We start from the raw sequence: 142,847 nt of genomic DNA on the forward strand, positions 1-142,847 counted from the left end.
GCAGGGCCTTTGCACTGACCACCCTCTGCTCTGTGCCCTCCTGCGTCCTTGGCAGCGAGTCCCTGGACGTTTCTGAGAATCGCTCCACCACCAGTAGCCTGTGAGTTACTTTTTCTCAATATCTTCTATCACCTCACATCCATTTTGCTCCTGCATCTTGCACGGTGAGGCCCAGCCCTGAGGGTGGGGACTTTGGTCTGTTCCTCTTGGGCTGCACAGCAGTGCCAAGGACAACACCCGGGGGTGGCAGGTGTCGAATAAACTCTTAGGAGCCGGAGAGCACAGTGCTGCTCACTGCAGGTAAATGTCTGTCTTTAATGCATAACCGAACCTCGCAGGATACAACAGCTGTCATGTTTTATCCGAATTCTCGGGTGTTCGATCCTTTCGAGAGTGAGCAAGTGAGCAGACCCAGGTGTTTCCTGTTGGTGCCTCTCAGGTTCGTGTGCCCCGGGCAGCTCCGCCAGGGAGTCCCACCTGGTCCCCATTCTCCCTCCTTGATTCAGTCCTAGTGGAATTTGCTGAGATGGAGACCTCTCTGTGCTGTGGGTCTCTGGTTAGCTCCAGCAGGGCGGCTTCCTCCCTCCCTAGAACAAGACCCCACCCTGTGCCTCTTCCCACAGGCCCTGCCGCAGACAGCCTGAGCCTAGATGAGGAGTCCTTGGCACGGTGCACATTTTTATCAGGCAGGGTGAAATTCTGGTGGACGTCATCTCCACCAAGAGCAAAGGAAGGAAAAGCCCCCCGCCCTGTGTCCCCCTGCGTCCCCCTCTGCGCCTTGAGCGCCTGCGGCTTCTTGCCAGGACCTTCTGCTCTGTTCAGCTTCTCCGTGAGGCTCGGCCACAAACGAGCCGTTTTACACAAACGACAGGATTTCCTCTATTTGCAATGGAGAAAAATTGTGATTGAATTATTAATAAAAAGCGGGCTTCCCATTAAGTTTTATTAAATTCTATTTGCTTGACATTTGCCATCTTTTAAAACATGACTGTCATTTAAAAAGAAAAAAAAATACTAAGCCCCCAGGCAGAACGGAAGGGGCACAATTTGGGATCACATACACCTCCTCCCCGCCGTCCCCCATCCTGCCTCATGAAGGCGTCTTGTACCAGACATTTCGTTCCTCTGGACTTGTTTCTCCATCTTTAAAATGGGTTTGGGTGTTGTGGGTAATATTTAAGCCTATTTGCAGATTAAAATTTCACCCTATATAAGCATCTTCCTTTGTTTTCCTCTATTTTTCTCTCCCCCCGCCCTTTCCTTTCTCCCTCCTGGCTTCCTTGTTTTCCTTTTCCCCTGCCCACCCCCCGGGCTGGTTTCTGCACAGACCATGGATGCTCACTAAACGTTATTCTGAGCCGGTGGCATTTTCCACGTTAACCATCCAGCAGGGTTGCCACACGTCACAACTTCATCGAGGAAATTTGTGGGTCTGCAGACCCCTGGTGCTGGCCCTCAGCCAGCAGTGACGTCTTGGGTCTCTCTCATGGCTGGTGTGTTGCTCAAGTCCTCCTCCTATAATTTCGGGACAATCTGGACCAGAAGGAGGTGTCTCTGGGTTGGGAAGGCAGACTTCCTTGATCCCCAGAGTTTCCCACAGCCACAGGAAGGGGGTGCAGGGTCCCTGGAGAGGAGCTGAGAGGAGCTGAAAGGGTTCCCGACAGGGCTGGGGAGTGACTTGTGCCCCTGGGCTTGGGAAGGAGGACAGTGATGTGCGCCCAGCGTCTCCTCTACAGCCACCACTTTGTGCTCCTGGTGACAGTCAGCATCCTCCCGACTCGCCGACTTGAGCACTGACTAGTTTCTTCCCTTCTGCTCCTTTTGGGGCAGCCAGAATTCAGAACCCTGCTGCTTGCTGGTCCCTGGGGTTTCCCTCTACGACCTGGGTCCCCTGCCAGGCTGAGGTAGTGACAGTGACATTGCCTCTCCCACAAAGAGGCCCCGTGGGAAGGAGGCCTGCGGGGTCCACAGCCCCAACAAAAGCCAGGCTGCCATCTGCAGCAGAGGAGGATGGGGACTACTTCCTTCACGAAGCCCTGCCACTCTCCTGCCTGCCCCATGGAGGGGGACACAGGAGACCCCGGGAGACCAGTAGCAGGGTCAGGAGGCCTCTGCATCGGGGAGCTGGCAGGAGTGAGTGGTAACCATCAGCCGTTAGGCTCTTCGTTTGACGGGGACTGAGGGATGGGTGACCTTGTGTCTGGTTCCCTGTGTATCATCTGCAGTGTGATCTTGCTACCATCCATCACAGGCCCTGGATCAACCACATTTGGGTCTCAATTGCACCCCTCCCCACTGAGCACAGACCCAGCACTGCCCCTGTTGTGGTCCCCAGGATAGTGCTAGGGTGCATGGCTGATAGCTGTGTCACTGACCAGGAATGGTCACTGTGTTGAGAGGATCCATGTAAACCTCCTCAGTGAACTTTTGCTGGGCAGAAGCTATTCCTGACCATATCCATCCAACAATCCTGCTTTGTAACACAGGGACCCTGGACTTTACCGGTGAGGTTGAGATCTGAGCAGCAGTGGTTAGTGACAGCTTCCCCCAGGCCTGCTGGCTGGACAAGGACACAGCAAGGCTGGCCCGCCTGGACTACAAGAGCAACAAGTCCTCGTGAAGATGTTGGCAAATGTGTTCCTAAAAGGCCAGAGAGTAAGAATGTTTGGCTCGTGGACGATGAGCTAATAACCAGCCTGACTGTGTGCCAATAAAACTTTATTTATAAAAATTGGCGAGGGACCAGCCTGTCATTTGCCGACCCTTGCTGCAGAGGACAACAGAACAAGAGACTCAGACCCTGGGACGTGGGTGGGATGGTGGAGCCGGGTCCCCTGCCTGGCAGTGGCCAGACCTAGCCCCCAGGAAGACAGGCGTGAGCGTCTCTGCTGCTTGGTCACTGTCCTCTGGTCTCTGCTGGGTGACCAAATGCGGCCCTCGGGTTTTGTCTGTGGGATCAGGGCAGCTGTTGGTTTCTCCCCATCTTCCCTCTTTCCAGACCACAGGAGCTGCTCTCTGATTTTGTCTTAACTACGGTGATGCTGAGTGGTGAGCAAGGGGTAGACTGGCTGGGAGGCCTCGGCCTGCTGGGAAGACAGAGCAGGGGGCACAAAGGCGCTGCCCACCTTTAGCGCTGGACGGTTGGGTTTACTTCCGCGTGGGGTATATACAGGGCCTTAGTACATGCGGGGAGGTGGCCGTCCTGGCAGCCTGTCAAGCATCACCGTAGAAAAGGCACGTGGTTTGGTGTTGGCCTGCACTGTCCTCTGCTGTCCTCCCTCGGGCAGAGTCACTGTCCCAGGAGGGTCTGCATCTCCTACTTGGGGCCAGTGCTGTTGGCTGCCAGGCCTCTGGGGTCCTGGGCAACAGGGCCCAGCCCTGAGGTGCACAGGGCCCAGCCCTGCTCTGGGTCTCTGGAATGGGCGAGGAAGGACAGGTTCTGGCTCCAGCCTGGGCCGCCCAGTGCCTTCCAGAGGCCCATGTAGCTCTGAGTGGTGTGAGGGGCGGGGTGGTGGCCAGGTGTCAGTGCCGCCCGTGTTTGATCCAGTTTCTGATCGTCCACTTCTGCCCCGAGCACCGCTGCACCACCAGCCGCAGCCCGAAATTGGCGTCTTTGGACATTTCCACCTCCAGGCACCGGCCTGTGTCTCTGCTCACAATGGGGCCACTCTGTGGGTGCGGGAAATGGAATCAGCTTGTGAACCAGGTCCCTTCCCGATGAGGGGTGACCTCAGCCCCACGCCTGTCCCACACTGCCGCCATGAAGTCCCAGGGGCCCTGTCTTCCGGTCTACCTTCCATGCTGCCATTCTGCCTACTTCTCGGTTCTCTGGGGTCCATAGAGGCACCAGGAAGCAGCCCAGTGCCCCTGCAATGGGCTCTTTCCCCAGGTGCCCCTCAGCAAACTTGGTCACTGCTAACCCTTGGTCCCCGACATCTCTAGTGCCTGGCCCGAGCCCAGTGACCCTGGAGGCAGCTGCAGGGGTTCTGCTGGCCTCACTGCCCACCCTGCCCTGGCCTCCAGGGAGCTTAGACCCTTAGTGGCCCAGCAAGCCACAGTGGCAGCTCAATCCCATAACTGAAGCCCCATTGCCCAGGGACAGCAGAGCCACTGTTGACAGCCATGAGGTCTGCACCAGCAGGAATGGTGTGACTGGAGGTCTGTGCAAGGCCCCCAAGGGAGGACAGGGTGCAGCCAGGAGATACTTGGAGGAGACATTTAGCGGCCTTGGACCTGGGTCTGGAGGAGCAGGTACAGAGAGTGTCAGGAAGGGCTGGGTGGAGCAGGACCACCAGGGGGTCCACAGCCAGGCTGGGGCCCAGAGGCCCTGCAGGAGCAGAGTTGTAGGGAGGGGCGGAGGTGTGAGTCAGAGTTTGGAATTTTTCCTGGCAGGTCCCATAGAGCTTGAGTCAGCAGAGCTCTGAGGAGTTCCAGTCTTTCCTCGTGTGGCCAAGCTTGGGGTCATTGTAAATTCTTCTGCCTAAGTCCTCCGCCCTCACCCCCAAGTCTGGGAGCCTGGACAGGTGAGGCTGGACAGTGCAGATGCAGTCATCCCTCTCTTGCTGTGTGACCCTAAGCCAGTCACTTAACCTGTCTGTGCCATAGGGCTTGTGATGGTTTGTCTTGACTGTCAAGTTGACTGGACTGAGAGCCACTTAGGAGATTGTAAAGCACAGCTCTGGGTGTGACTGTGAGGAGTTTCCAGAGAGGACAAAGCGGGGAGATCCACCCTGAATGTGGGTAGCACCATTCACAGGTTGGGGAGGCTAGGTAAATCAGGAAAATCTCCTCTCTCTCTCTCTCTTTCTCTCTCTCCTTCCTGGCTACCATGATACGAGCTGCTCTGCACACCCTCCCACACCAAGATGGACTGAAACCTTGAGCCAAAATCAAGTTTTTACTCTTTAAACTGTTTCTGCCAGGTGACAAAATCCCTAACCCAGGGCTCCTGTGGGGTCCTACTCCCCCACCCCACAGCTGACCCTTGGGGCGGAGGTGACCTGGGCCTCAGCAGCCACCCCCCAAGCCCCCCACTGACCTGGGTGAAGTCCCACAGCCGCTGTGCTGGCCTGGCCACATCTTCACACTTCTTCAGGGTGGGCGTGCGACCCCGGCCATCGTCCACCAGACACTTGGAGTCAGGCAGGAAGGCAGTGGAGCCCAGGGGGCCCAGCTGCAGGAGGCCATCGGCGCTGTACCTCACCAGCTGGGGAGGACAGAGGGAGTTGTAAGAGGGACCTATGGCCAGATCTGGGGTCCCTGCTTATGCCCATCTTCCTACCAGGCCCCAGACCCATCACGTGGGGTACAAACAGGCAGCCACGGGCCCCCATATCTGCTATCTATAAATCTAGCTTTTGTTTTTGGTGGTACTGGAATTTGAACTCAGGGCCATGTGCTTGCTAGGCAGGCGCTCTACCACTTGAGTCATGCCACCAGCCCTTTTTTGCTTTAGATATTTTTCAAATAAGGTCTTGTTTTTATGCCTGGGCAAATCTGGACTACAGTCCTCCTAGTTATGCTCTCAAGTAGCTGGGATGACAGGCAGGCACCACCACACCCAGCTTTTAAGATGGGGTCTTTTGAACTGTTTGCTCTGGCTGGTCTCGAACCTTGATCCTCCTGATCTCTGCCTTGTGAGTAGCTGGGATTACAGGTGTGAGCACATAATCAGTACATCTAGCACACAGGGCTCCTTGAGTGTCTGGGTTGGAGGGCCTATCCAGGGGCCTCTGTAGTGGACCTGAGTGACCGTGGAGCGCACATGTGGTGGCTGGGCTGGAAAACTCTGGAAGATGAGGTGAGCTCTGCCTGGGTTTGGTGTGCCAGCGGAGCCTCAGCTTTTGAGGGAAGAGCTGTCACACCCCAGTATCTGGGAGCTTGAGGCTTGGACCCAGGTGGACAGGGTTGCCAGGCTCTCTGGGATCTATGATACCTGCAGAGGCCTTGGCTGGTGCCCTCAGCCATGCTGTGGCCAAGAAGATGGCAGATCCTGTGTGGAGCCCCGGATTCCAACTCACAGCAGGCTCTGCTTGGCCTCCCACGCTCACAAGAGGGAGGAGGCTATGGGTGGCGAGTCCAACCCAGGTCAAGGAGAAAGGAGGCCAAGGTCAGCTGAACTCCAGGCTGCCCCGGCTCAGGAGAACTGAACCCCTGTGCCTTCTGCAAAGTGCCTCAGCCAGGACCTGCCTTGGGCTCCTTTATTCTCCAGGCTCTGCTCAGAGCCAGGCCCACAGTGGGAGGTCAAGGACCCCACACAGCCCCAGGTGGGCTTCAACTGGCCTTGATCCAAGAGGTGAGCATTTGCTTCCAGATGGAGATGACGCTGGGGGCTTAGCTCACCTAACATCGGCTTTCTGCACTGATGTAGAGGAGGAAGTAAACATGTGACAAGGAGGCCTGCCTTGCTGTGTGACCTCAGGCAGTCACCTGTTCTCTCTGAGTCTGTTTCCTTTTCTGAAGCCCACAGGGCTAGTGCCAGGATTAAATATACCCTAGTCAAGTACTTAAGGCAACAGGAAGCACTCAGTGCATACATTGTTCAGTCTCTCTCTCTCTCTCTCCCTCTCTCTCCCTCTCTCTTACACACACACATGCACGCACCGCCCAAGGACATCCCAGAAGCCTGTACTTTTCAATGCAATCTTACTGGGGAGCAAGCCACAGGCCTCCCCACCCCCACCTGCATGTTCCTGTAGCAATGTGACCTTGACCTCCGAGAGAGGTATGGCCCATCCTCTCCTCTCTGGACCTTGGGGAGCATGTGAACATCGTTGGGGTGAAGTCATTTGACCTCTGAGTCTGGGTTACCCATGGGCTTTTCTGGGACCTGGCTCTGGGGATCCAGTGCAGCTGTGTGGGACCCGAGCACTGGGGAGGGGACAGTGTGGAGTGGGCAAGGTGCTGCCCACTGCCAGCACCATGCTGGTCAGTGAGAGCCTGCTGGGCACCAGTCAACCAATCCCATCAGGTCCTGGGGGGGCGGCAGGATGACCCCCAGGTTGGGGTCATCTGTAGGACTGGCTCTGGGGCCAGGGCCTTCCTGAGCAGGCTGAGGGACCAGCGGGCCTCAGACTGTGAGAAGAGTTTGTGCTACTCTGGTCAGTGCCAGCTTGTGGTCCTCTGTCATGGCACCCTCAAAGACTGAGGTGCCCAGGTACTAGGGCCCAGGGGCAAAATTCACTGTCCCCAACATCTCTGCAGCCTCCACAGGGAACCTGGTGTTGGTGAGGTGCCAAACAACTCTGGTCACTTTGCAAAGAGGAGACCACAGCAGGCCATGTCATACTTGAATGGGACGTGGGTCCTCCGACCTCTCCCGTGGGGCTTATACCGGCCTGGTCCTCCCCTGTCCACCTTCCCTCTGCCGGGCACCCACTTCTAGCACTGGAAAGGGAGGCCCTGCTGGAAGTTCCCTGTCCTCTCCCAGCAGAGGGCTCACCTTGGACGGGGGTCACTGAAGCCCCACACTTCACCCGGCCACCCAGGGTACCTGTCCCCAAACGCCCTGAGGCCTCCCTGCCTGCACTCAGCAGTAGGAAGCCACAGGCTCCTCTCAGGCTGCAGAGTTGGCTGCTGTGAGTGACCGCGTCCGCCCTGGTCACTCGTGCAGCGTCTCATGTGCTCAGGGCCCCACCAGGGTGTGCCCTCTCATCTCGAGGCTGAGGAAACGAGACCACACAGAAACCACCCTGTATGCTTTGCCAGGCCCAGGAAATCAGGTCTCTTCTGCACCTGGACTGGCTCATTTTGCTCTTAATCAAAGGCCACTATGCTGAAACCCGCTGGGAGATGTCAGCCAAGAGCCTTTAATGAGGCTGCAAAGGTGGGCAGTGTGGAGGAAAGCAATCTTGCACCTGCCACTCTGTTGTCACAGGGCGGGACCCCTGTGGCTTCAATTATCCAGTGGATGCTCTTGCCTTCTGGACGCTGGACAAGTGACATCGGTGGCTCACACCAGATTTTTGCCCGGTGGACATTCCTGCGTAAGCAAGGCTCAGATTCCCAGGGCCTGTGTGTCAGTCAGCCAAGCAGAGAAGGCAGAGCTTGTGGGGTGATCAACTGGACTCCAGTGTGCACCAGGGCCATGGTCACCAGAAAAGGGGACTTGCCTGGAACTGGGACCCTCGGGCTCTTCATCGGGCCAGTGTGTCAGTCACCTGCCCCGAGCTATACAAGACCCCTGGCCTTAAGTGATCCTGGAGGAGCCAGGGTTGAAAGCTGCAGGGGACCTCAGCTGGCAAGAACAGTAGTGAAACTGCAATGAAGGCCAGGCATGGTGGCACATGCCTGTCATCCAGCTACTCAGGAGGCTGAGATCAGGAGGACCTCAGTCTGAGGCTAGCCTGGGCAAAAATGTAATGCTAAAAAGGACTGGGGACATGGCTCAAGTGGTAGAATGCCTGCCTAGCAAGTGTGAGGCCTGAGATTAAATCCCAGTATGGCCAAAAAAGGAAAAAGAAACTGCAGTCTCTCTCCTGTGTCCCATCTATACTGTGCAAAGCCTCACCACAGTTTCCAGTCAATCCACACGACCACCTGAGAAGTAAGTGTCACCACTGTGTTTGATTGGTGAGGAATTGGAGGCAGGGGACAGTTATTGCTTGACAAGCCCTGTTTGAGCTAAGGACCTTGTTGTTAATTTACTGTGTCTGCTCTTTCCAGGTGGGCAGGAGAGGGTCTCCCTGGCTCCCAGGTGCTCTAGTCTCTGAGTTTGGCCCAGCAGCCTCAGGACAGCCCACACCGTACCCTCCCTCCAACCTCCCTCCACGCTGCTTTTCACCTGCTACAGTGCTCAGGGCTGGAATGCCACCTACCTGGGAGGACATTCCATGGCAGGGGTAGAGGATGGCCCGGTCGTCGTCTTCTGCCCCTTGGTCCAAACAGTAGCCACTGGCTTTGCTGTTTCTCACCTGCAGCCAAGAGAGACCCCAGAGTCAAATGAGAGGGTGCTGAGGCCTGAGAAAGGCTGCAAGGGAGCTCTCCATCTCTGGAGGAGCAGGACCTGCTCTGCAATCAGGTGTGAGCCTGGGCCAGGGGCGAGGAAGAGGGAGAGAAGAAGAGGAGGAGATGAAGGAGGAGGGGAGGAGATGAAGGAGGAGGGGGAGGAGAAGGAGATGGAGGAGGAGGAGGTGGAGGAGGAGGAGGAGGAGATGGAGGAGGAGGAGTTGGAGGAGGAGGAGATGGAGGAGGAGGAGGAGATGGAGGAGGAGATGGAGGAGGAGGTGGAGGAGGAGATGGAGGAGGAGATGGAGGAGGAGGTGGAGGAGGAGGTGGAGGAGGTGGACGAGGAAGAGAAGGGGATGGAGGAGGAGGAGGGGGAGGAGGTGGAGGAGGAAGAGGAGAGGATGGAGGAAGAGGAGGGGGAGGAGGAGGAGGAGAAGGAAAAGGAGATTGAGGAGGAGGTGGAGGAGGAGGAGGTGGAGGAGGAGGAGATGGAGGAGGAGGAGATGGAGGAGGAGAAGGAGGTGGAGGAGGAGGAGATGGAGGAGGAGGTGGAGGAGGAGGAGGAGATGGAGGAGGAGGAGGAGGAGATGGAGGAGGAGGAGATGGAGGAGGAGGAGGAGATGGAGGAGGAGGAGGAGATGGAGGAGGAGATGGAGGAGGAGGAGATGGAGGAGGAGGAGGAGGAGGAGGAGATGGAGGAGGAGATGGAGGAGGAGGTGGAGGAGGAGGTGGAGGAGGAGGTGGAGGAGGTGGACGAGGAAGAGAAGGGGATGGAGGAGGAGGAGGGGGAGGAGGTGGAGGAGGAAGAGGAGAGGAGGAGGAAGAGGAGGTAGAGGAGGAGGAGGAGAAGGAAAAGGAGATTGAGGAGGAGGTGGAGGAGGAGATGGAGGAGGAGGAGGAGGAGGAGATGGAGGAGGAGAAGGAGGTGGAGGAGGAGGAGATGGAGGAGGAGGAGATGGAGGAGATGGAGGAGGAGATGGAGGAGGAGGAGGAGGAGGAGATGGAGGAGATGGAGGAGGAGGTGGAGGAGGAGGAGATGGAGGAGGAGGAGGAGATAGAGGAGATGGAGGAGGAGGAGGAGGAGGAGGAGATGGAGGAGGAGATGGAGGAGGAAGAGGAGGAGGAGATGGAGGAGGAGGAGGAGGAGGAGATGGAGGAGGTGGAGGAGGAGGAGGAGGTGGAGGAGGAGGAGGAGGAGATGGAGGAGGAGGAGGAGAAGGAGATGGAGGAGGTGGAGGAGGAGGAGGAGGTGGAGGAGGAGGAGGAGGAGATGGAGGAGGAGGAGGAGAAGGAGGTGGAGGAGGAGGAGGAGGAGGAGATGGAGGGGGAGGAGGAGGAGGAGGAGATGGACAAGGTGGAGGAAGAGGAGGTGGAGGAGGTGGAGGAGGAGGAGGTAGAGGGGGCAGTGGGAGGGGAGGAGGGAGGGGGACATGCTGGCTGCTCTAGCTGATGAGGCTCCCTGGGGAGGGACAACCATGCTTTCTGCGTACATGCCTGCAGTGCCTGCACTGCCCCAGGAGAGCTGGCTCTGGCCCGTGGTGTGGGTTGTGTCGCTAACTCGGTGGAATGGCCCTGTGCTGGCATAACAGGTCCATAAAAGCTGCTTTTGCCAAAAAGCACCAGCTCCTTACTTGGGCTCACAAGTAGAAAAGCAGGAGGTTCCTGCTTCCATTTTGCACCTGTCTCCTTCACCCGAGTCTCTCTCCTGCGTTCATCTTGGATTCTGGGACTGATCTATAAAGAACCAGACTACCCCTTAGGCAGCAGTGGTGACAAGGCTCCACCTGACTAATACTGACTAACCAGGCTACAGTCTTACCAAGACAGATTAACACGATTCTTGCCCCTTCCCCATATAACATGTCAGTACCCCAAAACAGACTTGAAGTCACTGAGTCCCTTTATCTATTCTTCCTGACATGGCCACATTGATTCTATCTCCTTCTTCTGCCCCTTCCCCACTACTTGTCTCTTTAACTGGTGGATTGGGACAGGTGGCCAAGCCTCATCTATCAGGACTCCTGAAGCTGGGGCTTTTGCTCTAAAACTCCAGTAACACTAGGTGGCCTGTGACGAGGTGGAGGCTCTTCTGCCTTGAATCTGGGCTGGTCTCAATGTACTTCAGCCAACTGAATGAAGTGGAAACGGCCAGGTGTGAAGGGACCAGGTCCCTGCTCAGAGCACACACCCGCTGGAGGATGTGGCATGGTCCAGCCACCAGCCAGGTGACCTCCAGACTGTGGAGTGCAGGAGCTAGTGCAGGAGGGATCATCTCTGCACCGCATTCCAGCAGACCCACCTGTGACGGTGCATGTGTCCTGTTTCAGCACACTGTATTTTGGCTGTGGGTTTGCAGTGAGGTCCAGCAGTGGATCGCATTTCCCCGAGAGGGAATGCAGATCTGACCATGGACAGGGGAGAAATCTCCAGCAAGGTCCTAGTGCTGCAGTGTCCAGGGCGGGTGGTGTGTGGACACTAGTGAGAGAGGGAGGAAGGGGGCAGGGCAGAAGCAAGGAGCAAGGGAGAGCAGCTGCTTCTCCTTTGGGTCCCCTGGAAAAGCTGTGTGCTCAAGGGGACTGAATACGATGCAAGGTGGCCATGAGCTCCAGAGATGGACAGGTCAGTGAGGATCGCCCACCAGGCTGGCCCAGGACCAGTGTGCATATCCCCTCCCTACAGAGAAGCCGGGCTGGGGAGAGGAGGAAACTGCTGGTGGTGGGGACGCCCTCTCAGCACTGTGGGGAAGCCTCCCTGCCTCAACACAGAGCCAGGGAGCACAGGAACACAGAGCCCTCTCCCCGGCTTTAGAGGGAACGGTGTACAACTGTTGTGTAGGGGCAGTGGGGAATGCGTGCAGCAGATGTCCCTGCACTCACTTTGTGTGCGTGTGTGCATAGGTATGCGTTCATCTAGTGCACGAACATGGTGAGGTAGTGTGAATTCATAAATGCATACTCCTCTGCGTGTGCTCAGATGTACCTGGGCCATTCTGCCTGGGCAAATGGCTCCATGTTTACCTGTGCACAGGAGGAACCTTGACCAGGACTCGTGCACATAGGTGAAAATGCAGATTGTGTTTGCACACGTTTGTGTGCGCGCGAACAAATCTACAAGTGTCCACGTCCACGTCTACGTGCGCGTGTGCACATATGGGCACACACTCTCCAGCATGCGTTTGCACGGGCTTACGTACAAGCATGCACGTGCCCGTGTGTGTATTCATACACACATGAGAGCCAGCGAGTGCCTGCGCAGCGTGCACACACGTGAGTAAGCGCATGTCCACCACAGGAGCGCATCCCCGTGTCCGCGCGCACAGGGGCGGGTCAGGCGCTGGGTGGCGGAGGCGGTACCTCTCCGTACGTGAGGGTGTTGTTGTAGACCCTCATCTCGGGGTACACGTTCTCTAGGTACCACTGGAAGCTTCGGCACTTCAGCCTCTGGCGCAGGGCCAGCCTCTCGGACACGTCCCCAAAGTCCACCCCTGGGTTCTGTGTGACAGAAGCAGATGGGAGGACAAGTGAGAGCTGCACATCCAGGGCTCAGGTCTCTGCCCATGACGGGTGGGCTCCAGGAGCCAGAGACCTTCCCCAAGGGGAGCCCCACCTGCAACCTTGGGGTGCTGAGGCTCCATCCTGATCTAGCCCCTTGCCCTCCCAGAACCCCCAGAGGGTCCCAGTTGTGTGTGCAGGCCTGGCTTATCCAAACCCTGCACTTAAGGGTCTTCCCCCACCCAGCTCCTGGGAGGTCCTGGCACTTCCTGCTGGGGACCCTGAGCCCTGGCACTTCCTGGTCCCAAACGCTGGCACTTCCTGTTTGGGATCCTGAGCCCTGGCACTTTCTGGTCCCAAACGCTGGCACTTCCTGTTTGGGATCCTGAGCCCTGGCACTTCCTGCCTAATCCGTGTCCTGCTTCGCTTGCACCTCGGGCTCACCACACAGCCTGTGCTTTGGTGAGATTCACAGTGGGGCCTTGGGCCACATGGTGTCAGCTTGACCTCTGGAAGGGCTAGAGACTAAGGCCAGCCACATGGGCCATCACTGTGTCCACACGACTGAAAGCTGCAATGCTGATGGTAGATGCTAGCTCCCTGGTGGAGAGCTGAGTGCTGTGGGCATGGTTCCCCAGGAGGAGACCATGGGAGCTCATGCCTGGCCTCGCCTGCACCCACCTGATGCTTCTCTGCCCTTGGCTGATCTGAGTCTGTCCTTTCACCACAACAAGCCAGAGTCCTGAGCTGCTGCTTTGCTGAAGGCCCTGGGTTCAAACCCCAGCATTTGTTGCTGGGGCCATTTTTAGGGACTCGGGGCTTGAGCAGCTGCAGGGCTGGGCCCAGGCTGGGGAGCAGCCAACCTCCATCACTTCTACCTTGTGACATCCACTAGTAACCTGGGAAGATTATCTGTCAAGAAGGGTCAAGGTGACCACCTTGACTGGACCAGAGAGATGGAGCCCTTTCCTCAATGGCCCTCCACCCAAGAGCCTGGCCCTGGCCCTGGGATCCTGGAGGCTCTGCCTTCGACTCCCTCCGTGGGGACTCTGGATGTCCCCGTCTTTGTCCACCCCACCTGGAGCCCAGCTTACTGTCATGGGGATATTCCAAGCCATGTAGACGTGGGACTTGAAGTCGTCCATCCACACCTCGGCCGCCCGCAGGGCATTGCGCTTGGCGTAATAGTCGATGTCGTTGTTGTACGGCTTCTTTGTGCGCTCGATGTGGGCCACACGGGAACAGGGCAGCACCTCCATGCTGCCGCCACATTGCCACACCTGAGGACAGGGACCCGGTGAGAGGTGCTCCTGCTCACAGACCCCGTCCAGGGGTGTCTGCGCTGCCGGGGACCTGGCCACCTGTGGCTTCTTTCAGGGGAGGATAGCCAAGGAGGAGCCAGAGGCCGTGGTCATTGTCCACAGGGCCAGGTGTGAGGCTGCCGCCAGTGTGGGGTTTGTTTCTCTTGCATGATGTGTGAACACAGATCCTCTGACCCCAGCACCCCTGGCCAATTATTATCCTTTCTGGTGGTCCCTGACCCCTTCAGTGTTCAGAGCAGGCCGCCTCCACCAGGCAGCCCGAGTAAACCAAGTGAGACAGAACAGTGACCGTGCAGACACAGCCTCCAGCATCCCCCCAAAACACACAACCAGGTCCGAACGGAGCACCCTCCACGAACCACCCTGGCCATGCAGAAACGGATGCTACCCCACAGTCTTCGAGTGGAGGCTCATGCTGGTCTTTACACTTCAGTAGACCTTTGCCCCAGGCTCAGTGGCAGGTCCAGTGTGGTCCAGCCTTGCTGTGCTACCTGGAGGGTCATTTCATGTGTCAACTGCCCTGGCCCAGGTGCCGGGGTAGCTGGTTAAGCACTGCTTAACTTTTACACCTGCACAGGGGCTACGGCAGGTGCCCTCTCCACCGTGGGCCCTGCTGAGGCCTGAGAGGACGCAGGCAGGGAGGAAGAGCTCGCTTTCCCGTAAAGGGAAACAATTGACCAGGGTGGCTGGGATTCAAGGGTCTGTGATCACAGAGGCTGGGAAGCCTTTAGACTGGGCTTACTTGGGCTCCTCTGTGTCTCCGACTGCCGACTGTAGACCTTTGACTTCCAGCATCCATAACTGTGAGCCACTGTCTCACAATACATCTGTCTACATCCATTGATACCCCACCAGCCGGCTTCTCTGGGGAGTTCTGACGACATCCTCTCCCATCCCGTGTCAATCATCATCCCCATGTGACTCCACTGAGAACAGCCGTGCAGCCCACCAGGCTACTCCACCATGATCAGTGGGTCAGAGCAACTTGGCTGGAGCTCCCCCTCCCATCAGGTCGTTACCCCAACTTCCTCTAATTTTCACATTTTGCCTGCCTTGTCTCATCTCACCCGCCTTCCTGCCAGCCCAGGGACAACAGGCACCACTGGTTCTGCTTCCCTCACCCCCGCCCCCCCGGCCACAGAAAAAGAGGACACTGAGGTCAGAGAGGCCAAGCCAGTAACCGGGCATTGCACAGAGTGGAGCTGGAGTCTATCCAGGTCTGATGACCCCTGATTCTGAGTCTCAAATCTCCCCCCTCAGTCTTTTATAAGAACTCTCGCCATTGGACTTTTTGGCCAGCCTAAGCCAGGGTGATCTCAAGATCTTACTCTGTTCCACCTGCCAAGACCCCTTCTCCAAAGGTCACATTCATGGGTCGTGAGTGGACATATCTTTTGGGGCCACCAGTTGGCCCACTGCAGAGGCCAAGTCCCTCAGTCCTGGAGCACATGGGACTCATACTGCCTTCTCCCTCTGTCCCCTGTCTGCCTTCAGAAAACAGCCACACAGAACCAAGAACATCTGAAAACCATGGTGTCCCCCTATCTCGTCCCCACAGTAGAAGAACAGGCAGATTGGTGCAAGCTAGGCTCCCTGGACGGAAGGTGCTGCTCAGTCCTCACCATCCTTCTGGCTGAGATGTAATTCTACCGCTCACAGCCGACACAGGATTCCGCTTGGCTGTCCTACTGTCCTGCTGCTCCTCGGTGTCCTGGCTCAGCCCAGGACCAGCCCCTCTGCCATGGTGCTCACTGAACTCTGGCCTGGATGCTGGCCAGCAGGAGGTCCAGCCTCTTCCTTGGTGGCTGGAGTTCATGTGTACCTCCTGAGGGGCACCTACTCCTGCATCTTGCTATCCCTGAGCACATGGCCATCTCTACCTGAGTGTGGACCAGCCCAGTGAAGGGGCCTGGAGCAGCCTCCTCTACACGTGTCCTTTGTGCCTGAGACTCAGGGCTAGGCTTCCCATCGTACATGGCAGAAAGGTCAGTTGACAACTACTGACCAGCCCACTGATCACGGATCATGTGACTGGGGCACTGGGGACTAGCAGAGGACACACAGGGAGGTGGGGAGCAGTGCCGGCCCTGACTTGCAGTGGCAGGTGGATGGGTCCTGCTGGCCAGAGGGACATAAGGCCTGGGCACAGGTATCATGAAAAGGAGGTACCACTCCCTGGCAATCAGAACAGCAGGCAAGCGCTCTCACTTGCAGGAGACAGGCCAGCACATGGGGACAGGCCAGGACATGGGGACAGGCCAGGCCAGGACACACTGTCTCTGTGTGAAGCTGCAGGAATTTCTGACAATAACCAACCCTCCTACTGGCTGACAGTGCACCGAGGTGGGACTGGGGGATCCCAGTCCTGGGAGAGTGAGAAAGCCTCAAAAGCTTGATCCTGAAGTGGGGAGAGGGGAGTTAGCCAGCCATGAGGTACCTCGGGGACTCACGGGGACATGCGTGGGTGTGGACAGGGTGCACTCAAGCAAGGATGGAGCCCAGGTAAAGCCAGGTATGCAGGGTCTGCAATGAATTATTAGGGTGTCAGTTTTAGGCACATCTGCTGTGTGGAGAATAGAGGGTGTGGGAGGTCAGGGACAGTGTTGTCTCAGTGAGACACGATGGTGGTTCAAGACACAGCACAAACCTGCCTTACTTTACAGATTCCTCTGCAGCCAGAAGTGGCTATTCAATGTCGTTCTGGCCATTGAGGTATAAGCAGGACTCTCAGAATAGGACTTTGGGGAAGGCTGGGTTCATAAAAGGGAGGGTGCAGACTCAGCTGCCATCCTGGTCCCTTTCACTTTCTTTCTGCTGGAAATATGCATGCAAGGTCTGCAGGTGTGATAGCTATCTTGTGACCATGAGGCAGCAAACAGGAGACTCCAAGCCTACGTAATAAAGATGGTGGATGGAAAGTTCCTGTGGTTATTGTAGAGTTGCCACATCAGCTCTGCGTGTCACGAGACAGAGAAACTTCTATTGTTTAAGCCTGGGTTAGTGAGATTTTCTGCTATTATATCTGAAAATCACCCTGCGTCAGGACGGGGGGGCATCAGCTTCTTCCTCCTGCAGAGGACAGTAAGCACAAAGGAGCAGAACGAGGTGACTAGTCCATGGTTCGGTCCCACACTGGCCTGAGGTGGGGCAGGGCACCTGACCATGTGCTAAGCCCCTGAAGCTGCTGCTTTCCCGAGCTGTGGAGGTGTCACTGAATGGAGTCACCTGATGTGACTGTCACTGTCACAGACATCCTGTGTTGCAGCCACTGTCACCAACCATCTTAGTGCATCGCCACCAAGCAGAGGTAGCAAAGAAGCAGCAGGGGACAGGTGTCAGGGAGCTACTCAGAGGGCCCAGATGTGTGACCCCCGGCCCAAGTCTGCATGGAGATGGTGGCTGCCTCCTCCCAAATGCAAGCTTCCAACACTTGCTCCCATCCCACCCTCTTCATGATACAGATGTCATTTTTCTGGAGAGACTCTGCAGCTAAAAATCCCCGCGTCCTGCAGAGAGAGGGTGAGCGAGGATAGCAGCCACTGGGAGGCCTAGCGCTGTTCTTCTTGCGTAGCATGGGGCAAATGTCTCTATGTCATTCTTATGGGCGGCTTTTCTGGACTCCGAGTTCATTTAATTTTGCAGCATGGCCTCCCACAGTGAGTCGTGTGGATGCCACGCTGTCTTCGCTGGTGCCCAGCTGTCTGCTTGGAGTGCAGAGGAGATGAAGCCGGAGTCCATGGAGGCGCCTGGCAGGCTGTGTGTGCTGTGCAGGATGGTATGGGAGAGGGTGAGGCCCCACAGTCCAGCCTCTGTGGTCCATTATTACCGAAACAAGTGGGACTCGGCAAAAGGCCATCTCAGAGCTTCCCTGGGCTGTTGCACATGGGCAAGGGTGGCCTGTCCAGGAGCCTTGGCGGGGAGCCGGAGGAGCGGGTTCCCAGATCTCTGGCCTCCACCTCGTGGTGCCTGCAGCTCTCCAAGAAAGGCCACCTCCTCCAGCCAGGCTTCTGGTGGCTGTGGGGTCCTGTGTCACCTGGAGCATTTCCTTCCTTCATTCCCTGCTCCTGACCCTGCTGCTCTCTGGGCCAGGCTGGGCCCCTCCTGAAATTCTTTCTCCCTAGATATGGACACTTGGAGTTGCTACGGCACAGAGGTATCTACTCTTTTGCTGTCAGAAAAATATGTTGATTTTGTAAAAAACAAGAATTAAAAAATCATGCTCAGACAGAAGCTGTCAGCAGTGGTTATCATGGCAAGAGAATACTTTATGTCCTACACAGCACTTCTGTAAGGCATGGGAAGTGCTGCTTTGATAAATGAAAGCCAAGCAAAAGCGTGCTAATGATTTTAATCACTTCTCACCACGCTGACTTCCAAGCCTCCCCTGACCTTGAAGTCAGCACTAGGTAGCTGATGTTCAGAGGACAAACTTGTCTTGTGTTTCAAGAAAACAACTCTAAAGCCACTTGGAGACCAGAACCACAGCAGTGGTGAAATAATCTCTGTTACATCAAGCCACAGAAATTGCCTTTGCATTGCTTAAAACCAGTAGAATATCAGCAATTATTCTGCTAATTATCTGATAATTATCCTGCTAATTATCATGTAGTCCAGTCTAATAATCCATTTACCCACCCTTCCACCCATCCATCCACCCACCCATCCATCCATTCATCCATCCATCCATCCACCCACCCACCCATATACCCAACCATCCACCCATTCATCCACCCACCCTTCCACTCATCCATCCACCCACCCATCCATCCATTCATTCATCTATCCACCCACCTACCTTTCCACCCATCCATCCACCCACCCACCCACCCATCTATCCACCCAACCATCCACCCATCCATCCACCCACCCTTCCACCCACCTACCTTTCCACCCATCCACCCACCCACCCACCCACCCATCTATCCACTTATCCATTCATACATCTACCATCCATCCACAATCTATCCACTCATCCACACAACCACCCATCCATCCCTCCATCCACCCACCCATCCACCTAACCATCCACCCACCCATCCACCTAACCATCCACTCATCTGTCCACCCAACCATCCACCCATTCATTCATCCATCCATCCACCCATCCATCCACCCAACCATCTATCCATCCATCCACCCACCCTTCCACCCACCTACCTTTCCATTCATCCATCCATCTACCCTTCCACCTATCCATCCACCCAACCATCCACCCATCCACCCATCCATTCACCCATCCACCCATCTATCCATCCACCCGCCCACCCATTCATCCATCTACCATCCATCCACAATCTATCCACTCATCCACCCATCCATTCACCATCAATCCTTTTATCCACTCACCCACCTATTTATCCATCCATCCATCCATCCACCAATCCACTGTTCATTCTTTTACCATCTATCCATCCATCCACTGGTCCACCCATCCATCCTTGTATCTATCGCCTGTCTATTGTTTTTATTGCATATTCTCTGCTAAAGGCACTGTACTCAGAGCTGTACCTAACACTTCTCACCCAGTTGTCACCTGCCTGCTTGCCCCTTCCTTCCTGAGGATCCACAGCAGGACTTGCGCCCTCCACCTCAACTCCCCGAGGCTCTCATGTGACTCCATGTGGCATGGTGCTCCCTCCTCTGGGGACTGTGAGTGGCAAACCATCTCATCAGTGGCCGTGGGCTCCTCGCTGGGGGCCTTGCCATCCTGAATAGAACAAATTCTTTTTTTAAATAGTGGCCGTGGCTGGCAGCCACTGGGGACCAGGATGGGGTGCTGGGGGCCTCGGCTCCCGCTTCTTCTCAGCCTCCATCTCACAGGGTGGCGTGTGAGCCTTCCTGTCCTGTGGCTGGGTCTCTGAGGCGCAACTTTGCTCCCGTTTGTGGCTAACGGGGCACATAGCCAGACGCTGTGACGTCAGCATCCTCACTGCCACCACTGCTCAGGGACCTGGGAGGAGGCATGTCACCTCACAGGTGCTCCCCTAGGCTGAGTCAGAGGTGGCGCCTCAGGCTCAGTTCACCACAAGAAACCCCTGTTCAGCACTGGCCTGAAACCTCCGTCCATGTTTCTGGTGGCTGGCCTGATTCCAGCTCCTCTGTTGGCTTCTCGGGACACTGAACACATGGAAAAAGAAAGCGAATTTCTTCTTTCTAAGTGAGTGGGTCTCACAGTGTGGCCCCTGAGCTCAGCACAGCACCGTCACCTGCAGCTTCTGAGACCCACACATCTGAGGCCTGTGGCCAACGAGGATCAGAAACCCCAAAAGAGCTGAAGTTGGCTGCCAGGGTCTCCAGAGACCCCAACTGCTACAGCTGGCCCCATCTTAAAAAACAAGCAGAATAACTGTAATCCCAGCTATGTGGGAGGTGGAGTTAGGAGGATCACAGTCTAGGGCTGGCCCTGGGCAAAAGTGCAAGACTCCATAAAAGTAAACTAAAGCAAAAAGGGCTGGGGGCATGGTTCAAGTAGGAGAGCACTTGCCCTAGCAATCACGAGGCCCTGAGTTCCAATCCCAGTACTACCAACAAACGAGTGAATAAATAAATGAAAAAGAACATGTGATTCTGAATCAAATCAGGCAGTTATAAAATGAAATAAAACGACCAGGTATGAAGAACAAGGGAAGAAGTCTCGCAAATACAGAAATTAAAATGTAAAACCAACACCTGCTCAGTGGCTGGCAGACATGGCCATAGAGAGATTTCATGGAGTGTGGACTTCACAGAACGCATCCCAAAGGGAGCTGGGATGAGACATGGGGCCCAGAGCATGGGCTGGGGAGCCTGCCAGTCCCCAGCGCTTTCCAGATGGGGCCAGGAGCCAAGACAAGCAACGAGGTAATGGTTAAAAGTAGAAAGCCGGAACAGATACGAAGACACTCACACCCCTCATACAGCCTGCACATACACCCTGCTCCCCCATACACACACCCCTGTACACACACCCTGTACACACACTCTCTGCTCACACACCCCCACACCCCCATACGCACCTCACACCCCCTGTAAACACCCCCCCCACACACAGAAGGTGGCAGGAGTTGCTACCCAAGCTCCACAGACGCTGCCTCTGACCCAGGAATTCCCACTTCAGAAACTCATCTGAGGAGGTGACAGGGATGCGAGGGAAGTCACACAGGGCAGTCACTTCTGGGATGGGCGAGGCAGAGACACCCAGAAGCAGCCTCCAAGCCAGCACTGGAGCCCTGTGACCCGAGCCACTGAGCCTGTACAGTGTGGAATTGGACAAGCCACTGTGCACAGGTGTCCAAGGCCGGTTCCACGGTCGGGCTCCACACGAACATGGCAAAGCTCAGCAAACCCCACAAAGTACGCGTGCGTGTCCACAGATGAGCACGCCACAGAGGCACACCTCAGTGTGGACAGAGATGGATTGTGGCCATCTTGGCTTTCCTCCAGCTCCAGTGCGTTCAGGTTGAGGTTTTTATCAAGAAAGGCAAAGGAGCTTGGAGTCTGCACAGGACGATGGTTACTTGGCTGTGTGACTGCTCTGCTCTTGGGCTATGAGAAGCTGCACTTGATCCTTAAATGGTTCCAGGAGTTGAGTCCCTTGGTACAGGTGGGGAAACTGAGGCTGGAGAGGATGAGGCCCAGCAAGTTAGTGGGTGGAGGCAGGCTCCAGATACGAGTCTCAAGGAATCTTTGAAAATGCAGTGCCTGCAGTGGCTTCTTCACAAAGACACTCCTGTAGTCGGCAGACAATCCCCCGACTGTCCCCACAGCACCTGCTCCTCACTGCGGGGGGCTCATTGGCACAGGTGGAGCAGAACTGGCTGCAGGTGAAGAGCTCACCTTGTGGCCGTCACCTGATCTGGGGTGGCCAGGAAGAGGGGCCCTGCCACTCTTGGGCCTTGTGCCATTATCAGATACCACCCCCCACACCAAGTCTGGAGCTAACCCTTCCTGAACGTGGGGATCTACAAAACAGGAACAGGCCCCATAGTCTCCCCAGCTGCCCTTCTGTCCACGGCTCCAGGACTGTGGATGAACTCCCTGGGGATACAGGAAAAACCATTTAGGGGCTAATGGAGGCGCTCGAGTGGTGGGGTCTCCAGCCAGCATGGGCCCTTGGGACAGGACAGAAGCATGTTCTGTCTTGCCCCGAGGGGCAGCAGACTGGACCTTTAGACTTTCCGATGTCTGACGTCCACTCTGCAGACAGCTCTCCTGACCGGACTCTCAGGCTTGATTTCTGTCTTGACCTTTATTAAACCTAATGGGTCCATTTCCCCCTAATTGGCTCTAGACGTTCCTCATTAGCAGACGTGAAACTGGCATTTCTATAATCACAGGAGCGGAAATTGGGCCAGAGATCACAGAGTGACTCTAATTGGGCCGAACTGATCAGAAAGGCTGAGTGGGCCACAGTGCTCAGCACGGATCTGCGTGGGAGGAGTGCGGGCGGCAGAGCACAGCCCTATGACTAAGAGGCCATGGGCCACAAGTGGCATCCTGTCCAGGAGCTGGTCAAGGTCTCTGTGACATGGCCACCCTTCCCCTGCACCCTCTCCAGCATGGTCCACGCAGGGCCTCTGCCCTCCATCCACACGCTTCTCTGCTGGCCACGCAGCTTGCCTCGCTCGCTCTCCTCCATGTCTTAGTTTAGATGTAACCCCCCATCCCCTCCAGTCCCCCATCTTTGCTTCGAGATTCCCGCCTTCCCAGGCAAACTTCCCAACCCTTTCTGCTTCTGTCTGGCCACAGCCACAGAGGCCACGTGGTATGTTCTGTGTACCTGTGGGAAGCTCTGTGGGGGAGGCCCTTCCTTGACCTCGCTCTCTGCCAGGCCTGTGGACACGCAGTAAGAATTTGCTCCACAAGCCTGAATGGAGGCTCACGCCTGTAATCCTAGATACTCAAGCGGCAGAGATCAGGAAGATGGTGGTTCAAGGCCAGCCCAGGCAAAAAGTTTGTGAGACTCTATCTTGACCATTAAAAAGCTGGGCCTGGTGTGTACCTGCCATCCCAGGTAGAAGGGAGGCACAAATAGGAGGATCACCGTCCAGCTGGGGCAAAAATGTGAGATCCTATTAGAAAAATAGAGCAAAAGGGCCTGGTAGAGCACCTGCCTAGCAAGCACAAGACCCCGAGTTCAGACCCCAGTGCTGCCAAAAAATAAAAAGGAATTTTCTCAGCAAATGAGTGACTCCCTTGTTTATCCTTCCCCACCCCAGGCTCCACACTCAGCATCATACAGAGGCCTCCTTTTCCCACCTATCTCATCACTTCCAAGCTGTGTGGTGCCAACTGCGCACCATGTGGGCTCCAGGGACATGTGACAAGCCATATTTTAATGAAGGCAGATGGGCAGTAAACCACAAGCAACAGGTGTGCAATGGCAGTGGAGGTGCTTGTGTGAGGCAGAGGCAGCAGGCCCGGTGTGTGTGCTGGGCAGGGTCCAGGAAGGCGTTTGGGCTGAGCCAAAGAGGAGGAGGATGCCCACTGCGGACAGCCCCTTCTAGCCAGGCGTCGGACCACAGTTACTTGCCGTGCTGCCCCTTGCAGGTGGGTGACCCAGTGGCAACCTGGTTCCAAGTGGTTCTGAGACCATGGCCACAAAGCACTTCCTGGGATACTTCCCAGATGCACTGGCTCCTCGGTCCAAGCAGCTCCCCTGGGCAGTGGACCAACCCTGGGCAACCATCACTGACCGCTATGGCTTCCGCATTCCTGTGCAGTCCCCATTCAGAAGGTCTTGTGAGCCATCTCTCATGGACACACAGGGCCTCCCTGGTGTGGGGCTCTCTGTGGGCAGAAAGGACCTTTAATTGAGTCCTGGGGCAACACTGGAGCGTCTTGGGGTTTCTGAGGCTGGGGCACATCTGGTCCCCTTTCCATACCGCACCCCCCCAGGGTGGTCAGAGCCAGATTGGCTATGGAGACCTGGCCCTGCCCCCTGCTGCTGCCCCCACCAGGCCAGTCAGCCAGGCCAGTTTCTGCCCCTCAGGACAGGGCTGGAGTTCAAGGTCAGACAGACCTTTCAAATCTGAGCAAATGTCACCCCTTCCCCAGCATCGATCTCAATCTTGGTGATTGACCGCACCACGTCTCATGAATAAATTAGCTGAGACAGACAAGTCAATCCTGGAGGCAACACAGCCATGTCCAAGCTCCAGGAGGACTGAGTGCTGGCCAGTGGGGGAAGGGAGGGGCGGTTTTATTTCCTTGTACAGAATCCACCCCGTTACACCTGCACAAAGAATCAGAGGAGGCCAGAAGACACCACCCCGTGACCCCTCGCTCCACACAGCACTTCCTCCCTCACCGCCATCCGCAGCCTCCTCCCTGCCCAAGCTGCAGCGGCCTGGGTCTCTGCCCACTGTGGCCGTGTGGCCATCTCTGCTCATCCTTTGTGTGACCACTAGCAGCCTTGACTTTCCCTCCATGGGCTCTGCTGACCTCTCCTGCACTTCTGCCCCTCGCACCTGCAGTCCTGTATAACCTGACGGGAGCCCATGTGTATCGAGGGCCTGAGGCTGCTGCTGTCGTGTCCTGGTCTGTCCCTGTCCACCTGCTCACACTGCCCCCAGATCTTCATCTGTAGGAGAAGCCCAGGGCACTGGGTGGTGGTGGGAAGGGGGTGGGGGATAAATGGTGGAGGTCCTTCCCCTCTCAGGATGATACTGTACAAAGGACACTTCTGCATGGACCAGGGCCTTCAGCCACCAGTGTCCTGGCAGCAGGACCTGACACAACCTCGTTGTGCAGTGTGGAAAGCAGCCTAGGACAACGTGTGGCCTTGGACAAGTCACTCACCCTGTCTGCCTTGCTCCCTCCTGTGAGTGGATATTGTGACTCCTTCCAGGGCCCTGGGAAGGCTCGGAAGATGACACAGACCCCAGCTTCTCTCATCTGCGAGGGTGTCACTGTGGCTTTAAGTCCACTTGAATACTAACTGAACACTGAGAGAAAATTTCACATCACTGCCTTAGGTGAAAACCACTCTCTCTCACCAAAAATGAACGGTAATCATGAAAATAAACAGAAGATCTATTTGGAGACCCAGATAGCCAGTGGTCTGTCCTCCACTGAACAGGGCGGCCATGGAGCACTAAGTGTCGAGAAGCTGGCCTGAGGTGTCCACTGGAAATAACCAGAAGGGTAAAAGGGGCTGCAGTGTGGGGTGACGATGGGTAAGTCCTACACTTGACATGGGGCAGGAGGGTCACAGGGTCCCATTTGTCACTGCCTGAGCTGTGCATGGCTGAGGAACAGAACAGATGAAAGACAAAGAGACAGAGACAGAGAGACAGACACAGAAAGACACAGAAACGGAGAGGCAAAGACAGAGAGAGATAGACACAGAGAGAAATGGAGACAGAGAGACAGAGATACAGAGTGAGCCAGAGATAGAGTCAGAGAGAGACAGAGAGATAGAGAGATGGAGAGACAGTGACAGAGACAGACAGAATCAGAGAGACAGAAAGACAGAAAGGAAATTATTTCCTGCAGGGGCTTAGTGTGGCCTTGTGCCCTGCCCAGGCACCCACCTGTACCCCACACTGTGTCCCACACGCTGGCTGCTGTCTGGTGTCTGCACAGAGCGAGCTCTGCAGCTGTGTCTTCTGCCCCCAGGAGTATGGATTGGCATTTGGCTCCTCACTGTCTGTCCACGTGTGCCATGGTCTCTGACCTGTCCTCGTGTTCCTCTCTCACAGGACACTTGTGTCCTGCTCCCCTATCCTCTGCTTCCTGCTCTCAACAGCCTTCTGTCCTGGAGCCCTCCGGTCTGGGTGTCCAGGCCCACCCTCCTTCCTTCCCCATCCCGGCTCAGGTCCAGGAAGCCTCTGCCCAGCTTTCCCAGAGGGAGTTTCGAAGCACTGCTTGGGCCCCTGCTGTGGAAGCTGCTCTGTGATCTGAAACAGGACACAAGGCAGTGAGCGGCCACCAGCATGGACAGGCTAAAAGCCAGTGGGAGCTGAGGCGGCCAGAGGTCAGCAGACACAGGAGTGGCTTCCACAGGCAAGGCAGGAGCTGAGCCAGACGCCTGCAGACAGGAGCTGCTGCAGGACGGACGTCCCGGCTCTCCCACCCCAACCCCGCAGGCCCCATGGGCCTCTCCTGTCCAGACAGCCACACAGGAGGCTGCGGTCAGCTCCTGGTCACTACGAAGCACGGGGTTCACAGCCTGGAGAGGCAGGGAGGATCAGGAATGATTCCAGGCAGTGCTGCTGTCTCTCTGCCCATGCTGTTAACTGCAGAAACCCTTGGTTGTCTGGTAATTTACAGAGCGGCGCCCCGTGGGGACTCATCACAGAGGCCTTCCTAAATCATTGCTGTTTAATATTAAACAGATGTTGTGAGAACAATCACTTTAGGGACAGTTGCCCAGATAAATCCCTACTACTTTAAGACAGGGCTGCCCAGTGGGCAGTCGTCCTGAAGGACAGAGGAGCCTGGGGCACACAGGTGCCTTCCTGGGGTTGCCCGTCACTCTGGTCTCCCTCCCCATGGCCCCAGTCAGCCTCTCAGCTCCCATGCTTACCACTCTGGCCTGCAGTGTCCTGGACTCTGGGGACCCTGTGGGAAGATTGCTTCCCTAGGGAGAGTTGCTTCTCTCAAGGGCCCTCTGGGCTCCAGCCTTGGTCTGTTAACAACGGAAAACCAGAACCCAGGAGCCTCTAGACGGAGTAAGGAGGTCACACACCTGGACAGGGGACACTGGTCCCACCCGGAGTTGGGGCCACCCTCCTATTTCCCCCTTCTTCAAACATCTCCTCAGACATCCTCCTCCGTCAAAAGTAACCCTTCTGACTCCAGCTGCTGCTCAGTGGAGCCCCGAGTGTGCGCTTCTGTTCACTGACTGACCATTGGCCTGGCCGAGCTCCTGGTTCATCACGTGCAGAAAGGTCTCCTGCCCTGATTCCACCCTGCTCACCTTCCAGCCAGGAAGTGTGGGATTCCCCATAAGCACAGCCTGCCTCCTGCAGCCTCTGTCTCAGGAGGAGCACCGGAAATCCCCATTACCTACTGGGCACTGCCGTTATTAACGAGTGTTTACTTCCCTGCAGGACTTGTGCTGGCACCCTCATGTCCACAGTGACCACAGTGGCTATTCTGCCCTGGAGGACAGGACCCCTCTCCTGGGCAGGAGGACTAGAACCATCCAGTCCTCAGCAAAAAGGGGCTCACTTCTCTCTCGTGCACCTCAGGCTTGGCCAGGCTCTGGAAGGCCCCGGGACACCACCTCTGTCTCCCCTGTCTTCCCCCAGGCAGTGACCCTAGGGGACAGCTCTTCTCCTTGTCCCCCTCCCCCCCTTCCATCCTGATAGAGCCAAGGGCCTAGACACAACCATGTCCTGTGCAAGCCCTGGCTCTGGAGGTTCAGTCTGTGCTGCGTTAGGGGGACAGAGTGGAGTCACCCCAGGAGGCTGGGCTTTCCCTCCTTCCTTTCCTCTCTCCCTCCTGCCCTCCTTCCTTTTTTCCTTCCCATTCATTTTTTGAGAAAGAGTCTCACTCTGTAGCCCAGGCTGACCTCAAACTCTCAATCCTCCTGCCTCCACCCTGGGATTACAGTTGTGGTCGCCACGCCTGGCCTCAGTTCTTTCTTTCTGAGATGAGCACTTCTCTCCCACATCATGGCAGCCTTCCTCCTATTCTTCATCCCACTTGTGTATGGCTCCTGGCTAGAACCCTGACTCTCAGACATTATCCCCAGCAGGAGCCGCCTGGGTGTCCCTCACCCTGCTCCTCCCTTGCTTCCTGCCCCATGGAGGCACCAGCCTGCCTAGCAGCCTAGGAAAAACTTTCCCTTCATTCACCATCCTCACCCCTGGCTGACTTTGCACCCTGAGTATTTCTCCAGAGTTGTCACAGAGGACAAACTGACAGGTTCAATGAAAGCACAGGGATGTAAGGAGTCAGCACAGGGGCCATGGGGACAGTGCAGCCTCACAGACTAGCAGTGGGGATTCTTGACACCTCAGGCTGGCAATGGAGGGGAGGGGGTTTGCATTCAGAGACCGGACAGCGTCCAGCACGGAGGTAGACTGCAGATTGGCCTTGAGAAGGTGGCTGGCAGCCAGGAAGGCAGGTGACAATCATGCCACAACCCAGGTGGGCAGGGCTCAGGCTACCCAACTTAGCCAAAAGCAAGTGGCCAGTGCTGGTGCGTGTCCAGGGATAAAGTCCACAGAAACAACGGGCAGCCTCACAAGGCTGTGCTCCTGTGACCCTCCCAGGGTCCCTGCCCCAGCAGTCTGCAGAAAAGGGTTAGCAGGAAGGGCAGGCCTGAGCCCTCACAGCCTGGGATGCCCACGGCCACCCTGTTCCATTCAGCTGCTGTGCTGGCCACAGTCTGTCCCCTGCCCTGGAAGATCTCAGTGACTCTGTACCCACATTGTTGCCCAGAGTCAGGTCTCGGACTCTGCCCTGTAGCTCCACTGGGTCTAGTTAGCAGAAGCTGGCTGGCTCAGCCGGCTTGGCTTGGGGGACTCTGGGGTGCATCTCCTGGGTCCTGCCTTGACACCCCCCAGGACCACAGCTCTGCTGAGCACCTGGGCCTCAGGGCTCCCTTTCTCCCTGAGCGCCTACAATACTGCTTTTGTCCCTCGTCCCTCAGACCTCAGGGGTGACAGGCCGACAGGCCATGTGGCTGGTCCCAGGTTTCACCCTCCCAGCAGCCTCTCTTCCTCCATCTCTGTGGTGAGGTCTGTAGCCTTGAGATGGGACCATCCTTGGGCTCTGAGCCCAAGGATGCCAGGTCTCCTGAGCTGGACATTTTAGCACCCAGGAGGTGTGTTGGGGGAAGATGGGCCACTATAGGAAGCTGTGTGTCAGTCACAACAGGGAAAGACAGCTGACATTTTAAAATCCATGAGGTTAACCTTGCTTTTTTGTCTTTATTTTTTAATTGTACTGGGATTTGAACTAAGGCCTCACGCTTGCTAGGCACTACCTCTTGAGCCACACCTCCAGCCCTTTTTGCTTTTAACTATTTTTTGAATAAGGTTTCACATTTTTGCCTGGGGATTAGCCTCAAACCTGGATCCCAAGTAGCTGGGACCACAGGTGCACGCAGCTACGTCTGGCTTATTGATTGAGATGGGGGTCTCACTAACATTTTGGCCAGGCTAGCCTCAAACTGATATCCTCCTGACCTCTGCCTTCCGAGTAGCTGGGATTACAGGCAGGAGCCACCGTGTATGGACCTCTTGATTCTCTGCTTTTAAAATGTGTAATCAGAATGATTCTGGGTTTGTGACTTAAAATTGGACCATGCAGGAGAATTTAATGCATCTTCGAACAGTCCCCAAATGCTTGAGATTTGTTTTAAGTTCAATTTGTTAGACGGACTAGTGTTTTTTGGGCACTTGGGGAAATTTCTGATGTTATCAGGCATTTAAAGTGCTTAAAAAAGGAAGGAAGAAATGTTACCTTTGTGTCACTTTTGAAAGATTCACAGGACTTAATTAACTAAAGGCACAAATGACTTGGTTGTGCAATGGCTCTGGGTTAATCTGTCCTCCTGAGTTAAGCAAACCTTAATCGAAGACAAAGATGAGGTGCCTGCTCTTATTTGATTGCATTTGTATCTGTAATAATGCGATCTTTAAATTTAACTTAGAGGCTTAAGTAGGTTTTGAGAGTTGTGACTTTAATAAACTGTTGATAAAAATTTAAAACCTATCTTAATCTTTTCTGTGAAAAGCACCACAGGAAACTAAATGAAACACCTCCAAAGCCCCCTGCAAAATGACGAGGTGCAAGGCCCAACCAAAGCTCACATCCCCACCAGGCCAGGCTCACGGCCACCACCAGCTGGCCCCGGGCACTTCCTTACCACTCACTTGGCGGGGCCCCAGCCGAAGGCGCTCTGGGCCAATAGCCCAGGCACCATGGCCCAGGAGAACATGGTTCAGCCAGGGACTGAGGGGAGGTCTGTGTGTCCCAGTGTCCCAGGCCACGCCAGTGGACACCCAGACCGCCGGGGGGAAGAGGGACAACTCTGGGAAAGTCCTCGCTGCTGGCTCTGCTCTGAGTGTCTTCCCCTGGGCCAGGCCTGTCGTTTCTACAGGAACTTCAGTTACCTCGGGGCCAGAGTGGAGACAGAGACCAGTCTCTTGCCTCCTCCATCCCCAGAATCCTTTGAGGGTGCTACTACTCCCTGCTTTCCTGTGACAAAGTGACATCCACAGTGTGGACTGAACAGTGTCCCTAAAGGTTCCGACCCTAGGACCTCAGGGTGCACCCTGTTGGAAGACAGGGTTCTACAGTTAGACAAAGGCCACTTAGGGGCCCCTGTCCACCACGATTGGTGTCCTGATGACAGAGGAAATGTGGACACAGAGCCACGCACAGAGAGAAGACGACGTGGGGGATGGTGGCCAAGTGACCCCAGGGATGAACACACAACCCAAGGGGCAGAGAAGCGTGGAAGCTGAGAGAGGCAGAGAGGACCCCCCGGACCTCAAACTCTCAGCCTCCACAGTCGAGAGAGAAACCCTGTTGCCTTCAGCCCGGGCCTTGGCCCACATGTGGCACCTGCAAGACACAGCCTCATTACAGAGCAGCCGCTCCTGATTAGAGACTGACCGACTGGTTGGGCAGAGGCTGAGCCTGGATGAGGTGGAGTCACAGGAAACGCACACGACATCAACGTGCAGAACTGGGCAAGGTGAGGACTTGACACCACGAGCTGGTCCCACCATGCCTGGCACCAAAGCCTGGACCACGGCCCCCTGGAAGAAGTCCAGTCCCCAACATGGCCACAAGAGGTTCTGCAGCCCAGTACAGGCCTGCTATACCCCATGGCCTCAATCCAACCCCGAGCCATGCTGGTGGAGAACAGAGCCCAGAATACCGGCCTAGGTGGAGCCGGACCTCTGAATCCAATTTTATTTTGGATTTTATTTCTTTTCAGGATAAGAAGGTGCATTGTTTTTCCTCTACAAAATTCTCAGACTGCTCCAGGTGTAGCCATTGCTATGAACATGGAGTCCCACCAGTGGGAGGTGAGGCTGACAGAGCCTCCTTGTGAGAGCCAGTGGCAGAGGATCCTGGCTCCTCAGGGAGCCTCAGCCAGGGTGACCTTCCCGGTGCTCTCAGCTCTGCAGGGCCTGGGGCTTGGTGGGCTGCACCGCCTCCCACCTGCCATGTCTGGCATCTCCCTGCCCTCATGGTGGCACCTCCACCCTTCCCAACACTTTGACCCTCATGCCCAGCCCTCCACCAGCCTCCTTCAGAATCACTCAAGGGTCTGGGATCTGGTTCTGCTTGCCGTCTCCATCCCCCTCCTGTAATTCTCCCTGCTGGGTCCTTGTCCCCACAGTGTGTCCTCTTCCACCCCTGGGGCCAAAGGCTCCTTTAAGAAGCAGGGCCTCAGCTCAGAGCCTCCCTCTCCTTCCCACTTAGAACAGTGGCCACAAGCCCCAGAGCTCTGTCCCTCCACCCTACTGGCCACTGCCACACTAGCTTCTGGCCCACCTGCCCTGGGGCCTTCACACCTGCCTGTAACACCACCTCTCCACTGATATCAGTGAGGTTCCATGGAGTCGACCAACACACAACTGTACATGGCAGCCCCAAATGCTGAGACAGGGACAGGACACAGCACTGAAGGATAGGCCAGGCACAGTGTTCGAGACACAGCTCCCTGGATCAAAGTCCAGGCTCCTCCATGGCTCTCAAGGGCTTTCCATAGATGGTCCCTTCTCAGGCAGGCCTCCCACCCATCTCCTCCCTGCTTTGCTTTCTGGCCCCTGGAAGCTGGGCCGTGGGAAGGCAGATCCACCTCTCCTGGTCCCTCTGTGGCCGCAGGGCCTGGCCATGGGGTCTGGCCACTGGGTACTCTACAGGGGAGATGGCAAACAAATGGTTCCAGGACCCCCAGCTCCTGGCTGGAGACAGCCGTGAGGATCCCAGGCCAGGGCCACATCCACATTTGCCTTAAGGGAACCGCACAAGGGCTGGCCAGGCTCTGAGCCTCGACTGGCACCATTCCTTGTGGCTGGCTGCTCCCCTGTGTCCCTCCGCGGGCACCCCACCTTCTACGTCCACTTGAGATGGACAGAGCAGCATGCAGAGGGTACAAGGACGGATTTCCTCCCCAAGTGGCCACATGGGTTGAGGACCGAGGACCCAGCAACTCCACCAGACCTCCAACCAACGAGGCAGAAACGACATCTTGAAAATAAGGGAGAGTAGGGAACTCTGGTCCCTGTTGCCGTGCTAGAGGTTTCTAGGATCCCACTGGGCTGTCATCTCTACTGACACAGCTCGAGAGCTGGAGGGTCCCACACCCAGCAGGCTCCCCTCCAAGAATGAGCCATGCCTGGCTCATCGTCCCCAGGGGTCCAGGCCCCACTCACCCTCATCCCCAGTTCGATGTTCTCTGCACCATACACCTCCATGCCCGGGTCCAGCAGGCCGATGTCCCCAAAGTATCCCCGGTCCACCACGAAGGAGCAGCCAATCATGGCGGGCGTCCTGGGGAGGCAGAGTCAGTGGCGTGAGGAAGTCCCCAGGGTGTGGCCCTGAGTCCCATCTGCTGGGTGCTCCATGCAGGCCAGGCCAGCAGCCCAGAGAGTTCTGGGGGGCCCCAGCCTCTCTGTACCCTCTCACTGCATCTCTGTCCCCACCCTGTGCTTGGGAAGCTGTTTCTCCTCGTGCCCCCCAGAGCCTGGCAGACCCAGCACAGACCAGGTTCCCAAAGCTCATTGTATGACTTCAACAGGTGACACAAACCAGGGCAGGGAGCAGAAGGAAGAATTTATCCGGGGAGCTGTGCAGCTGCTTTGAACACCGTTCCCATGCCTGAGTTCCTTGTCACCTCCTGCTTCAGTGTCCTGTCCTGTCTGCCTCGGCCTTTGGGCCCGCAGGAGGCAGCTGTGCAGGCTGTGCACTGCTCAACCCCACAGAATCTCACAGTAGTCAGCATGACACACCGTGAGTTGTGGAGTGCACACCTGTGTGGTTTTATTACCTCATCACGATGCTATTTACAGCTACATATTTTTATCTTTGCCTTTTTTTTTTTTTTGGTGGGACTGGGGTTTGAACTCAGGGCTTCACGCTTGCAGAGCAGGTGGTCTACCACTGGAGCCACACCTCCAGTCCCACATCCACAGATGTGAAATCACGAGTGGATGCGTGAGTTGAGTTTTTCCTAATGGACACCAAAAACCTATCCCTGGAGAGCAGGGGTGGGGGTGATGACCCAAGCAGGACCCAGCGTGGCTGCAGAGCAAGTGGGTGGTGACACGCTGGTGACATGGCACACTGAGGGTCAGCGGGCGCCTGGTCAGGAGGAGTGAAAAAGAGAGGAGGCGGAAAAGACTCCATCCAGCAGGAGGCGGGTGGAGTCCACTCGCGGGGAAAAAGGGCACCTCCTCAGCTCTGCTTTTGTTTTTAGGAATCGCAAACAAACCAGGAAAATGTCACAGATGTGACGGTGTCCTCTGAACAAGGTCACCCAGTGTTATGTACCCTTGACACCCTCCCCCCCATTTTCAAGCAGCATTTGGGGTCTCGTTTTATGTCTACGGGTAACGCACTTCATCCTCTTTACCCTGAGTACCCTCCCCTGTGCTCTGCCCAACTGCTTCTCCCCTTGACTGTCCCCCCTTTGGCAATCAAATCCTGTTGCTATTTTTATTGTTTTAGACCTAGGTTCCACAGATGAGTGAAAATAGACGATGCTTGGCTATTTGAGCTTGGCTTATTTCACTCAATATGTTGATCTCCAGTTCTCATTTTCCTGCAGATAACAGAGTTTCATTCTTCTTTATGGCTGAGTAATGCTCCCTTGTGCATATCGACCACATTTTCTTTATCCATTCATTGATTGTTGGGCACTTAGGCTGATTCCACCCCTCGGCTATGGGGACAGTGCTGTGATACACATGGGTGTGCAGGTGTCCCGCCTGTGTGTTGATTTACACTCCTTCAGATCTGTGCCCAGGAGTAATACAGCACAGTCGTAAGGTAGTTCTGTTTTTAGTTTTGTGAGGACTGTCCATACAGATCGCCTTAGTCCAGCCACTAGTCCCTAGTCCAGCCAACAGTGTATAAGGGTCCTCCACCGCCCCTTCCCCCAAATCCTCCCCTGACCCTGACTGGGGCGAGGTGGAATTTTAATGTAGTTTTGATTCGCATTTGCATTTCCTTTTTCTTCCTTTCTTTTTCTTTTTTTTGATACTGAGGTTTGAAACTCAGGACCTACACCTTGAGCCACTCCCCTAGTTCTTTTTTGAGATGGTTTTTTTCAAGATAGGGTCTTGAGAACTCTTTGCCTGGGCTAGCTTTGAACCTCTGTCCTCCTGATCTCTGTCACCCGAGTAGCTAGGATTACAGGCGTGAGCACCACACCCAGCTCGTACTTCTTGGTGAAAGACTTTGCTTCATCACGAAGATGACTTCTCCTGGCCTCAGAGCTTGTTTCTCCCAGGCCTTGACCCAGAGGACCGAGACTGCTCTGTCCCCAACATCTCACCTCCCGCTCCGAGTCTTTCTCCAATAAAAACACGGCAAGAACTCCATCGTGGTCATAATTTAAAAGAAGTACCTCTTCCCTCCATGAGCGAGAAGCGAAATAAACCCCGTCCACTGTCCAAGAATAACAGGGCATTAAAACCCAATTATCCTTTTATTTGTGGAATGATTCCATTTGCTCCTGTCATTAGTTTAGCCTCAAAGCTAACGCTAACCAAAATTTAGTGCCATCTTTGACTTTTTTTTGTTGGTGGCATTGGGGTTTGAACTCAGGGCCTCGCGATTGCTAGGCAGGCGTTCTACCACCTAAGCCACTCCACCAGCCGTCTTTGACTTTTGATCATGTGCACTCAATGGTTAGGTGAGTCCAACGAGCAGCAGGTTCGTCTCTCGCTTTCTCCACGGCCACACTAATCCTGATGAATGGGATGTCCATATCCCTGCCCGCCAAACCTGTTATAACTGGTAGTGATTTTTTTATGATTGCTCAGTTCCAAAATAAACTTAAATAAACTCATAAGGAATTTATTTGCATGAGAAATTCTTGCTGTGATTACAGAAAACAGCAGAGCTAAAGGATGCCCATGCTGAGTGGTTCTCAGGTTTGGGGGTGCCCTGACTATTATGGGGATCATCCCTACTTGTGGGCTGTCCTACAACCTTCAGGGAGATAGCAGGACACGGAAGTGATCCCCCAGGTCCTGGCTGGAGCACTGCTTGTTCCAAAGCCATGATCTCCTCCTTCTGGCTCCTGTCTTCTGGGCCTTTAGGTCCACCCAGACCCTGTGTTAAGGTTAAACGTGGAATCGAGACACCTGCCCAGAGTAGGAGAGGGGATAAAGAAATAGTGGTCTGTCCACACAATGGAGTACTATACAGGCACAAAGAAATGATATGACGTGTGTCTTCTGTCCCAAGGGCATGGCACAGTGGAGGTGATGTCTGAGATGGCTCCTTGTGGAAGTCTTTGGGTGAACACAGTTTTCGCTTATCTTTGCTAAGGCTCCCGAGAGTTGAATGTCTGGGTTCAGGGAGCTTTTGTACATTTTTAAAAGGCCCCACCTGTTCTCCAAGCTGTTCCCCATTTATCAGGCTCCCAGCAGCGCTTGCTCTTGTCAGCTTTCGTTTTCCCTCTGGTTGTGGGCAGGTTGCCATGCCCACTGGGTTCTCAGTTTGCATTTCTCCAGCATCTTTCCATGGGACCAGCCACGTGCTCTCTGTTTTCTCTGGTGTAGGATCTGCGAGGTGCTTCCTCGTGGTTGTAGGATTCTGGCACAGGTGCTAATGGCTCTGCAGGTGCCACTGGGTAAGGGGCACGTTGGGAATTGAAGCAGCGCCCGGCTGCAGGTGGCCGTCCACTGCCTGCCAGAAACGGTGGGAGAGGCCTCCTGCTGGATTCACTGACCTCTCAAATGTCACACACTAGGCATTTGTTTTGCTAATTGGGATCATCAAGGACATTTCAGATGAAGAGAAAAAACCTTCAGACCCCGTGAGCCCCAGGGATCCATCGACTGCCTTATGCCGTCTCGGCCCTGTGGTGCCTACGCCCGGCCCAGCTCGGGGGATCGGTGGGCGTCCACGGCAGCACTGGCAGCCTCATTGGTTTTGCTGTTTCCAGCAACTTCCTCTGCGGTGGAAGCAGTTTTTCCTCCCGTGGAATCAGACAAGGGCGGTTTGGGGCCAAGTGATTTCATCTCACAATGTCCCTGCCATGCTACTGAACATCCAGGCTGCCCTGGAACTCAATTTATCACTGACAGCTCTCTGCTGGCAGAGGGTACAGTTGTTCAGAAATGCGGGCATCCATGGTCTGCAGGGCAGAACTGCCCACCAGCCTGGATAACACCCCCCATGACATCCTCCTAGGAGAAAGGCCAGTGCAAGGTGCCCTGATGGACGGTCTCAGTCCCCGATGGCAAAGGGGCCTACCACCTTGCATGGGGAGAAGGGGTGAGGTCCTACCAGGCCTCTGAGACTCCCACCCCACCCCAGTCCTGTGAGGAGACCAGATGAGAAGGGCAATGGCTCAGGGGCCTCTCTCTAGGGAAAGTGCTGGCATCTTTGTGGGTCACCAGGAGAAATTGGGGTGAGCCTGCAGATTCTAAGGTGTGGATTTCCCAGGGATTTATCAGACAGGAGTTGGGGCGGGGAAGGGGCTCAGAAGCTCAGTTGGTGGTGGGAAGAGATGAAGTAAGCCAGGTGGAAGAAAGCTGGCAGGGCAGGAATGACGTTACTGTTGGCAGGACATCAGGGGGTGGTGGGGTCTGCAGCCAGCCAGGGCTCAGTGACCCCTTCTCAGCTCAGCCAACTGCTGCCCGTTCATGCTGGGCTCAGTTTCCTAAGAAACGCTGTCATTGTGCATTTAAAAAGGTTAAAGCTCTCCCCCTCTTTAAAGAACTCACTCAAAATAAAAATAAATACTTTGCAGGACAATCTGTGGGGGTCAGATTAAATGACCATGGATCCCTCTGTCTCTCTTTGTTTTCTCTCTCTCTCTCTCTCTCTTCCACTCTATCTCCCCCTCTGTCTCTCTCTGTCTCTTTCTGTATCTCCCTCTATCTCTCCTATCTCTCCCTGTCTCTCTCTGTGCCTCTCCCTCTGTCTCCATCTCTCCCTCCATCTCCCTTTGTCTATTCTGTCTCTCCCTCTGTCTCTCTCTTTCTCTTGTCTCTCTCTCTGTCTCTTCCACTCTATCTCTCCCTCTGTCTCCATCTCCCCCTCCATCTCCCTCTGTCTCTTTTGTCTCTCCCTCTGTCTCTCTCTCTTTCACCCTCTTCCCCTCTCAGTCCTCCGGACCCTGTCCCTCCTCTGGCCTCAGCTCTGAGCTGGCCCTGTCGCTCAGTGATGGGGACAGTCACTTCCGTGCTGGGTCAGCCCAGCTGCCACTCCCAATGCCTGGGCACAGCCACCCTGTCCGCCCGGCTCCGGCCTGGCCGGGGAGCTGCCTCACCTGATGGGCGCCGACTCGTCCCCGCGGTCCAGCCAGTCCTGGGGCGGGGTGATGTACATGCACCACAGGCCCCAGTTGTAGCCGTGGGCAGCGCTGCTATACTGCTGCACCTCGAACGTGTTGTACTTGATGTTGTCGATGGCCGGCAGGATGATCCGCCGTCTGTCCTCCTGGATCCGTGTGAGGGCAGGCTCAGCCCTGCGGGAGGCACACACCGTGAGGAAGGGCCCGGCCCTCGTCCAGCCCGGGGAAGGGTCACTTCTCCCACGGCGGGAGGCAGGGGCTCTGTCCCAACCCACTGGAACACATCCCTGAACGAAAATTTGAAGGAAGTCGTGCTCACGGTAAACTGTGTGCAGTGCGCAACCTACAGAACGGGGCCCGGTTGGGTGGGGGTGAGGATAGTGACTCATGGGTGGACAATGTGTTTGCAGGTGACAGGTATTGTGGAGAGCCAGGTGACAGCACTTTTCAATGGCGGGTCCATTGTGCGAGGGCCAGGATGACAGGAAGTGGGCATTCCAACCAAGAGAACGATTGCACAAGTCCCAGGCATGTGCTCTGTGCACATGGGGATGAGAGATGGGCAGGGGAGGTGACAAAGACAAAGCAGAAAGGACCAGAAGGAAGTGGACTTTCTCTCTCCTTCCCTGGCCGTAACTGTTGCTGTCTCCCTGTGTGGGATCCTCGGGGAACTTCAGCCATCAGGACTCACTGCCCACTGTAAGGACAAGACACCCCTCAAACACCTGTGTCCAAGCTGTGGTTCCCCTGGGGCCAGAGCAGCTGGGCCATCCAGTGATCTGAGGGCCTCAAGTGCTATGGCGAGGGTGGACAGGCCAAGAGCCGATTCAGGGTCCGGCTCAGTCAAAACAGCGCGGGGCAGGAGAACCCCTGCCTCGCCCCTTCTGGAACAGCCTCTCGTTCTCCTCGCTCCAGAGACAGCTCGGTGTTTACCTGCCTCTGGGCTTCGTAAGGAAGATAATTAATTAGTGAGCAAAGTGTCGCAGAGATGGAGGCTGTCTGCAAATGCCATATTGCTAATCCCACAGGACCTCCAGTGGGGCTGATTCTGGGAGGGTGGTATTTGCAGATGGATAGCTAGGTTTCCATTTGTGAAAATTAAAGTTACACCAGTTTAAAATTGCATTTTGATGTAACACATTTGGCTCTCACAAGCACCCGCCATTCCTGAGTAGGAGAGAAAGGCTACTTGGTTCTGTTGTGCAGTGCACAGCTCACACAGCAGTAGGGGGTGGCCCTGCTGGAGGGCACATAATTGAGGATACAGTATAGGAGGAGGTGACAGAGTGACGGGGAGAGAAGAGTTGCCTCCCTGAGTGGCAGAGGAGAGAGGCACGGGGGTGTCTGTCAGGCATCTGAAGGGTACAATTAACGCTCGGAACCGAGTTGTGGTCCCAGCTGCACCTGCCTAAGAGGCCAAACCAGAGCCAAGCAGCAAATCTGTTACGAAAACCAGGAGCTCTGAGATCTTGTTCCTTCAGGGCCCACAGGAGCCCTGGGACCAGGCACTCACACACAGAACCCCCGGGCAGCAACGCAGTCCAGATCCCTGGGGCAGCTAAGTTCTCAGCTGAGTTTAAAAAACTGATTCAGGAGAATCGAATCTCTGAATCCCAGCTTCGCTCGAAAATGGGGTATGTGGTCTGGGGTCTTTCCTGTGCTCAACTGACAGGCACTGCCCTGGCCTTGGTATGGGTCCTTCACCGAGGGCCCCATGTGAGGCTTGTAGGTGACTCTCAGTGGCTCAGCTTAGGACTGGGAGTATTGCCTTGGTCACACATAGAGGCCCTAACAGGTGATGAGGATTCTGATAAGACACAGAAGGGAGAAAACAGGCCACATGAAGATGGAGGCAGAGGTGGAACCATGTGGCCACACACCAAGGGACACGGGAGCCCCCAGGAGCCAAGCTAGGTGACCATCCTTCCAGAGGGATGGCACCCTTGGGTGCCTTGATCCCAGGTCCCATCCCTCTAGGGACCGTCCCTGTGTGGGCCTTTGTCCACACAGCTATGCCAGGACCCTCCCCTCTGTCCTCTCTGCTCTTTGCCCTGTGAGTCTGTGAGTCTCACGCTCACTTCCTGTGTTACCATGACCTAAAGTGGCCATGGCGGCCCAGCCTGGAGTCCCAGGCAGTCATGTAGGTACCGGTCAAGGGCTTCACAAACATGAAGACACTGGATCCTGGAGCAGTGTGTGTGTCCACTTTCTAAAGCCCCCCTCTAGGTGAAGAATGGAGACCACATAGGTGACAGAGGCCACTCAGGTGACAGCTGCCAGGTATGGGTAGTGGGAGGTGGGGGGTGGGTGGGAGGAGCTCCTGCACAGGAGCCAGGGTCAGGAATTTGACTGCATCTGCCTGGTGCTTGCTTCTCTTCAGGTAGCTGTGGCTCGTTCTCACCTCTGTCCACAGCAAGCCTGGGTCTGCCACGCTCAGGGAGGTTCCCAGGGAGTCACCAGAGAGGAAATGAAGGAACCTGGAGGAGTGTCTGCGGGAACGTCAAGGTCCCTCCTGCTCTGGTTGTCATATACTAGCTCTTGTGGGTGCCCACAGGGGGTCCCACCATCATCCCACCCAGTGAGGTGTGAGCTGGACCACTGTCCCACTCCTGGGGATGTCACCTCACTGTCCTCACTGGACAAAGGATGCCATTCTTATGGTACCTCCCCCACCTCTGAGCAGCATGGCTTCTGTAGGGCTCTGGCCTGGGCCAGCAGGAGACCCCAAGAGGGAGTTCCAGAGAACTTGGTGCCCATACCTGTCCTGGACACTTGGTTCATACAGGCCCTGCCAGTCCTGCCAGCTCTCAGGGCAGCCAACAGTCCTGGTCCAAGGAGCAAATGAGTGAGGAACGGTTGCTACCTCCCCAGGGCTGCAGGGCCCAGCCTTCTTGTGGGGTGGGCTGGGGTGGGGTGGGGTGCACCCCAATAGTGTCCTGCATGCCTGCTTGTGGAGTGACCAAAGATGTCCCCATCACCTCTCAGGCTACTTCTGTCCCTTGGTTTCTCATTTGAGGCCAATTCTTCCCTTGCACGAGAAGGAACTCCTTGATCTAGAATTTTCCACGAGGACAAGCAATTGCTTCCTCCTGTGCCAGTGGCCTCTTGGCATTCAGAGTCCACCTCTGGCGCCCGTCGGGAACCTTATGGCCTGCAGGTCTGCATGTAGCCCACCCAGCCTCATGCACGTCCCCTGGACTGAGGCTGTACGGTGTCCACACCCACTGAAGTGTGCACAGTTCAGGGCTTGCTGTCCCCTGCCCCGGTCCTTACCAGCCTGTGTTGAACTCCACGTGGGCATCAAAGAAGCCAACAACGGGGGCCGTGGCCACCTTCCAGCCCTGCAGCCGGGCCCGGATCAAGCCTTCACGCCGGCTGTTACGCACGACTTTCACGAGGCCCGGGTATCTCTTGTGGACGTACTGGTCCAGGCTGAACTTGAGCTCAACTAGAGGAGAGAGCCGCACCTCAGCACGTAGCAAGGCCCCCAGGCCACCCATCCCAAGGCTGGGACGTTTGAGCCCTGCCGGCCCCTGATTGACACTTCATAAACACTCTTTGAGGCCCCATGGTGGCCAGGAGTGACCCATGAAGGGAAAAGACTCCTAGCCCCATGAGGCCAGTCCTCCAGAGGGAGGTAAGTGGCGGAGACAGGAAAACAGGACCACAACATTCAGCCATAAAAGTTGAACAGTCCACTGATGGGTGAGTGGGTGAGAAGACCGTCTATCCTTATTAGGGAAGCTGCTTGGACTTAAGATGGAAGGAAGACTGACACAGGCCACCTGTCACAGAAGGACAAACCCACTTTGACTGAGAATGTCCTAAAGCCATCAAACTCAGACACAGACAGCAGGATGGGGAAGCCGGGGGCTGGGGAGCTGGCGTCTAGTGGCACAGTTTCCATTTGGGAGGGTAAAAGAGTTCTGTGGGTGGATGGTGGTCCACAACACCACTGATCAGCGCACTTAGACGTGGTTAAAATAGTAAATCTTGGTATGTATATTTTACCCCCGTTTTTAAGAAAGGAATGAATCCCTGACACACCCCACAAGGTAGACAAGCTGAAATGGGCCCTAAATCCACCAACAATGCCCTCATAGAAGAGGGGACACAGGAGAGCACAAGTTCAGACAGAGCTGAGATGGCAATGAACCCCAAGCCAGAACTCCATGGCATGCCAGTCTCTGTGGCCAAAGGACAGGAGGACACTCCCCGGGGGCTTCGGGGAGAGGCCCTGTCCTCACCCTGGGGCTTTTGGCCTCCAGAGGTGTGGAAGTAAGTTACTGTCACTTCAAGCCCCCAGTTTTTGGTCCTTTGCTGAGGCAGCTATGGGAGACTGCATCCCACCCAGAGCTCATCCACAGCCGTGGAGCTGGCGTGGCCCAGCTCTGTGCCACATCCCAGTGCCAGGCCGTCTCTGCCATGCACGGTGGCCCACTCACCATTGTCACTGTTGTCGTCCACCAGAATGACCTCCTTCAGGAGCTGGGAAGGTGTGTGGTTGACTACACTGTGCACCGACCGCAAGATGACTGAGAGGGCCTCATTGACAAAGATGAAGACCACGGAGACCTGGGGCAGGTCTTCAGAGTAGGTCATCTGCCTGCACCTGTGGGAGGCATGGCAGTCAGTGGGGGCCTGGCGAGCAGCTGGGAGTGGGGTACCCCCTGTGGGAGGCCCACCTGACCAGGTTCTAGGTCCTGCACGCCATGAAAGGGCAGAAGTGTCTCTGTAGATATGCGAACACACTGGCGTCACACTTGTTTGGAAGCTGTGGCCTCTGTGCTCTGAGCCTATGCCTCCATGCACGGCTTTTGCAGACAGGCAGGAGCCTTGAGCAGGGCTTTCAAGTCCTGTTGGTCCACATTGAGCCTATCTTCTCACTTGTTGGGACACTCAGCAGGAAGGGGACAGGGACCTGTGAGGTGGAGCAGGAATATGGAGCCCCAACACACCATCCCCTGAGCTCAGTCCAGCGGTGCCTAACATCTCAGAGTAGGTCCTGGGTCCAGACAGGCAATGCCAGGAGAGTCCTACACCAGCCAGAGCTTGTCACCAGGTGGGCAGTGATGGATGCCCAGCACAGCATGGAGCAAGTATTCCAGGCAGGCTGCTGAGAGGTGAGAGGCCCCAAAAGGGACCCCTGGTTGTGGGGAACTAAGAGTAATGAAAGACCTCAGTGACCTGAGAGTGAGGGGCAACAGAGGATGGAAACATGAGTTCCCTAGGCCTGATCCCTGAGGTGGGGAGTAGGGGGCAGGGAGGATGGATCAGGGAAAGCCAGGACTCTGCATTTGTGTGTGTTGCAGGGGAGCAGCCAGGAATAGAGGGCCTTGGGGGGGAAGTGAGTGAAAGCGCCTGCTTTTGTTTGTGACTCTGAGAAGGGCCCAGCCAGATGCTGGTGTCGTGAGACAAATTCACAAGAGACTGAAAAACAACAAGCTAAGGCCAGCATCAAAAATGAAGAAATGGATAAAAGAGGAAAACAAAACTAAGGTAATTAACTAGGTAAAGTAACAGAAGGAATCCACTCAGGTGTTGGCTGCTACAGCAAATGTAAAGAAACTAAATTTCCTTTTCCAAAGGCAGAGGCTGCTCAGTGGAGTTGGACACAAATGCGTACATGTAAGCACACTAAAAAAAAAAAAGTGATTTTCAAAAGGTTGAGAACATAAGATAATGGGAAGAGAGATGCCAGGTGGTGATGCCACCTCCCCCCCACCCAAAAATGGGTGCTGTGTATGAGTCAATAAAGAGGGTTGTGGTGCTAAAACACTGTGTGGGGACCGCCAACTCTGGAGGAGATGAAAGAGCTCTGAATATCAGCAGGTGAGCTGGCAGCTTAGTGCACTGGGGAGAAACTGAGACCTGGCAATATGGATGCAGTCTCGCCTTCCTGGACAGAATAGGAAGAGCTCAGAGAGTAGGAGGCTACAGGAATGATGTCATGCATCTCTGATGCATACTACATATTTCCTTCCTCCCTCCTTTCCTTCCCTCCTCCCTCCTCCTTCCCTCCCTCCCGTCCTCCCTTCCTTCCTCCCTCCCTTTCTTCCTCCCTTCCTCCTTCTCTCCTTCCTTCCCTCCCTCCCAACATCCCTCCTTCCCTTCCTTCTTTTCTTTCTCTCTTTTTTTTTTTTTTGGCAATACTGGAGTTTAGATTTAGGGCTCATACTTGCTAGACAGGCATTCTACCATTTGAGCCATTTGAGGCTTATCTCCAGCCCTTTTTGCTTTAGTTATTTTTCAGATAGGATCTCACATTTTTGCCCAGGGCCATCTCAGTCCTCAGTCCTCCTATCTATGCCTCCTCCTGTGTAGCTGGGATCACAGGCCTGTGCCACCACTCCCGGCTAACATATTTCCAAATGTTTGTAGAACATTTACAGAAATCGATTGTGAGTTTGCAACACAGAAGACCACAAGGCTCCTTACAAAGCAGGGGTGTACAGGTGAGCCAACCTCCTCCCCTCACAGGGGGCTGACACATGGGATTAGGGTCCATCCTACCTCATATTAACTAATCACACCCATGGCACCCGTTTCCAAGGAGCGTACATCCTGAGGTCCTGGAGGTTGGGACATGAATGTGTGCATTTGGGGGACACAGTTTAGTCTGTAACACTAGATGTGTTATGGTGGGTGTTTTGATTTGAGTATGAAGTTCCCCAAGAGGCTCATGTGTTGGTCTCTGGTGCAAACAGGGTTCAGGGGTGGGGCTTTGGGGGGGGTGACTGGATCATTGGGGGGTCCTCACCAATGGACTAATCCAATTAGTCCTTCAAAATTCGAATAGACTATGGGGAGGTGGAGGAACCATGGAAGGTGGGGCCTGGTTGGAGAAAGTGGGTCTCTGGGGCTGTGCCATGGAAAGATGTACCTTATTCTGGCCCCTTTCTCCTGTCTCTCTGCTTCCCCTCCATCATGAAGTGAGCAGCTTGGCTCTACCACCTGCTCCCGCCATGGTGTTCTTCCTTGATCAGGAAGAGAGCAAAGGAGCCAGCAGACCAGGAACTAAACCTCTCAAAACCTAAGCAAAGTAAATCCTTCCTCTCCTGAATCGGTTCTTTTAGGTACGTTGTCACAATGAGGAAAAGCTAGGTGACTATACTGGAAGGAAGGACAGTGCCCCTGGGGTCACAGCAGGTGTGGGAATGGCTGACAGTTCACAACCATAGCATCTGCTCCCTATGGCTGAGCCTTCTCAGTCCTCTCAGCCAGGAAGTACAAACACCACACATTAAGGACGAAAACCTTCCCCTGGTGCGGGATTTGAACCCAAGCTATTGATGTCATGAGCAGGGTGAGGACTGGGTCCCCATGCACAGCGCAACAAGGAGCCATCCTCCCCCTGCCTCTGGGCAGCCTCCTCCTCCCTGAGAAGATGCAACTATGGCTGCATCCAGAGTTGGTAGTGTGATTTTTTAGGGACAATATCTGTCCATCACATGGCATTGCTATGGGCTGAGATGTCACCACTCAGAAAAATGCATCCTGACAAGGAGTCCTCGCTCCATTTATCTGTGGAGGACAAAAGTTGGGATGCACAATTTTCATGAACTTGAAAAAATGTGCAAAACGGAGACAGGAAATCCATCTTTGGATGGACTGTGGCCATGTGCCTCCCTGCCTAGGGAAAGACAAGACTACTCTCTGGACCGTCCAGGAGGCCACTGTGTTCACCATGTCACTTGTGTGACGTCATCCTTCCCCAGGGTCTCCTTCGGGGGGTCCTCCCCTGATTAGATGTACACAAGGGGGTGACTGCCGAATAAAGTTTCCATACTCACAACACAGATGTGAGACTGTCCTTGCATCTAAAGACACAGCCCTCATGGTCACAGCAAAGTGACCGTCGCAAGAGGTGTGAGCAGTGGAGGGGGCTGGCTATGGGGGACAGTGATGGACCATACCCCTTTCCTCCTTCCATTTCTAGGTTAGGAGGCTGGGGCCTCTCAGGCTTGGCCAGTGGGCATTTGCACTGCTCTGAAGAATTTTCGGCTGCAAGGACCGGTTAGTTAGGGCATGATGTGTCTGGAGCCTCCCCTCTGCTCAGCTCTCAGACTGGACACTGCTGCCAGGAGGGGAAGAGAGAACCTGCTTCAGGATGCTGGTTCTCTCAGTCTGGGGAGTTCATGCTTTATCTTCGACGTGGATTGATGGTGCCTTCTATTACTCAGTAGCTCTCCCTTCACAGGCAGGCTGCTGTCACAGAGGCTGAAAAATAGGTACTGGGCTCCTGGCCACCTGGGGAAGATGGAAGGCTTCCAGGAGCCAGGGGGCAGTGGAGCCTCTGAGGAACTCTCCACCAACCACCCAGCAGCAGCCAGTGGAGCAGTGGGCAGGAGCAGGCCATGCTCCCACCATCCTTCTATGGCCGCTGGCATCCCACCAGCCAGAACCTGACCGCATGGCCATGGCCAGGACACCCTGCAAGGGACACGAGGAAGCATCTCCATTCTGGCATGGACCAGCTAAATTCTAGAAACCTATTAGGAAGGACAAAGGGGAGAAAAGACGGGGGAAGGTAACAGTCCACTTATGGGAGACAGACAGAGAGAACAGTGACACACAGCCCTTGAAAACTACATCCCACACAGGAGTGTGCTGTCACCGTCCCCTGCCTCGCCTTTCAGTACTGCATGTCGTACCTCATACGCGCACCTGGACATTTGCTGTTTTTCTGTCTCCCAGCTTCCTTCATTCCACTTTTTTTTTCTTTGTTCCACTTTGAATCAACTTTATTGCACAATAAAGTTATGCACTGTCCTCTTAAACAAGATCAGACATGACAGACCTGCCGAAGCTCCATTGGCCTCTGCCCCCTGTTTCTGTTTCTCCCCGGTGGCTCTGACACGGCTCTGACAAATGTCTTCCCTACTCTCTCTAAAGCAAGTGCTCTGGAGGCCCTTGTCCCTTTGCAGACAGTTGTGGCTTTGTGACATGGGACTTTGAGCTGCCATGGTGCTCTGGGCTGTGTGTGCCAGCCCTGCCTGGCCCCAAGCTGGGGCAGCTGTGCTGAACTCGAAGGAGCCTTTGAAACTGCAGATGTCAGAACTGAGCCTGATCAGAGGGATCCACCTGCCCCGGGTCACCGAGCAGCAGGGTGTCCAGCACCGTTAGAACACAATGCTAGCTGCAGGCCTTTATCCCAGGCACCCTTTAACGCTTATTTTTCCTCTAAACAGGCTAACACACTGGGGCCTGGGTGATTGACTCTGATTGACAGCTGTCACACCTCCCCTGGTGCCAGCTGCCTTGAGCACAGGACCGTCCGTCTCACAGCCGGCTGGACGGTCCTCATGGCAGCCCTGCTGCTCTGAACGCTCCATGGACGTCTGAGGAAGCTGCACGGCCACCACAGCTGCTGGCTGCTGAGGCCCAGCTCTGGCTCCCGAAGGCCCCGTCCAGCCATGACTGGCACACAGCTTGTGCCAGACGTTTTGTCATCCCAGCCTCGGGGAGCTCTGGAGGACCTGCAGCCATTTCCACCCAGGCCAGAGGGGGCGCCCCTCCCCTGGTGGACCAGAGGAAGGAAGGGCTGTGATTGGTGCCAACATGGCCCTTCATTTGCATGAAGGTCTGCTGTGATTGGTGCAAATACAGTCCTTCATTTGCATAAGGGACTGCTGTGACTGGTGCAAATACAGTCCTTCATTTGCATGAAAGTCTGCTGTGATTGGTGCAACCTTGCTACGCCCCTTTCTGGCTATATAAGCAGGTTGTCCTGCTTGCTTTGTCAGTTTGGAGACTTCTTCTGGTGCATGTACCTTGGTGTTGAAATGTTAGATCTAATAAAAAGTTTCTCTCAAGTGGCCTTTTCTTGCCTATTGTGGATAGTCACCATTAATAGAATGGACTGAGCTGAAAACACAAAGAGAGGAAAAGAGGTGGTGGCAGAGATGCTGGTACAGTGGCAGAGACAGCAGTGATAGAAGCAATAGGAACAAAGGCAGCTGGGGAATTCCAGAGAGTGGCAGGGCTAAAAATAATGAGGAGGCAAAAAAGCAGGGAAAATGAGGGAAGGAAGAAGTAGAGAGAAGGCAAGAGGGTGGAGAGCTGAGACTTCAAAAGACAGAAGAGCCAGTGAAGAGAAGCCACAGGTCCTGGTCACTAGAGTCCCAAGAGCTGCCAAGCCTTAAGGGCTGGGAATCTGACATCTTAGACCCAACAGCTGTGACACTTGTTGCTAGGACCAAGGATCTTAGTACCCAAAGCCCACAGGAGGGCCAGAACTCTAGACGATGCTGCCTGCTGCAGTTTGCTGCTGTCCACTGCTGCTGGAAGCTGAGGATTACAAAAACCACCAAGGGCCCAGGGTTACTAGCACTGAAGAGCTTCTCCTGGCCTGATGTCTCTGAGGGCAGCTCATGCCTAGGAGCCAGTGTATGTGTTATTAGCCTTGGGGACGCTAGTGCCAGACAACAAAGTACCAGTGAAATAAGACCTTCCCTGCCCCCCACTTGTCCCTCCCAAAGCTGCAGGGGCAGAGCAGAGCGGGGAATGCAGTCGTGCTCCTCTGCAACCCCTGCTGCTCAGCACGGGTTTCCCCCTCAAAGCAGCCCAAGCGGACTGGGGGTCAGCTTTGCTTTTGAATGGAAAACATGGTGGAGGCTGTGTCACAGTGGAACCTGTGTCATGGTGGGGTTATTACAAGTGCTGGACTTTGTAGCTGAGGCTTTGTAGTCCGGATGGACTGAGACCTCTTATTGTCAGAGTGACCAGCACACTTTGGGCTGACCCAGGTCTCAATGGGCCAAGGAAATTGTCCCTCTGATGGGACCCAATGTGCAAGGGTGAGGGACAGGCAGGTGCAGGGGTGGGCATTTCCTGGTTTCAGGGACAGTGGATCTGTCACCATGGCAAACTTATACAGAGTGAACCATCACCATCGTGGGCCTTTGGTCAGGCCCTTTAGCTGGTCCCAGGCTTCCAGCCACACACACAGCTACAGGGAGCACCTTGAGTAAGTTGCCACTCACATTCCTTCTAGACCTTTCTTTCTTTGCTCTCCTATTTTACCCTAATGCCGACTTCAGTTATACTCATTACGGACTCCTTTTTGGTGGTACTGGGGTTTGAACTCAGGGCTTTGCGCTTGGTAAGAAGGTGCTCTACTTTTTGAGCCACACCTCCAGTACTCCTAACAAACACTTGTAGCTTACACTTGTTGTTTAATTAAAATAATGCAATATTTTTCCCCAGCACAACTTTGCATAAAAACCTCTTGCATTTATAGAATAATGTCCTTCTGGATTTAAGGTTTTTTTATTAAATATTGAACAGATGGAAAGGGGTATTTGTGAAGCACGTATCAGGTATGACAATCGCTGAGGCAATAAGGTTCTGGACCCTCTTAGCCTGTCAGGAAATGGAGCATTAGCACCACACGTCCAGCGCCCCCTCCCAGCCCTCCCTCCCCGGCCCTGCTGGACTCTCCTGTGACTGTCACACACGTGTGCACCTCAGCCCACTGTGCTTCTGAACTTGGCATTGATTCGAGGATTCTCACGCATGCAGCCCTTGCTTCCTTGTCCCCTACTAATCACGAATTCCCCAGTGTCCACCTAAGTTACCGCATGAATTGAGATTGTGCCCAGAGCTGTTCATGACCCCACGTCACAGAGGAAATGAAAACAAACCATTACACCGCAGCCCTGGAATAACTCAGCGTAAGAGTACCAGAGGGCTCTGCTCTGGACTTAAACAGCACCATTTCTGTCAGACGGAAAATAAACCAGATTTATGGAGCTTAAAAAGAACAGAGTTCAGAGAGCATGGCGTCGGAAAGCATCTGAGCCGCAGCGGTGCGGCTGGACACGGGCAGATGTACCACAGAACATGGGGACCGTCCGGGAGCTCAGGGAGGGGCTGGAGGAAACAGGGCTGCTCAGGTTTTAAGGCTTAAGGTTCACTGAACGGGAGGAGAACAGAGGAGGTAGGAAACTTCAAAAGTCTGAGCTCAGCCATTACTAATCCAGGGTTCAGACTGTGACAGGTTGACCGAAGACCACACTGGCCCTGGTTCCACAACTTCCCATTGCGGGAGGGGAGCCACACCACCTGGTCACCTTATACCCTCCTCAACCAGGACAGAGGACAGCAGCGTGGGACCTCAGTCACCTGGGGAGGAAAGGGATGGGCAACTGTGGCCCTGTGGCTAAATTCCCCAAATCTGTCTCAGTTGGTGTCCATATGAGCCTGAGAGGCTAGAAGCTGAGACCCCCTCACACTGCAGGATCTGGAAGAGGTGGCACCTCACACCCTGCCCGGCACAGCATCCCACCTGCGGGCCAGGGTCACCGGCTGCTCTGGGGCCTTTTGTGTGGATGCAGCAACTGACCAGCCCTGCTTTCTCTTTCCACAAATCACCACTGGCCTTGTGTGGGGGAAGGTGTGAATTTTATTCCATTCTATCATTTCTGGACAAGCCTGAAATCTCTTTGAGAGGGCATCTTTCTTTATATGAAAAAAAATTTCATTTTAGAATGATTATAGAATTACAGAAGAGTTGGCAGGAAATTCTCCACACACAATGGGCACCTAGCTGGCACTCAGGTCCCCTTAATACTTTACGTGTGTGTGGTACGTTTGTCACGAAAAATGAGGACATCTTGTCACCAACAGAGGTTGTAATTCATCTGCTTCTCCTAATACCCCTTTTCTATCCCAGAATCCCAGCCAGGATCTCGGTGCTTATTTTGTTGTTAAAGCAAAGTGCTTCAGTGAGTGTGGGCTACAAGGAGGTCAGTGTCCAGCCCTGTGTCTCTGAGGTCCAGAAATGGAAAACATTTCAACAGGTTGAGGCCAGCCTGTAGGTTTTTAATGAGGTTTTGCTGCAGACTCAGGGTAGCTATCCCTAAGGAATATCCCCAGCTGCTGAGGCCGAGACCTAACCAAGGTCCACCGCTCTTCTATCATCACAGACATGCCCCAGGCAGGGATGGCTCCTATCTACCATCCCCAAGGGCCTTCTGGGGCAGCCCCTCCTCCACCATCCCCCAGGACCCCATGGGGTGGCCCTTTCTAGCCTCTTGGACTCCATCCTGCTCCCCACCTCTCCCTCCCCCTGGTTGAGACAGGAACACAGGGCAGGCGCTAGTGTCTTCCATGGCTGGACCCCCACTGTTCTGAACCTCTGTGCACCAGCAGGCAGAGTCTTGGCCTCCCTCTGAAGATGGGCAGAGGGCAGTGCGGTCACCTGGGGGATCTGTTACGCAGCAACCAAATAGCTGGATTTCCTAGAGTTGGACCTCTTGAGGCTTTTCTGTCCCCGCTCTGTGCTGGCACACAGTGGTGCTTCTGCAGACCGGTGGAAGGACACATAGCGGGCAGAGGGAGGTGAGGTCAGGGTTGAGATATGGGCTTCAGGGGACGAAGAGATTCCGGCTCACAGCCCGTGAGGCAGGGGCTCCTCCCCATGGACACCTTTCTCCAGATTAGGAAACTGCAGGACCCACGCCCACCAGGCCCCTGAGCGCCTCTCCCACGGGCTTGGCACAGGAAACTGGCCAGGCCGGCAACGCTGACAGAACTTTACGGGGACGCCCTCTGCGCCCCTGGAGACGCGAGTGTAGAGCGAGAGGAAATGAAGTGGGCGCGTGCTTCCTGCCGGGGACCCGCGGCTCGGTTCCGTGACAGCAGGGCTGCCAGGGGACTGCTCAGCCTCAGCACAGACAGGAAGTCGTGCCCTCGGAAACTGCGACCGTGTTTCTGGGAATATCAGCTGGAGAGGCTCTTGGAAGGCAGGTCACTGGGGAACACCCCGCCACTGGGAGCATCTGTGGCCATGCACGATGGCTGCTGTCCTGGTAGAGCATCAGTTCTCGCTCAGAGTCCTCAGTCAGGTGTCCATGTGATGCTGCTGCCTTTCTGCTGTGAGTGACGGACCCAAGGAGCCACAGAAAACCAACCAGAGCGGGGAGGAGACCGAGGGTGGGGGAAGAACAGAGACTTCTGCGTCCAGTCCTGTCTTTCCAGGCTGAGTCCAAATGTCCGTCCAGGAAACTGGTGGCAAGACCTTCCTAAACATACCCCACACATGTGCAGGCACCCACATGCACATGTGCACACACACAGTACACTCATGCACACACGTGTACACTCACACACGTCCTCACACACACAGCGTGGGAGACAAACTCACCTCCAATGGCACATTAGTGACCCGTGGAGACCCATGCATCTACACAGCGCCTATTTGTGGAGTTGGGGATGCACACACACATCACACACACTTCCACATACAGCGACTAAAGCTGCATGCAGCCCACGCACGCTGTCCCCAGTCACAGAGACCCAGGCTGAGACTCGGTGACGCAGACGCTCTTAGGAACACAGACTCACTTCAGCCACACTCCCAAACACCCACATGTCAGAAGCAAGACACTGGAACACACAGACACACTCAGACCCTTCCCCTCGCCCCTTCACAAGAGACAAGACAGGGACAGCACACTGGTCTAGGGTCATCACCACATGCACTGAGGGCCTGGCAGCCTAGAGGTAAACAAGCTCCCTGTCCCCACAGGGCTACAGGCGTGGCCCCCCAATCCTCCAGGTGGTGACCCCCTCAGTAGTTCCTGGGATCCCTGCTTCAGCAGATCCCCTGGAGGCCTGGGGACACATCACACTCAGGGCCAACTCAGCACAGCGTCCTCTGCCTTCTGCAGCTGTGCTGGACCTCTCTGCTGCCCTAGTCTGGGATCCCCTGTGGGACTTGGTAGCCCTAGGCAATGTCACATAGCTGTGAGGGGGCAGCCTGGACCCCAGGTGTGGAGGGCTGTGGGCATTTCCCAGCTAGTGCAGTCAGCACTGTTAAAAGGACCAGGGCCAGCCCTGAATGAGTGGGCCTTATCCACAGATCGCATCTGAGAGGGAGTGGAGGCCAGGTGGCCTCAGCCAGCATGGTTGTCTGTATTAACCTCCAGCTAGACTGAAGCAGGACCCTGTCTCAAAAAAACAAAACCAAAGAAAGAAGGAAAGGAAGGGAGGGAGGGAAGGAAGGAGGGATGGGGGGAGGGAGGGAAAGAAGATTAGATGGGAGAGAGGAAGAAGAAAGGAAGGAAGGAGGGAAGAAAGGAAGGAAGGAGGGAGGGGGAAGGAAGGAAGGAAGGAAGGAAGGAGGGTATCTGCCTGTGGAATCAGCCCCAGACACAGGCACATCTGTTTGCAAGATATCCTAGTCTTCCCGACCTCTTTTTTGACACGCCTGCCCTCACCACACAGACCCAGAACACAGGTGTTAGATGGAGCAGTTTCATTCACTGAATTGGACACAAGGTGCCAGCTCCCAACCCTCAATTCACCACCCACTAAATCCGCTCTTATTACAGTAGACAGGCAAGCTGTTTGCAGCTTAAACAATTAATATGCATGAAGACTCTGCAAACATGTGTGCTGGGGGATAGCACTGAGTTGGAATGCAGGCTGGCTTCTTGGGAAGGTCATTCATTTTTATGACACTGTTTAATTTGAATTCGCTGGCTTCCTTTTGTCATCCCATGGGCCAATCTTAATAATCAAGATCTATGTTATGTGCTTTGTGGCATAATTAAAGCCACTGCTTAATTAGAAAAGCCACCCAGCTCCAGACAAAGGGAAATCAATGATGTATCTGATGGGAAGAGGACTGAGAACTTTTGTTTAGTTGATGGATCTGTTCGTGGGTGCGGGGACACACACACACACACACACACACACACACACAGGAACATGCACACACACATGTACACACACTCTCTCAAATTCCAGTCTCTGATGGCCACACCTGTGTCCCGGTCATAAGCAGGTTCTGACTGGACCCATGGCCTCAGTGGGGTAAAACTCTCAAGGAACTCAACCCGGGAGCATCAAACTGGCCTGGACTGAGTTGTATTCCTGGTTTATTCATTCAACCACCGCAGGTTCTGCTGAGGCTGACAAAGCACCAGGTGTGGCCACTGCAGCTGGACTAGGAGCTGCTGTGATTTGCTGAGGGACAAATCCCAGAGACACTAAGACATCAGACCCTAGTGTCCACAGTGGCACTCCTGGCCAGATGCCACAGTCAGTGACTGCAGATAAACATCCTTCAACCCAGAGACTCCACACAAAACTCATCGTTTCTTTTCCTGCCTGGTCCCTGGCGGTTAGGAGTGTGGGATCCTCAGCTGGGAAGGTGACCGTCATGTGATTGCAGTCAGATGGGAAGTGCAGAGGCTGGACCGCTGGGAGGCCTGGACATCTTTCCATGAGTCGCCCACATGGACTCTCCTGGGGACTCGCCGTGGTTCCTCACAGCAGGGCGGCTTTGGAATGGTTAGATTGTTCTCACAGCTCAGCACTGGAGGTCACTCTGTCACTTCTGTCCCATGGCCACAAAAGCTTGCCCACCTTCAAGAGGAGGGAATCAGACCACCTCCTAATGACCAGGGCAAGAGTCTAAAAGAGAGGTCTTTGGATCCATCTTTGGGAAATACAACTTGCCATATAGTTACGTGGGAAGACAAGAAGATGAGGTCTGCTGTGAAGTCAGCAAACCATGGCCTGGGGCCAAGTCCAGCCTGCCACCATGTTCATAAGCAAAGGTTCGGTAGGGCACAGCATGGCATTCACTTGTGTGTTGACGTGGCTGCTCTTACACCACAGTGGCAGGCCATGGCCTGAAAGCCATTTACTTCCTTTTCAGAAACATCTGCCTCCCTTGCCCTAAAACCTATCCACGGCGTTATGTGGAGTAGCCTCTGGGCACAGATCTTCAGGTAGCAAAGAGGAATAAGTTGGGCTCGCTGTGCTGGCTGAGATGGAGGGGTGTGGCCAGGCCTGATGTCCCCGGCCACCGCCTGGACTCCCAGTAAGGAGCAGCTTCCCCAGGGGATCAAACTGGAGCCCCACTTGCCACTCTGTCCCCAGCACGGCTCCTTGCCTCAAACTCTGACCTTTACCCTCTTGTTTTTCCTTCCGTGGTCAGGTCCCAGCAGTGGCCACTATAGAAATCCAGTGCAAACAGGCGAAATACAGAAGCATTTTGGTTCACACAGAGCCAGGTCTGGGGAGGAGATGAGGGCTGGCTGGGCCAGGCACCCAAACAGCATCAGGAGAACAGCTGTGTCCCACTCCACCAGGCTTTCTCCACATAGTGGCAAAGATGTAGCTGAGTCTCTGTGTCCCCTTAACTAATGCACGGCTGCTTGCACCCCTGAGGTGGTGGCCAGGCAGATTAGGCCTTAGGGAGGTGATGGGGGCTGGGTGGATCTCATGAGTGGGATTCAGGCCTTTATATAAAGAAATGCCGAGTGTAGCCTCCCCTCCGCCCCTGTGTGAGTACGCAGTCGAGGTGGCTGTCAATACGGTGCAGGCTGACCTCCCTGGGCCACACCCGGGTCTCTGACTTCCAGCCTGGAGCACAGTGAGAGATGGTCTGTCAATTATAAGCCACTGCTCAGGGCTGCCTTGCCCAGCAGTCTGCATGGACTTGGTCACCCAGGCACACGTGTTCACTAGCTTTTGTCTTTTATTTCTCAACAGGTCCAGCAATATCCAGCCCAATCTCCTGCTGGCTGAGTCTCGTTTTGTCTGACTGGCCAGGCCTGGGTCATCTGCCTTTCCTTGGAGGGGAGCTGCCCCCAGACCACTGGACATGGGAAAGAGATGGCTGTGTAATCAAATGATGATACAGCGTTCTGACCACACCTGCCCCAGGTTGTCCTCCCTGGAAGAGGTTCCATCCAGCAGAGGACCCTAGCTTGAGTGTCTCTACATAGGAGTGGGAGGACATACTGGAGGAAGTGGACTGTCCCGGGGTGGGGGAACTTCAGGAAGGACTGCTCCCCAGTCTCCCCCTGCCCCCTCTGCTTCCTATCACCCTCCCCACCCAAAGCTGTCGGGACCCTCACTCAGCCCCAAGAGGCACACATGAGAATAAGGACAGTTGGCTTCACCAGGCTCGGACAAGGCACGTTCTGAACCTTTGACCCAGGATCTGAAGGTGGTATCTAGCTCCCCAGGTATGTCTCAGAATCTAAGTAATTCAGACTTCTGAGTTTAAAAAAATGCCCGCAGTAAAAGAATCAGGCATCAAAAACACAAGTTATTTTGAGGACTTCAAAATAGCATAGCTCGCAGAAAAAGCCTGGAGGTGCTATCTCCATGACCACGGCCCGCGGGATGCCCTCGCCCAGGACCAAGCCCAGGAGCTGGTTCTGACACAGCCCTTAAGAAACCTCTCCAAATCCTGGGCTCCCTTGGCCATGTGACCACCACTCCTGGCCATGGGCTCGTGGGGCTTTGGCTGTCTGTCCATGTGCAGGGCAAACAGAGGCTGGGGATGAAAGCCTCTCAGAAGCCCGAGGGACGGGACCTCTGAGGGTGGGCCAGACAGGTGCCGCTGCCTCAACCCTGCTTCAGCCCCTTCCCGCTTGCCCACCCTGCACAGAGCCCTGGTCTCAGGGCCCACTGTGGGGCAGAGAGCTCTTCGAGGTGGGACTCCACCTCCCATCCCCCTTCCTCTGGGCTGCTGGAGAGGTGGGGGGTGACCAGCCACGCTACTGGCCACCAGGTCACAACGGCTCTCTGCTCCCAGTTGTCTAGTTCTGATCCCAGGCACCATTGCCACATTCTTCCTACCCAGGAGTTCCCATCCTGCTGATCTACAGACAGAGCCCTGAGAGGAACAGGTCCACTTGTGATGGACTCCAGGCCAGAGGCCAGGGATGCCTGCTCTTCAGGCCCTCGTGTGCTTTGAGGACAGGATATCAGCCCTCAGGGACATGAGCAAGACCACAACAACGAGGGCAGTGGCTCTCCTGAATCTTCTGCTGCTGAGGTTGGGGTGGTGAGACAAGAGGTGGACACCCCCTGAGGTGCATTTCAGAGCATGGGGCTCACGTTGAGCAAAGTCCACACCAGCTTGGCAGTGACTAAATGAACACACTGGGCAGGGCCCCATGTGGGCAGTGTGCACATGGCCACAGTGGGGACTCAGCCAGTACAGCCTGGCTACCTCCAACCTGCCACCATCTGGACTCAAAGGGAAGGGGGGTGTCGGTTCTGTGTTGAAGAGATGGTCACAGCAAAGAACAGAGGGATATGAGAGAGAGAAAGAGAGAGAGAGAGAGAGAGAGAACAGAACAGAGGGATATAAGAGAGAGAGAACAGAGGGGTGTAAGAGAAAGAGAGAGAGAGATAGAGGGATATGAGAGAAAGAGAGAGAGAGAACAGAGGGATATGAGAGAGAGAGAGAGATGGAGGGCAAGAGACAGAGACAGAGGAAGACAGAGATGGAGAGAGAGAGGGACAGAGACAGTGTGACAAAGAGAGACAGGACAGAGAGACTGAGAGGTCAACCACAGGCCGGGTGTTCTGTGCAGGTCAGTGCTCCCCCGCCATCCACACAATGCCCCTCCCCACCAGCTGCTAGCTTGCTGGGAGGCCCTGGCCACACTCACCTCTTGGGCCTGTAGTCCGGGATGGTCCTGTCCAGGGAGATGCGGTCACTGAGCTGAGAATTGTATCCGAACTCCTCAAACTTGCCCTCTGTCTCCTGGCTGTCATCCCGCAAGGTGGCGGCCAGGCCCCCCTGGCCCAGGCCGCCCGGCCCCTCCACCAGCCCAATGGGTTTGGCGAGGCCTGAAAAGGTCAAGAAGGGGCAGGTTAGTGGATCTGGGAAGCTGACCATGGCAGACCCTCCACTCCCCTCAGCATGTTCCCACAGGATCCCAGCACTGGCTCTGGAAAAGGCTGACCGTACCGTCCACAGGTCTGGCAGGACTGAGGGAGGAGAGGGAGCAGGCAGGACCAAGGGACTCTGGCAATGTGGTCACTCTGGGTGACACTGTAACAGTGGGCACAGATCACTAAGTGTCCATCACAGCACACACCACAGGGAAGCCGTTTGGCCCCTGGACTCCAGTCACTCACAGGTCATTGCACTAACATCACCAGTGGGGGGCACAGGGCGGGGGCTGTGGACCTCTGTACTCTGCATTCATTTTATAAAACTGGTCTAAAAACTAAAGCTTATTAAAAATTTAAATTGCAAAGAATCAAAAGAAATTAAACCTTTTAAATTGAAACATCTGTTCCCCACCATAGACATCATCAGTGTTTATCATCCAAACCATTTGCCAATCTGTACAGGGAAGGCTTCAATCAGCAGCCAAGGGAACAGCAGAAACATGGCACTGGGGGACAAGACAGATGAGGACGAAACACTGCACTGCTGACTAGAAAGCTCAGACACAGATGGCCGCTCTGTCTGGAGAGTCTAAGGACAACAGGGAGGGAGCGGGGACTCTCAGGGTGGCCAAGCCTAGGTGTCCTGGGCGGGTCGTGGGCACCTGGGACACACCAGGCTAAGGGAAGTTCTAGGACAATAGTTGAGCCAGGAAGGCAGACACAGCTCACAGAGGGACCTGGGGTCCAGGCAGCGTCCACCAGCAGGGACAGCGTCTTCATCCTATAGACTGGGAATCCAGCCACCTCTTTGGTGGGGTGGGGTGGGGCAGGGGCTGGAGTGAAAGGCACGAGGACCCCTGTCTAGGCTGCCACCCCGTAGCCTCCACGGAGGGGCCTCTGGTCCTCCCTCAGGCCACAGAGATGCAGACGTGAAAACTTCAATGCTGTGACACTCTGCCACACCTCCTTGGGACCAGACCAGCTCTTTGTGGGGACCCAGCCCCAGGAAAGGGCTGATACTCTGGGAGGACCCCGCCATCTGCACAGCTAGGGGTCCTCTCGGCTCCAGGGACACACGAGCGTTCTGGAATAGTCCATTCGAGATGAAATATATCAACATAGCGCTGATATTTATGTGTGACTGAAGGACCTACGTCGAATGTAAAACTGAAAAAGTACATGACTCAAATCACTTCCCTTTATTTTTATCTTAATATTTCAATGCATCTGTAAAGTCATGCTATTTTTAAACACCGTGCTGTCCTCACGTCTTCACTGTGAAAAGTCTGCAGACAGACGTCCCCCAGAGGCAGAAGTGAGGCTGTTTCCACACCAGCAGGCCAGCAGCCTTCTCTTTCAGGCGTCATTCGGCCTCAGAGGGATTCTGCCGCCTGGCCAGGGGGCAACCAGGGGCTGTCCAGGGGAAGCCGGTACCCAGCATCTGGGCTCCACCTTTCCACTTGTAAAAGCAAAATATACAAGTGCTAAAAAAAAATCCACACCATCCAGAAACCTAAAGCCCCATGTGCTCTGGCCTCTGAGAGCCCTGCTCTCCAAGGAAACGATTCTTGGCGGATTTGCAGCCTTTCTGTCCAGCTGACTGCACAAGGTCACGGTGAGCATCTGGGTGGACCCAGATCTTGTTTTGTGGGCCTGAGACAAACCCCTGGACGCCCTGGCATGAAAAATGAGTTCGGTCCCTTTCCACGTCCACCCACATCCCTGCCTCCTGCTCCGCCTTCCCTCGATTTTTCTCAGCTGTGCTATATTTTTAGTTATTCCAGTGGTCACCGCCGTGGCCTTCAGAGCAACGCTGGAGACTCTGTTCCTGGAAGCATCAATGTTAGCCAGTTCCTCATCTTCCCACCACAAGACGGGGGGTGCACAGGTTTCCCTCCCGCCACCTCCACTCGGCTGTGGTTCCCCAAGGACATCCGGAACGGTCACAGCTGGCTCTCTGACTGTAACTGAGTGAATTAACGTTTACCATGAGTGATCACATAAGCAGTGTTTGCCCAGCCCTTAAGGGACCACGAGGACCAACATGTAGCTCCATCACTTGCTCACCTCGGGCCACATTAAGAAGAATTTTCAAATGTCAGGGTGACATCGCCTGCTGTTGCTGATGCTCTACCCAGTTTCCCAGAGTTGGCACCTTTTGTATCAGGTTGGGAGGTGACCTGTTGTTTTGCTCTCTAGTGTGGTAGCAGTTGCATTTGTGTGGCCCACACCCCATGGACATCCTTGCCTTCATTCCCCCCCACAGAACCCCAGGAGGCAGGTGTTGTCAGATGGGGAAACTGAGCCACAAAGGGGTCAGGCAACATGCTAAAGTCACACAGTCTGTGAGCACCAGATGCAGGTTTGTCCCCAGCTGTGTGACCAGAAGCAGTTGCTCTGGATGCTGTCATCTGCCTCCCCAAGGGCTCTGGGCTTCCTAACGGCGTGACTGTGAGGTGGCGTCCGGTGTTCTCCCCGCAGTCAGGACGCAAGTGTGCCTCACCGACCTTCTCATTTCTATCAGTTCTCTTGGTCGCCATCCTGGGCTGCCTTTCCTGTGCTCTGCCTGGCTGGACTCCATCGCTTTGTGAATTCTGTGTCTTCGTAGGCCGGGAACTTCCTGCTCCCCTGGCTGCGGGTGGAAGTGCGCGTGGGGAAGGTGGACTTCCTGAGTCCAAAGGCGGCAGGAACTAGCATTTCATTCTACAAGTGACAGCTCGGGAGTCAGCAAGCCTGTCTGTCTGTCTATCTGTCTCTCCTGCCTGTGTCTTTATCTGTCTCTTCTTTCTGGTTCTTTCTGTCTCTGTTTTTGTCTCTTTTTTCTCTGTCTCTGTCATCTCTTATTTCTCTCTGTATCTGTCTCTTCTTTCTCTTTCTGTGTCTCTCTGTCTCTTCTCTTTCTGTTTTTGTCTCTTCTGTCTCTCTGTCTCTTCTTTCTCTTTCTCTTTTTCTGTGCGTCTCTTCTTTCTCTGTCTTTCTGTCTCTGTGTCTCTGTCTGTGTATCTGTCTCTCTGTCTGTCTTTGTCTGTCTCTTCTTTCTCTCTTTATCTTTCTCTCTGTATCTGTCTCTTCTTTCTCTTTCTATCTCTGTGTCTCTCTCTGTCTCTCTGTGTATCTGTGTCTTTATCTGTCTCTTTTTTCTCTTTCTATCTGTGTCTCTCTTTCTCTGTCTCTCTGTCTCTCTTCTTTCTCTTTCTCTTTATCTCTCTGTATGTCTCTTTGTCTTTCTGTCTCTGTGTCTCTCTGTGTATCTGTCTGTCTGTGTCTTTGTCTGTCTCTCTGTCTCTGTCTTTCTGTTTCTGTGTCTCTGTCTTTCTGTCTCTTCTCCTCTGTTTTTGTCTCTTCTTTCTCTCTCTCTTCTTTCTCTTTTTCTCTCTGTATCTGTCTCTTCTTTCTCTGTGTCTGTGTCTTGCTCTGTCTCTTCTTGCTTTCTGTCTGTCTCTGTCTCTGTCTGTCTGTCCCTCCCTCCCCTCTTCTCTCTGGAACCCTGCACATCTCAAATTTGGTCCTGGCATATCCGGAGAGGATGTGGCCATGCTCAACCTTCAAAAGCCCTTTCCACCCACACCTCATCGTGTCTTTATTCAGCTTTGGGAGATTTCTTTCGGTTACTTGTGAGATCGGATTTCTGTCTGCCTTCCCTACTTTCTCTTCTGTAACTTCCACTAAACGAAGATGTCTCTCCTGATTTGTCTCCCGTCTGCTGACTCTTCATTCTTCGTTTTCATCTCTGTGACTTTCAGCTCATCCTGCTCACGTTGCTAATTGCCCTAACCACAGAATTCTCTCTTTTGTGAAGATATTTTTAATCTCGCCTGCCCCTGCCTTGAATTGGTGGCATGCTGGTTTTGCTCTAATGGCTGTCAGCATGGCACCAACACTGTCCACGCCTGAATTTCTCAAACCTGTGAGTGAGCCATATCACGTGGCTAGAGGGACTTAGCAGATGTGACCAAGCTGACACCTTAGGTTGGGAGCCTCTCCCCATCTCCCAGTGGGGACACTTGTGTCACTGGAGGGACAGGCAGAAGACAGAGACACTTAGTGCTAATGGGGACTGGACCATCGTGCTGCAGGGCCATGGGACAGCAGGACATGGGACATGAGCACTTCCGTGGGATAGCTCTGCCCAGGCTGAGGCCAGCGCAGTCCACAACTCTAGTCACACTTTTCTGTCCCCTGAAGACAATTCTCTGCTCAGCAGTGACAGTGATTTTTTGTTTTGCTTTTAGTGGCGCTGGGGTTTGAACTCAGGCCTCACACTTGCTACGCAGGTGCTCTACCACTTGAACCATGCCCCCAGCCCTTTTTGCGTAGGTTATTTTTGAGATCGGGTCTTGCTTTGTGACCTGGACTGAGATTTTCCTGTTTCTACTTCCTGTGTGGTTGGATCTGGCCCCAATCATGGATACGACCCTTTCACTCCCAGCTCCCAGGTGCATCTTGGCCTTTTCGGTCCTCCTGCCCCAGGACCTTTGCGCCACCACACCCTCATCACCCAATCTTCCCATCCCCACAGGTCCTGTGGTCCTCTGCCACCACTTCCAGTGTGATACTTTTCATAGAACGCCTACAAATCTGTAATGTCCCTCATCTGCCACTTCCATCCCTACAGTGCAGGCCCCATACAGCCAGGGACTCTCTTTCCCCCGTCCCTCAGTGTCTCATGTGCTCATGGTGCATGACAGGGAATCAGTCCTGGTAGTTGGGTGACTTATTCAGGGCAATTCCACCGGATACTCCTCCAGGCCCATGAGAGTGGGGTCACCCCATGGTGCAAGTGAGGAAACTGAGGCCCAGAGTCATAGAACAACCCAGCCAAGGCCTCACTCTTGCTGCTCGGTGGGTGGAGTGAGACCAGAGGCCCAAGCCCGGCTCTACTCAGTCATGGTCTCTGTGTGAAATGGAGCAGAAACGATGGCAGCTGGTGCTGGGCCCAGCCTCTCCCCAGCCTCTCCTCAGAATCTGACCCCACAAGGATGCGTGGATCACTTGTTTTGCCAAGCAGCTTGGTCTCTGACTCTCCCACAAGTGGGACCAGGACTCTCCCAGTGCCTCCCTCCAAAGCCCCAGTGTCTACCTGGACTTCAGGGTGGCACTTGTGGTCCTAAGAGGGATTCAATGCCAGAGGAGAAAGAAGGGAACAGGAACAGGGGAGTCGGCAAGGCAGGGACCCTGGGCCTCTGATGGAAGACCCTGGACTCTGTGGAGGCTCTTCCCTGGTCGTGTGGAGTTTGTGGAAAGAGCTGAAAAGGTCATCTTTCCCAATGGCTAAGAGTCCTGGACGAGGGAGAAGCTCAAGGCAGCCCCAGAACTCTGGACATCTCTGGAGGCATCTGGGCTTCTGAAACTCCTGGAATATAGCGTTTGCCCCATCTTCAGCAGAGGTAAGAGGGGCTGGCTAAGGTCCCCACAGCTGGTGACAGTGAGCAGGGACAGTAGGTGAGCCTCGTGGATGGGCCCTCACTGCAACGTCCACACCCCTCACGTAGCTCTCCCAACACTCAGAACTGAGCCAGGAGCAGACGAGCTGGACGCATGCATGGCTGAGCCCACCCTGGACTGTCTGGTCCGGCAGGTCCCTGTGTGGTGGGAATACTGGCTTCACTGATGCTCGGTTGGGGGACCTGCCTGGAGGACCCTGCCAGGGAAGGAGGTCTGACAGACTGTCCCTCTCAACCTCGGCATCAACACGGATGGGGTCTGTGGACCCCGAGAAGCCTGGAGACACTTGGGGGGCAGCACTGGGGCTGGGAGTTGCCCACCGGGAGGGGAGCGGTGGGCCGCATAGGGGGCAGATCCACAAGGCCAGCCTGGGAGCTGGGGCTGAGGTCAGAGTGGCCTGAGTGGACCTGGGGTTCCCCCCGCTCATGGTTCTCCAGAGCCTGAAGGATCTGTCACAGCTCTGCAGGTTGAAAACCCGCCTTTAAGGAAGGTCGCGCTTGGGTGCCTCCCTGCAGGGCTCATGGCCTCTCATCAAATCCACCGGCTTTTATCCCTGCGCTGGCTCTCATCCCGTGTCACAGAGATTCCTTGTAAAGAGGCAGAATTGCTTGATCCCATCAGGAAATGAGGGTAGGCAGAGGATGTCAGGATGGTCTGCCTGACATCCCAGAGAATCACAATGCTGTCTTACTGTGCTGACGGCCGATGGCGCCACCGGGCTCTTGTCCCCCATTCTGAGCCTCTGGCTTCACTGAGAGCCCAACGATGGACACAGGGCAGAGTCAGGGGACAACATGTCTTTCATTCCTGCCTCTGCCCTCAGGATACACAGCTCCAGTGAGCTGGATGAGCCTTAGAGCCACAAAAGAGCAAAAATCAGTGTCGGCAGCCTGCTGTGGGCTGAACTGTGTCCCCAAACCACACTCAAGTCTTAACTCTCAGGACTAGTGACTGTGACCTTATGTGGAAATAGGTTCTCTGCAGATGTGATCAAAGTCAGCTGAGGTCACAATGGGTGAGGGCCTGAACCCAACACAGCTGCTGTCCTTGTAGCAGACACAGAGGTGGCCACCTGGCCATGAGGCAGACACAGAACTAAGGCCACAGGTCAAGGGACTATAGGAGCCACCAGGAGCTGGAAGGGGTGGAAAGACCTTCCTGAGAGCCTCCAGGAAGACCCAGCCTGACCTCTGAGCTCCAGAACAGAGAGAGAACCAGATTCTGATGTCTCAGCAGCTTGTGGTGTGTGCTCTGAAGCCCAGACCCCTGCCCTCCAACACCACTGCTCAGACCTGACCTGGCTCTGCTGGTGGCAGGAGATGCCAACACGGACTGTCCCTCCAGCCGGGTGACCCAGGCTGGGTTCCTTCCAGGGGACTCTGGCAGCTTATGTGGAAAGTCAATTCCAAACGCACTAGCCTCCCCCAAGAAGTGAGGAGGGGGTGTTGTTTAGTTTCCAACCTCAGAAGAAGCAGCTGCAGCCTGCGTCTCATCCCAGTCCAAAGAGAAAATGAGAACAATGGGAAATTTGCCTCCATTAGCTCAGCTTTAAAACATCTGCCCACAACTTTCATGGGAAACAAAGAGAAGCCAGCATCTTGAAGGGTTATTCTGTGGGTTCTGTGGATTCTGCAGACCAGGCCCATGGACATTGCCCCTGAGACTCCAGGAGCACCTTTATTGCTGCCCCTCTGAACAGACGGGGATAGGGGACTCAAGTCAGGTGCCATGGCCGGGAGGTGACAAGCATGGCCGTCCTAAAGTCTCAGCAAAGCTCTTCGGAGGCATGGGGTCCCCTGCATTTCAATCTCTCAGGTAAAGGAAGCACGAGCAGCGGCTCGTTCACTCTCACCTTCCGTTCAGGCAGGAGGGACCCCTCGTGCCAGCACGGCTTCCCGGGGGACTGCGTGTCCCTAAAATGTCTCTCTTTAACTGGCAGAGCTGCTGTACGGAAGACCTGGGGATTTCAGGATGGAATCTCCTGTGCCTGCCTTCATGGTTCACCTACCAGTGGGACCAATCCCCAGGACAGGGACAGGGACAGAGGCCATCCTGGGCAGCCCCACCACAGTCCTGCCCTTCCCAGTCACAGTATGAAACCGCCACAGCTCAGGCCACATTGATGCATCCAGCCTGAGTCCGAGCCCGGCTGGGGACACGAAGTCTCAGAGGATGAGCCACCAGCTGAAGAGGGGCTGGCAGGAGAGTGTGGGTGACCAACCTGTCTTCAGCCTGCCAAAAGCAGCCAGTACCCCCATTTGCCCTTTTCCTGGACACAGCAGTTGATTTGAACAACTCAGGAGGGCTTCAAATGCAGTACTTTCTTCCTGGTGTCCAGAGGTCTGCATTTTTCTCGTGGCCCCACGTACAATCATTGTCGAAAGTGTCTCCTGTGTTATTGTGTGTGAATAATCACCTTTTAAGCCACCGAGTAATATTCTACCAAATGGAGGTGCAAGCACTTGCTTTGCAGCTCCTGTACTTGCATGTTGATTAGGATTGATACCCTGCCTAGGGTTATTTACTTTAGGAAATTGAGCTGTGGGTCAAAGGAACAGATGTTTCTAGGGACCTTGGTGCCAAATTGCTTTCCAGAGGGACTGGATTCATTTTATTTTGCTACCACCAATGTGTACTTTTGCTTTTTTTAATTAGAAAGCCCGTTTCTTCCTAAGAAAATGTCAGAAATGGATATCCTAGGAAACTCTGAAAGCACCCACGGTCACCCAAGGGTCCCATCACTGCAGGGATGATGTTCCCTGCCATCTTTACAACCCTGTGTATGATGGTCACCTGAGTTCACTAAATGCAAGTTACACATGCACAGATCTGCATTCTGCAGCCATCCCTCCACGGCTGCAAACGTGAAAGGCCGGTTCGCAGCTCTATGCTTATCCTCTGTCCATTCATCAAAAACGTGAAGGATGAACACATTTGCCAAGCATCGTCCAGGAGAGACAGGTACCAGGTGACCAGGGGCTCAGCATCCAGGCACACCGTGGTTGGATGCTGACTGATGAAGGGCAGTGGTGAGCAGCAGCCCCACTCCTGGGGTCAGACCTGGGTGAGCAGAATGGGGAAGAGAGAGCATCTGGGAAGAGGTGATGAGGGACCAGGAGGCTCTGGCAGGCAGGAGAGTGACCTTGTGGGTCAGTGTGGCAAGCAAGGGAAGGACTGGGCTTGGAAGCTTACAGGGGCCATGGAAAGGTCTGAGCCCCCACAAACTCTAAAGTTGATACAGGAAAGAGTAGGAAATACTCTGGAGTTAGTAGATATAGGTAAGAACTTTCTCAACGAAACCCCAGCAGCACAGCAACTAAGAGATAGCATAGATATAAATGGGACCTCATAAAGCTAAAAAGCTTCTGTTCATCAAAAGAAATGGTCTCTATTCATTAAAGAGATTGAAAAATCTACTGTGAAATTTATATGGAAACACAAGAGGCCACGAATAGCCAAGGCAATACTCAGTCAAAAGAACAATGCAGGAGGTATCACAATACCTGACTTCAAACTACATTACAAAGCAATAACAATAAAAACAGCATGGTACTGGCACAAAAACAGACATGAAGACCAGTGGAACAGAATAGAGGACCCAGATATGAAGCCACACAACTATGAGCAACTTATCTTTGACAAAGGAGCTAAAAATATACAATGAAGAAATAGCAGCCTCTTCAACAAAAACTGCTGGGAAAACTGGTTAGCAGTCTGCAAAAAACTGAAACTAGATCCATGTATATCACCCTATACCAAGATTAACTCAAAATGGATCAAGGATCTTAATATCAGACCCCAAACTCTAAAGTTGATACAGGAAAGAGTAGGAAATACTCTGGAGTTAGTAGGTATAGGTAAGAACTTTCTCAATGAAACCCCAGCAGCACAGCAACTAAGAGATAGCATAGATAAATGGGACCTCGTAAAACTAAAAAGCTTCTGTTCATCAAAAGAAATGGTCTCTAAACTGAAGAGAACACCCACAGAGTGGGAGAAAATATTTGCCAGCGACACATCAGACAAAGGACTGATAACCAGAATATACAGGGAACTTAAAAAACTAAATTCTCCCAAAACTAATGAACCAATAAAGAAATGGGCAAGTGAACTAAACAGAACTTTCTCAAAAGAACAAATTCAAATGGCCAGAAAACACATGAAAAAATGCTCACCATCTCTAGCAATAAAGGAAATGCAAATTAAAACCACACTAAGACTCCACCTCACCCCTGTTAGAATAGCCATCATCAGCAACACCACCAACAACAGATGTTGGCGAGGATGCGGGGAAAAAGGAACCCTCTTACACTGTTGGTGGGAATGTAAACTAGTACAACCACTCTGGAAAAAAATTTGGAGGCTACTTAAAAAGCTGGACATCGATCTACCATTTGATCCAGCAATACCACTCTTGGGGATATACCCAAAAGACTGTTACTCCAGAGGCACCTGCACACCCATGTTTATTGCGGCACTATTCACAATAGCCAAGTTATGGAAACAGCCAAGATGCCCCAGCACTGACGAATGGATTAAGAAAATGTGGTATCTATACACAATGGAATTTTATGCAGCCATGAAGAAGAACGAAATGTTATCATTCGCTGGTAAATGGATGGAATTGGAGAACATCATTCTGAGTGAGGTTAGCCTGGCCCAAAAGACCAAAAATCGTATGTTCTCCCTCATATGTGGACATTAGATCAAGGTCAACACAACAAGGGGATTGGACTTTGAGCACATGATAAAAGCGAGAGCACACAAGGGAGGGGTGAGGATAGGTAAGACACCTAAAAAACTAGCTAGCATTTGTTGCCCTCAACGCAGAGAAACTAAAGCAGATACCTTAAAGCAACTGAGGCCAATAGGAGAAGGGGACCAGGAACTAGAGAAAAGGTGAGATCAAAAAGAATTAACCTAGAAGGTAACACCCACGCACAGGAAATCAATGTGAGTCAATGCCCTGTATAGCTGTCCTTATCTCAACCAGCAAAACCCCTTGTTCCTTCCTATTATTGCTTATACTCTTCTTCAACAAAATTAGAGATAAGGGCAAAATAGTTTATGCTGGGTATTGAGGGGGGGAGAGGGAGGGGGCGGAGTGGGTGGTAATGGAGGGGGTGGGGGCAGGGGGGAGAAGTGACCCAAGCCTTGTATGCACAGATGAATAATAAAACAATAAAAATTAAAAAAAAAAGAAAGGTCTGAGCCCAGCTGGAATGGGGTGAGTCACTGTGATGAACAAGGTGGGGATTCTGTGTACCATGGAGAGGGACGAGCGAGAGAGACATCTTTCCAGCCTAGTGACGGGTCAGTGTCACCAACTGTGGAGACAGAGCACCAGGGGAGGGCCAGGAATGGGAAATCCAAGGACTGAGGCTGTGTTGCTTCCAGGCACCTGCAGAGCCCAGGGAAGGCAGGACAGCTTGCTAAATGAACTTAGAGTTTAGCTGTAAGTTAGAAACACGGGGACAGGAGAGGCAACTCTGCGGGGGGCATGAAACTCGAGGCCACCGAGGCAGGGATGCAAGGGGACCCAGGTCAACACAGAGGGGACAGCAGCCAGGGCAGGCAGGTGGGAGTCCATCATGGGGGCCGGAAGGGAGAAAATACCCGAGAAGCGCCCTCACCTCGGGCTGCTGGCCGGTCCACGGGAGAGGGAGTCACCCTCATTCCATGCACCATGGGTTTTGTTCATGCCCCTATTTGTTCTGTTGTTTTATTTTCCGTTTCATTAATTTCTGCTTTCAGAAGTCACTCACAGCTGTTGCTCTGTTCTACTGGTTCTACTCACAGTATTTGGGATAGCACAGTCTATGTGAACCGTGACCTTCCATGGAGACTAGCCTGGGGCCATGGAGGACAGTGTGTGTTTTTGAGGAGCACACACTGTCGTTCTTGAGGCTCACATGGAGCCTGGAAAATCCATCTTCCCCCGACTTCTCCTGCCTGATCGATTTCAGGGAGGGACGTGGATTGTTCATTTCTTCTCTCAGCTCTGTTGATGTTTTTATTATTTTAATATTTATTACTTATTTATTTTGCAGGACTGGGGTTTGAACTCAGGGCTTCGTGCTTGCAAAGCAGGTGCTGTACCACTTGAGCCACTCCTCTGGTCCATTTTGCTCTATTTTGGAGATGGGGTCTTGAACTATTTCCCTGAATTTGAACCACAATCCTCCCGATCTCAGGAGCTAGGATGGCAGGCGTGAGCCATTCGGCACCCGGCTCACTGTAAATTTTTAACAGGTTCACCTGCCTCACACAGACTGGGATCAGCTGACATCTCCCCTTTTCCTCCGAATAACCTTCAGAACAAGAAACTCGCAAAACTTTGGCCCATGACTAGTTTACCACAGCCACCATGTCTTCAGAGCAGTCACCGTCACAGATGTTGCTTGACCAGCCAGGATCTGTGGACGCCATACAAAGCCATCGCCCCTGAATTCAGCACTTTCTCTTCCTCACTGTGGCCCACGACGGTGGGGGGGTGGCATCAGCAACACCTGTGCACATGGCCTCCACCTTCTCCCTCCTCTCGCTCTGCAGCGTCTCCTCCTTGCCACAGTCTTGGTTTATGGTTGAATGGTGGAGCACTCAGGGTGACAATGGCTCCATTATCAACACCCTTCCCGACTTCTAAGCCTCCTTTCTACCATCGGCTCCCTGTGGAGGATTTCAAGGCTTTTTCCCGCCCCATCTCCATCGCAGATGCGTCTGGTGAGGTTTTTTTTCATCCATCCTGCTCTGGCCTCATTTGTTCCTCCCGGTCTGTCTTCCATCTGCCGAGCCTCAGCCTCTGCCTCCTCTGCTGTTTCTGCTCCTGGAGTGTCGACAAGACATGGCTGTGCTTTTGTCTTGTTCTCCGTGTCTCTTGTCCTTTTTCCCACTCAGTGTGTCCTCGTTCCCCTGGGCTGTCGCCTGGCCATTTCCTCGGGAGTGTCCTTCGCATCATAAATTCTCTCTTTAGCTGTGTCAGGTTCTCTGTGTCATCCATCCATTGGTTTTTTAGTGTTAATGGAAGGGTATTTTCCCTCTGGAAGTTCCACATGTATTTTTCAAGTTATGATCTCTCCTCCTAATGTCTTCTTTTATCATCGAAATAATATTTTTGGCAGTAGTGGGGTTTGAGTTCAGGGCCTTGAATTTGCCAGGAAGTATTTTATCACTTCAGCCACCCCCTAGCCCTTTTTGGTTTTTGGTTATTTTCCGAATAGGTCTGGAGTTTTTGCCTGGGTTGGCCTGAACCTTGATTCTCCTATCTATACTTCACACATGGGTGACAGACATGTACCACCACAGCCAGCTTACTGGTTGAGATGGGGTCTTGCTAACTCTTTGCTCAGGATGGCCTTAAATGGCGATTTTCCTGATCTGAATCTCCCATCTGGGATTCACAGGTGTGAGCCGCCATGCTTGGCCAATCTTATAAATAATTGTAAAAATAACTGCTCACTGTGTCTCAGAAGGCCCGCTGTCTTAGGTGTGTTTGTCTGTCACCTCACTGGCTTCATCACTGATGCTCTCCTCACTGTGTGTTTTGACTTTTTTTTTCTGTGAAATTGTCCTGAGTGATCCTTTTATCTGGATGATTCCTCATGACCCCAGCAGAGGAGGGATGTCTTGAGCGTTTCTGCCCCTGCTTGGCCAGGGCTCGAGGACTGGCCCCTGCATACTGGTTTCTGTAGGGAAATGTCCACGTGTGAGACACAAACCTGGACTCCAGCACTCACACACAATGCAAGGAGGCTGGTCCTGGGGTGACCTCCTTCTGTGATTTGAAGTCACCGAGGTGACAGCTCACCTCAGGCTTTGTCAGAGTGGTCGAGCTGATTCCTGGGCCCCAGATGCCTGGGTCCTGTTTTCCAGGACAACTGGACATGACCCCAGTTCCTTGTTGGGGACCAGGAAAGCTCTGGGGCTTTGGTCCAAGTATGGGAAGACATTCATAGGATTTTAAATAAGTCACTTGCAGTGGGATGGTAGTAGGGAAACAATGGCCTCTGCTTGCCTAGGGTCCAGGTGGGGATGTCTGAGGGCCAGAGGTCCTGGGAGGCAATCATGGGGCTGTGTGGGTAAACAGTAACCTAGGTTGCAGGTGTGGCTTTGAGTCCTGAGCTCCTCATATCTGAGGGTGCTAGGAAACATGGAGCCAGGGGTGGTTTCAGAGCCAGCAGCCCACCCCTTAGGACAGTGGTTCTCAAAGTGGGGTCCCAGCAGTATCCCATCTCTTGGGGGTGTCTTAGGAATGCAAGCACTTGAGCCCCCCCCAACTTGCAAACTCAGACACATGGGGGAGGCGGTGCCCTGAGGCTTAACAATGTCTCTAGGCAATCCCACAGGTGATGCTGGAGCAGTGGCCCTAGGTCCCAGGTCTAAGCCCATCTGCCCGGTGGAATCCTCTGGGGAGTCTGAAAACCACCACCTGGCCTCACTCCAGGCTGGATTGCATTGGTCTGGTGTCGCTCGCCCCACCTTTTTGGAGAAGGAGGAACAGGGTCTTGCTATGTAGCCCAGTTTGGCCTCGAATTCTTGATTCTCCTGCCTCTGCCTCCCTCGTACCATTGAGCCAGGACTCCAGCCCTTTCTGCTCTGGTTATACTGGAGATAGGGTCTCACTTTTTTGACCTACGATGCTCCCCACTTCAAATTCTTGTGTAGCTGGGATGACAGGTGGGCACTACCCACTCAGGTATTGAGTGTTTGAGGCAGCACCTTGCTAGCTTTTCTGCCCCGACTGGCCTTGAACCATGATCCTCCAGATCTCAGCCTCCCAAGAATCTAGGATTATAGGTGTGAGGCACCTGTGCCTGGCTGGGCACTGGAATCCTAAAATGACCCCCAGGTGATTCTGATGTGTGGACAAATTGTTGGGGGGCCCTGTCCTGGACAACTTGGGGTTGGCATGGACCTAGGATCCTGACGGCAAGGACCTCTCAGGCGTTACCACAAAGCAATGGGCAGAGCCAGGCAGTGAATGCCGCTTAGGGCACAGACTGGCTGACTTGGAAGCCTGCTGGTAGGTGGCTCCTGCGGGGTGTGGATGGCAGAGCAGGTCCCATGCTGGGGAAGCGAGTAGCACACCCAAAACAGACCAGCACCCCTCCCTGTGGAGCTGGACAGCCCGGGCGGGGGCATTTTCAGGGTGTGTCCTGAGCCCACGTGACTCGCAAGAGGAAAAGCAGCTTCCATGTGAGCTGCGGGCCGGACGCTGCTCCTCCTCACAGTCCACCAGCCACGTCGTAGCTGGAAGTCATGTCTAGCTTACGCGCAAGGCCGTTTGTGGGGTAGTCATTTGAAGTGCCTTTCCCGTGGCCTGAGGGAGCATGCTTTTCTAATTACAGGAGACCATTTGGGGTGGAGACGGCTGTGTCGAGGGTGGTGTGAGAAGCTGTTTACACTCGGAGCTTACTCAGTTGGAAGCAGAACGCCAGCCAAGGGTGACTCAGGAGCCAGGGAGGGATTTGGGTCTGCTTCTGACACACTTCCTCCGGCTGCACTCTGAGAAAAACGACAGCAGAAGTTCCAGGATAAATACCTAACAGCATCGTGTCAAGCAATAGGGAGAGGCGGGGACTGGGGCTAACAGGTTCACAGGGCTGCTCAGCTCTGACTCATTATTGTCTGCCAGGGCTTGGGGATGAAGGTGCCGGATTAAGATTTCAAGAGGAGACAGCAACGTACGGATTTCTACCTCTAAATAGCCACTAGTCGTATTTGGAAGAAATGACATTAAGTTAGGCAAACCTACGGGTGTAGAAGGTAGAAAAATGGATCCATAAGATACCAGGTCCTGAACGTGGAACCTGTGCACATGTGGCTTCATACAGGCTTCACACAGTCCAAAGTCTCTGCAGGTGTGACTGCATCTCCCAGGTGGACCCTAAGAGCTGTCACAAGTGTCGTGTAAGGGACAAATGGAGTGATCATTGACACAGACGGAAGAGAGGCCGTGTGAAGGTGGACACAGAGGCTGGAGCGGTGCAGCCACAAGCCAAGGACGCCTGGGGCCTGCCGGACATGGAGGGACATGAAGGACCTCAGCAGGCAGCCAACATCTGGGTTTTAGCCCTGTAGGACCCGCTTTGGGCTTCCAGGCTCCAGAGCTGAGATTACCTCTGAGCTGTTCGTAGTCTTTCCAGCAGCCCAGGAAGTGCACGTGACAGGCTGAGCGACCCTCAGCGAACTGTGGGGGCTCTGTCCCCACAGCCTCCTCCCTGAGCGGCCCCAGGACCCTGAAGGACCTGCACATAGCTAGTCAGCCATGTGTACAGAGGGCAGAACCACTTCCCAAAGACTCTGGTCAGCAGCAGACAGTCCAGTTTTGGGCTGCATGGCAGCTGTTAGGATGTCACTGCCTGTCCCCTCTGCTCCCATCAGGTGGGACCCAGAAAAGGGCAATTTGGGGCCAGGAGAACCTTCAGGGAAGAGGCCCTGGACAGGAGCTGATAGGGACAATGTGGACCTTGTGGGAAACAGCAGTGTGACAGAGGAGACCAGGAGGCCACCAGCTCTGGAAGGACAGGGAGTGGCTTCAGGCCCATCCTTGGGGCCTCAGGTGTGTGCCTGCCCCACCTGCTCTTAGAAATCTTCAAGGCCCCATGGATCCCAGGTGGAATCTGAGTTTCTTTAAGGCCTGGTGACCTGGTGGCCTGGATCTCCTTCCCACAGGGCAGAGCCTGGTGTGTGTGGGACACCCCTGAACCCCCAGGGTGAGCAGCTCCTCCCCTGTCCCCCACGGCTTCATAGCTGCCTCATGTACTGATTCAGATGGATGGAAGTGAAGCAGGATGGTGGCTCTGAAGGACATGTGCACCTGAATCTGTGAACGAGGACTTGTCTTCATGGATGCCAATATGTGAGATGAGGTCATTATGGATTCTGGGGCCCTAAACCCCATACAAGTGTCCCTGTGAGAGAAGAGGGCTCAGAGAGGCACAGGCAGAGGAGGCCATGTGGAGTGGAGGAAGAGACCAGGGTGACGGGATGGCCAGAGCCAGCAGGAGGGAGAGGCCTGGGCTGGAACCTCTCTGAGGTCCAGGGTGCAGCCTGCCCACACCTTGGTTTTGGACATATGGCTGCAGACAGAATGATCTTTTGCTCTATAAAGTCCCACCTGTCACTTGTCACCCCAGCCCCAGAAACTTCTGCAAGTGGAAGAAGGAAGGAGAAGCATGGGTACAGGGACAGTGGCAGTACTCCGCAGCCTGTGTTCCCCACTTTCTTCACCAGCAGAGCCCAGGTTCACTTTGGGCAGAAATGGTTCACCCCACGGGGACATTGCAGCCATGAGTGTACCTACTCATGTATCTGCCAGCAAGATTTACGGGGAACCTACCAGGTGCCATTCTGAGACGTGTCTAAAGAACAGAGACTCCACTAAAATATACAGCTTTCTTTTTACCCACAAGTCCTGTGCCCCTTTTCCCGTCTGGAGCTCGAACTTGATGCTTGGGGCTGGAGCAGCCATCTTGTAACCCTGAGGAGGAATGACACACAGCGAGAAGGAGGAACGCGAGTTCAAATGAGCCACTAGCCTTCTGGATTTCACATGTCACAGAAAGACAAGCCACCATGCCGGGAGGCACTTCAGTTGGAGTTTTGTAACAGAAATAATAGACCCAAGTCATGTAGTTTCTGCTTTCTGGGGACTTTGAATTGTCTCACCTGGATAGGCAGGGGAGTGAGTTGCAAGGAAGACAAGAAAGCCAGGCTGCCTTCCTGTCAAACAGCCCCCCAGCCAAGGACTTGCCGGCCGCCACTCACGCAGGCAGGAGCTAGGGGGAACAGACATGGCTGCCGGCTCACACTGAGCCCCCTCAAACCTGCCTGCTCCCAGGAGAGTGGATTCCCACTTGGCCAGCCCACCTCTTCCGCACAGAGCACCTGGGCTCGTGGGCGGCTGTGATTTTCAACTTGGAAGGAAGTGCCGCTCTCAAGCTCCCTGCTTTTCTTTGACTCACGATTCCATCTGTCACAGCAGCAAGAGCCGATGCAAAAGCTGCCATCCCCAGATAGTCTGATGGAAGAGGCAGAGGAAAGGGGTCTCTGTCCAGGAGGGGATGCTGTCGTCACAAACAGGTCGATGTGACCACCAAGCACCAGACATGGCTCCTCCAACTTGGGGCATCAGCCTGGTTGTGCTTCAGCCTTCTGGATGCACCTTACCTAGGGACCTGCGTCCACCGGGAGCCCAGAGAAGGGACTTGGTGTTGGCCGGTGACCTGTACCAGCAGGCTAGGTCAGACACTCCTGTGCCACCGAAAACACTAGACAACAGTGTCACTTCTACAAAGCGTCAGGTATCTGACAAGGTGGCAGAAAATTATGAGGCCGAAAGAAAAGGGGAAAGGGAGTCTGAGAGAAGAGAAAGATTATAATTTGCTTTTTTCCCTAAGGTGGTGTTCTGAATACTGAAAACCAGACGTTTCAAAGGGAAAGAGATCAGAGGAGTCAAAAAGACTCAAATAGAAAACCCTCCCTCCTAAAACAGGTGAGTGAGAGCAAAGCCCAGCAGGCTGTCCACGTGTGGACACAGCTTTGGCCTGGCTGACCCTCAGGACTTGAACTTGACTGAAGGTGCTGCACAGAGCCCCCAGGAGCCCTGGGGGAACAAGACAATCTTCCCCTAGGGAAACTAGCTCTGTCCCCAGGGCAAACGTGCCTGCAGATAACAGTTCAGTGACAAAGAATAACAAGGCACACAAGCAGACAAGACACTGTGAGAGAAAGTCAGCAGGAGCACCAAAGGCTGACTTCAGACTAGAGTTCACATTGGACACCCATCCTCATGCTGCCTTGGATCCCGAAGACACCAGCAGTCTCCATCCTAACCTCTGTCCAGCAAGCAGGACTTCACTGTTTGCAGTGGTGGGAAAATAGCCATTACCTACCAGGACTCCACACAGTGTCTTTTATGGGTCTTTGACCTTGGTTGCCTAATACATGGAGTGTGTGGGTGGAGAGAGAGAGGGCTGGGGACAAACAGGACATCCTGCCAGCCTCCTGGCCCTCTCTCACTTCCCCCATAAAAATGCAGCCTGATTTAATGTGCCTGACTATTAATTTTGATGATCACAAGGTGGAGATAAAAACGAGAGCCTCTGGTTTGCCTAGCTATAGATAACATCTCTCCCTTTCCCAACTTCAATTTTATCCGCTTTATCCAAATACAACAGCTAATTTCATTACAGACAGGTCTTTTAAGATTCCCTGAGGACCCAAACTAATAACATATTGTCAATACCAAAAAGACTGACTGTCCTTCTAAAACTATGAAGTCATGAATATTTTGCAGGACATGGTAATACCTGTAAAATATATCCTCACCAAGACCAATACAGAGTTTGATAAATCTTCATACATAATACTGTGTTCAACCAAAATGAGTATTTATGGGGCCAAAGCACAAGAGTAGGGGGTAGGGAGTAGAGAGTGACTTGGAGCGCCTGGCACACAGGACTTCTCAGCTCTTCCCGTCACCATAAGAGCACAGTTGTCTCATGGCCTGCTCCACACACTGGGTCTAATGATTGGTGGGAGGAAGGATGGGGGCTGTCTGGGTATCTGTCATCTCAGTGGTGACCCCTGACTGTAGTGCTGAGACCATCAGTGTTGGCCCCTGTTCTGTCCTCTGATGCTGCACAGATTCTGTGCCATGGGGCTCAGTTCTCTGCTCAGATCCTAACCCCGGGAATCCGGGGTCACAGACAGCAGGGGACCTCAGGAATCCACACATGAGGACTGGTGGTACAGAGGACTCAGCTCCCTCAGACTCCTGCTGCCTCCAACAGAAGGGATGGCTGTCTTGCTCACTCCTAAAGCACAGAATAGAGCTGACAGCAGGTGCTCAGAGAGTTCTTGTGGATGGATGGATGGATGGATGGATGGATGGACTGATGGATGGACAGATGAATGGATGGATAGATGGACAGATAGATAGGTGGATGGACCGATGGATGGATGGATGGATGGGTGAATAAATGAATGGATGAATGGATGGTTGGATTTATAAATTGATAGATGAATGAATTTATAAATGAATGGATGGATGGCAAATGATGCATTAATTAATTAATGGGACTCTCAGTTAGAGGGAGAAAGAACCAGAGCCAGGGTGCTGTTCCCAGAGCTCTACCCAGGCAACAGTGCCCTGCACATGGTGCCCTGCACTTGGATGCTCTCCAGGAGAACAGCCAGCAGCTCTCAGGCAGTGCTGGAATCTCCTATCAACACAAGGCCAAGAGGACAGAGTCAAGTCTTTCATTTAGCTCTCCTGCTCCTGCTCCAGCCTGTGTCCCCACCCCGCAACACCCCAAATGAGGTTGAAAAGAGTCTGAGTCCAACCTGCTAACCCAGTGGGCAAGCACCTGGATGCTGGAGCCAAGTCACCCAAATTCAAGTCCCACCTTCACCCATGTCCAAATTTTAGGCAAAAATCCTAGCCCGGTATGCCTTGGCTTCCCCACCTTGTCGGTGACAGTGACAACCTGGCTGGGAGCTGTTGTGGGGTGGAGAGGGTCCTGACGTGCCAGCACAGCCCCTGGCACCAAGCTTTCAGCTCTTGGTACTCTTTGCCCTTCTGCAGCAGTGGCATTTCTCAACATGGACCTGTCCATATTTCTTGGTCCATGCTATCAACTGCAAAGTATTCAGGATCCCAGTCACTCAACTAAAATAGGGTCATTGTGGCCCCATAACAAATGCTCTGTGGGGTCCTGAGGACCAGAGGACTCGGGAGGTGGGCAGATGCAGAGACCAGAGCTGCAGCAAGGCAACGAGCCAGGACACCCAGACAGTCTAAGTCGGGAGCAGGAAGAGGCCTGAAGGCCCCAGATTATGAAGACCACTGTTCTGAGCCAGCGTCTGCAGCTAAGTCAGCCAGGGCAGGGCTTGCATCAAACTGGAGCAGATTCACAGAGCCACCAGGGAAGAGGAGGAGGAATCTGAGTTCTAGAACCCAAGGTGCCTCCCCAGTGTTGGGGGCAGTGAGTACACCCTGCAGTCCCAGGCGGTATCTGTGACTCTGTGGCTCTGACCCCAGGAATGATGCTCTCTCTGCTGAGCCCAAGCTCAGCCCCACACTTTTGCCAGGCTCAAATGTGGCACAAGAGGGATGTTTACCTCTATGTGGGTCCATTGGGATCTAACCTACCTTCTTACCTACTCCAGACATTCCAGATACTATCTTCTCAATGCTTGCTTTTGCTCACTCCTACAGTTTCTCCTCAGATATTTACCCATCTATCCATCCATCTATCCATAAACCCACCCCCCAAACACACACCTGTCCATCTATTCATTCACCTACCCATTCTCCCATCATGCAGCCATCCATCCATCCACCCACCCACCCATCCGCCCATCCATCCATCCACCCACCCACCTACCCATCCATCCACCCACCCATCCATCCATCCATCCTCCCATCCATCCATCCACCCACCCACCCAACCATTCACTCACCCACCCACCCATCCATCCACCCATCCACCCATCCATCCATCCATCCACCCATCCATCCACCCACCCATCCACCCTCCCATCCACCCATCCATCCACCCATCTATCCATCTGCTCATCCACCCATCCATCCATCTGCCCACCCACCCATCCACCCATCCATCCACCCACCCAACCATCCACCCACCCACCCACCCACCCATCCACCCACCCATCCACCCATCCGCCCACCCATCCATCCATCTGCCCACCCACCCATCCGCCCATCCACCCATCCACCCATCCATCCACCCACCCACCTACCCATCCACCCATCCATCCATCCATCCTCCCATCTACCCATCCACCCACCCACCCAACCATTCACTCACCCACCCACCCATCCATCCACCCATCCACCCATCCATCCATCCATCCATCCTCCCATCCACCCATCCATCCACCCATCTATCCATCTGCTCATCCACCCATCCATCCATCTGCCCACCCACCCATCCACCCATCCATCCACCCACCCAACCATCCACCCACCCACCCACCCATCCATCCATCCACCCATCCACCCACCCATCCACCCATCCACCCACCCATCCATCCATCCACCCACCCATCCACCCACCCATCCACCCATCCATCCACCCACCCACCTACCCATCCACCCATCCATCCATCCATCCTCCCATCCACCCATCCACCCACCCACCCAACCATCCACCCCTCCCATCAGTCAATAAATCTATATCAAGTACCTATTATGTGTCAGGCATCATTCTCTCCATTTATCCAAATTCTTCCTAATTTCAACTCTTTCTCCATCTGTGCTGACATTTCTGAGGGCCAACTACATGTCAGGCACCTCATCAAGCACTTTGCATGCATCTTGCTTAATCTCAATAATCCTATCATGGAGGGATAACTTTTCACATTTCACAGAAGTGGAAACCAAGGCTCAGAGAGAGGTAGTGATCTTCCCAAGGTCACCCAGTTGGGATATGGACCAAGATCCAGCTAACACCAAATGTTAGCACCATCATCATCCCATTCTGCAGAGGAAGACACTGAGAAGCAGGACATTACAACCCTTGACCAAGGCCATGCAGGTGGAACTGGGGTTCTGAAAAGGCGGTCCAGCTCCTCAGTCCATTAGAACCATGACACTTGGTTTCTATTAGATAGTCTTTTTGCCTCCCTGTCTACTGCTAAGTGCTCAAGCCCAGTTTTCTGAAAATAGTGTGAAAACCATCTCTTGCATAACCTGGATACTGCCTGTGATTCTTACTGGGTTTTGGATTGGGACTGTACCCAAAGCTTACCTGATGGACAGTTCTGTTAAAAATAAAAATAGCCCCTTCTTGCTGTAAGATGTAGGAGCTGTAACACCCGACCCTGACTAACGAGGTCAGGTCTTCTTGGCTTGGCTCAGCTCACGGAGATATTGGGGCCATGCCTGCACCACCTCTGCCATCGCAACCTCGAAAGCCCTGGTCTTCTCTTGGGCAGAATGGAGGGACAAATGATGGCTTTCACAGGTGTCTGCAGGGACCAAATGTGCCACACCCCTCCCGTGCTTAGAACTGCTCCTTCACCCCCCTCATGGTGAACATGGAACCCGTCCCGGGAAACCCCTCTGTGCTGGGCAAGCAGACCCTGTCCTGAGCCTCAGTCAGACGGTGAGGAGTGGGAGGGGGTTCTGAGTGTGCGAAGGAGGGCAGCTCCCCCCCAAGAACTTTCTCCAAAGACAGTGAGGATGCCAAGGACAGAGTCCAAGGAGTGTCCAGGCAGCTGCCCACTGGCCGCCCTTAGCATGCTCCCAGGCTCCATTCTCCTCACCCTTCCTCCCTCCCTGCCCCCCGCCAGAAAGGTCTTGGGCACGGATAGGAGCCCAGTTTTGGGCACTGGGCACTGAAGCCACAGGCTTGCAGCTCGTCTGGGGCGCTCAGCGCGCTCCCCAGGACCCTGACCTTGCAGAGGGAGCACCACATCTCCCAGATGCTGGCAGACTGGGTCTCAGCCCAACCAGACCCAGTCCACATTGTGTGGCGTCCTTTTATAGATAACGAGCGGCCAAGCACACACTTTAGAATTTTTCTCAGTGCTATAGATGTTCCAAAAGAGAAAGAAAAGGAAGGTAATTTGCAACTCCCAGCCTCCGCCCATGACCTTCTTTCTTGCCTCCCTGGGAAGATGGAAAATCCCAGGAGGAGGCCCGGCCTTCTGGCCCACGTAGCCCCAGCTGCCGTCCATGGGGAGCTGTCCACGGCGCTGCCCCAACCTGCCTCACCCCTCACCTGCCCAGGGCGGGGGCCCAGAAATCCTCAGTGCTGCAGGTCTCCTAAAGCAACGCCAGGACCATCCACACACCCTGCCCAGGACACAGCCCACCGAGCACACGCATAGCAACGCGGGGTCCCCGGGGGACCCTTGGCGAGAGTGGGAGACCGTCGTGGCTTCCACAGCTGAGGGAGGGTGGGGGCCAGGTACTGCCCATGACAGGACAAGTTCCACGACAGACGGCACGTGCACAGCTGAGGCGGCCCCTCACAGCCACACTGCACCCCACGCCCCGCACTGCACCCCACTTGCGCACTGCACCCCACTTCCCGCACTGCACCCCACTTCCCGCACTGCACCCTACATCTTACACTGGACCCCACATCCCACACTGCACCCCACTTCCCGCACTGCACCCCACGTCCCGCACTGCACCCCACATACCTCACTGCACCCCACTTCTGCACTGCACCCCACTTCCGCACTGCACCCCACTTCCCGCACTGCACCCTACATCTTACACTGGACCCCACATCCCACACTGCACCCCACTTCCCGCACTGCACCCCACATACCTCACTGCACCCCACGTCCCGCACTGCACCCCACTTCCGCACTGCACCCCACTTCCCGCACTGCACCCCACATACCTCACTGCACCCCACATACCTCACTGCACCTCACATACCACACTGCACCCCACGTCCCGCACTGCACCCCACATACCTCACTGCACCCCACGTCCCACACTGCACCCCACTTCCGCACTGCACCCCACGTCCCGCACTGCACCCCACATACCTCACTGCACCCCACTTCCCACACTGCACCCCACTTCCCGCACTGCACCCCACATTCCACACTGCACCCCACATACCTCACTGCACCCCACTTCCCGCACTGCACCCCACGTCCCGCACTGCACCGCATGTCCCAAACTGCACTCCACTTCCCAAAGTGCACCCACTTCCCACACTGCACCCCACATTCCACACTGCAACCCACATACTGCACCCCACTTCCCGCACTGCACCCCACATAGCTCACTGCACCCCACATTCCACACTGCAACCCACTTCTCGCACTGCACCCCACTTCTGCACCGCACCCCACATCCCGCACCATACCCCACTTCCCACACTGCCCCCCACTTCCCGCACTGCATCCTACATCTTACACTGCACCCCACATCCCAAACTGCACCCCACATCCCAAACTGCACCCCACATACCTCACTGCACCCCACTTCCCGCACCATACCCCACTTCCCACACTGCCCCCCACATCCCACACTGCACCCCACTTCCCGCACTGCACCCTACATCTTACACTGCACCCCACGTCCACACATGTGCTTGCACCCACACCTCCAGCCTCCCCCTCTGATCTCTTGGGGCAGCTGGCAGGAGGCGGACTTGGTTGTGGGTTTTCTGACCTGGATGCTCACCTGTGCTTGTGCTGCCAGACTGTCACATGTCAGCCTTCCCTCTGCTATAGTGACCAGCAGAAAACCATCCATTAAACCACGAGGTCCAGAGATGGCGCACACCTCTGCTGTCCCCAGACTCCAACGTTTGGTGGCTGCATACTGGCCTCCCACCCAGCCCTGCCGGTGCCACTCTCCTGTGCCGTTAGAGAGGCTGGAGGCACCTGCAGAAATGCAGTCAGACCAAGAAAGGGAATGCAGACGTAAAGTCCCCATGATCTGGTCCCCACTGGTCCACAGTCCCTCCCTGACTCCCTTGGCTGGCTACTCCTCCAGGACACCAAGCGCTGCTGGCCCCGGACCTTTGCACTGGCTGGGCCTGAGCCCCAGGCATCACTGGTCACACCCATCCCCCACTGTTAGGCCTCGCTTGTGAGGCCCGGTCTGGGCACCATTGAAAGTGCCAAGGTCTCCACCACACTTCAGCCTCCTTCACCTGCTTCCCCTGACCCTGGTCACTATTCAGTACTGTCTATGCTTTGCTTTCTGTGGACAGCAGAGCAATGGCCCCTCCCCAAAGCTGGGTGCGTTCAGCCCCTGAACCTGGGAGCAGGTGGCTCACAGAGAAGGGGACGGAGAGGAGGCAGAGCTGGTGAGTGGTGTGCATCAGTGTGATCTTGGGGTCTTGAGAGTGGAAGGAAGGGGTGGAATGGCAGGCTCTCAGCTCTGAAGACCAGCGGGAGACATGTGCGGCACCTTGAGGAGCTGGGAAGGATCTGCTTGGGGACCTCCATCAGAACCAGGCCTGGCCACACCTGGACTGAGCTGGCAGATCCAGGCCAAAGTTCTGAATCCAGACTGTGAGAATGAAAGTGTACTGCTAAAGTCACCAAGTTGTGGTCATTTGTTACCATGACCGAAGGAAACTGCCAAACTCACCTATCCTGGACGCTCTGTCCCTCGTGAGGACGAGAGGACACGAAGGTGGAGCTCTGCCCACTTTCCTCAGGACTGGCCCGAGTGTCTTTAGCATGGCTAGGGTGCCGCGACTTTTGTCAAAAGAGAACCGAACAAGGTGAAGTGCTTTATAGCATGGAATACGCAGCCGGAGGGGCCACCCTAGGGACACCGCGGAGGTGACAAGGTAACAGCACAGAGGCTGGCTGACCCTGCTGCATCCTCACAAGGCACTTGGGACACAAATTGTGACCGGCTTTTTGGTATATATTTGAATAAAACATGTACGCTCTTCCCAGGGCTTACTCTGTATTTAAAGAAATTTGAGTTTAACACTGAAAAAATTGTTCATATGAAAAGCACAACTGGACCTCAGGCTCAGCTCGTCATACACAGACTTGTCACCTGCATAATGTCCCATCTGAAAGTCACACGGCGCTGGGCCACCATTCACATGTAACCAAGCAAGAGGCGTCCCAATTGCCCATGGCTGGATCCACCTGGCCCCATGAGCCAATGGTCAGCTCACCTCCCACATGCCACCAATGTCCATTGGCCCCCCAGGACCAGTGCGGGGCCCTTCCCCAGGCACTCATGCCGGGGCAGCAGCAGGAACCTGGGCACCTTTCTCAAAGAGCTCAGTCTTTGCATGGGGGTGACAGCTGCAGGTAACCTGAGGGACGCCGAGGACCTGCACAGGTGCTTATTCTGTGACACTCGGGTGTGCAGTGCACCGAACCCCCTTGCCGTCCACCGCGAGAAGCAGCGGTCTCACCGACTCCAGCCCATCTTATGAGCAGCACAACACATTGCTCTCTGCACGTCTATCAAAAACACCCATTCGTGATACAGAAACATCTAACGGGTACCACAAATTTGGTAAACTCATGCTGAGACTTTTCCTTTTATAAAATCTTCCTGGCAGGTCAAAAGCTGCTGTGGCCTGAGCCCCTCAGCCTGAGAGGCCCTGCTGGGCACCAAGTCACTCAGGCATGGCCACTGGCCCCAGCCAGCTTCCTCCACACCAGCCAGGCTTGGCCTCTCTGGTCCTGCAACCAGATCTACTCCTAAGCAGGATGGGAAACGGCAGGAGGAGGTACTGTCAGCTGCAGGGGTGGCCGAGAGCCCAGAGCTGGGTGGGGGCTCCATGGCACACGTCCAGCGTTGGGGACTGACTTGTAAGGGACAATTGCACTTGGCTTATTTTCTTAAAAACAAAGTACCAGCAGCCAAGTCATCCAAGGGGCTCTCTAAGCAGGACCCAGGACCATGGCCTTGGGACAGGTGAATGGCAGAGCAAGACTGTCCACCAGAACAGCTGGGATCCTTTGGTGCTTAGGGCCGTGGACGGGCCCAGCCCAGAAATGGAGGTGCCGTGGGGTGAGCAGTGGAAGCACCTGGGGCATTGGCCACTGTGCCTCCTTCTCAGGGTCTGGGGTAGGGCCTAGGAGCCCACCACAGTCCCTCCCAGGCTTTGGGGTTCCTCTCCCAACACAGGGGGAGTTGTCAACATGACATCGAGTTGGTGCAGGATGGCACACACAGCGTCCATGCTGAGAAGGAAGAAGCACGGGCGACATGATGTGGCTGAAGTGCAGTTTTGGGGCCCACACTGGCCCTCCTGGGGTGGAGCCCAGGGATTTGCTGACACGAGGTCTGAACTCTGCTGCCTGGGAGGCACCAGAGTCACTACCTGGGAGTCACTACCTGGGAGTCACTGTAGGGCACCTGTCCCTTTTCACCTCCCCCAGGTCTGGTTTGCTTCAATATCCACTCTCCAGTGCAATTGTGGGGAGCACACAGCACCTCTGTCTCTTCCCTATGCATGCGCACAGGCAAATAGTGACAAGGCTGGTCCAGCAGGGAGAGTGTCCATCTCCCTCTCTGGGCCAGCACTGGCTAGGCCTCAGATGGTGACTTGATTCTAACCTGCCACCTCTCCCCAGTGCATCCAGCCACAGAGCACCCCAGGCAGAGCACTGTGTCCAGGCGTCTTCCTCCACTAGCCCTGACTCCCATGGGTGGCCATGGGAGACCAGGCAGGCCGGAGCCCCAGGGCCACCCCGCACTAGGCTCCCCTCCCTCCCTTTTGCTCATCCATCCTTTCAAACGCTCAAGTGCATATTACTTAGCAGTTTCCTTTAAACTGACTCATCTTTTGAATTAAATAAATCTGTTTCTTAAGTAATATATTGTGACCAATAATAGAAACTCTGCATCATTTGTCTAAGATCCCCGTAAACAGAAAATGAAAACAACACAGCAATTAAAGTCTGGCCAGATGTGCCAGCTGGCCAGAGACCTGGAGCCAGGGAACAGCTTCTCACGGTTCAGGAGGGAGGTGGGAAGGTCTGGAATCTGCCATTGACTGGAACTGTCCTGTCACCATGGCCAGGAGGTGGAGGAGGCAGAGGGGAAGCCCCTCAAGCTGTGATTCGGGTCTCTAAGGATGTCTTGGGCACCCCCAAGGCTCTGGATGCTGAAGTGTGTGCTCAACCCACCTGTTACAGATGAAGGGGTTCCTTCCCCGTGCTAATCCTTTAGTCCACTTCCCAGGTCAGGGAACTGAGGCCCAGAGGGGCAGGTGAGGCCCACAGGGAAGGGTGGAGCCAGGCTGTGTCACGGTCCATGCCGCACCCTTTATGAGAGCAGATGTTTGGCGGAGGTGGCATCTCCCAGGACACCCCAGGACAAAGCGGCCTGGGCCTGATGTCTACAGACCTGGGTTGAGAAGCCCTAGCCAAGGTCATGGGCACCGTCCAGCACTGACTGGGGACAGCCTGACTCTCAGGTCACTCCAGAACCTTGGGTTTCCTCTCTGCTAATCAGAAGAACATTGTGTGCTGTGCCGAGCAGGTTTGGACCCTAAAGATCGGAGAGGAACATGCTTTAAAACCCACCAGTCATGAGGAGACCAAGGTAAAGCACAGCCACAGAGGGCATCCATTGAGAAACCCCAACTTAAATATTAATAATGAAAAACAGGACTGCAAAATAGGTACAGTGTGGGGGAGATCCTAATGGGAGGGGAGGGTGAAGGAAGATTAAGGTGAGGGTGTATGGTTGATAGACTTCACGCTCCCATATGAAACAGAACTAAGAAACCTCTTGCGGTTGCTTTAAGTGGGTGGGGAGGGGGTTGAGGGGGAGAAACGATGGGGACAACGTAATAATGCATAATTGGAATTGTCACTATGAATCCCCCCCATATAATGAATATATCCTAATAAGAAATTTGTTAAAAAAATACCAGTCAGACAGAAGACACTACTTTAGATGAAATCTGCATTATCCCGGAACAGCAAGCACATCCTTGTCACCTCCCACCCCAGGAACCTCTCAGCTACAAACGTTGAGGGGACCAAGAAGGCCCAGACATGACCTCACACCACACTTCTCTGCCTTCTCCACTTTCTGGGATGCTCAGGCCTCCACAGGGCCTTTGCACCTGCTGACACCCACCCTGCCTGCCCCCCCCAGATCCTCTGAGATCCATGCTGTCTCTTCATTCATATCTCAGTTCAAACACGGTCCAGGGGTGACCCTGACTGCCCTTCTGTGTGAGGGTCTCTGGCCACTGCCACACAGCCCACCCCTAAGGGTCTAACACAACCATCTTCTCCCCAGGCAGAGCTCAGAAGTCTGAGATCCAGGTGTGGGCAGAATCTTGTCTCTGTGAAGGCTCCAAAGAGGATCCCCCTGCTCCTGGAGGCTCCATGCATCCCTTGGCTTGTGGCCACTTCACTCCAGTCTCTGCCTCTGCCCTCACATGGCCACCTCCCCTTGTCTTTGCCTTTTCTTCTGTTCTTATAAAGAAGCAGGCTCGCCAGACCCAGCACCACCTCACCCTTAATGACAGCGGCAAAGACCTCATTTCCACTTATGGCCATATTCTGAGGTTCAGGTCACGTGAACTTTGGGGGCACACAGTTCAACCCTCACGCTGTCCTAGACCCCAACCACCCACTTGATCTCTGTCACTGAGTGCCTGAAAGCAAATCTGTCTTTCCTGAGAGTGGAAATAGAGGAGCTGTCAGACTTGTCTCAGCTGCTAGGAAGGACTATGCTGAGCTGGTAAGAGGACCCCTTGACTTCTTCCCTTCCCGGTGGAGTTCCTGAAGGGGAGCTGAAGGGGAACCCGGCCAAGCTGCTGTTTCTACTGTGTGTCTCCCCTCTCCTTCCCCAGTGCTGCTGCTCTGGCCACTTTTCCCTCCGAAGGCATCTTTGCCTCTTTGGGACAGAATGAAGAAACTGTGCCGACCCTGAGATCCCGATCCCACCTGCATGTCTTCAGGGACAGCTCTAATATAAACATTTATAGATGTATTTGGGGGGAGTTTCCAGCCAACCAGGGATAACCCATCCTTTCTGCTTGTGGTTCCTGGACTCTGAAAGATGCAGATTGCTGAGCTGAATTGCAAATGCAATCACTTGGCCCCACAGTGCTCCCAGGAAGGGGTCACCACCTGCACCCACTTTTTTCCTAGATGCCTAGACCCTCAGGATTTGCAGCCAACATCTACAGACACAGCCCGCTCTGCCAGGCCCAGTCTCAGGGAAATGGCATGGGAGGGTCCACCGGCCTCCTGTCCCAAGGGTCTGGGTGCAGGGTGCAGGGTTGCACAGCAAGAGAAGCAGGATCGGGGTCTCACACACCTGTGGTTGGATGCAGCCAGATTCCCAATAAAGACGGGGGTCCTCAGCCCAGGCAGGAGGAAGAACAAGCAAAATCAAAATGCTCCCAATTTTCCCGACCGAGGGAGAGATAACCATGGCTGCTCCAAGGGCCCTGCACACCTCAGGATTCACGGGGAATGGAAGAGCAATCCAGACACATACCCCAAAACCTATGTAGCTATGGAGCTAGGCTCTGCTCCAGCTGGGGTGCGAGCCATGTTTCCACACTCTCATGAATTACCTGTGCTGCCACAGAGACGCAAGACCACCAGGACTCTGCATGAGAGAACATGTCCAGCTATCTGTGACCATCTATACAACCCTGCAGCCCTGACTGCTTGCACTGGCCATGTTAGAGCACCGTGGCTCACAAAGCAGCCCCAGAAAGGGAAGAAGGCCATCTGGAACCAGCCATGAGCCCTTTAGAATTAAAACCCTGAATGAATGAGAAACACTTTCTGCTTGCAGTCTCTTTCCCTGATAGGCCGAGCGCCCTCCAGCATTTCCACAGTGGAACTGTGCAGATGAACGAAGCCCCTTTTTGTTTATTTGTTTGTTTGTTTGTTTGTTTGTTTTTGGCGGTTATGGGGTTTGAACTCAGGGCCTCACACTTATGAGGCGGGTGCTCTACAACTGGAGCCACATCACCAGTCTGGAAGCCCGTTTTTGGAAGCTGGTGCCAGTGAGCACCAGGAGGCTGCAGACGGATGTGTGCTGCCTGGCAGACAGAGATGAGTGGACGTCCCTGGGCTCCCAGCCTCTTCCAGCTGCACCTCCCACCTACTCTGCCCATCTCTGGTCACGTGCACAGCACAGACTGAACCACGTCACCTTGTGGTGAGCACAAGAGAGACAAGCTTTCTGTCCTCAGGTGACGTTTGTTCTAGCTGGTTCTAGCTGAACTGAGCCGTCAGTGGGACAGGAGAGTGGCCTGACCTAGCAGGAGGGGAATCTGTGTGGCTCCCCACTCTCAGCCTCTCAGCAGCAGTGTCTGCCTGTCGCTACCGCCAAGGCCACGATGCAGACAAGTCTCTGTTCCTAGATGTTTCCCCTCTGCAGGCAGAGGGTCCAAGACAGGCTGTGCAATGACCTGGCATCTTGTCCCAATGTCCCCTGCCCCCTCCTTCCAGCCTCTGACCTGGTTCAACTAGGGCCTCATCGCTGGAAACTCACTGTGCTGTGACTTCCACTCTGGTAGGGTTGGGGCTTCCTGGTTACAGTCCTGGGGTCCCCATTCCCTGGAGGCAGCTCAGCCCCTGGCCCTCAACTGCCTCAGTGTGACTCACTGGCCAGGGCTTCCAAAGCAAGGGCTGTGTGCTGGAGGCCTGGCTTGCCAAGCAAGCTTCTTGGCAGGAAGCAGGCACAGAGTTGAGTAACCCCCAGCACAGCGTGAGACCGACCGCTCTCCCCGTCAGGCCTGGCTCACTCTCCTAAGCCTCGTGTTTACGTGTCCCCAATGCTCTGCCTTCACTGGAGCCACTTCCTTTCAACACAGTCAGAGCGGACTTCTGTGGGCCCGGTTCCTGCGGGAATCCCGTAGTGTGGCTGTTTACACTGCATTTATTTTTCAGGCACCTTCTATTCAAGGGCATGGTGGTGACATACAATCATCTCTCAAAATACACTTATTTTAGGAAAACCAATGAATTGTTCAGAAAAACATCCAGGCACTCACAGATATTCATGGACCACTATGCACACAGCCTGCCCTAAGCCTCGGGGATCAGCGCTGGGAATAACAGACAAAAGTCCAGCCTCAGAGGGGACATCAGGACAGGTGCCACACAAGGGTGGCAGACGGCTTGAGCGTGGGTGAGGTCCTGAAGGTCGGGAGAGTGAGGGCAGGCAGGTGGGCAGCAGTGCTTGGAGGTTTGCCAAGGACAGGACCTGGGACCTCTTTGACCTGGTAGCCCACAATGACATCTGATGTTTAACTTTTGATAACTGCAGATAACTGTGTCCTTCTGAAACACGGACCTCTTTTAGCAGCTGCCACCACCGACTTTCTAGATAACTTCACCGTCCTGCTTCCTTGCTCCCAGCTTTTCTCTCCAAACCGTGAGGCCACCCACGGCTTTGACCATAACGTGAGATGATGTCGGTTCGTGCCCAGGTGAGGTCAAGTTACAGGGAATTAACACACAGGTGGGCTCTGATCCTGGAAATGACCCTCCCAAGGGGGATGAAAGAGCACAGTGGAGGGGATGAATTCCAGTATGATATATTTGATACACGGTAAGAAATGTGTAAATGCTACAATGTACCCCCACTCAGCACAACAATAATTTTTAAAAGTTATATTAAAAAAAGTGAAATGACCCTTCAAAAGCAGTGCGGGGGTGCCATTAGCCAGTGCCTCCAGCAGCAGAAAGGAAGGGACACTTTCACCCAGCCTAGGCTTCCTTAGACAGCAGAGGACAAACCCCGCAGGGAGCCGAGGCAGGGAGACTCCTCCGCCTCCATGTCCCGGCCTGGACATGTGAACGGGGCATTTCTTCGTTGAGCTCAGAGGTCATGAAGTTTAGTGTTCCTACAACTCACTGCACCAGCTGCAGGCGTGGAACTGTGGGTGCTGTACTTTGTGAGCAATTTAAGGCATTCAGAAGACGGTTTTTGTCCATAAACATTTTCCTTTTGCCTTGAGCACTGAATTTAGACGCAAACTCTCATGCACATATGGGAGAGAACAGCACCGCGCCGCCTTACGAACCATTTTCTCCTGATCCTACAGCTTTGAATCTGCACACACCACTCTGGGGGCTTTCACAAGGTCAGTGACATCCCAAGTGAAGGTCACTGGCAGCTTTGGGGGTGGTGGTGAGGAGAACAGCCCCATGCCAACGCCTCCGCTGCTCCTCCCGGCTAGAAGGAAGCCAACCCCTCACCACCCTCTGGGACTTCCTTCTTGTTGCCTGGTTCCTTCAGCTAGGGGAGAATTCCAGGGAGCCGCCAAGGCCAAGAAAATCTAAGCGATAAATCAATTGTGCTTTGAATTTCTCCCTCTGCCTTCTAAACTCAGCTGGATTAGTATCAGGTGAAAACTCAGGAATCGATCTTGCATCTCTGTGATCTAAAATAGAACAGGCCATGATGGAGAGAGCAGGCTGCCTCCTCCTGGATGCCCTCCTGGTTTTCTTCAACACCCTTGGACCCACAGACCATGAGCCAAACTTGGAGAGGGGCTTTGTGGGAACATGGTTTTGTGGGAACATGCTCCAGTGACCTCTCCTGGGGGCTCGACTGGGGCCAGCACTGGATCTGGGCTCCAGATCCAGTTCTTGTCATCTCCTGGAATAAATACTGAATGGCTACTAGGTTCAGATACTCTGCCTGGCCCATAGGTCACAGAGCAGACATAAGGCAGCCTCAGCACCAAGAGGGAGGAGAGAGAAAGGGGAAGAGGCAAAGGAGAAAAGGAAAGGAAATCGGGGAGAAGGAAGGGATTTGATGAGGGGGAGCGCTCAGGAAGGTGAAGAAAGGGAAGGTAGAGGAGGAGGAAGAGAGGAGAGGGAGAGAGGAGACAAGGAGAGGATGGGGGAGCAGGGGTCACACATCACCTTCCTAAAGCCCTTCATTCTCTCCCTGGCAATGTCAGGAACATTGATCAAGGGGCGTGGCTTTTTTGCCACCTTGAACCTGACTCTTCCTCTCCTTGGAGGGTGGGGGAAAGAAACAGCTCACCGGGCGGCTGGCCGTCATGATGTTACACAACCCGAAAGCACTGCCAGTGTTTTTATATAATCCTCTAGTTCTCCCCATAAAACAGACCATAACAGCCTGGCAAATACACTTCAATAAAGCTGTGTGCTATTACCGGGGCACACCGCCTTCCAGCAGATGAATCATGCTGCCGGAGTGGCCAAGTGTCTGCTGGAACTCAACTTTTCTCCTCTTATGGTTTCAGCTGAACAGCAAAGCCCAGAGCAGCCACGGGGCTTGTCAGGAACATCTCAGGGATGTGGGTGAGGAGGAGGCACTCGGGCAGCTGGGGGGGTCTCTGTTCTCTGAGGGCAAGCAAGCTGCAGACCACACAGCCCCTGCTTGGGGACAACACAACAGACCTCCCACCAGGCTGAGTTCCAAGGCTGCCGAAGGCTCATCTCGCCCTGGCCGACCTCGCGCCTCACCCCCTCCATGGCAGGCCAGCAGCAGGCAGACTGGGAGCCCCAGCCATCTGTCCCTGCAATCTCTTCCTGGCACGTCTGAGAAGGGGCTGCTGGGGCTGGCAACGCAGAGAGCAGCCACACAGAAAGGAAGGAAAGGCTGTCGGTGAAGTAGACACACACCAGCGTTCTCCTTCCTGGCACTTCAAGCAGGCCCAGGCATGGGCAGCAGCCTCTGCACTCATCCACCCTTTGCACCCCAAAGTAGAAAAGCACTTGCTTCCACCAGCTGTGGCCATTAGTCATGACCTACCATGACACCGACGCTGACCGCTACATGTTAGTGGTGAAGCAAAGAGACCGCTGGGAGAGACAGTTTCAAAGTCTCAGGGGCTCCCAGGCACCACAACCTGGGTCCCTGCAGGTGGCTGAGTCCTGCCCAGCCCTGTGAGACCCTAGACTATCTGTTCACACGGTACCAGCCAGGGCCTCATGCGTCTCCTACAGCAAAACTTTCTGCCCACACCCCGAACACACAGGATGGGACAGAGGTCACAGCACCAGAGCCACTCCTGGCAGCCAGGGGGAGGAGATCAGCCAGCCGCCTGGGAAGGGCAGCACTGGCCGTCCCTCATATCTCCAGGGGGAAGGGAGTGAGACAGTCTAAGCCTGAGGGTCACAGCTCTGGAAACCGCTGGCCCCTCTGCTGGACCTGGCTGCCACCTGCACTCACAGCAGGCCCTGAGAACCTCTTCAGAAGTTCCTTCAAGTTCTCTGGGGAGCAAGTTTGTAGTCACCTTCAGGGAGGCAGGGGTTTTCTCCAGTGCCCACTGGATGACTAAGTGAGCGAATGAATGAACGGCCATCCAAGTCAATGCCCTCTGCCACCGGAGGCCTCAAAGAGCCCTCTGCTGTTGCGGGCCACCGATTCCCAGCCTAAGCGAGGGGACTCGGATCCCAGTGGGGTGGCTGGTGGTGCTGGGGTGGGCGTGAGTCCTGGTCCCTGGACTAGCCACAGCGCCTGTCCCTGCCCACCCCACCGTCCCCCTGGCCCCGGGTGGGTGGGTGGGTGGGGGGGGGTCAGCCGCTCACCATTGAGCTGGTTGTAGACCACCTCCTCCAGGTGGTCCAGACGCTGCAGGATGGCCTCGCGGTCGGCCAGCGCTCCGGCCTTGGCGTGGCGGCCGCGCGCCGGGCGGTCGGCGCCGCGCACGACCTGCACCAGCGCCTCGGAGCGGTCCTGCAGGCGGCAGTACACGGAGAAAAGGACGACACCCACGAACACCAGGATGTTGACCGTCAGCAAAGTTTTGATCTTCCTGGCCACCGCCATGAGCGCGGCGCGGGCGGGGCCGCCTCACCCGCCGGGCATCCCCCGGGGGCACCGGGGGCCGCGGGAGCCTGGGCGCGGCCGGCCGCTGCGGGGACCATGAGCCGGCGGCGCGGGGCGGGCGCTGTCCCTTCAGCACCACCGCGCGGGCTCCGCGCGCCCGGCCGCCGCGGCCACGTCTCCAGCGCGCAGGGGCGCGGCGGGCATCGTCCGTCCGCAGGGCCCCGCCGGGTGGGCGCGGGAGCGGCCTGGGCCTGGGTGGGTGGAGCGGGGTGGGTGGAGCGGGGTTTGGGGGGGGGCGCTCGGATGCTGCGCGCCCCGCTCCTGCGCGCCCCGCTCCCGCCCGCCCCGCAGCCACGGCGCCGGTGCGCAGTGACGCGGCCTCGCGCTCATCAGCATGCACGCGGCGCCCGCGCGTGCACGGCCCGGGCCGGGCCAGGCCTGCGGGGAGCCCCGGACCTCCCTCCCCCTCCCCCCGGGCTTAAACCCCGAGCTTGACCCCCCCACCCCCCACCCCCGGGATGGCCGGCCAGGGCTGCGCCCGCTGCGTGGCCTGCACCGGGTGGGGCGCTCAGGTGACAGGAGCCTGAGTTGGGCTGGCCAGCCTCCCCCCCGCCCCACTGCCTGCAGTCGCTCCCTCTCTGGGGCCGAGGGATGGGACACGGGTGGAGTCGCTCAGCCCAGCAGCCACTGCACCACCCAGCCAACCCAAGCCCCTCAGGACAGGAAAAGCAAACCCTGGCCAGGCTCCCCCCAGAGCTCGGGTGAGATGATCAGCCCGAGAGACCCAGCTGCCCCTCTTTCTCTGCCATTGTGTAGCTCAGGCTGCTGGAGTCCAGAGAGGAAAGGACGTCTGCAAAGTCACACAGCATGGGTGGTGAACTTGGATCACAGGACCTGAGTTTCTGCCTGCCTGGTTACCACTGCCTCCCCAGTGCCCGAAATAATTTCTGCCACATAATTGGTTCTCATTAATATTTGTTGAATGAATAACTGATGGCACGTTTATTAGCAGTTTGCTCTGTGCTGGGACCTGGCTATACAGAGATTAGAGACACAAGGTCCCCAACTCTTCACAGCTCTTGGCTCTGTGTGCATGTGTCAGTGCGTGAGCATGCATGTGTGTGTCCACATATGCATAAGTGTGGGTGCATGTGTGTGCATGCCTGACTGTGTGCATGTGTGTGAGTGTGTGCATCTGCCTCTGCAGGTCATTGTGTGTCTCTGTGTCCATATGTGAGCGTGTATCTGTGTATGTTTTTGTATGTATGTGAATCTCTGTGTGCCTGGGTCTGTCTCTAGTTACATGTGTACGTGTGTGTGCGGTGTTGTGTGCACATGGGTCTTTGTGCGTGTCTGTGAATGTATTTGTGCTTGTGTTTCTCTGGGTGCGTGTGTGCTCTGTGTCTGTGCATGTGAACAAGCATGTGCATATGTCTGGGTGTCCATGTGTGCCTGTGTCCGTGGATGCGTGTATATCTGTGTATGCACGTTTGTGTGTATGCAGGTGTTTGTAGTTGTGCCCACATGTCTGTTTCTGTGTGTGCATATGCCTCTACGTGTGCATCTCTGTGTGTGCATGTCTCTGCGCGAGCATGTGTGTGTGTAGAGGACTTCATATGTCCTGCCTGGGTCCCACGTTTTCTTCTCCGAACACTGATTTCCCTTCATCGAGCACGCCGTCCTGGCCAGCGTGGAGATTTTCTGCTCTTGGCGCCTGTAACGGGGCTGAGAGACCCACGTCTCCTCTCCTGGCTGAAGCTTTCTTTCTTCTTCAGGACATTTGTCTCAAGAAATGCAGAGGACATTGCTAGGAAGGACCCAGCTTCTGGGACTGAGGCCAACGCTCCAGGGTGTTCGCTGAAGATGTCACGTGTCCTGAGATGAAGCTGGGGACACTTTGTTGTCACTCCAGGAGATTCTCACAATGCACGAGTTTATGGACACTGGTTGTTTCCCACAAATACCATTTCCAAATACTGTTATTCTGTGGATAAAATGCTGGGTTCTGAGACATTTCCCACATTTGCAAGGACAGCTTTTGGACGTTGAGCCGAACACCTGCACAGAGCTGTTCTGGGCCTGGGGGCGACCGACTGACTTATTCCAGCAGCAACTGCACTGAGGCACAAACTGGCATCCCCTAATTTTCCACAACGGAAACAGAGGCACAAAGGACAATAAACCCTTGCTCAGAGTCACGGCCATGGCAAAGCCTGGATCTGGGACTTAAGCCCAGACAATTGGGCTCCAGAATTGAGTTTATTAACCACTGTCGCTGGAGAAAAAAAAATAAAATACTTTTCATTATTCGTCTACTGAAAGTGATGTGGAAGTGGTTTTGTAAGGGAAGGCGATATTTTGTTCATGCAAATACATTGCAGTGCCTCTTACAATCTAGGAGGAAAGGGTAACGCTAAGTCCGCATCAATATTTGGGTAAATTTCCCTGGAAATGCCAGGGCTCTGCAGGAGGAGAACGCCTCTGAGGGCACAGCAGACTCGTATGTCTCATGCAAAGAACCAGCGAGCTTCCTGCAGCACAGGAACACGGGACGTCAGGCAGCACCATGGAGGACAGCAAGCCTGTTTGGGGGACACCTGAGAACACACCTGTTCCCACAGTGCCTGCCCTCTTTCTCCACCCCCCCCCAGGGTGCCAGCTCCAGTCCATCTTTTGTGGCCTTGGCTGTCCAGGGCCTACCTCTGGTAACCAGCCTTCCCAGAGTCCTGAGCCCTGCAGACTGTGGTGCCGAGGGCTGCATGGGGACAGATCTTGGAGCTGCGCGGTCACACGCTGGAAACCACACAAGGTAGCAGTTTGCTGACATAGCTGCAGGCAGGTGCGGCAGTGGGAACTTGATGTCCCCACCTGAGGGGACACTGGGCTCTTCCTGTCAATGAGGTGGAACGTGGTGGGGAGTTCAGCCCACAGCTCTACACTGCGTTCACTCCAAGTGGGTCCTGGCTCTCCCCTCATGTCATAAGCAGAACTTGAGCCATGACAGTGGTTCTTGTAGCAAACAGTACTGCTCACAGTTTGTCGTAGCAGGTCAAGTTCAACATCCAAGTGTGATGTCAGAGATTCGGGTTAAGATGCAGTGACAAAGGGCTTCCCAGGCCAATGGCTGGAGCAACACGGGGCCCTTCTGTGCCATGTGTGCCCTGTGGGCCACCATGGAACCCTGTCCACTGGCATCACTGAGAGGTATCCTCCCTGGAGCTGCTAAGGGAGAAGAGCCCGGGGAGGGTCCTGCTGCTGCTGTCAGCGCCAGCCTCGGGGTGATACTTGCTATTGTGCTCCGACTGCACACTGCACAGAAAATGCCCCGCAAGCATGGGGGGAGGGACCAGGAGCCACTTCAGGACTGGTGGGCCCTATCAGCTCCACAGTCTCCCAGCAAATCTGGGGCTACTCCAGACTCACCCACACCCCGAAGGCCAGCTCCCAGGGTGGAATGTGGGGTGTGTAGTTAAATTAGGACCCAACACAGTCATCTTACAGAAGAGAAGACAGGCAAAAACAGCCAGGGTAGATTTGGATTTCGGCCCAAATTCAATGATGAGGCAGGTCTTAGGTGACCACCTCACCCAGCACGACTTCTGGGAATTGAAACGCAAGGAAGGAAGCTGGTGTTCAGAGCTCCTCCTCTTGGAGACTCCAAGCTGAGGCCATGTGGCCAAGCACACAGTGAGAAGCTGACCTCAGACACTGGCCTCAGACAGCCATTGAGAGCTGCAAGTGTGTCCCAACACCAAGCCCCAGTGCTGACGATGCCCAGAGCCTCAGCTCTGATGCCACCTTCCCTGACTCACTGGCAGCCAGATCTGGTTGCAGGGATGCTTGAGAGGTAACTGGGAAGTTTTTCCATTAGCTGTGGGTGGGTTCTAGAGTCCGGTGACAGCTGGGGGACCCACAGTCCATTAACCAGTAGATGGGGCACATCATTCTCAGGCAGGTGACACAGGTTCTTGGTGCATTGAAGAGTCAGGAGAGGCAGAGAGATGCACGGCCCCCAGGCCAGGCCACCACCTCCTCCTCCAGGAGAAAACAGGAAGTCCTAGGGGTGCTGCAGAAGGGAAGAGGCCTGCCAGAGTTGGGGGGGAAGAGAAAAGAGAGAGGGGGAGGGAGGAACAGAGACAGAGACAGACAGGGAGGGAGATGGATGGAAAGAGAGAGACAGGGAGAGATGGATGGAAAGAGAAACGGGGGGGGAGGGGAAGTAGAGAGAAAGAGACAAGGAGGGAAAGAGGGAGCCAGGAAGAGAGAATTGGCAGAGAAGAATGGAGTGCTAGACGCACTGGGAGACTTTGGCGTCTTCTCCTGCTGTCTTTTCTCCCCAACACATCCTAATAGGGTCACCGGATGTGAGCCTTCCTTTGCTGTCACAATTGCATGTGTCCCAGGGTTCTGAAGATGGCAAAGCCACCTAATTACTGTGGCCAGTGCCCACTCCAGCAATGTGTGCCTCAGGGACCACGCCTGCTCCTTTCTGGTCTCTGCAGATGAGAACTCAGCTGGCAGGGCCTCCGGTTTTGACTTACTTTATTTATCAAATACGGAAAGAGCACTTAGCACATGCCAGATGCTGCCAGAATTACTTCGCAAGATGCATTTCCTGAACCCTCAGAGCAACCCTTCTCGAGGAGTGTCGTCAGTGTGTGCACTTTATAGGTGTGTAAATCGAGGCTCAGAGAGGGTTGGGAGCTTGTGTAACATCACACAAGCACAGGAGAGGGGTCAGGACCCTCATCAGGCTGGCCGCACGGTGCCAAGAGCCACTGCCGTGCACTGACCTCACATCCCCTTCTGTGTCACCATCCTGAAGACAGAATTTTCCCATCTCCTGTGGGCCGGTGATGCTGTAGCTGGTCCCCTTAGTACTAATACTCACTAAAGAGTGTATCATTAATTCAGATTCAAACTGAACGTGAGGCTAGAGCTGAGGAAAGTTCGTATTATAGTTCAGATTGACGATGCACTGGCTCAAGGAGGTGCAGACTGCCCCTCCCAACTCAGGTTATTGGATGGGAGTCACCGGTTCCCCTCTACCTATAGGTTAGTGTAGGTTTTAAAAGCACCTGGAGAAGAGCAGCAGCTCTCTGCCTCCAGACTCCACCTGAGCCCACCATGCTGCCTTTGTATTTCTCTTCCCTAACTTTTAATAAACTCCATTTACACCCACATGTCTTGTGATGGATTGTTCCCCACGGGCAGAGAATTTGGAAATCTGATCAGAGACTGCATTGCTGCTGTTAACAAAACCATTCCCACACAACCAGCCAACCACGGCGAGTGAATCCACAGTCGCACAGGACCTGGGGCTCCCTGATTCTGGCCTGGCTGCACAGTGGCTGGTGGGGACAGGGACTGCTGGAGATTGCCATGCCTTGCTGGTGGGTGGGTGGTGGGGCCTTGGCTGGGTGGTGGGGTCGCTGACACTGCTTCTCCACGTGACTTGAGCTTTTTCACAGCTTGGCAGCCAGGTATCCCTGAGTGGGTGGTCAGGCGGGAGCTGAGGGACTTTTGTGATCCAGCCCTGGGAGCCAGACAGAGCTGCTGCTTAGGGACAGGACACAGACTTCACCCCTTCATGGGTGCAAATAATTCGTGGGCGCGTCTTAAAGCCATTCCATCTGGGCTTCTTCCCCCAGCAACCTGGCCATGGTCTTCGCAGCACACCTTGGCCTCCAAAGGAGGTGGACGTTGTGGCTCATGCCTGGGGGGCCAGGGGCACCTCTAGGTGAATCCTGATGCACTTACATTTTAAGGACTACACCCCCCGAGCAGGCAAGTCTACCATCCAAACCTGGACTGGGGCCTGCGGTACGGACAATGTCTGTTCCTTACCCAGCATCCGTCTTTTCCCTGAGCACCTCTATGGATTCAGACAGCACCAAAGCCTCTTGACCTCCAGCCTCTCGATTCCAGTCTTGGAGCAAACCTTCATCAATTAGCCCAACCCACTGTCAGTGTTAGGATGTTCTATTATTGAGTTGTGGCCAATGGGAAGTAGGTAGAAGCCTGCAGAACAGAGCTTATAGGATGATTTTTACTCCCTGATCAAAAGGAAATGATTCACGGGTCTAATCAACTACACCTGGGCCCTTTCCCTTTTCCTCTCAGGAACTCAGATGTGATGGCCAGAGGGGCAGCAGCTATTTGGTGATCGTAAAGCCACAAGTGCATAAGTGAGACTCAGCGTGCTAAGGGTGGCATAGGAGAAAGCCACAGGAGGTGCCACTGGCTTGGGCCACCATTAGCCAGGTTCTCTGCTCTGCCTTCCTAATTGATACACCTGACAAGCTGCTCCATGGTGTGGGCTGGGCTGAACTGCTCAGGAGCTTCCGTGGTCCTCTGACTCATTGAGCTCCCGTGGGCATTCATTGTCCCAGCCAGGGAACAAAGTCACACATCTTCCCGCTTGTGTATTCCAAGCAAGGGGCCTTCAGTAACGTCAATAACCAGACCGTCTGTCCGTCCAGGCACTTGTGGCCTCTCTCAGGGTTCCACTCAGCCAGCAGCTACTACTTGGTTCAAGGTACCCAGGGAGAGGGGCAGGGAGTCTCAGGGTGGAGGCTGGCAGCTCTGTTCCCTGGTGGGGAGAGGCTTGGTCTTCACAAGTGAGGCTGTCAGGGCCGAAGCTCTGGAAGGCTCAGACCCTCCAACAAGTTCACAGACGTTCCTTCCCATCCTCTCCGTCTGTCCTGCCCTGGCCTGGCTGAGCCACCCTGCTCCTCTGGCTAGACCTTTGCCACTGCTTCCCTTTGACCATGGTCTGTGCCAACCGGGGATTCCACCTTTGTGACACAGCTGTCTCTGCACACTGTCTTCTGCTTCTTGTCCCTAAGTGGCTACCTAAGCCATCCCACCAAAACTATCCCTGAGGACAGGGGCAAGCAGCTTGGCCTCTCCTCCACCTGACTCACACCTGTGGCAAGTTGGAGACATCCCGCAGCCAGCTCCATGCAGGGACCCTGTGACAGTGGACTGTGTGCCTATTCTCAGGTTGTGACCCAAGCTGGTGGTGCAAGCTGCAGAAAACCTGCAGCCACTGCTCAGCACACCATACACCACGGGAAAACTTGTCTGAACACCAGGTCTCAGCTTCCTTCCACCCCCGCCTGCCCTCTGTCCCTGCCCTCTCAGGCCCCATGAGGACATAGGACTGGCATTCCTCGAGACACTGTTCTTGGCTCTGCCTTTTCTCAACAGACTCTGCAGGTGGCTTTGCCACATGGTTCCCAGTGCTGCTGTGGGCAGACCATTCCCGCTCAACCCTTCTTCCTAGGCTGCTCCTGAGCAGGCTTGCTTGACAGAGCTGCAGTGGCAGGGCCTAGAGCCCATAAAAGATGGTGGCTTTTCACTGGGCCAGCTCTGAGGTTATGGGGTGACCAAGGTGTGGGAGGGAAGATGCAAATGTCAGCCCTGGCCTGCTGCAAAACTGTCACACCCAAAAAGGGTGCATTTTTGGCCAGGCTCTCCGCGGAACAGGGTCAGTGGGCCATGTGCACAGGTCGTGAGGTGTTTTAAAGAATCAGCAAGTCCAGGATCTACCAGGGCCACCACGCTGGATACAGGAAAGAACCACAGTGCAGCTCCCACTGACACTGTCAGCTGCCAAGTTCCTTCCTGCCCAGGGCAGCTGACCTTTGCTTCCTTCTGGCCTTTGACAGATGGGGTGAGGCCCCGAGTCAAGAAGGGCAACCGGCCTACTGATTTAAATGTCATCCATCCAAAACACCCTTGAAGCCACACCCAGGGTAAGGTGTCACTGCATGTCTGACCGCACGGCACCCCAGACCACTTTCTAGAGACAAGTGTCCAACTGCAGTGGACACTCGCCATCTTGTCTGTCAGGAAGTTTGCAGCCTTGGGCAGACTCATCCCACCTGGCCCATTACCCCCAACTACTTCAGATCCCTCTAATTCAGCCCCATTTTCCTGGGTTCAAGGTGGAGTTTGTGACTCAAGCAGGTCCAGCCAGGGCCATGCATGAGGATGCACAAAGGGATATCTTTTTTTTTTTGGTAGGACTGGGGTTTGAACTCAGGCTTTCCTACTTGCAAAGAAGGAACTCAACCACTTGAGCCACACCTTCACTCCATTTTGCTCTGGTTATTTTTGGAAATGGAGTCTTGAAAACTTTTTTTTCACTGGGTACTTTAACCCACGTTCCTCCCGATCTCAGCCTCCCAAATAGCTAGGTTTACAAGGCATGAGCCACCTGGCACAAAGGGCTATCTTGAAGTTGAGGGGACATCGATCTGGCTTTCTGTCCAGGGGCCACTGTGATCCCAGCGTCTGAGGCAGACACGCTTCCACACAGCAGAGGCCATGGCACCTGTCACTCAGGTATCGATCACTCCAGACACGTGTCAGATGTGGCGCTGGGGAGTAGCGTGCGGGCACAGAACCTCAAGAGATGTGAAGTCTAGTGTCGGTGACAACAATCGACACTCTCGCTGCAGAACAAAACACTGCATGCCACAAGTGTGTAGAGCACAGGGACAATGGGGAAGGGGGCTTCTTCCAGCCAGTGTCTCAGGCGTGTTCTGCTCCTAGGAAGCCTTGTATGCTTTAACAGGAAATGTCATGATTCCCGCCACGGGGACGATGGTCCTTGAGGGACTGAGGACACAGACTGAGGGCTCATGAAAAGATGGATGGCCCATGTTGGGACAGCTCCTGTTGAGAGGAAGTGGTTGGAGAGTGAGCATTAGGGTGCAGCATGAGCTCCCAGAGCTGCAAGGACCTGGGACAGGTGGAAGCACCCACTGTAGAGACAGATAATGAGGGGCAGGGTGGGTCTTGGGGGTGGCGATGCAGACCCTGACTCCTCAGACACCTCCAGGCTGCCTTCCAGAGGCCTTGTGTGGCTGCGACCAGGCCCCTGAGGAAGAACAGGTGGGTCTGCACAAGGCAGGGGCAGAGGCAAGGCTAGGCCTCTGCAGGGGTCCTGGGGCACATATGTCAGTCCAAGGAGTGGGCATGGGGCACAGAAGATGTGTTCAACTCTCCCTCCAAAACACACCCACGAGCTTTAAACCGGTCCTACCTTCCTTTGTCCCTAAGTCCAGTCTGCAGACATATGCTCAAGTTCTAATCCCTCAATACACAGGACAGTGACCCTACTAAGACAGAGCAGAGGGACTCTCCTCCCCCTGTGGCACGGTGGCAGAGTTTAGCACTGTTGGAGCCTGATAAATCCTGTTAACTCACTGTTAACGCTAGTGACAGGCCTCATCCCAGGCACCCTTTAACGCTTATTTTTCCTCTAAACAGGCTAACACACTGGGGCCTGGGTGATTGACTCTGATTGACAGCTGTCACACCTCCCCTGGTGCCAGCTGCCTTGAGCACAGGACTGTCCGTCTCACAGCCGGCTGGACGGTCCTCATGGCAGCCCTGCTGCTCTGAACGCTCCATGGACGTCTGAGGAAGCTGCACGGCCACCACAGCTGCTGGCTGCTGAGGCCCAGCTCTGGCTCCCGAAGGCCCCGTCCAGCCATGACTGGCACACAGCTTGTGCCAGACGTTTTGTCATCCCAGCCTGGGGGAGCTCTGGAGGACCTGCAGCCATTTCCACCCAGGCCAGAGGGGGCGCCCCTCCCCTGGTGGACCAGAGGAAGGAAGGGCTGCGATTGGTGCAAACCAGTTCTTCATTTGCATGAGGGACTGCTGTGATTGGTGCAGGTGCAGTCCTTCATTTGCATGAGATGCTGTACCCTGATTGGTGTAAAGACAGTCCTTCATTTGCATAAAGGTTTGCCAGGCTTGGTGCACAAACCTTTGCAGCCCTTTCTGGCTATATTAGCAGGCTGTTCAGCTCACCTTGTGAATAAGCTAGAAGGACACCATCCTGTACTGCTCCCTGATGTTATAACATCAGATCCAATACCAGCTTGTCTCAAGTGGTCTCTTCTGCCTGCTTTTCATCTTTATCACTAGTGCAATGGGCTGAGCTGGTAACATGGAAGAAGAGAGGCCAAGGTAACAGTAAACAGCAGTAGCAACAACAGGGAAGCTGAAGAGTTCTAGAGAGCTGCCACCCCTTTAAAAATCAAGACACCTTAGGCCTGAGGGTTGTAACACTATTTGCTGTGGAAGCTGAGCATCTATCACCCAAGACCCCTTAAGAAGCTACAACACTACAGGTGCTGCCTGCTGCTGCCGCCCACTGCTGCTAGAACCCCAGGATTGCAGTAGCCGCCAAGCACCCAGGTCACTGGAGGTTAGAGCCCAGAGCAACGAGCCTCCAGCCTCAGCATCCAGAGCTGTAAGTCTGGCTTCTAAAGCCTGCAGCAATGGCCCCCGGCTCTCAGGGGTTGGAGCTGTGAGCCTCTGGCTCTGCTATCCAGTACCCAGGCCTTGAGCACTCCAGGTCCCAGGACTGCCAGCTGTGGAAGAGCTTTCCTCACCTACCTGTGATTACTATCTGGGTGGAGCAGAAGGACCCCAGACAGCTGATTGGTAACTACTTGAAATCAGAGTCTTTGTGCATGTTATTGAGGCACCAGTCTAACATGAGGTCACCCTAGAGTAGGTGGCCCTAAATCCAGTGGCTGGTGTCCTTAGAAGAGAGGAGAAGGGCAGAGGGAGGTCTGTATGCATGGATGGTCAAGCAAGGACAGAGGCAGAGACTGGGGAAAGGTGTCACAAGCCAAGGATATAAGGATTGCAGAAGCAGGAGCGGGGTTGGGGACGCTCCCTCACAGCCTCAGAAGGAGCCAACCTATGGTGCCTTCATCTCGCATTCCAGCCTCTTGAGATGGGAGGAACAAATCTCTGTTGTTTTTTGTTGCCAATGTGTCCCATCCGCCCCAGGAAGCTAATTTAAAGACTTAAAAACAAGATTCAAGTATGAGCAGCAGTAACAGCCAGCATCAGGAATAACTAAGAGCCCTTGGTTAGCTGTACATCCGATGCTGGGTCCCTGTGGTCTCGATTCCACGTGGGAGTGGTGCATGTGGGAGGGGCGTCCCTCTGCTGTTCCACTGGGCACTGCACGGCACTCACCACAAGCCAGGCGTGTGTCGGGGCACCTCACAAGTTACTCATCTTCAGCCCAGCTGATGCCATACGGGAATGTGGCTGACTGCATTGTTGTCAGCTCTTTCAAATTTTAAGAAAACTGGCCAGGTTCAATGCTTCACACCGGTCTTCCCAGCTTCTCAGCAGATAGAGGTCAGAGATCAGGAAGATCGTGTTTTAAGGCCAGCTGGGAAAAAGTTCATGAGACCCCCATCTCAACAAACAAGCAAGGCATGGTGGAGTATGCCTGTCATCTCACCTACACAGGGGACATAAGTACAAGTATCACAGTCAGGCCAGCCCCGGGGAAAACTGCCAGAACTTACTAGAAAAACAACTAACACTGCAAAGGGCTGGGGGTGTAGCTCAAGTGGTAAAGCACCTGCCTAGCAAAGTGCAAGACCTTAAGTTCAAATCTCCGTATCATTAAAAAAAAAACAAGAAGAAAAGAAAACTGACATGCCAAACTCCATGGAAATTTCTCTAGCTTTATGTCAGTCCCGGAGGCATCTCCACCAGACTTACATGGTGGGACTAGCCCCCCTCCCAGAGGTTTCTCTGAGGGACGGTGAGCCCTGTGAGTGGCAGAAACAGGTGTTTCCACTGAGAGGACAGCTCCCTCCAGCCCAGGAGCTGATGGTGCAGATTCGGGCACCTTGCGGGCTGCCCAGCATCACATGGGTGGCTGGACCCAGGTTGTGGTGAGTGCATTTTCACTGCAGACGTTTGCAGAGGCTGTAGATCTGGGCTCCCCTCCTGCAAGCCCCAGGCGTCTGGTGAGCACTGCTCAGGCACCTCCCATGGTGTATGAATGAATGAACCCACTTCACTCCTTCCCACAGCACTGCCCTTTTCCACATGAGGGAAGGTGGCCAGGAGGAAGCCACCAAGATTCTAACAGCCCAGACCTATGCAGGGCCCAGGAAAGTTGCGGGTTCTTGGTGTAAGAGCAGGCAGAGGGGGCCTGGCTCATTTTAACTGGGAACGAGTATGACAGGAATACATGCCTTTGACCCATGGCAGCCAGGCCATTTCAGATGGACTGAACCTTGCACACAGAGACAGCTACGTTTGCCCTCCCAGAAGCCCCATCCTGTCACCAGCTATCATGGTACACACTCAGGCTTGTGGTCTCACGCAGGTGGCTGTGAGATCAACATGAGTGCATAGTGAGCATATATTAGATAACACACGTAAACCAAGGTCACGTACAGATCGGTTGATGAAAATATTTGCCAGAGGCTTAAAGGAACCATGTCTCCCCAGGGACAATGGCCAGTGTCTCTGCGATGCTCACAGAGAGGGAACCACTGGGAATCAACCACACACTAGTCCTGCATCCAGCTACACCTGAAGTCCTTTCACAGCTCTTGGTTTTGTAAATCAATACATTTCCTCTTTTGACTGACTCTGCTGTTTGCTAATAAAATCTACTTACTAACACACAACCAATCTAGTCAGCATGTCAGAAGGTGTTTCTTTGTTCTGAATCTTCCCAGGAATCACAGGGATTTCCCAAGGGCTTTCAAGCCTTCGGGGCAACTGATAGCAGCAGGATATGGGGACAGGACCTCCCTCTCAGGTTACACACACCGCACACGTCTGCAGAACAGCATTCATGCCTTGATGCCTTGTTCTCTCTCCCTCCTGGTAGTCTCTCCAACTCTGGTTTTTTGGCAGGACTCCCCAAAGATAAGCCACAAAGCACAGCCGTCAGGCAGAAGATTCATGACAGTCATTTGTATACATGAGGTACTCAGACACCACACTCCAGCGATGCCTTTTCATTTTATTTAGTGTGAAGGAGCAAGCTATTCCCAAATCACATTTACACATTCTTCATAAATCACATGGTTTGGAGCCTTCCAGGCCAGGCCAGCTGGGCCCCGTACAGTGTCCTTGGCCTGTTCTCTCTTGTGGTGAGCGGTCAGTACAGACAACTTTGGAGCCAAACGCCGATTGTCTCGCACCTCACACGTGGGAAGTGTTGCTGAGTGGGCATCTGGAAGGAGAAACCAGCTTCAAGCTTCTGAAGTTCCATCCCAACCGTCTTCAGGGCCCCAGACCCAGGCCCTGTGGCCCTCTGGTCTGTTAAAGTCTTCGCTTATGGTTTTTAGTTTTTGCTTTGTTTTGGTTTTGGCAGTGCTGGCAACTGGGGCCTGGTCCCACGTGGATCGACAGGACTCATTTCCTCTCAGCATTCACAGTCAGCTCAGGTTCGATACCCCCGAGGAGTGCCCTCCTGACGTCCAGGGTGGGCTGGGGGTGACTGACATCCCTCACAGTTTGCTGCATTTCAGCGTCTTTCTGCACTTAAAGGTCCTGGACTCTCATGTGTGCAATCCAGGGTTTCTGTCTAGCATCAGACCTCTTGGGTCACCCCTCTGGGCTGTGCTGCTCTGTGCCTGGCCCCAGGACAGCAAGACAGGTACTCGAACTTAGCTTTGTCCCTACTCCCAGGCCTCACAGGGAATAGAGCTGGGCTTCTTCTCAGGGTAATGCATCTGTGCTCTGCATTATCCAGGGGACCTGCACGCACCCCTGATACCACACCTCCTGAGGACCAGCTGAGGGTCCAGCAGAGGAGCAAGTGACCAGCAGTATCTTGCAAGTGGCTCTGGGATTAATTCAGACAGTGGGCATCACCAGCGGGCTGCCTGAACCTAGCTGGGCTCTTTCTGGTCTGGGGTGGAGGATCACACAGCCATCTTCAAACGCCTGCCTCGTGCAGGCCTCAGGGGTCAGTAGAATTGGAGGCCTAGGAGAGGGGTGGCTGGCCGTGCTCTCAGGAGCAGTCTTGGTAGTGATGGTCAAAGCTCCCATCACAGGCATGGTTAGCAGCAGAGGGAAGAAAGGTGGAGGAGCAAGTGGGAGGCTGAACCACCTGTACACTGGAGGACACCACTTCCCACACCATCTTCACCCCATGAATTAATTTTTAGGGAGAAAGTATCCATGCTCTTTTGCACTAACAAAGGAAAACATTTTGCAGTTCCTCTTATCCCCTACCCCATGGGATTCAGCGGGGGCAAATTGTACAGGGGAGAACAGAATGGACCCACGCAAGGCCAGCCCAGGCCTCACCTGCTCTTGGCCACATACACCAGCTAGACATAGTGCATGCACACAACCTCTCAGGTCACATTTGCAATGGCAGACAACGGCCATTGGAATTTATCAAACTGGACTTCTGTGCTCCAAGACTCTGTTAAGGTGACTTACAGATGAGCCAGGCCCCCTGAACCATCATATACAAAGTGTCCCCACCTGCAAATAAAAACACCAAGAGGCTGACCTGCCAGATCTGTTCCCCTTTGGCATTCTCTGATGCTTTACAGCTTAGTCCCCTGGGAGGTGAAGATCCAGGTGGAAAAAACAGGAAGGAAACAATGGTGAGCCCAGAAACAACCCTGCCATGGCAGAGCTGGCTTCCTGTGCAGACATCAGGATGGACCTGGTCAAATTCATCCCCTCCAGGCTTCACAGGGCCATCATCATGAGATGTCACCTGGCTCACTGTTTTAAACTAACTGTAAGAAACAATTCACTCTGGTTTCAAGGTTCCTGGGGCCAGAACTGTGGGCTGTTCAAATTCTGCCAGCACTGGCCTGGGCCTTTGCCAACTCTCACTACTATATAATTTAATCTAATTGATCAATTAAATCCAAATAATTTTTAAACAAGCTGTAATAACAGTTACATAATTTCAGTACCACATATAATTTTCTTAACAACTTTATCAAAGGAAATTGCTCTGGGGATGTGCAGTCTGCCTCGTGGAAACTGTGACTTCCTGAGCTCTGAGATCCTGGAGGTGTCTGTCCTTGGAGCCCATGGCTCCAGGGGAGGGAGGCTCCAGATCAGAAGGGGCAGCCCCCATCCCCATCAGTCTGGGTTCTGCGGCCCTACTGAATCACCCCGCCATGCTGAGGGTGCAGATGAATTCCTCATCCGACCTTGTGGGAAGTTGTGGTTCTTCCTATCTAGAAACTGTGAAATCACAAAATCCTTATCTATGGCCACAGCTGGCTGTGTGGCAAACAGCCACTCAAACACCATTTGGAGGCCAGAAGGAAGCATTTAGTTTTGTCCTGCCTCTGTGATCAGCTGTGGGTCTTCTGGACCGGGCTCACCAAGAGCCTGTGGTCAGCCATGTTTAGTGTGTGGTGCTGCTCGTCCCTCTAGGCTCCGTGTCTGGCTTGGGGTAAGATGACCTGCTATTCTCCTGCAGGCTGGCCAGGCCAGCTGCTACGGTGATCTGGTGAATGTGGGGCAAAAGAGGATATATGTGTCAGTCAGCTTTCTGTCACTATGACAAAATACCTGAGACAAATAACTTATAAGGAGGAAAGGTTTATTTTTCCTCATGGTGTCAGAGATTTCAATCCATGGTCAACTGACCTTAGTGTTTTGGGTCCGTGTGTGTGAAGAGGACACCGTACATCATGTCAGGAATAGAAGGCTGCTCACCTCATGGAAGCAGAGAGAGAGAGAGAGAGAGAGAGAGAAGAAAGAGCCAAGGGCATGCCCCCAATGGCCTAACTTCCTCCTACTAGGCCCTGCCTCCCAGAAGCTCCACCACCTCTCAGTAGCACCAAAGGCTGGTGGCCAAGCCTTTAGCATTTGGCCTTTGGAGGACACTGAGACCCAGCCATGGCTATGTGAAAATGCACCAGCTTCAAGCCTGTTCGTGTCTTGGCTACCACCATTCCTGCCCTGCAGAGTCACGACATCCAGGTTGGATCCCCTGGGGCAGTGGGCCAATAGCAGGAGCCAGACAGTCAGCAGGGTGAGGACGCCTTCAGCCCACCCAAAGGTCTTTGGCTGCAGGCAACAGAAAATGGCCAAAGCAAGCAATGGGTCTATGAGAAGACACAGGGCAACACCAAGGAGGAAATGAAGAATCAAGCTTGAGAAAGGCAGGAAGTGAGGAGCTGAGTCTCTGGGCAGGTCGTGTCTCAGGGTCTGCCCTCAAGTGGACCCGTGTTGCCTTTCTCAGGTGGCTGGCCACTCTGTGCATGGGCCAGGTTACTGACAGAGGCTGGCTGGCTTCACTTTGAACAGCATGGCACAGTGTCTGATGCATCCCTCCAAGACCCCACACAGCAAGAAGCAGAGATTCCCAAAGAGAACAGGGCAAGAAAGGGACGAGAGTTGGCTGCAAAAATGACCATTGTCCTCCTTTCGCTGCCATGAGGCACTGGCCGACCTGAGTCCTCCACCATGCTCTGTGTCCCATGTGGACAACTGTGCAGTTCGCGGACGAGACACTGCTGTGGTGGGCAGTTCCATGCTGGGGACAGGGACTGACCCCACCCAGCTCTGGAGTCCTGGACATAAAACAGTTCTGTGACATTCCCTGTGGTCCTTATCCCCACCTAGCCTTGCTGTGAAAGCTCCTGCCAGGAAACCCACACCTCATCTACTCCTCACACTGACTCTGCTGATGGCACCTACTTTACAGATTGTGTGGGTTGAACGGGGCACCCCCCAAACTCACACATAGAACGCCTGGGCCCCGTACCTCAGAACTGTTTGGAAACAGTTACCAGAGACAGCACCAGCCACACCAGTGAGGATGGAGTCCTGCTGGAGTAGAGTAGTCCTAATCCAGTCACTGGTGACCCCGTAGATGAGGGAAGTCTAGTCAGAGGAGGACATGGAGAAGATGACATCTATAAGCCTAGGACAGAGGCCTCAGGTGGGCCTCTGCTGATGCCCTAATTTCTGTGGCTGTAGCCTTGGCCTGTGACTTTGCTGCATCTGATCTGGAGACACAGGACCCTGGGCTCAGAGACTGAGCCACTTCACCACTGTGAAGGTGCACAGGGGCCCAGGCCCAGCTGCTCAAAGACAGGAAGCTGCAGACCTATCTCCTCCAGGCTGCTCCAGCTGCATCGCTGACCCTGCTAAAGGCTTTACAGGTGGTCAGTGGGAAGGAGGTTGGCGGGGACTGACCGGAGAGCTGCTGAGGGAAGGCCACAAGAGCACAGCAACCTCAGAGGATGATCAGGAACAGGGAACAGTGGAACAGGGGCAGGGATCTCTGGCAGGGATCCTTGTGTCGGGGAAGGACCTCAAGATGAGGCCCAAGAGGGCAGAAGACCTGGGCAGAGCTCCAGTGACCCAAGACTCCAAATGCCACCCAGAATTCGCCGTCCCCCAAGACCCAAAGAAGTGGCAGGCACTTCCTCCACCAGGCCCAGCCTGGAGAGCTCTGTCCCCTTGAAGGGCTGGGAGGGGCTCTCAGAGAATCTGGTGCTGGTGTGAAATTCCCAAGGTTTCTTCTAAATGCAGCAACAAAGCTTTCATTAATTCTCTGTAAGTATAAATGTCCCCACAGGCTCCACTTATGGGCAGCTATGGAACTGAGTTTTCCCAAACAAGCACCATTTTAATTTGAATATCAAACACTTTGCACAGCAGGGCTACTGAGATTCCCACAGAGCCAGGCCCAAACAGGAAGAGCTTGCTACCTTGGCCCTGGGGCCCTCCTCCCCTGTATCCTCCTCCCCTGTGTCCTCCTCCCCTGTCCTCCTCCCCTGTGATCTTCCTCCCCTGTGTCCCCCTCTCCTGTGTCCTCTTCCCCTGCGATCCTCCACTCATGTGATCCTCCTCCCCATCTCTGTCACTCCTACCTTCCTTCTTTAAGGAAATACCTACCGTAAGGTCCAGGACTCCCCAGGACTTGGAAATGGCTGGACATGGATTTGGAGGGACTGGGCACTCCTGAAGACTGGAACCCTGGGAGGAACCTCAGACTGACCTTGCTGAACTCATGCCAAAGGGCTAAGTGTCTCCAATGCCCCTGGCTTTATTCTGCCTCACCTTTACCTCAGCTTCTTCTCAAAGAGAGCTTTCCAAAGTGCCCAGTAGATACGTCTGCTGCCTCCACTCCCTTGTAACTGTACTATTTCTCTGAGGAGCCACCATTCTAAATCCCCTGGTGGAGGTGAGGCTGACCGTCTCCCAGCTCCTGCAATGATCCATGGGTCATTGGGTCTGTTAGTGTTTTCCAAATCCTTGCCCAGGGATTGGTCCTAGGCTAGATTGATGGCCTGAGCCAGGCCAAGGCAACTTATTTCTTGTATGTTTTTAGAAGATAGCAAATGTGCTTTCTTCATGGGGTCTGCCTAGCTGGTGGGATAAGAGTGAAGAGCTTTGGGATTATCTCCACCAGCCAGAGAGAACCAGAGGGGAACAACAGAGCTGGGACAGGAAACAGAGCCAGCATCCCTGGGAGGCCATCTGAACCCTGGGCCTGGCTACACCTACATCCTACTGCAGAACCAATGCATTCACTCACTCTCTGTGCTCTGCCTTTTTGAGCTGGGCTCTGTCACTTACCATCACAATTGTCTTGGCATGTTCGTGTCCTTCCCTGGATGACTTTCCTGGAAGCATCCTCACCAGCCTGATTTCTGCAGGGCTCAAGGAGCACTTAATCCACTCAGCTTCAAATTCCTTCTCCCAGAAGTGAGCTGAGCGTGCCCACCTCAATGAGATAAAGCCCGGGCTGTGCATTAGCTGGGTGGCCACTAGGTCTGATTCTGCCTCTCCACCCACCCAGTTCTTTCTGGGATTCTTAGACAACAGAATGAGGCATGCTTTCCCAGTTGAGTCACCCATTTTCCCTGGAGGCCTGTCCTTTGAGATTCTGAGCTAAGCACAGCCATGCCAGGCTGGGCATAGGCCCTGGTTCCTTGAGAGACCTTAATGGCCCCTCTGGACTCACTGCCCGCCCCGCAGTGGACGGATAAGGGGTGAGGCCAACTGTTCAGGCACTCCTGTGATGACCGAAGACTCATGATCTTTGTACTGGGAAAGCAAGTCCTCCAGGCCACTGGGACAGGACACAGCAGGCCCCTCATGTCCTTGTCCCACCTCCTGCTCCTCTGCTAAGGAGCTCCACCTGTTACAGTCTTCCTCAGCATACACTGACCTTGTGTTTGGGCTATGGCTTGACTATATCCGTCAAAGCTTCATACTGGGAGCTGGGTCCCCAGTCTAAGGTATGAAGGTGATGCGAGCTTTAAGAGGTGGGAACAGAAGAAGGTAACTGGGCACAGTGGTCGTGAACCTCCAGAACTAAGAGCTAAGGGTCCTTTCTTTATAAAGTACCCTGCCTCAGGTATTTGGGGTTTTTTTACATAGCAACAGAAAATAGACTAAGGTGTCATTTCAAGATGGTCTCACTCTCCCCTTAGGGCACCCTTGTTTCAAAAGCATCTATCTGTCAGTGACCTCAGCAAGTGTCAGGTTTCTGTGAAGTGGACATAAAAGTCTAAAGGCAAAGGGTTCAGTGTTAGGGTGATTGTCCAGAACGAGCAAGGCCCTGGGTTCAATCCCTAGCATCGCAAAAATAAAGTCACTTACAATAAAAAAAGAAATCTTAAGGTGAAAAGAGACGAGGGACGGTACTGTTCGTGCTTCCACCCCTTACTGTCTCCAGACCCCCTTGTCCACTTCTCTGCTCTTTTTCCTGTCATCGCCGTCCCCAGTGTGTCTGCACCCCACTGTCTTGAGGTCCCCTCCTTAGTTACCTTAATGTCTCCTGAGTGGTATCCGGGACTCAAGCAAGTATGGAGGATGGAGAGGGTGTTCACACGCATGTGTACACGTGTGCAAGGCATGTTCACACACATGTGTGCGCATGTGTGCAAAGCATGTGCACACAGAGTCAGGCCCAGCTCTTTGGTTTCATGGGATACTAGCCCCATTTTCTGGTTGTGCTGGACATCCATCATCGAAGCCCCAAACTGAAAACTGTGTTGCATTTCTGCAACTCCAGGCACAGCAGGAAAAGCGGTGTCTTGAGCCTTCTTCAGGCTGGATTCTGCCCGCGGGGTACATGTTATATCTGCTTACCAGGTCTCTCAGGGTTCCAAGGACATTTTCTGCCTTTCACTCATTAAATGAATCTCCATGGAGCACCACTCCAGCCAGCCCTGGACTGGACACGGACATGGACCATGGCGGTTCACGCTCTGCCCAGGAGCCCACAGTGTGGTCAAGAGACCACAGCCTCCTTGTAAGCCCACGGCTCAGGCCTCACAGAAACTAAAGGACCCCCTCCCCCTGACTCAAGTTCTGTCTTGGGCTCCTCTCCTGTTCATCTTATTTTTTCTGGTTCTTCCTTTGCATCCTCTTCTTTCTTGTGTCTTGAGGGAAGTCAGGGCAGAAGCAGCTGGACCTGCCTCCTACCCAATCCACACTCTGGAAGCTGAACCTGTGCAGGACAGGCTGTGGGCCAGGGGCTCTCCCTCCACTGCCACGACAGGTAGCGGCAGAGGCAGGAAATACGATCATCAAGACTGAGAGACCCGCTGACTCCGAGAATATCTAGGAATAAATGAAAGAGCCTAGCATCCTCTCCCTCTGCAGAGTCTCCTTCTGGCTTTGTAGTGCATCCGAGCCCTCCCAGGCCTTAACTGCCATGTCCCTGGTCTCTGAGCCCAGAACTGCAGGTCCCATTTTCTCTCAGCCCCCCAAACATGCCAGGAGTGCCCAGCAGGACCCCCACACCCCTGCTGTCCTCACTCTGCTCCTCCTCGCCTTCCCCAGCCCCAGCACTAGACTGGGCTGCTGGCAGGAGGTGGGAAGGGACCGGGATCAGGCGTAGGATCTGGTGCGGACCATATGCTCCTCCTCAAGAAGCTGCTTCTCAAGTGGATGGATTTAAACCGCCTCTCCCTGCCAACGTGCCGTGCCCAGCTTTTCCGGTGTGCTGGTCCAAATGCTTCCTCCCCTGCCTTCCTCACACAGGAAGGCGGGGGAGGACAGCAGAGGCAGAATAAATAAATAAATGATTGCTCTGGGGGCCGGGTGGGGTTTTGTTTAGAGCCTTGAATGTCCTTCTGATTATCCTCTCCCCTCCTCCTCAGGACCCGCCTGGAGAATGGAGGAGGCTGGACTGGCTTTTCAATCCTGTGTTTCCAGAGGAGTGGTCACGCCCAGGGTCTGTGGCCGTCAATAAGCAGTGGCTATGACCATGACCCTAGCTATATTCAGATGCAGCCTGGCTCTTGGGGGACTTTCTGCTGTCTTCTGACCCCAGCCCCAGCACTGTCCCAGAGGATGCACACAGCTGCCTCTGCTGCTCCCCTGGGAACACCGTCAGCTTGCCAGTGGGAACGGGTTCCCTTTGGTGTCTGTCAAACACCTGCTGGGACAGGGAACAGGATTTTCCAGGAATGCCTCTTGCCTGTCAGTCTAGGGGCTTCCCACTGCCAGGATGCTGCGTGATGAGGGATGCAGGGCCAGGGTTTGGGTCGAGCCACTCTGTCCAGGGTGGAGATGGGATAATTGCCCTGCTGAGGGGACCCTGGATACATAGTTGACTACATTTCCCAAGCTCCTTTGCTGCTGGATGTGCCCATGTGATGGGTTCTGACCAATGGTGTGATGACAGACATGATGGGCTTTCCTTCTGGGTGGGACCACAGAAATCCTTCATTGTCTTCACCCTCTCCCAACCACTGTCTGGATAAAGAGAATTTAGAGGGTCAGAGAGAGACAGAGCTAGAGCCAGGCAAGGAGCCTAGTCACTCAGGATGTCTTGACCATCCAGGGTCTGCCCCCACACCTGCCAACCCACCATGACCTGCTATGAAGAATGCATGTGTTTCTTCAACGTCAAAAGCAAATATGACCGTGATTCTGTCTGACCTGTCCCAGCTGCCAGCACGTCGTCTGGTTGCTGATGATACACTGAACTGACATTGGGAGGGCCGAGTGAAACACAGAGATTTATCAACTCCTGTGCCTGGAATTTCAGGAGCCAGGAGGTTCCAGCACATCTGGACCAAAGTCCCCAAAGCCACACCAGGATGGCGTGACTCTCCCTCCTTTGGCACCGCCCCCCTCGCTGGCTCCGTGGTAGCCAAGGTTGTCTGTGGGGAGCTACAAAAGGGACACACTGGCAGACCAGGAGCTGCCATGTCCTGCTGTCCACAGTCCTCGGGGAAGGCTCAGCTCTGGTGGTGGTCACAGGTCTGGGGACATGACAGGTCCTGGGGACTGTCCAGGACAAGGCACATTGAGCCCTGGACTCAGTCACATGGCATGGAAGACAGACGCATCCCCAGGCAAAGGGGAGGGGTCCACTGCAGACCAATGGGGGCCCAGTGTCGGTACATTTGGGCACAATGCTGGGCCCAGTAAGAGAACCAGACCCCGTGGATGTGAGATGCTAGCCTGGCCTGCAATCCTCTTCTCTGGGGACCTGAGAAACTCTTTGGGAAACCCCTCCCTGACTTCTGCCACATGGTCCTGGGGCAAGCTGCCACTTCCAAATGTCCCACATTGACTGCCCAGCCACCAGAGCCCTTGCTGAGGTTTGAGTTCATGACAGAAAGAGAGGACAAGACTGCATGATACCCGGGAGCTCTGAGACAGGAGGTGCGCCCTCCCTGCAGCTGGAGCTGAGAAGCAGACCCTAACCTTAGCCCTGCAGCTGGCTGTGTGTCCTCCATCTACCGTCCTCCTCTGCCAGTTAGCACATGTCAATTTCTGTCACTTTCAGCAGAAACAACCGGAAAGGCCCAGAGGGAGTCTTTCCTTCTCTATCCTCAGCTAAACTGAATTATTCTCAAAATTTGTGGCCCTGAGTGTGGCTTGAGCCTGCTCATGCACAGGGTAGGGCAAGGCTTAGCCTCAATGTTCCCTGAATCTGGAGATGCTCCCACCCCACCCGCACCGATGCCTCTGCCAACTGGAGCCACTGCCCATTTAAAAAGTAGTGAAATTGGGAGCCAGTGGCTCACGCCTATAATCTTAGCTACTTCAGAGGCTGAGATCAGGAGGATCACTGTTCAAGACCAACCGGGGGAAAAATGTTCACAAGACTCCATCTCAACCAAATGCTGGGTACTGTAGTTCCTGACTATCATCTCAGCTATGCAGGAAACATAAATAGGGTAGAGGTTCAGATTGACCCAGGCTAAAAGAGAAACTCAATCTCAAAAAGAACCAGAGCAAAACAGCTAGAAGTATGGCTCAAGCAGTAGAGCACCTGCCTGGCAATCATGAAGCCCTGAGTTCAAGCCTCCTCCCTCCCCTCCAAAAAAGAGAAAGTGAGCCTGGCCTCTGAATTTCTCCAGCTTCCTGACTTGCCATGGGGTCGCTCTCTTCTGCGCTCATTTGTCTCCCTTCCCACCTCTCCACCATGTTCTGATGCAGCCCATGGATTGCCCAAGCTACACTTCAGCTGTGAGCTGAATATACCGCCATATTTCTGTATAAAGTACCCAGTCTCAGGTCTCTTATTATAGCAAGTGTCTAAAACACAACTTAAGTTGGTAAATAGTGTTGAGACCTGCCCCCGAGGGTCCCCTCACATGTTAAAGACCTCTGTGCCCTCCTCTGTAGACGCTGTGGAGCTGCCTCTGCCCAGGGCTCCAGGTCCCCATGGGCCCATTCCGAGCTCCGAACACTGCCAGAAGAGCCACACACCGCCAAAGTGCACTAGTTGTTCTCAAGAGAGGGATGAGCGTGTTGACAGATGCCTAGATTGCACCGAAAACTGGGTCCATGATTCTCTCCCACAAGACGTGCCCTCTGAGGGTTGGACTTGGGAATGGGGCCTGTCCCCATGGTCCTCCAGGTGGGCACCTCCCTCCACTACCTGTACACAAACCTGTCCTGGTAAGAATGCTCCCAGGATCCCCAAGACCTTGCCCAGCCTGTCTCTACAGGAATAACCCCCTGCCCAGACAGGAAATGCAAGCTCCTTGCACTCTGTGAAGAGACAAAAAGGCAAGGGTCTGAAGTCCGCCTTCCACTCATCCCTTCTTTTGCTGTATCTACAGGATGTCTGGAAAGGAGAGAGGTGGGGAGTCCCATTCCCACAGAGAGCGGCCGCCTGCTTCTAGTTTCAGAGGGAGGCAGTTCTGCCATTCCAGCCCCACCATCTGGCACATTCGGCTCGGATCCATGGTGTTTACTTTCTGAAACTTTGCATTTCTAGGGTCTGAGCCTGGGAGCGACTGTGTGTGGAAAACCGCACTTCCCCTCATATGTTCCTGTGGCACAGAACAGCTTGCTTTCAGTCCTCTAAAAACAAACCAGAAAGAAAAAGGAAGAAGACTGCCAAGCCCCTTCCCCACAAAGGAGAAAAGCCCAGGGATTCTGGAAGGGAGGACACACTGTCTCCGAAGGGTGGGTCACCTGGAGCAGGTGTGTCTGGAGGATGCAGAGCAAGGTACCAGATGCCTGGCCATTCACGGGACCCTCTGTGCAAGGCCCGCAGGGCCTGGCCAGCAGGAGCTCTCTGGGTATCCTGCAGAGTATTGAACTTGGGGTCGGTGCCTGGAAAAAGTCAGCTGGGCTACTGCAGCTTGGTGCGTCCCTTATCTCAGAGTGAAAGGCCCTGAGAATGGGGCAGATGGGCAGCCTCCCTTGCAGAAAGGTGTGGTCATGTGACCACGCCCGTGAGGAAGGAGGCAGTCATCTGGGCTCAGGCTGGAGCTATGTGGGGTGAGTGTCCACACACTGCACAGGTGCCCCGGGAGGTTGGGCACAGACTCCAGGAGCCACACTGCCACCCACAGGACCCAGAGAAACCAGAGACGGTTTGGGGCCTCTGTGTCATAATTAATAATGGTCCCAAGCTGGTGGAGTGGCTCAAGTGGTGTGGTGCCTGCCTGGCAACGTGAAACCCTGTGTTCAAACCCCAGTACCGCCAATAATAATGATAATGATTTATTATTATTATTATTATAATGGTCCCAAATTAAGCCCCAGGACTCTGATTGGCCACTGCAGGTCACTCACAGTCAGGAGTGCAGGGCTGAGCGGAAATGTGGTCTCTCAGAGCTGCAAGAGTAAGGAAAGAGGCCCACTTCACAAAGGATGAAAATCTCATGGCTGATACCCTGACCCTAGAGGTCATGGACTCCAGAGGCGGTTGGTAAGGTCATGCTAGCCTGAGAAAGGCCAATCCAAATGCAGGGTACCCTGACCCCCCTGCTCCCATCTTCATTTTGAAGACTGATGACCCCAGAACCCTTGCAGGGCCCTCCTCTCCCCATCAGGACAGCCTCCTCCTCACTGCAATGCCTTCATCTGGGCCACCTTCTCTCAAGGCCCCCTGACCACTGGGCTGTTTGGGGTGGCTTCTCTCCAAGGGGACAGGGCCTTGCTTCTGTCCTCGGAAGGCACCGGAGGAGCTGGACGTATTCAAGTGCTTCTCATGGGCGCCTGGCCACTGAGGATTGGGCCTTCCTTCTTGCACCCCCCTTCCTACACCATGAGGTCTCCGTAGCCCCTCTTTAGCACTGATCCAGATCCCTCCAGTCTGACGGTCCTGGCAACTTCTCTGCAGCAGTTCTGTGGTCCCAGTTCCCCTCAGTCATCCATGAGGCCAGCTGTCATGGATGGTGGGCTCAGTGTATCCTGCACTAGCCAACCTCACCAACCTCACCCTGAGAAGCCCGCTCTGCACTGTGGGACCCATCAGCATGGTTTGCTCCCAGCTCCTGCCCAGCAGCCCATGTTCCTTTTAGGATAGAGACTGGGTCCCATTCCACCTCATCTCTCACTTCTGTCCTTTCTCACTGTGCCTGATCACTCCCATCCTCTGTGGACAACCCCATTGCACCAGGTCCTCTCCTGCCCCCAGGCCCTTGCACCTGCCATTCTTATCGCCTGCCACCCTCTCCCCTCTCACGGCCCCTTCCATCAAGTTAAGTGCCACTTATCCTTTACTTCTTAGCCTCCCTCAGTCCTGTTTGTCTCCACATTCTTTCTCTTGTCACATTTGCCAAAGTTTACAGCAATATCAGTGCATGACTGTGTGATTAATGTCTGTCTTCCCTGATGGAGGAACCCTGAGGACCAAATGTACATACACTCTCAGGACCGCTCTCCAGAACACAGATACGTGGTGAGCGAGGGAGGCAGACAGGGCCCCTGCAGTTCTGCCCTCTGGGGGCCTTTGTGAGAGTTGTAGTGGAATCAGACACGGTCACCCTGGAACTGTCCCCTCCTGGGCTCCCCCCGTGGTCTCTGCACTGCAAGGGACACTCAGCTGCTGCTAATTCAACCCAAATTGCCTGTGCGGAGGAGCCAGGAGGCTCAGGCTGGGGAAGGACTGTCCGACAGGACGTCCTTCACATCACCAGGACAGAACGGTTTAATCGTCTCTGTTATCGTGGAGCTTCTGTCATCCTGGCTATTGATCTTCTCTTTACTGAAGTCCATCATTAAGCTATCAGGATGCCATGCTGGGCTTAATGAGCACGCTCTCAGGCACGGCTCAGCCAAGGGCCCCAGCTGCCGTGAAGGAGAAACACCGCCTCTTCCGTCCCCTGGCCACTTCTGTTCCTGGTGCATGGAGGACGGGGGGGGGGACACCTCAGAGGCTTCCCTGGGCTTCTCTCGCTGGCCATGCAGACAGGAGCCCCCACGTGAGGCCTGGCGCTGTCCCCCCAGCTCCCCCCCCCGGGCCAGGAGATGAGGAGGGGAAGAATCAGGGGGCAGGGACACTGGGCAGGGTTCTTCCCTCCCAGTGTGGGACGCAGGACTCCCTGGCCTTTTACCGTCATTGAAAGTCATACCTTCCACCTCCCTCAGAAAGCAAAGAAACCTCCACAGCTTCCCTTCACTCAGCCAGCCCCCTGGACTCCATGGCACAATGGACACCTGCTGCCTCTGTCCATTCAGAGAGCAGCACCCTATGCTGGGAGAGACTTTTTCTTCTCCCGGAGACCCCAATTCTCAGTGCCAGTGTTTGGTGAGGTTGGCCATTCTTACTGCCTGTTTCCAGGATGGACCTGGTCCTGGTCAGCAGTGCGTTCCACCCCGGCCCAAAGCAAGAGTGGAGCCTTTGTTCACCGTCTGCTCTGTGGGCAGGGCCTGGACACTGGCGTTGTCTCGGCCTTTCAAACATCAGCTAAGGCAGCACTTCCCAGACGACTGCTGCCAGCTGGAAGCTCAGCCAGGGGTCTGCGAGGCCTCCTGTGGGCTGCGTGGACTTCTGAGGGAGGGGAGGTGAGCTCCAGCACTACGTGTCCCGAGAGCACCAGTTGGGGTCGCTGCCCCTGGTGAACTGGCTGCTGAAGTCACATGTCACTAGCTCCAAGGTACTCAGAGAGATATTGCCACATAGAGCTGGCCGTCAACTGGGAAGTGGATGTCGTGGTCACAGTGTAAGAATGTGTGAGGTGGAGGTGTTCGGGGCTAAATTGTGTCCCCCAAAAGACACACTGGGTCCTACTCCTGTTCCTCAAATGTGACCCTATCTGCAGACAGTCTTTGAGGTGGGTGGCTTAAGAGGATGCCATTCCGGGGACCTTAACCCAACAGGACTGTGTCCATATCAAAAGCAGAACTTTGGACCAGACACATGCAGGAGAGCTGTCCATCCATCCACAAGCCAAGGGGAGACTGTCTGGAGGGCCCGGCCTGCTGGCACCTTGCTCTTGAACTTCTGGCCTCAGGAAGAGGGTGGCCATAAGTTTCTGGCCCCAGCCTCCCAGTCTGTGGTGCTTTGTTAAGGCATCCAAGAAACTAAGAGAGAGGCGTCTAGCAGCTTTGGAAAGCATGGCTGGCCACAAGGGCAGAGTCACCTGCACCTCAGAGCAGAAGGGCCAGGTGCCAGAGAAACAAGCAGTGAATGACTCCACTGGGCTGGGCTGGGCTGGGCTGGGGGTAGGGATGGGTGGCTGGAGCCACCATGGAAGCAGTGACAGAAACACCTTGAGTCCATGCTGGGCTGGCCCTGGTGCCCACAGCAGGCAGACGCGGGTGACTGCACACTGCTTTCTCACAGCCTTTCACTGGGGCCTCTGAAGACAGGTCATCTGCAATTTGGCTGACCAGGTCACCTGTGTGAAAAGGTGTCCATGTTCTCTAGCCCTCCTCGACAGCCCACTCATTCCTCCTTCCCAGGCAGGTGTCCCCGTGTCTACCCAGGAAGCTCCAGAGCCTCGTTGCATTTGGGCAGCCCTGTTGGATCCTCATGGGGCCTGGGAGCCATGTTCCTCACAGTCTCACGCCCACAGCTGTGGAAGCTGCCGAAGTGGTTCTTCCACAGGGACTTGTTCCGTCCACCTCGAAGGAAAGGTCCCGCCCTCCCATCTGCAACCGTGATATCCTGCAACTCAGCATGCAGACAAAGACAAAGACAGCACCAAGAAGATGGCCATGGGGACTGGGCCCTGTGGGGAATGCAGTCTAGACCTGTGTCCCACATGGAGCTGAAAACAGCAGCCCCCAGACAGCCTGGACGCTCTGCCGTGGGCCATCCCTGCACCCCTTGCATGTGGCACGTGACCCCATCTGCACCCCTTGCACATCCTTCAAGGGCTCAGGAGCGTCTGCTGTGAGAGATGGCACGCCACCTAAGACGCTACTGAAAATTATGAGGTAAAGATATGATTGCTTCCCTCCTCAAATTGTGGGCAATTACACCTGGACTAAGTGTAATAATTACAGACAAAGCCCTGCCGGTGCAATCACCAGGTCATGTTTGCTCAGCAAACCCTGCCCTGCCTCAAGAATGAACAGGCGTGTCGGAGCTGCGAGGAAGAAAATCGCATTTGAAATGTCCTCTGCTGCGCCTCTGCGGTGACACCTCACTGTCCAGAGCCTGCTGACTCCGCCTGCCCCCTGGCCTTGCTGGGATGGAGCAGACCTGTGTCCTCAATCTGCAGGTCCTGTGGCTTCCTGGCTCTGCGCCCACCACCCAAGCAGAAACCTCTGTTCTCCAGAGCTCCAGCTGGGGGTCACTCAGACCTGAACCCTATTCTGTCATGGCTTCTTGATGACTGTATGACCTTCCATCTGGGGCCTCAGTTTCCTCTTTGTGAAATAGTGCAACAGCTTGATCTTTTTTGGTGTTGTTTGAGGTTCAAATAATCACAGCTACTGTCCCCAGAGGGCCTTAGAGTGTCCAGCCTCCTCCGCAGAGCACACGGAAATGGACAGGTGTCCCTGGCATTGGTCCAAACCCCTCCAGGCACAGTGCAGTGACCTTCATATGAACACAGGCTTTGGTTCATGACAAGCTGTCACTATTGGTCCAATGCACCCACTACTGCAACAGGTTAGAAATGACGGGGGGCTGGGGACCAGATCTATACTCTATAAACCTGGACCTCTCTGAAAAGTAAATTGTGTTAACTTTTAAAATAAAATAAAAATGTCCATTTCACTTACTACTGTTCCCCATCCCTCCCGCCCCCAGCCTCCCCAAGTTATGCCTGGTCCCCTCCTGTTCCTTCCTGCAATGGCCAGGTCTCTGGTCTATCACATGCTGACTCAGTTTCTCCTTGATTTGCTACATGTGAGCAGCAGACCCCCCCACACATGCATGCACTCCTTCCTGACAGCACCTGGCTTCATCTGGTCTTTGGGGCCTTAGAAAACAACAATTTCCTGATGTCCTCAAAGAGAGATTATAAGTCAGAGTTTGGACCAAAGAAGCAAAAATAGAAATCTCCAGGGAGATCTTCCGGAAGAGCTTTGCTCTTAGGTGTTGCCCCTTTCTCCTTCTTTCTGTTTTGAATGTAGATGCAATGGTTGGAGGTACAGCAGCTGTTTTTTACTCATGGTCTAAAGGCACTTGCTACAGATGGCAGCCCAGGAAGCGAGTCTGAATTCTCACTGACATCCCCAGCAGCTGCTGGACCCTGCACCGCCCAGTTCCCCTGTTGGCTTAAGTTGCTGTACTCAGGTTTCTGCTCGGTGCAGTTGGACACAATCCCAAAAGATGTGCCACCTTGAGATCCAGCCTCTCAACTGCCATGGCATGTGGAGATGACCCTGCACTCAGGCCTTGTCCTGATCATCCCACCCCTATCATTGCCAAGGAACCCCAATTACTCAGGCTTCCAACCAAATGCTGAGGAGTGCAGAGTAGTCAGGAATCCAGAGGGAACTTCCTGCAGCAGGGCTGTCTGAGAACTGGTCCTCCTGACACCTTACCCAGTGTGGACACAGCTACATACCCGTCCGGCCCAGAGCCTCCTGCTCCTGAGGTGGGTGGAGCGGAGACATCAGAGCTGGGGTCGGAGGAGGAGGCAGAGCCGAGAGGCCTCTGGATGATGCAGGGCCCATCCCTGCCTGGGTGCAGCAGAGTAAGGCTTCCATAACACCTCATGGCACAGATGGGCTCCAGTCCTGCATTCTCTTAATTTGCTTAATTTAAGCAAAAAAGAACCTTTGCCTGAGACTCTGAGGACAGAAAGAGTGATCTGTGCCTGTCCCCACTCAGATACTCTCACTATGATGGAAAACCCAACTGAATATGCAGATCAACTGAGGACGTCATCTCTGATTCAAGGATTCTGACATGGGCCTCCTGCATCAGGACATCTTCTCCAGAGTTCCCCCTGGGACTGTGAGGCAGCCCATGTCCCCATAGCCTGTCACCACCTACCTCCTCCTGTGTCCTTTTTTATTTTTTTTTTCTTTATTGGTGGTACTGGCTTTTGAACTCTGAGCGTTGCACACTTTACCACTTGACCCATGACCCCCAGTCTTTTTTGCTTTAGTTTGTTTTTCAAATAGGGTCTCATGCTTTTGTCCGGGCTGGCCTCAAACCATGATCCTCCTACCTATGCCTCCCATGTAGCTGAGATTACAGGCATGCGCCATGATGCCTGGCTCTCCTTGAAAGTCCCTTGGCCAGGGCTGCTTGTCTGGTTGGGTGTCTTTAGCCACCTGCACGGCCAACTGAGTCCCAGGATTGGCTGAGTCCAAGCAGGGAGAGCTACCCTCTCTGAGCACCTGCCTCCTGGAGCCTGAGCAGCACTGGGGTCCAGTTGCCTTGGCAACCAGCAGTACTGGCCCCTTCTCCACAACAGCCGGGCTGCTTGACTGGACACAGCCTCAAGGGTACAAGGCCCACAGAGGACAAGTATAGGGGAGCCCCAAGACAGAGCAAGAGGACAGGTGACTCACATAGCTCCAAGCAAGCCTCCTGGGCACCCAGGGCCCAGTCACTCCAGCTACGCTGTGACTGGTCACTCTCTGTCCCAGACAGCCAGGATCTGCACAGGCTCCTCCACCAGGTCCACTTTCCTTGGGTGTCCAGCAGACCCATGTCCCTCCCTCTGTGGCCAGCAAGAAGGAGGCCAGGCAGGTACCCATGTAAGGAGAGCCATGCTCTGGGCTTCCCCTGCCCTCCCAGCAGCTTAGAGAGGTTTCAATCAGTAAATACCTACTGGATATGCAGACACATGCACACACACGTGTACACATGTACACAGGCACACCAACACATTCATATTTGCACATGTACCCCCACATACATGGTGCACAAAAACGCATACTCACACACATATGCTGACATGCACGCACACAGAGCGCACACGCAGGCAAACATACTGCTACGGGGATCACACATGCTCGCACACTCATGGTATGTGCACCATTCCACGTTGAGATCTAGCCTTGCAGAAGAAGCAGCAAATTTACGTGTCCAATTATAAATATAATTACATTTCTGAATCCATTAGTGTGACTATTCTGCAAACACACGACTCACCATGTGGAGAACAGGGACAAGACCTACGATTGCAGATGAGCCGGTGCTGGGAATTTTAATTTTTATGTTACTCAAAATTCAACACCAAATAAAAACAGCCCTGCTTGGGTGGAACACATTTCCACTTTCAATTAAAACAGGAGCGATCATTTTCAGCAGAGGCTCCATAGCAGCCTCCCTAAGGCTGCACCGCAGGGAATAGGGAGAGAAGAGCCTGACTCCAGCATCAGGGTGGGGCCCTGGCTGTTAGATATGGAGCAAAGACGTGTGGCCCCGTGTGGCTGAGCCCCCACCCAGGCCACACAAGCAATGGTCAGTGGTGCTTCTGGGCTTAGCCACATCCCTCAGCATCCATGGTGGACTGTGAGAAGCACTGGGTTCTCTGTGCACCCACTCACCTGAGGAACACAGAACTGACTTGGTCCAGAACTGTGCTCTGAGTCCACTCCAGGGCCCTGGTCCTGGCCATGGGGTCACAGCCTTCTACCAGGACATAGGTTCCCAGTCGGTCTTTGGACCCAGGCTGAAGCAGTGGCTTTCCCTGAGTCCCTGGCGTGCTGGAGGACCCCGATGAATACACCATGTGTCTGGCTCAGAATTAGGGATGGGTTTTGCTCCAAGAACCTTAGGAAGCCATAAGGGTTTTAATGAACCCAGACATGGCCTGATTCTCCTAGTGCTGCTCTGACACGTCTCTGAGGCCTCCCCCACCCCTGGGGCTTGGCGAAGAGTGAGCCACCATCCTTCTGACCAGCTGCACCACAAGCCGAGGCTCCATCATGGGTCACCTGACCAGGCACCTAGGGGAGCAGGCGGGCATCTTTGTGGAAATGCCCACATGGTAAGGAGGGGGGGGTCCCATCCAGCAGCCTGACAATGTGGTCACCTCACCACAGCTCGGGCTGGACCGCCCACTGCGTCCCTCTCAAGCCTCTGCTCATGGGATGGAAACCCTTCGTGGTCTGGGGGCTGCCAGCTTTGGGGGAACTGGTAGCACTCAGCTGTACCTCTCCAAGTGCTCACTATCCTACACGGGAAGACTTTTTTCCAGATGGTCTGAGTGGCCTCTGACTGGAGCCACCAAGGTCTTATGCCCATGTCCTTCTCAGTTTGGTGAGGACCAGGATACCCCCTTTCTCATATCAGTATGTCCTGGATTGGTCATGTCCCCTCTGAGGACTTGTGCATTGAAGCCCTAACTCCAGCATTGCAGAATGTGGTCTTACTGGGAAACAGGACTGCTGTAGATGTAATTATTTCAGAGGAGGTCATCCTGCTTCAGAGGAGCCCTATAAAAAGCAGGGCTCTGGACACAGGGACTTAAGCAAGTGGCCACATGAAAATGGAGGCAGAGGTCAGAAGGATGTAGCTACAAGCCCAGGAACACCAGGCACTGAGGCCAACCCAGTTGCTGAGAGAAGCAGGAGGCCCTTCCGAGAGCCTTTGGGGGCCTGCCACACCTCGATACAGGACTCCTGGCTTGCAGAACTGTACAGACATGTCCCTGTTGCTGTAAGCCACGCAGGGTGTGACCCTTTGTCATGGCAGCCCTAGGACACTCACCTAGACGGGCATGATCCTGCCTGTATAAAAACGGTCACAGTGGCACTGTTTCTAACGTGGCAGATCTTGTTATTGTTCTCAAATACTAGTCCTGCTGTGTGAGGAAGGGATTGTTCCTGTCCCCTTGAGAGCAACTTGCTCCCAGAATGATGAACCCATAGCACTAGGGAAAATCACCAATGACAAGTCGACAGATAGACCGATAGGTAGATAGATAGATAGATGTAGATAGATCCATCGGTAGGTGGATGAAAGGGAATTTGTGGGGGAGGATCTGACTCACAACAAGCCATCTGCAAGGTGGAGACCCAGGGAAACCAGTGTGGAGCCCTTGGTCTGAGGCCCAAGCCCAATAACCTGGAGGGAGGGGTCTACTGGGGCAGGTCCTGGCCAACCTGGGTCTATGTCCACAGGTAGGAGAGGGAACATGATGGTACCGCCCCAGGAGAGACACACAGACAGAGATGGAAGACAAAGACAGAGCATGCACTCAAATCTACCAGGTAGGAGAATGATGGCCCCAGAAGAGACAGCAGGCAGTCAGGGAGACAGACACAGAGACACAGAGGTGGAGCATGAGCTCAAGTTCGCTTCTCCTCTGCCGTGTGTCCTTTCCACCCAGCTGCTGGGTGGTTCCCCACACATGAGGATGGACCTTCCCCACTCAGCACACTGAGTCATGCTGACCCAGATGGAATATCTACCTGCTCTCTAAGTGTCCCCTAGCCAGTCAAGGTGATTTCTGAATCAATCTCCACACTGAGATTTGAGGACAGCTTTCCTGAAGTGAACAGAGTTGAGCTGACGTGACACCAAGTACAGGAGGCTGGCTGAACAGTGGAACCGTTTACACAAGGGGACACCCAGTCATCAAGATCATGCTGCAGAAAGATGGTGATATTGCTGGCACCGTCTGGAAGACTGAGGCAGGAGGATCACATGTTCAAGGCCAGCCAGGGCTGCACGATGAGAACTGTCTCAAAAGAAACAAGCTATACATGTATTATCTATATAGCTACATGCGCACATATAAAGAGAGAATATATTGCTTTTTAAAACATTGAGTGCGATCATGAACACCACAATTCACTCTGAAATCCAGCCCCTAATCACACAATGCCCACCAAGTCACAGCCTTGTAGACAGCACTAATTTTCTTATGCATGCTTTGGATTACTTTACACGGTATCTATGATAAACATCAGTCACTCACATAACCAGATGAAGGTGTGTTATCACGTGACGAAGTACAAAGAACAATAAACGCATCACAGCGGGTGCACCTCACAGCCACGCTTGCAGAGCACAGGGCGCTGTGTCTGCTCTGCCCCGCACCTCCCTGGGCCAAATCTTCCCCCAGTGGTCCAGACGGGACAGATTAAATTTCACTGTACACTGAGAAACACATCTTTATTTCTAGGCAATTTATTTAAGAGCCTCCTAAAATCTACTAACTTCCAGGCTGGAAATCGTTTAAAATCAAATGAGTTTCCTTCCTGATAAAACATGGGGTCCCCTTCTGCTCTGGAGATAATGGAACTGGGAGGCAATTTCCCCAGAGCAGACATGAGCGATGGAAGAGCCAGTGACTGTCCTCCAAGGAGGCTTGAAACTGCTCTCCTGATGCAGCCATGACAGGCCCTCAGAGGTCTCACCAGCTGCTCCTGCAGGGTGGATTGGAAGACACCCCGGTCTCCTTCTTGGCTCGGAACCTGCCTGGCAGAGCCACCCTGCCTACCTGGCCTGGGCCTATGCACACATTTGCCATTTATCACGGGAGCCCCGAGACTCCTCCTTGTGGCAGAGGAGATTCTGGAGAGGCCGTGGGTGGCATGGTGTGAGCCTCTGTGTCCCCAGACATCCACCCTGCTGCTCTCTTCAGGTCCAGCCCACCCTTTCCCTCAGCCTTCTGCTCCCCTCTCTGGGTCACCTACTTTTGCCACAGTAATCTCTGTAACAAACCACAGGAGCTCGGTGACTTTCAACATCAGCATCTACACAGCATGAGTTATCACGCTGGGGTCAGGCTGGGCCCAGTGATGGCTCCTGTGACCCCGCTTGTCTCTTGGCCCCACTGGCCCTGGTTGTGATGACATGACCCTGTCCTTCACGGCTCTCATCCCTTCAGGTGAGCCCAGGTGTCCTCGTGGTTAGCAGGGAGCCAACAGCGGAAGGTGTGTCCCGGCCTCTGCTGTGTCACAGCCGTCCACATCCCACTGGCCAGGCCAGTCACACAATGGATGCAGAACTAGGAGCTGGCATGCACTCCACCTTGAGGGCATGGCTCCAAGTCACGTGCAGAGCAGAGAGACCAAGGCCTCCACATGTCAGTCTCCCTCATTTAGCTTCTCCCCTCGGTCACACAGGCCACATGGCCCCATGACTGGGTGTGACCATCCTTCCTTGCAGCTCCACATGTCACCCAGGTCAGACAACACCTTCCCAAAAGGCCTTCAACACCCCTCCCACCCCATCTCCCACACTCCTCACTGCAATGATGGTTACTATATAAGTGACTATGTAAATGTCACACCAGCTGAGGCCTTGTGAGGATGAAGACTACATCTGCTTGCTTTCTGCCAAGTTCATTCCAGGCAGGTACACAGCAGACACTCAGTGACCTCAGGCTACTGAACAGAGGGATAAGCAGAGTGACGGCCTCAAGGCCTGCCTGGGTCAGTCTGGGCAGATATGGGCAGTTTGCTGGATCCTCATGGAGGGCTCTGAGGATGTCCCTCCTGGGGAGGAGCCATCTAGAGGGTGAGGACTGCCACCGCCCTTGACCCTCACCCTTGACCCCAGTCTGGCATACTACTGGATCCCTTCACACCCCCATTGTCAGGACAAACTCTCAGTCCCTGCTTCTTTCTTCTGGTCCACTGTGAGCATCTGTACAGAGAAGAAAATGTCAGTCCAGTCCACAGTGGTAGCGGGATCACTCCACAGTCTGTCTAGTCCCACGCCTGGCTCGTCCCCTGCAAACGTGCCTTGGGACAGCAGAGTGATATGGACAGATGACACATGCTCAAGGAGACAAGTGGATGATAATTACTCACTGTGGCTGCTCGGCAGCCCTCCCTCCCCAGATTATAATTGTCACTTTGGTGCTCAGATAAATTATTTTAAAGAGAAAACTGGCAAGTTAGCAAAACCCAGTGCATGCTCATTAATATCCCAACCTTTAAGGAGCGCGCTGGGGAGCTTGGCATTTCTTCTTCTCTCTTACGGAGGCTGGGGACGTGGCGTGAGGCACCCCCTTCTATCGAGGGATATGTGACCCCTGGGGAGACACAGAGCCCAGTGTGCAGGTGAGGCCATGGCTCAGCGGTGGAAAGCTGAAGCCCTGACTCATCGGGGTGGAACCTGTCTCCGAGGCAGAGTGTGAGCCCCAGACCACAGCACATCATCAGAAACGGGCTGTCAGACCTGGACCAGATCTGCCTTTAACACAATCGGTTCCCAGGGGAGGGAGTCACATGGTGGGAAAGCCCGGGGAAGCTGTTTGGCCTTGCTCAATGATCAAAGGACATCCACAGCTGAGATCTCGGCAAGAGAATTTCCTTGGTCTTCTCCTCGTGGTCACAAGATGGATGCTGCAGCCCAACCACAAGCTACCTGTCAGGAAGATGGGAAGAAGAGGGCAGAGGAGGGACAGCATCTGTATGGAAAAGAAATTCCCCCAAGCCCCCAGAACAGAATTAGCCATGTGGTCAAACTTCACTGCAGGGGAGGCAGAAAACAAGATTCTGATTTTACCTGGGCACGTGGCTGTCCTGAACAAAGGTTCTGTAAGAAATGAGGAAGCGCAGACTGCAGACGGTGCATAGCAATGCCTGCTAACTGAGTGTGCAATCAAAGAGTGAGCACTATTCTCTCCCAAAAGGGGGCCCGTCCACGAAACAGGAAGGGAGAAAGAGAAAGAAAGGAAAGAAAAAGGAAAGGAAATGTCTATAAACTTGTGCTCAACACACCAAGGCCAAAGTGATCCCACCATGCTGCCAGAGGGTAGCAAGGAAGGGACAGAGAGAGAGAGAGAGACAGACTGAGAAGGAATGGACAGGAGAGAAAGAAACCAAAGACAGAGAGAGGAGAAACACAAAACATAGATGGCCTACTTCTAGCACTGAAGAAAGCTTCTCATAATTTGTCCAGTAAAACAAACCTAATAACAGAAATTTAGTATAAGTAAGAGTTTAAGACGAGGTGACAAAATAACAGTGATACGAACAGAGATTACAGATCTAAGGAAACAAATCATCTGCTAAAATAACACTGAACGAGCTGATAAATAAAGCAGCGCTATTGAAAATCGATTTTCTTTAGAGTTCTATACCCCACTGTTAATCATTAAACACCCCATTTGTTCCTATAATAGTCCATATACACTACAGAATGATAAAAATAGAAAACAGCCTGCCATTCCCACCATCAGACGTCTCTTCTGTTTAAACTACTGCCTGTCTTTCCAGGCCTTTGCTGATGCAAGTGCACACACCCGTGGCTTTTGCCACCTGATGTCGTCAATCAGTGGTCTCCTCTTTCCACTTCACTGTGTATTGTCTCAGTTCACGTTCAAGTTTGCAGAAGGCAGTCCCCACTCAGAGTCACCACACGGTTTTCTTCTACTGGCAAAGCCTTTTCAATGATGCTGGCCTGAAGAGACTCAGGCCTTTGCTGTGTGGGACATTTGTCCTAACGTCACAGCTTGCCCTTTGTCCCCTGTGGTATTGTTTAGCTTGCTCCCCTATCTCTGGCACCATCTAGAATCTCGAAGTCACATCTATATCTTTATGATTTCAAGTGAAAGGTTTGTGTACACTCCCTGGATTGGGTGGCCATCCAGGCGGCAACACAGGGACGACCTGGTGTCCGACTAACAGTGATGCAAGGATTAGCACCGGATATGGAGGGTGAAAACCTGGCCCCTGGCTTCCCAGCTGTGGCTTCATGCTCACGCCAACCGTGATGATGGTCCCTGTTGCTTCAGCACCTCATGAACACCATTGACAGCAGTTTATAATCCTTGCCTGGAGCTACAATTTCATTAGCATTTGCTAAATCCTATTTTTCTAATTCTACTAGCATTCCTATATGTATTATGTCATCGAAAATTAAATTCCTACCATTGAAGGAATGAGGGTCACAGAAGAGCAGTGTCACTTTAACTGGGCAATCAGGGACACTCTGGGGGAACAACTGAGCTCCCAGCTGGATGAGGAGGGTACGTGTTGAATGTGGTGCCCCCAAAATCTATGTCCACGTCCTCACTCGCAGAGCCTGATTTGGAAATTGGGTCTTCGCAGGCGTGCTTAAAGATCTCAAGACAAGACCATTCTGAATTTAGGGGAGATCCTAAATCTGGTAACAGGTGTCCTTATAAATAAGAGTGAGGGCAGTGAGATTCAAGGCTTGGAAACACAGAAAGAGGGTACTATGGATGCCAGGAAGAGGCCCAAGAGAGCCGCAGGACCTGAGGAAGCCAGCCTCTCAGCCTCCACAGCTGGGAGAACCAGCTCCTGCAGGCTTACTTGTACTAGTTAAGAACAGCCTCAGGAAACGACCTGATGATAAAGAACCAGCCACGTGGTTCCCAGTCAGCTGGCTTGGCTCCTTCTGCTCCACCCAGATCGAAATTGTGGGTAGATGAGGAAAACCTCTTCTAGGGTTGGCCCAAGGCCTTGGGGCTGGGTGGCAGGGCGGAGGGCTCACAGCCCCAACCCCCGAGAGCCAGGGGCCGTGGCTGCAGGCTTTGGCAGGCAGACACTCGTGGCTCTGGTCACTCACGTTGGAGGCTCGTTGCTCTGGGCTCCAACCAGCAGAGGCCCAGCACTCAGGAGATAATGTGATCCTTGACTTCCAGCAGCAGCAGGCAGCTCTCTAATGGGACTCTGGTCTGGAGACCCTCAGTTCCAGAGCAACTAGTGTTATAGCCCTCAGGCCTCGGATGTTGGACCCTTGACCCTAAAACTCACCCAGTGACCAGGGCCTGCAGTTTCTCTTCTCTGGCTCTTCACAGCCTCGTGCCCTTTTTCAGCGTTGGCTTTCCACCATCCTTCTATTTCCACTGTCTCTCTTGTCTCAGTTGCCTCTGCTCTCCATGGTTTCTTCCCCTTGGCCACATCAGTCGCCCTCTCTCTACTGCATGTCAGCAGCTCAGCCTGCTCTACTGATGATAAAGATCAAAAGTAGGCAAGAAAAGGCCGCTGGAGAAGGGACGTTCATTGGGTATAGAGACATTAATTGCAGCACTGATGACAGCACCAAAGACTCAGAAAGTTAGCAAACAGACAGCCAGAAAGGGGGCGTGGCAAGGATGTTTACACCATTCATAGCAGACCTTCATGCAAATGAAGGACTGCACCTGCACCAATCACAGCAGACCTTCGTGAAAATGAATTGCACCAATCACAGCAGTCCCTCATGCAAATGAAGGACTGCACCTGCACCAATCACAGCCCTTCCTTCCTCTGGTCCACCAGGGGAGGGGCGCCCCCTCTGGCCTGGGTGGAAATGGCTGCAGGTCCTCCAGAGCTCCCCGAGGCTGGGATGACAAAACGTCTGGCACAAGCTGTGTGCCAGTCATGGCTGGACGGGGCCTTCGGGAGCCAGAGCTGGGCCTCAGCAGCCAGCAGCTGTGGTGGCCGTGCAGGTTCCTCAGACGTCCATGGAGTGTTCAGAGCAGCAGGGCTGCCATGAGGACTGTCCAGCCGGCTGTGAGACGGACAGTCCTGTGCTCAAGGCAGCTGGCACCAGGGGAGGTGTGACAGCTGTCAATCAGAGTCAATCACCCAGGCCCCAGTGTGTTAGCCTGTTTAGAGGAAAAATAAGCGTTAAAGGGTGCCTGGGATGAGGCCTGTCACTTACATTTGTAATTCTTTAATCCTGGCTGTATTCTTGGCCAAATGCCTTAGGGGAGAGGTGAGTCGTTTTATCTGACTCAGGGTAAGTTCCAAGCAAAGGGACCAGCACCGCTCTCCGTCCACAAGTAGCCAGGTCCTCGCCCAGCTGAACAAAGAGCAGGGGAGATGAGGTCCCAGGGTAGGTGGGAAGGTGGGATGACTCCTGGAGCATCCAGGCCAAGTTCCAGGTGCAGAGGGAACTGCTGGAGGATTTTAAGGAAAGTATGGTATAGGCTGCTGTTTGGGTGGCAAGACAAGCATAAGCAAAGACTCCCTCTTTGTCTTCACACCCTGCCCACACGGCTCTTCCCCCACTGCCCAGGGTGCTGGCCGGAAGGGCCACAGCTGCCGGGAAGATGTAAACACAGCGGAAGCTGTGGGTGCTCTGCAGAGCAGACAATGGAACGTCAGAAACAAAACATGGATCGTTTGCTAAATCTGCAGAAAGGGAGAGATGCCAGAATTGACACCACACAATGCCTGCAAATGAGACTTCCAGAAATCTGACTTAGCCAAAAAGGACAATAGAGACACTCCAAACTGAGCACCACGCTTTCAGCAGTTCTGCATGAAAACTGTTTTCAAGTTGTGCGTCTGTTTCCAGGTGGCCACTCAGCATCCTCCCAGAGCAGAGCCATCCGAGGAAGGGACCTGCCCAGGGGTCATTCTGCAAAACCAGCCACCATGCTAATTGCTTCACAATGGACTGCGTGCTGATATATGGAAACACTGCTCTCTGTCCACAAGTAGATTTGATTACTTTTTTATCAGTAAATTAAATTCCTTCTCCTGCTTGTCTTGTCACGTTAAATCTCTTTAAATCTTAATAGACCGAGGCTTCTCCCAGCAGCCTGACCACTGATAAACGTGTCTGGGACTCACAGGGTCCCAGGGCCAGAGGCTGCGCAGGTGTGAAAAGGGATAAGGGGAGGAAGGTGGCAGAGAAGCCGGTGGAGGCTGGGCGCAGAGGAGAGCAGAGAGCTTTGTCGCCCAAGGGCTTCTTCCCTGAGTGGCTGCAGACCTGACCATGAGCTGGGCCTGCTGCCTTTGGAGTTGGGGGCCTCCCAGGTCAGGGGACGCTGGTACCTGCAGACACAGTTGGGGGTCCCGCTCCTTTTCCCAGATGACTCCAGTATTGCTGGTACCCTGAAGGGCCTCCTCCTCCCATGTTTGCCAGGCAACCAGGCTACCTCCTGTCCCAAGCACTCAGGGACATCTTTCAGGGGGACATGTCCCCAGCAAGTCATGTTCATGTACTGGACTTCATCCCTGCAAGTTGAGCTGGGCATGAGCGTCTCAGGAGCTCACTGCAGGGAGGAGGGCGCAGGCATTGTGATCACCAAGAAATGGGTAGGGAAGGGAAGGCGGGGTGGAGGAGGGGGTTACTTAGGAAGTTGATGCTGATGGGAACGAGGCAGAAGTGCTCTGACGGACACCAGGCATTGCTCACACTTGTCTGCAAGATCTTCCAAAACAAGCTCAGAGCCTCTGTAAAGGTGTGGCCACCTCGAGTGAAGGGCCTACAAAACTACACCTCGCTCTTCTGAGCCTGAGGGCTGTGTCCCGGGGTGGGCACTGCTCCTTCCTCAAAGCTGAGTCTTGGGTGAGGTGTTGACCCAGAGGCTGACCTGCTCTGTCCAGGAGGAGCCTGCAGCTCCAACAACGCAGGATGCTTTCAGCTCACGTGGGCGTCCACTGCCCCAAGCCATGATCCTCACTCAGGGTTCTGGAAGCAAGCAGCATTGCCAGCACCTGTGATGAGTACCCCAGCCCTGAAGCGACACTGTCATGTCCACCCGTAGCCTAGCATCAGACCTGGCCACAGGCACCTGACCACAGTGGACCAGGAGGTGCCCAGGAGGTGAGAGCTGGAGCCTGGGAAGGTGATGTAGACAGTGGGGTGAACATAGGAAGTTGTGGACTCCAGCAGGTACAAGAGAAATGTCAGGTGACACAGGGAAGGTACTGTGGGGACCACAACCTGACTCTGTCCCAGGTGACCAACAGGGACAAGAGACCCTGGAAAGTGGAAGGAAGGAGCGTTGGGAAGCAGCACTGTGCACTGGCCCTCTCAGCAGGCAGAATCACCAGGTCCACATCTGTGGGGTAAACTGTCCATAAGGACCACACGACTCTTGTGGACCGTGTCCTACAGGACAGTGGAGATCAAATAACAACTGGGTGTACGTCAAGGCAGGTGACCTTGTGACAGGCACAGGCGCTGTTATGAGAGCTGCTTCAGGGACGTTCAAGACAGACAACAGGACACAAGTCAGCTGACGCCAGGAGGCAGCACCACTGGGGCGTGATCTCAGGCTTGGACACTGCCCTGTCCAGGGTTCTATCTGGCCACATTGAGGCCATGTCTAAAAGAAAGTGGAGGCACATTGTGATCAAAATGAAGTGAATGGGTAAGTAAATAAAACACATAAAGATGCCATTGATGCTGGGGACAGGCCTTGCATGGCCAGCCATTGTCCATGGCCTTCACCCTGTTGGGCTGTGTGTCTGCACAGCTGTGGGACACGTGTGGTGGTTTGTGGCTTGGTGGGAAAAAGCATTGGGAGCACACAGACAACCTCGAGGCCTCAGTTATGTCAGGGCAGCCTGGGCCAAATGTCCGAGTCAAGGAGTGGCAGTGTGTAGCTGCCTCAGGGTCTCTGGAAGGGTCCCCTCCCTCCTTCAGCTGGTGGTGTGGCCGGCAGTCCTTGGTACTCCTAGGCTTGTGACCACATCACTCTAGTCTCAGCCTGTATTGCCTCACAGCCTCCTCTCCTGTGTGTCTTTCTGCTTTTCAGTCTCTATCGGGTTGTCCTTGTGCTTAGGGTCCACCTGGATAGCCAGGGAAGACGGCGTCTCAAAATCCTTAATGATTACATCTTCAGAGACCTGACATCCAAATAAGGTCACATTTGCAGGCTCAGAGACTTCTCTCTGGGACACAATTTGCCCCTCCGTCCAGCATGGGTTTTCTCCAGGTGCATCAACCCAGGGGGCCCACAAAGGTACAGAGACCACAGGCCACCATCATCCAAGATGCTGGCAAGGACAGACAAAGGAGAAGCCTGTTCCCAAGCTCACCACAGACCTGGGGGGACAACAAGGTGAATGACTTCCTGCCCCACCGCACGTTTGCAGGGCAACAGCAAGGCACCTGGCTCTAGAGAGATTGGGAGCAACACAGCACAACAGCTCTTCTCCGTGGAAGGACATCTGTCTGTCCAGCCACAGACAGATGTGAGCTGAGGCTCACACCCTCAGCTTTCATCCTCTGACTCTCCCTGATAAAGGGCCCATCTCATGGCAAAAACAGTCACAGCCTGAAGCTGACATCATTCCCTTCAAAAGATGAGGATTGGGTGCACCAGGGAGGGCTCTGATCCCTGACAGCACTTCCAGCAACACCAGGTCCCCAGGACCATCTGCCACCACAGCTAGAAAATGGGACAAAATGTGTGCCAACCGTCCTCATTCCTCAGGCTGCAGCTCTGGAGGGTCATGGTTTCCACTGTGAACCTGCTACCCAGAGGTGCACAGAGCCAGCTGCCTCACTGAGCGCAGAAGACCGAGTTCACAGGCAAGGTTAGAGAACCAGGGCTTGGAGACAGGCGCTGAGAGGCCTTATGGGGACTTCGTCTGCCTGGAAGCTATGACATCTATGTGAGGGTGAGGCTCTGCAGAGCCAGATGACAGGGACTGTGTGCTGACACATGGAGACCAAGCAGGTCCAGGAGATGTTCAACTGTGACGGAGCCACTCACAGCCCTTGGCGAACTCCAGTAGAAATGAAAGCGGCCCCACCTTCATGGCAGGGCTAACAACTGGGCCCAGCTATGCTGGACCCTTCTGTAAACACTTAACAAGCAGCTTCCAAAGGGCAGCCCTGCAGGTAACTTAGCTGCCTGCCAACAAAACCCAGCTCTCTTTTTGTTTCATGTAAGACTTCACATTTGCCAGGAAAATCATTTACCCAGCACTCTTAAAGAGACCGAGAAGTCCAGCTACCCGAGAACGTCAGTCACCGTGCACAGTGTCCAGCCACAAATCAGCAGGAGCAGGGAGAATCACTGACAGATATGTCCCCAGCAGCCGTGACTGCCACAGGGGGCATGGCCCTGGGACTCCTGGGGACAGAGCTCGACCTGGGGTGGCGTTGAGTGGGGTCTGACACACAGAGTGAGTCCCAGGTGTCGGAGGCAAGGCTGACATGCACGGCACTTGGTCACAGGCTGTGCGGTCTCCCGTCAAGGGGACGCCAGCCAGGACCCCAGCTGCTGAAAATTCAATCAAACTGGTGGGAAATGACCAGCAGGATTCTCCAAAAAATGAGCTCTGGTTTGTTTCCCATCTGGGATCTCCCAGCTTCACCTGCCCCCAACCGCACAAGTCCCATCGTGTGAGGGCAGAGCAACAAGCCCAGCTTTGTGCAGTGAGAACCCAGGAGCCACAGGACAAGGGCGTCTCTGGCATAGCAGAGCCAGGTCTGTGCCTGGTGCACCAGGTCCAGGACAGCGGCGTTTGTGGGTCTGTCCAGGGACGGTCTCATTGCCCACGATGTTAGAGAGGACCAAGTCCACGCAGGTCACAGTACCGTGCTTCTGGGATCTGCATCCTTCACAGCACCTGCTACATTTCTTCCATCCTGAATTTATATGATTGACGTTGACATGGATGGTGCTGTCCATTTTCTTTCATTGTCAGGGGCAAATTAGAATAATGCGCTTCACTCGCAAACACCAAAAGACAAACCATCAGCGAATAAAGACAGAAAGACATCGGCTTTCTGAGCAAGCGCCAGAATTTCTCAGAAGCAAGATCACAATGCCTTGTCAACTCTGCTGTCATTGGCTGCTGTTACCGCGGCTCTGCATCTCATTGGCTGCCATCGCCCACGCTGCTGTCATTGGCTGCTCTTACAGGTGTCTCTGAGCCCCACTGGCTGCTTTCACTCACCACTCTGCGAGTCATTGGCTGCTCTCACGTGCTGCAGACCATTTGTCCTGCGTGGGTTCGTCCTGGAGGATCCTGGACCCCGGTGGCAGCCTGGAGGACTCAGGAGCAATGATGCTTCTGCACAAGACTGTGCTCAGAGTGGGCCATGCTGCCCTGGGGCTGGACAGGACGTGCAGCAGAGGCAGGACTGGCTGGGGCCTGGGGCCACTTTGCCCAAAGTTCTCCCCTACTATCACCTGCTGAGAATCATTTTCACCTAAGCTGGTGCCTCCAGATGGGGAGGCCAGTGCCTTCATCGCTGCTGGTTCTACTCTTCCTGCTCACCCCAGGGCTTCAGGGAGAGGACAAACCAGAGGCCAGGGGCAGCAGCTGTGCTCCTGAAGTGGCCTCCTCCTTTCCCGTAGCCCCCTCAGGATGCCCGCTCCTCCTGCTTTTCAGAAAGCTCAAGAGACCGAAGGAGGTTGTGCACGAGTGTGAGCTGAGCCAGGTCAGCAGCCATCCAAGCCGGTGTGGTCAGCACCTGGGTCCTCTCCTCCTTTTCCTGGCTGCACAGCTCACTGGTGGGGGAGGAGGAGCCACTCTTGTCCTTCTCATGCCTTCTTCATGCTTCTTTGGGACAGTGACGAGGTCACCTTGAGGCAAGGGTGACAGGCTTGAAAACACTCCAGCAGGCAGAAATGCAGACAACACTGTCACCACTTTGCAAGAGACAGCTCCCAGTTGTGCACTGTAACATAACACATGGCACTGTTGGCTTCTAAGGGTGGAAAGTCCAGAGGTGGGAAGGACAGGGGCAGCACTGGACACAGGACCTCAATGCTGCCATGAAGGGTGCCTCACTGCCCTGTCCCCTCTGCTCCAATGACAAGAAGCCTGGTGAGGGCAGGAGGGCAGCCATAGGCCCGACCAACCCTCCAAGCTGTGCCAACCTGGATCCTGCTGTTGACTCTGGGGATCTTTGTGCCTGTCGTCCATCCATCGCTGTGTCCAGGGCTAAGCATAACCCTGAGAGGAGCTGCTCCAAACACAGGCTGAGAGTGGGTGACACAGATGAGAGGTGACACAGGGGAAAAGAGTACTAAGCCACCCTGAGAGGGACAGAATGACTGAGACAGACGATGCTGCACCATACTACCTGGGTTTGGATAAGGGGAGGGGCCTTCCCCATACCTATAACTACTGTAATAATTGCCACAGCCCCGAAAGCTTCAAGCAGTAGAAATTTGTCTCTCACAGGTCTGCACTCAGGGGTCTGGAAGGAGACGTAGGCCTCCACCTTTTCTCTGAAGACTGGGGCAGGGTGTCCTTCCTGCCTCCCAGCACCAGCCCACCTTGGCCTTTCTTGGCTCACACGACTGGTCTCCTCCATCTTACACAGCTTCCCCCCGCTGCCCCAATCTGTGGAGGACCCCTGAGATTACTTCTATGGCCCACCCAGATCACTAGGATTGAGATCCTTAAGTTATTTCACACATGCAGTCCCCCATTCAAGGGGATCTCCAACATTCAAGGATCTGACTGCCATAGTCAGCCACCCATATCCCACATTGCAGGACATGCCAGTGGACTCTGACTAGGGAAGGCAGCCAGGCCTACTTCTATGTCCTGGTGTGGCTGCTGAATCTCCAAGGCCTCCCATGGCCAGAACTGAGGTTTCTCAGCCCTAACCTCAGTTAAACACTCAGTTTAAACACTGAAAAACAGCAGCTCCTGGACAACACATGAATTTATAGAGCATCATCCCATAGATAATCAGTCTATCCATCTACCCCACCCATCCATCCATCCACCCACCCATCCATCTATCTACCAACTCACCCATCCATCCATCCACCCACTCACCCATCCATCCACCCACCCATCCATCCATCCACCCACTCACCCATCCATCCATCCACTCACTCACCCATCCATCCATCCACCCCACCCATCCATCCATCCATCCACCCACTCACCCATCCATCCATCCACCCACCTATCCATCCATCCACCCACCTATCCATCCATCCACCCACTCACCCATCCATCCATCCATCCATCCACCCATCCATCCATCCACCCACCCATCCATCCATCCACCCACCCATCCACCCACTCACCCATCCATCCACCCCACCCATCCATCCATCCATCCACCCCACCCATCCATCCATCCACCCATTCACCCATCCATCCATCCACCCCACCCATCCATCCATCCATCCACTCACCCATCCAGTCATCTACCCACTCACCCATCCATCCATCCACCCACCCATCCATCCATCCATCCATCCCCCCACCCACCCATACATCCACCCATCCACCCATCCATCTATCCACCCACTCACCCATCCATCCATCCACCCACCCATCCATCTACCTACCCACCCACCCATTCATCCATCCACCCACCCACCCATCCATCCACCCACCCATCCATCCATCTACCCACTCACCCATCCATCCATCTACCCACCCATACATCCATCCACCCACCCACCCATCCATCCACCCACCCACCCATCCATCCATCCACCCACCCACCCATCCATCCATCTACCCACCCACCCTTCCATCCATCTACCCACCCATCCATCCATCCACCCACCCACCCATCCACCCATCTACCCACCCACCCTTCCATCCATCTACCCACCCATCCATCCATCCACCCACCCACCCATACATACATCCATCTGACCACCTACCCACTCATCCACCATTTATCTACCCACCCACATATCCACTAACCCATCCACTATCTATCCACCTATCCATACATCCATACATCCACATATCCACCCATCCATCTGTCAACATCCAACCACATGCAGCTCTGCATGTGACTCTGCCTCCATCCTGGGTGACAGTGAAAGGGGCACTGTCAGAGCTCCTGGAGGAGCCATCTTCCTCCAGAAGACACTGAGAGGATGACGGAGGTTGGAGGTGTTGTTCCCGGACCTCTTCACCTCTTCCATGCTCATGGTCAACACGTAAAGTCAATCAACAAGGGACAACACTCCTGTGGTGCTCCTAAGCGTGGGGGTAGGCGGTGGGGGACACATGACCAATCCAGAGATTACCACTCAGCGTGGAAATGAGGAAGGGGAAGGATTAGAGGGAAATAAGAAGGAAAGCTCTCCAGGCACTTCAGGGGGCTTCCAGTTTCCAGTCCCCTTCTTGCTCAGAGAAGTCTGTACTTTCCTACTTTCTCTTTCAGTCTTTCAACAAACCTTGTTTCCTGTCTTTAATTCTTTAGTAGAAGAGAAAGACCCTACTCAGCCAGCAGACGGTATCAACAGGACTCCCCCAAGCAGATAAGCTTTGTCCTTGTGGAACTTGCGGACGGCAGGGAAAATGGGACATGTACAATACACATGAGAGTTCGGCTGAGCAGAGCGATGTCTGGGGAAGGTCCCATCAGCCCAGCTGCCCCCATGGGACCCAAAATCACAGGAATATTTTCTTGTCTCAGGAGACCAGGAAAAACCTGATATGCCCTCTCACAGTGCACTCTGTGAGCCTGAGCTCCACGTGCTCATCTCCCCTGTGACCACACCTCCCCTGCAGGTGTGGGAGAGCAGGATAGGAAGCCAGCCGGGGGCTCTGGCTGCAGAGACCTTCTTGCTGAACACGTAGGCCTCCTCTGCATTTGAGGGAGATTACAGGAGATTTGCTTGTGTGTTTTATCTCCTGCCCAGCAATCGATAAAATGTAATTAATTTTAAAGAAGATTCACTTCTGTTCCGTTCTGCACAATAGGCTGTGCTTAGTGACTACAGAAGGTATCCGAGTCTCCACAGGGAGCAGGAGAGATTGGCAGGAAGGCCCTGCTCTCTGCCCAAGGAGGAAACAAGTGGGCTTCCAGTGCAGCCTCCTGGCTCAAGAAACCAATTCCCCTAGGAGGGACTAGTGTCCAACGGAACAGCGGATCTCCAGCCACAGCCAGAGGTCCATGGACATCAGAGAAGGCCCAGGAGCAGAGTATGGGGTGACCCTGTGTGGGGTCTCAAATGACCTGGTAGATCATGAAGTCACAGGTGAGGTTGGCAGGATTTGCTGGTGGATTTCTGATTGGGTGAGACAAACTCATGGAGGGGGTGGGATGTCCGAGGGGGTGGGCTTCTGCAGGAGGGGTCAGCCAACACAGGGGACCCTGCAGCACAGGCTGGATAGGCTGTTTGGGGGCAGGAGCCTGAGGGGAGTGAGTTGAGAGCTGGGGCAGGGAGAGGGAGCAGCAAGTGTCTGGATTTTGGAGTCTCAGGAGTGACCAGGCTGGACAGCCACCCTTTGGCATCCTCAGGATAAAAGCCACAAACTCTCACGTCACAGACACAAGGGCTCTGGGTGAGGAGCTTCCATCTTCCTAGCTCAGGAGGGTACAGATATTTAAAGGACTTGAAAGTGCTTTTGACCAAAGAGCAAAATCTTGCCCCCAAAAATATGACAGAGAAAACTGCAATTGAGAAATTGATTAACACTGATGACATTTAAAACCTGTGATTCTACCCTGGCAGAGGTGACCGCTGGCGTCCACATCGACAACTATAACTTTGGGGCCCCAAAGTTCCCACAATCCCATTACATCTACCCCTAGGGTCCAGGTGTGAGATCACCGACAGTGCTGGGCCTCCTGCAGTATCCACTGCCCTGTACCAGGCTCCCCTGGGACTGGGGAAGACGGGTCCTCAAGCTGACCTCTGGAAGCCTCACACAGGGCCACAGCCCCTAAACCCTGAGGAAATCCTGAGACCAGGTGATCTGGGGTGGGGCAGGAGTCAGGGAGCAGCTGCATCCTCTCTGTCAAAAGGAGTGCACCGAATATTGGGTGCCTGGGGCGTGGCCTGCAGGTCAGTCCCTCACCCTGGCAGAGCTTGTGCTGTTCCATCCTCTGCTACAGGACACCGTGCCCTTTCAGGGCTCCTAGTGAGGGCTGGACAAAGACAGGCAGGGGCTTTCCACAGCAAGCACAGCTTAAAAACGGGAACACAGGGCAAATGCTCCCATTCTTGGGCTTCCTGGGAGCCTGGCCAGAGCCAGTCTGAGAAGTTGTGGGAGCCAGGGCAGGGGGCCTGCAGAGTATCTAGGGCAGACTAATGGACCAGGGCCAGCGTGGGGGTGCCCCAGGCGGAGTCGGGGGTGCCAGGCTGCTGCCTACTCTCTGGCCCGCTTGCAGCCTTGTACTCTGAACTGTGCTCGTCCGTGGGAAATAAAGTCACCTCCCTGCCCTAGAAGCCACATTTGTCCTGAGGTGTTGATGACATTTCCGGCTCCTCCTTTCTCAGCAACTAACATCAGGGGGATCCCGCACTTAAGAGGCGAGGGAAGGCGAGCCACAAAGGAACGGCGGCTTCTTGATGAAATGCTGTCGAGAAATGCCTTGTAGTCAAAAACCGGTCCTG

At 54.3% G+C, this 142,847-nt stretch overlaps 1 protein-coding gene across 1 annotated transcript; it reads right to left on the reverse strand.

The window, feature by feature from the left end:
• Positions 1-2,701: 2,701 nt before the first annotated feature.
• Positions 2,702-92,599, reverse strand: Galnt9 (polypeptide N-acetylgalactosaminyltransferase 9). Its single transcript, XM_074060708.1, has 11 exons — positions 92,286-92,599; positions 56,621-56,801; positions 41,636-41,802; positions 40,464-40,638; positions 37,167-37,364; positions 32,092-32,209; positions 13,532-13,717; positions 12,300-12,437; positions 8,817-8,912; positions 5,039-5,206; positions 2,702-3,669 (listed from the first exon to the last, which is right to left on the reverse strand). Exons 1-11 carry the CDS (start codon positions 92,524-92,526, stop codon positions 3,523-3,525), a joined length of 1,815 nt encoding a protein of 604 aa, XP_073916809.1. The 5' UTR covers positions 92,527-92,599; the 3' UTR covers positions 2,702-3,522.
• Positions 92,600-142,847: the final 50,248 nt, after the last annotated feature.

The sequence above is a fragment of the Castor canadensis genome, chromosome 18 (genome assembly GCF_047511655.1).
Source record: "Castor canadensis chromosome 18, mCasCan1.hap1v2, whole genome shotgun sequence".
Classification (NCBI taxonomy): domain Eukaryota; kingdom Metazoa; phylum Chordata; class Mammalia; order Rodentia; family Castoridae; genus Castor; species Castor canadensis.

What these genes read in the sequence shown, in the direction of transcription:
- Galnt9 (XM_074060708.1), bottom strand. Translation starts at nt 92,526, where the DNA reads ATGGCGGTGGCCAGGAAGATCAAAACTTTGCTGACGGTCAACATCCTG. An exon ending in CCGGACTACAGGCCCAAGAG is followed by an intron (nt 41,803 to 56,620) that starts GTGAGTGTGGCC and finishes TGCCTCCCACAG; the next exon opens with GTGCAGGCAGATGACCTACT. An exon ending in GGACGACAACAGTGACAATG is followed by an intron (nt 40,639 to 41,635) that starts GTGAGTGGGCCA and finishes TCTCTCCTCTAG; the next exon opens with TTGAGCTCAAGTTCAGCCTG.